The 137,004-nt window shown below is 43.7% G+C and overlaps 2 protein-coding genes across 5 annotated transcripts; both read right to left on the bottom strand.

Annotated features, from left to right (window-relative positions):
* Nucleotides 1–10,651: 10,651 nt before the first annotated feature.
* Nucleotides 10,652–16,667, bottom strand: fbxl22 (F-box and leucine-rich repeat protein 22). The gene is made up of 2 exons (XM_078532253.1): nucleotides 16,240–16,667; nucleotides 10,652–11,624 (listed from the first exon to the last, which is right to left on the bottom strand). Exons 1-2 carry the CDS (start codon nucleotides 16,572–16,574, stop codon nucleotides 11,282–11,284), a joined length of 678 nt encoding a protein of 225 aa, XP_078388379.1. The 5' UTR covers nucleotides 16,575–16,667; the 3' UTR covers nucleotides 10,652–11,281.
* A 20,985-nt stretch (nucleotides 16,668–37,652) lies between these two features.
* usp3 (ubiquitin specific peptidase 3) lies at nucleotides 37,653–134,987 on the bottom strand. Of its 4 annotated transcripts, none has more exons than XM_078532499.1 (15): nucleotides 134,589–134,987; nucleotides 121,228–121,288; nucleotides 108,673–108,810; nucleotides 104,312–104,395; nucleotides 81,310–81,391; nucleotides 79,763–79,845; nucleotides 72,294–72,407; nucleotides 71,203–71,316; nucleotides 69,657–69,803; nucleotides 69,384–69,490; nucleotides 69,230–69,310; nucleotides 59,690–59,808; nucleotides 54,136–54,249; nucleotides 50,076–50,143; nucleotides 37,653–39,666 (listed from the first exon to the last, which is right to left on the bottom strand). In XM_078532499.1, the coding sequence occupies exons 1-15, from the start codon at nucleotides 134,677–134,679 to the stop codon at nucleotides 39,498–39,500; spliced, it is 1,572 nt and encodes a 523-aa protein (XP_078388625.1). In that variant the 5' UTR covers nucleotides 134,680–134,987; the 3' UTR covers nucleotides 37,653–39,497. The 4 variants fall into 4 exon arrangements, with proteins under 4 accessions (XP_078388625.1, XP_078388627.1, XP_078388626.1 ...); XM_078532501.1 differs by lacking the exon at nucleotides 134,589–134,987 and adding an exon at nucleotides 132,660–132,684; XM_078532500.1 differs by lacking the exon at nucleotides 104,312–104,395.
* Between the last annotated feature and the right edge of the window lie 2,017 nt (nucleotides 134,988–137,004).

Here is a 137,004-nt window from a genome sequence, read left to right as displayed (position 1 = left end):
ATAGTTTTACGATCACCATTACTGAGACTAGTTTTTAATTCCAGATTTATTAATTAAATTTAAATTCCACCAGCTGCCATGGTGAGATTTGAACCCATGTCCCCAGAGCATTAGCCTGGGCCTCTGGATTACTAGTCAAGAGGTAAGGTGACAGCCGGGCCAGGGAGAAAAATCATGGGCCCTGGTGCTCCTCCTGTTTCTGGCCCCTTATTCTCCACCTCCCACCTCACCAACCAACATCCTTCGGGTGCCCAGAAGGGAATCATAGTGACAATGGGGTTGAATTGTTTTATATAGGTTTAGCAAAACCTCTTGGCTTTTGTACTATATTTATAAAGCCCATTAAAAACTCAGGTGTCAGTATGATATACTTTACAACCTCATGGTTGGTCAGGCAAATGCACACAACTTGGTTGTTCACATTACCAGCTCCGCTTCTTTGAACCTGACCTTATGCAATATCTGGGCAACAACCTCACAAGCACCGCAAACAACAATCCCACATACTAACGAGAATACCTTGAGCTAACAGCGATATATTCGATTGGCACACGACTCCTGGTTTCACTTAAGTTTAAAAATGGCATAACCTTCCAGTAAATTAGCACCAACCAATTCACCTGCAATAATGTGCTATTTCTATCCACACAAGTGGGCTTTGTTAACAGGAAATTTACACTTCATTGAGTGATAGATATTTTCTCATTTTCAATTGAGACTAGCCACACGTATAAATGCCCATCATGGAGCATAAAAGAGGAAAGCAAAGTACCGCAGATGCAGACGTCTGTCCATCGTTCGTTCCTTCCTTCCTTCCTCTCTTCTCCAAGGCTTAAATGGGAGACCGCTTGTTTTTAATCTGTGCCCCGTAGTTCCAGTCTCACCCACAAGGGGAAACCTCCTCTCAGCATTCGCCCTATCAAGTCCCATCAGGATTTGTATGCATCCAATAAGAGTTGACAAAGATCTGGCAAATGACAGAAATGGTCCAATTTGGCAGGAAGAATAAAAAAAAAGCATATTATCTAAATGGTGAGAGATTGCATAACTCTGAGATTCAGAGGGATCTGGGTGTCCTAGTGCATGAATTGCAAAAGGTTAGTATGCAGGTACAGCAAGTAATTTGGAAAGCTAATAGAATGTTATCGTTTATTGTGAGCGCAATTGAATACAAAAGTAGGGAGGTTATGCTTCAGCTATACAGGGCATTGGTGAGAGCACATCTGGTGCACTGTATTGGTCTCCTTATTTAAGGAAGGATGTAAATGCATTAGAAGCAGTTCAGAGAAGGTTTACTAGATTAATACCAGGAATAGGTGGGTTGTCTTATAAGGAAAGGTTGAACAGGTTAGGTTTGTATCCACTGGAGTTTGGAAGAGTAAGAGGCAACCTGATTGAAACCTTTAAGATCCTGAGGGGTCTTGACAGGATGGATGTGGAGAGGATGTTTCCTCTTGTGCAAGAATCTAGAACTAGGGGTCACTGTTTAAAAATAAGGGGTCACCCATTTAAGACAGAGATGAGGATTTTTTTTCTCTCAGAGGGTTGAGTGTCTTTGGAACTCTTCCTCAAAAGGCAGTGGAATCAGAGTCTTTGAATATTTTTAAGGCAGAGCTAAATAGATTCTTGATAAGCAAGGGGGTGAAAGGTTAAAGGCATAGGCAAGAGGTCACAATCAGATCAGAAATGCTCTTATTGAATGGCGGAGCAGGTTCGAGGGACTGAGTGGCCTACTCTTGCTCCTAATTTGTATGTGGATCACCTCGTTGTTTTAATCTCCAATGGATACAGGCCCAACCTGTTCAGCCCATAACTCATAACCTCTTCATCCCAGGAATCAACCAAGTGAACCACATCCACTTTACCTAGCATCAGCTATACTCTGCATTAATGGTATCTCAACACAGGTTACTGGAGACTGAAGCAAAGTATCCATTTAAAACCTTCCTATTATCCAGGATCTGCCCTGGAGAATCCTACAACATTCCCTACACTCTTTTATCATTCTCATAGCTTAGCTTAAAAACAAAGAGTATGAAGAACGGAGAATCTCCAACGAAGCCTGCAGAGTGACATAATTGATTCGATTTTTCCAAACAATTTCAAAATAAATTCGAGGATGAATATTGTAATCTTCTTGAGATAAGTTGCCACAGAGAAAATTATTTCATTACCTTAGCGAGAGAAGTTTGATTTATTTATATTAAAAATTCAAAACCGATAAATAATTTAATAAAGAGCTAATTCAATGTAACAATCGTTGGTTCGGGGGACCAATCAAGAAAGACCTAACTTTGGCATCTCTTCGTAGAGCGGAGCAAAAAGTGTGAAACTAAGTGACAGATGTTTGAACTTAAAGCAGTCAGAGCGAGAAGCTGTGCTTGCTTTGGTTATGAAAGGATTAATAGTGACGTTTGTCCTCCTGCCGAGCTCAGAAATAAGGGTGGCTTTTCACAAGAATCACTAAAATTCTGCGGCATGGACAGTTCCCTTCACAAAGTTGCATTTGAGAAGGAAGTAGATAAGATTTCTATACTCTAAAGGCGTCAAGGGGTATGGGGAGAGAGCGGGAGTACGGCGTTGAGACAGAGGATCAGCCATGATCATGTTGAATGGTGGAGCAGGCTCGAAGGGCCGAATGACCTACTCCTGCTCCTATTTTCCATGTTTCTATTTGATCCGTTGAAAAGCCATAGAGTTTTTAGACGCAGGATGAGGCCACTGGGTACTAACAGAAAGTTGGATGTTTCTCAACATCCACTCTTGTAACACCCAGATGTTTTCCCAAACGCGGCTTTGAAGCTATGCCTTTGGAGTCGGCCTGTAACATCGAGAACGTTTTATGTTGAGTTTGCTCATCAGAAAGACAATTAAATTCTCACCTACAGCAGCCATACTTTCAGCTTTCTGCACCTGTTTTATAACTGGATGATCATACTCAGAACTAGTTTCCAGTTTTGCAGTAATTTGGCTGTTTGTGTAAAAACACATCAATTAAGGAGGACAACACAGAGAAACACCAGAAGCTGCAATCTTCATTAGATGTTCCGTACTGACTGGTCCTCCTGACAACTGATAGCCAAAATCTGCCTGGGGATCTGTGCTAGAGACTATCACATTGTCCTACGTTGCAGAGATTGTTGTAGTATAAGGGCCTGGCGCATAAAGAGTTAACGTGGGACTGAGTACAGTATGGCCCAAACAGTGATGTAAGAGAACACATGACCCACACCTAGGGGTCAGTGCAGTGTTGGACAGAGACGTGTGTACAAGCAAGCATAGAGACAGCTCCAAGTTTCTAGCAGTTAACAAATACTTGCTGTTGAACTACCTAAGACTACGAATGCCTGAACAAGACTTACCGAACTATGCCCAACACCTTCCAACACATGTCCGTCTCAACTCCTTGTTCTGAAGGCTCCCTCCGTGTCCCCTTAGCCATGATTGTGGGCTGGTTATTGATTAAGTGGGAATCCATTTCACATTCAGGGTTGATGCAGCACCCTTGGGAGTGGGGAACTCTCGGGTATCCGCCTTCAGTGATCCAGAACGTGTAAATATCATACCCATTTTGGGAATTTTTCTCTTTGAAGAGGGAAGTGGACCACAGTAAGGATCACACTGAGACGAGAATAGGAGAATTGACAGTGTTGGACCTGTTGCTCTGCTCCACGTCACAGGAGGCAGGATTTCCTCCATGATGGTGGGGGTGGAAGGCCTGCTTCAAGTTAATTAATGGTCCAATGGATGGTAAATGGCTGTGGAGCGAGCTGGCCAAGTGGGGCGGGTTCACACCCAACATTTCAGCTGCCCAACCCTGTAAAATCCAGCCGTGTGTTGGTGCAAGAGTGTGCATGTATATGAGAGAGTGTGTATGTGTGTGAGCGAGTGTGTGTGAGATAGCATATGCCTGAGATTGCGTGAGTGTGTGTGTATGAGAGTGTGCTTGTGTGTGTGTTTGGGTGAAAGAGCGTGAGAGACAGTGTGTGTGTGTATTTGAAAGAGTATGTGTGTGTATGAGAGAGTGTGCTTGTGTGAGAGTGTGTGTGAGTGAGTGATGCATGATAGTATATGCCTGAGATTGTGTGTGTGCATTGTATGAGAGAGTGTGCTTGTCTGTGAGTGCGTGAGAGAGCCTGTGTGTGACAGTGTGTGCCTGAGATTGTGTGAGTGTGTGTGTGTGTGTGAGAGAGAGAGAGAATGTGTGTGTGCCTGAGATTATGAGCGGACTTTTACACAGGCAGGATTTTAAGGTCTCACCCCCACCATGACAGGACTGTAAAATTCTACACTATGTGTGTATGTGAGAGTACCTGTGTATGAGTGTGTGTGTGTGAGAGAGAGAGAGAGCATCTGAAAGTGTCAATGTGTGTGTCAGTGTATGCCAATGTGTGAGTGTGTGTGTCTATTTGGGAGAATGCCTGTTAGATATGGATGTCTCTGCTTGGACGTTATTCTTTACAACTACAGGATTTGCAACATTGAATGTAGATTTTCAGAGATTAAGTGTAACGACAACTTATATTTATACAGCACCTTTAATATAATGAAACATCTCAAAGTGCTTCCCAGGAGCCACATAAGGTGGTACTAGGTCAGATGACCAGAAGCTTGGTCAAAGAGGTAGGTTTTAAGAAGTGTCTTAAAGGAGGAGTGTGAGGTAGAGAGGTGGAGAGGTGCAGGGAGGGAATTCCACAGCTTCAGGCCAGGCAGTGGAACAGTGGAGAGTGTGTGTATGTGAATGCACAATCTCCACCAATGTGGAACAATTAAAATTGGGAATGCCAGAACTAGAGGAGCATAGTTATCTCTGAGGATCGCGGGGGTGGAGGAGGTTACAGAGAAAGGGAGGATTTGAAGCCATGGATTTGAAAACAAGAATGAGAATTTTAAAATGTATTTATTTATTCCCTGTATAACATCACTGCTGTAAAAACTGAACCTATCACTGTCACAATCCAAGTTAATGAGAAGCCACTAATAATGAAGGTAGATACAGGAGCCTCAACTACATGTGGTGGGAGAGAACACACTTTCAAATACCTTAATGAAGGTAGAAAGCCAATAAACCTGGAGTGGACAACTGCTAAATTAAAGACATACACTGGAAAATCTATTCAGGTAAAGGGCATCACCACAGTACCAGTGTCTTACAGGCAACAGACAGCCCAGCTGCCTGTGATAACAGTGACAGGAGAAGGACCCAGTCTTCTGGGCCAAGACTGGTTACAGGAGATCAAGCTGGTCTGAAATATTTCACCTGAAAACAGGAGGAGTTCCTGAGCTGCTAAGGAAATACGACCGTGTATTTCAGGATGAATTAGGGAAGTTAAAAGGCCTGCATGCCAAGAGACATGTTGATCCTCAGGCAACACCACGTTTCTGTAAGGCCAGACCTGTGCCTCATACATTGAAAGAGAAGGTGGATGCGGAGCTGTGCAGGTTAGAAAAACCGGGCATCATCCAACCTGTCCGTTTCTCAGAATGGGCCGCACCCAGAGTTCCAGTGGTTAAGCCTGACCAAACCATTTGCATTTGTGGGGACTATAAATTGACCGTAAACAAGGCAGCAAAACTAGATAAGTACCATATTCCATGGATAGACAACTCATATGCCAAGCTGGCTGTAGGCAACTCCTATTCAAAATTGGATATGAGCCACGCCTACCAACAATTAGAACTAGATAGCACTTTGAGAGAATGCGTGACTATTAACACACACAAGGGTCTTTATCAGTACACTCGCCTATACTTTGGAGTATCATCTGCCTGCACTATCTTCCAAAGAACAATGGAGAGTCTTTTGTAAGGACTCCCTGAGTGGTAGTTTACCCAGGTGATGTTCTGATCACAGGGTCAACCAAGACCGAACACTTGACCAACCTGGAGGAGGTGCTAAGAAGGTTCATGGAAACGGCGTACAGTTAAAGAAGGAAAAATACACATTTCAAGCGACAGAAGTTATTTACCTGGGTCACAGGGTTTGCATCTGGTAGAAAAGAAAGTTCGGGCAATAAAAGATACACCCTCACCATCCAAAGTAACCGAACTCAAGTCCTTCCTGGGTATGATCAACCACTATAGCCGCTTCATGCCCAACTTATCGACTGTGTTGGCACCGTTACACTTGTTACTAAAAAATAATCTCCATTGGTCGTGGAATTCACAACAGGAAGAAGCCTTTGTGAAAGTAAAGAAACTGTTGCATTCGTTGTGTTTATTGGTGCACTATGACCCAAAGAGTTGGTATTAACACGTGATGCTTCTCCTTATGGTGTAGGAGCTGTGTTATCACATAGAATGGAAAATGGGTCAGAAAGGCCCATTGTCTCCAGAACCCTTTCCACAGCTGAGAAGGGTCATTCCCAGCTGGAAAAGGAAGGTTTATCGGTGATATATTTAGAGTGAAGAAATTCCACCGGTACCTGCATAGACGACATTTCACTATTGTGTCGGACCATAAACCATTACTAGGTTTATTCAGTGAGGATAAGGCCATTCCACCAATAGCATCAGCAAGAATACAACGTTGGGCTTTGATATTATCTGCGGATGACTATACTTTTATGTACCATCCTGGCTTGCATATTGCAAATGTGGATGCACTCAGTCGTCTCCCATTACCAGATACGTGCCCCAGTGCCACAAGAAGTTGTGCTGGTGCTGAATTTCTTGGATTCTTTATTTGTGTGTGCGAAGCAAATTAGAAATTGAACGAACAGAGATCCAATTTTGTTGAAAGTCAGAGACCTTGTTTTGCAAGGATGGTCAAATGCACCTGTATCTGAAGATTTGAGACCATTCCATGCCAGAAACGCAGAGTTAAGCTGTCAGGATGGAATTGTGTTGTGGGGAATCAAGAGTTGTCGCCCCATCACAAGGTAGAGAACCAATCTTGACAGAGCTTCACAGTGCTCATCCAGGCATTTCGAAGATGTAAATGCTGACGTGAAGCTATGTCTGGTGGCCAGACACTGATAGTGACATTGAAAGCAAGGTCAAGCACTGTCCCCACTGTCAGCAACAGCAGAATTTGCCTGTTTGAGCCCCCCCCAATCCGTGGGAGTGGTCTGGTTGACCCTGGGTCAGACTGCATACTGATGATGTAGGTCCATTCTTAACTACCATGTTTTTGTTGACCGTAGATGCACATTCTAAACGGATGGATGTATACAAAGTCAGATCACCAACATAGAGCACAACTACTGAGAAGCTGGGTCACAGTTTTAGCATTACCGGAAATTGTCGTTTCTGATAATGGTACAGCCTTTACCAGCACCGAGTTTCAGAAATTCACAAATCTGAATGGAATCAGACATATCAAAACAGCCTTTTATCCTCATCCCTCATCGAATGGTTTAGCTGAGAGAGCTGTACAAACTGAATGAAAAGGTTATCTAGAAACTCAACTATCCCACTTTCTTTTCAGTTATCATACAACACCACATTGGACTAGGGGCTCAACACTGTCTGAATTATTGATGAAATGCCACCTCTGTACAAGGTTAAGCCTGGTGTTTCCAAATTTAGAGGGGGGGTGGGGTAGAGCGGAATCAGAGTAATCAAAAAGTCAACCACGAGATACACCACAAAGCTCGCACATTCAGTGTAGGTGACACAGTCAGTATTCATGCAAAATTTTGGAGATGGACCTTATTGGGTTCCTGGGACCATTGTCTCAGAGACTGGTCCATTATCTTTCCAAGTACAAGTGGAAGACAGAATAGGTCATAAGCACGTAGACCATATTCATGACACAGAGACATTCCAACAACCAACTATTCTGCCTGTGATTAACATCGAATCATCAATCCCTGAGGTGCCAGATTGACCTAGAACAGACATACCCAATGTCTCTGTAGAGTTGCCTAACCCAGAACTGCTACTTTCTAATGATGTATCTCGTGCTGCAGTTCCAGATCCTATCGATCCTGTTGATGGACCTCAAGTGGTGGAACTATGCCGCTCTAGCCATATAAGGAGAGCACCTCAGAGACTTGATCTTTAATCACTTGAGGTTGTATATATGTGTATGTTGTTGGATATTCAAATGTTCCCTGTAAACAGAAATTGTAAAAAAAACTAAAGGGGGAAAAAATGTAGTAACTGAAGGTAAAGCCTCTCCTGCTGTCTATCAAGAGTCACGTGATGTTCTGGGAGGCTCTGACCAATGAGCCCTAAGCGCAGGTAATCCAGGGGGTGGGGCTTCCTGACGAGAGTCCTGATCGAGCATGGTAGCACTTGTAAAGCTCGGTTATAAAGTTTATCTGTTTCTTGTTGGAACCTGTCTGCTCCGTCGAATCACTACAAGGGCATTCATAAACTTGCAGAATGGGCAAGTAATTGGAAACTAAGTTCAGCAGAGATAAATGTGAGCTAGTACATTTTGGTAGGAAGAATAGGGAGATCACTTATTACTTGGAATGTCCGAGTCTCGGTGGAGTAGAGAAACAAAGAGAACCCGGAGTACAAATACAACAATCACTAAAAGTTGCAGCACTGGTTAGTAAGGTTAAGGAAAAACAAACCAAGTCCTCGGTTTTATATCTAGGATTGAACTGAAAATAGGGAGGTTATGTTAAACCTGTATCGAACATTGTTAGACCACACCTAGAATACTGTGTGCTGTTCTGGTCTCCATATTATAAAAAGGATATAGAGACACTGGAGAGGGTGCGAAGGAGATTTACAAGGATGATTCCTGAAATGCGTGGGTATGAATATCAGGAAAGGATTGACAGGCTGGGTCTCTTTTCTCTTGGAAAATAAAAGGCTGAAGGGTGACCAAATAGAGATCTTTAAAATAATGAAAGGTTTTGATCGAGTGGATACAGAGAGAGAATGTTTCCTCTTATGGGGAAAAGTATAAATAGAGGCCATCGATGTAAGGTAGTTACCAAGAAATCCAATAGGGAATTCAGAAAGAAACTTCTTTACCCAAAGAGAGGTGAGAATGTAGAATTCGCTACCACAGGGAGTGGTTGAAGTGAACAGTATAAATAGATGCACTTAAAGGGAAACTAGACAAGTATATGTCTAATCCTATGAATAAAGGGTTAATATGATCAATTTAGATGTCAAAAGGTGGTAGGAGGCTCAAGTGGAGCATAAACACTGGCAGAGACTGAATGGGCTGAATGGTTGTGCTCAATGGCCTGTTTCTGTGCTGTATATCCTATGCAATCCAATATATGTAACAGGTTAAAGTCAGAAGCAATTATTACTACAATACATAGAAACTTCAAAACAATCTATTTAACCCTTTCCTAGCGCTACAGTTTCCTGGTTTATTTGAAGGAGGGGGGGTCAGAATTCCCACTGTCCAGTCACGTCACAATTTCCCACTCCCAGCGAATTTTGGGAAATGATTCTTATGGTCTCTGCTGTTTCTTTCTTCACATTGCGCAGCGAAGCCACCTTTGGAAAATAAAAAGGACCTGTCAGCTCAGTGATGGCACTCTGACCTCGAACCCAGAAAGCTGTGAAGTCGTGGTGTACTCCAGAGACTAGGCTGCACTCCCAGAGCGCGGCATCCTCCCTCTGTATCCTTAACAGTGCCAGCAAAATCGGGGCCATGAACCTCCAGCACCACCCAGTGGCCACCCTCCTAAATGACAGCTTCAGGCAGTGTATTAATAATTTACAGTCTTGAAAGATGACCCCATTCATTAGCCATGGTTGAAATCTGAAAGGAGGTTTAAATTAAAAGACCACAAGATTGAATATGTAGTGATTCGAGGAGGAACCCGTCTCCCCATCTGCAGTTAAATTTTTGGAATGAAATGTAGTTCTTCTGCCAAGCCTAAAAGGCTGAGGATTATTTTAAATATGAAAATAAGGTATTTGTCTGAGTTACAATCCAACAATGCAGAATCCAGTTGCTCCCATGAGGAAGTTAACTCTTACGTGACAACTGGTCATGTTTACATGAACGATTTTACATGCAGGGCTGCAGAGTGGGACAATGGGACTAATTGGATATAAATAACCAGCCTGGTTCACTCAGTGCCCACTTCTGCTGGTAAAACTCAGTGCGGTTTTCAACCTTACAGGGTCCCCTATGATTACCAGGAGTGTCTTTGTGCACGTGAGGCCAGGCCATATAACTCCTGGTCACCTGGAGCCAGTTACGATGCTGGGCTGAATTCCACCACCAGGTCTCGCAAGATTAAGTTGCACCTGAATTGTTGAATTTAGTCACGATACAATTAATTATTATTTACACCACAAGCATTTTTATTTATCAATATTTGCATTTTTAATTTCTCGCCAGTACATTAATGATTCTAATCATACTTTAACACATCAAACCCCATCTCAAGATTTTTCAGATGAAAGACTTTCATTTGTATAGCACCTTTCACGACCTCAGAACGTCCCAAAGCACCTTTCATCCAATGAACTACTTTTGAAATGTAGTCATTGTTGTAGTGTGGGAGACTCAGCAGCCAATTTGTGCACAGCAAGCTCCCACGAGCAGCAAATCTCTGCGTTCTTCCTTGTCTCTTACGCGTCTCCCACTTCCTACATCCCAGCACTAGCACCGTGCATACAGTGCCTGGTCTAGGCCCTAAGCTACGGAATTCTTTCCCAAACCTCTACCTCTCTCTCCTCCCATAAGCAGCTAACTTTATGACTAATGTTTGCTCACCTGTCATAATGTCTCCTTTAGTCGTTCAGTGTCAAATTGTACCTGATAACACTCCTGTGACGCACCTTAGGATGGCTTACTATGTTGGAGGTGCTATATAAATGCAAGCTGTTGTTGGTGGAACGCCGAGCCCACTACAGACAAATATCCTTTGTCCGTACACCAGAAAACCAAAAATACGCCAAAAAACTGAATGGTTTTTGGAATAGGAACCTCACTGACCCTTTTGCGTGGGAAGTCTGTGGCTTGAACAAAATATAAAGTAAAAGACAAAGTCATGAAACAGAACCCAGCGTTGGTGAGGCAGACAAAGATGGAAGAACTTTTCGAGAAATATCTGAATGCCAAAACGCAATCGACCCCAAGGGTTAAGGGTGCTTGACCTGTCCACTGTGCCAAATGCAAATAGATGTTGCTAAAGGCAGGTTGCCATTAGATCACCATCAAACTCACTCCATAACTAGAAGGAGCATTGGAGTGACTCATAGCGACTCTTCTTCCCTCCCTTTGGGGTGGCCTCCTCTCAGCTGCTGCTGTGATGGTATAGCTGCGAACAGGCGCTCGGCACTTGTGTGGCTATGGGCGTTCTCCTACCTCCCCCACCCGCAACCAGGCAAGGTCCACTCGCTGTTACCACTGAAATCGCTTCTTCGTTCCTCTCCCAAGGTCGGCACGTTCGTCTGGCTGATCGGGAATCATCGCGGCACTCCGCACCGCACTGAAGGACAGGGAGGGACGCTTCCTCCGGACCAGGTTAATCCCCTCCTGCGTGATATTCCGACAGAAGTCTACATGGAAGGTGGTTAAGCTGCTTCCGTAAATGGTCACTGCCTCCAGGGTCTTGTCAGTCAGTCTCGCACAGTTTTCCAGTTTCAAGGTTTTCAGTTCAGTGCATTTCTGCAGGATTTGTATAATATAGCTGTCAGTGAGGTGCCCGCAGCCTGAAAGTATAATCGACAGCAGCTTTGGACACCTAGGAAAAGAATTGCAGAATAATTTGTTAACTGCGGAAGGACCAATGCAATTAATAATCACAGATACAACATCAACACATTCACACTGTAAAGCCGGCTAACACTGGGGCATTATTCCTCACCCCCTTCTCCTCCCCCAACCCAGTGCCTCTCTTTGCGTGAATGCGAAATTTAAAATCCTCCCGGTTCAGTGAGAGATGGTGTCTCTGTCTGCATTTTCAGTGAGTGCTGATTGGTTGGCAAGTGGACTCTGATTGGTAGAGATATTGCCATGGAGAATGCATTAGTGATGGTGACTGACAAGCATTGTTTGAAATTTAAACCGGGAGGTTCTCTTCACATATAGTATAAATTGTTGTTTTCCCCTCACATGGGTTTTCTTGCGAAGAGTCCTGATGAGTGCAAGATGAAAAACTTTGTCATGTCTCTTTTTTCTACAACATTGGTCATTATGAATTTTTTTTTATTCAGTCACAGGATGTTGCTGGCATTTATTGCCCATCCCTAATTGTAAATGTTGACATTTAAGAGTCAACCTCATTGCTCTGGAGTCACATGTAGGCCAGGGAAGAATAGCAGATTTCCTTTTCTAAAGGACATTAGTGAATGAGATGGGTCATCATTAGACTTTTTCATTCCTGATCTTTATTGAATTCAAGTTTTACCATTTGCTATGTTGGGATTTGAACCCAGGTCCCCACCAGGGCATTACCCTGGGTCTCTGAGATTACTAGTCCAGCAACAATACCACTACACCACCACCAGAAAGCTTCTAAATAGTCAGATACGTAGAGGTGAATTAACCCATTGCGGCCTGAGCAGAATGGATCTTTTGTGTTTTTTATTTACAGATGAGTGCAAGGTCAACAAATTTTTCAGCAGTTTCAAGAGTTTAGGAATTTATCTGTAGACTGGCACAGCCTAGTGTGGACTGAAAGGTTTGCCTTCTGAAAGGAACTGGTCCTAATTTATTTAGGCCATTTGTTATCGCCCAAAACAAAGGGCGGAATTTTCTGCCTGTCGGGCGGGCGGGCCCGACCCAATCTCCGGTGGGCGGGGAACCGATCCCCACCGGAGAAGTGGGCCCCACCGCCATTTTACATGGGTGGGCCAATTAAGGCCCGCCCAGCGTGACGTCCGGTGGGAAGCGCCATGCGGTCCCTGTGCGGGCGGGGGGGTGGGATTCCCCAAATGCGAGAATGCGCTCTTTCACACATGCGCACGATAGAGCACACATCTCCCTGAAGCTAAGTGCAGCCTCAGGGAGATCGCTTCCATTTCTAAAAATATTAAAGGTAGAAAAAAAACATCCTTAACATGTCCCCCTCATGTGACATGAGATGGGACATGTTCATAATCTACACTAAAACTTTATTAAACTTTTTAAAACCCTACATGAAACTTCATCCCACCGCTGGATGAGGTTTCATGTTTTCTCTATTTGCCGCCGGGGCTCCTGGCCGACCCACCAACCTTAAGTTTGGACGAGCAGGTCCTTTAATTGTATAAATGATCCCATCAATGGCCTCAATTGGCCATTGACAGGTCGGCGGGCGCACAGCTGATTTTACTGCGCCCCCACCTTCCTGAAGATTTAAATGGGGCGCGGTGACATCGGGGGTTCCGCCCGACACCATCCCGCGTCATTTTACACATCGGCGAGCGGGTCCCACCCCCCCCCCACCCCCGCTCACCGACGGCAAAATTCTGCCCAAAGTGTTTGCGAACTGGAGATCTGATGTAAACACAGTAACCAATCAGATACTTTAAAACCGCCCAAGCTTGGGCACAAGTAAATTGGAATTGATAAAATTAAATTTACAAGAGTTGGTATTCTGAACGTTTAAAGAAACATTTTACTGGAAATTGAAAGGGTTTTTCTAAAAAATAAACTAGTAAGAAACAATCTAGGTGACAGGTGATCTTATGTCTTAGGAATACCTTTCTGTTTAAGTGTTTGCCTGTACAGGTGAACTGACTATTTTTCACTCCTGTGCTCCCACAGAGATTAATCCAGCAAATTCAATAGTGGCCAATTCGACTTAATCTGATTGTGTCTTATGTCCACTCTCAGCAACAGACCTAACTGTATTCGTACTACGCAGCTGAAAGTTAATCAGTTACATCGCCAAATCAGGCTTTTCAGTCCATATTACACAGTGTTTGTGGGGTTGGAAGGTGCTGTCAGAGGAGGCTTGGTGAGTTGCCACAGTGTGTCTTGTAGAGGGTGCACACTGCCGCCCCTGTGCATTTGGTGCTGGAGGGAGTGATACGATCTGTTGGCAGCTACTACAATGCGATAATGTAATGTGCGATTTAGCCACACAAACTGCACAAAGGTTTAAAAAAGCAAAGTTCCTTTATTTCACCGGTAAAACCTGTCAAGGGGAGGCGTAACTCCAGGAAACAACTATTTCCAGAGAATATTCACCACCGATGCTGCAGATCTGTGTCCTACCTCAAGGCCTTGGCTCCTCAGTGCAGCACTCACCAGGCATGTTCAGGCTTAGAAACAAAAAACTGCAGATGCTGGAAATCCAAAACAAAAACAGAAACAGAAATACCTGGAAAAACTCAGCAGGTCTGGCAGCATCGGCGGAGAGGAACACAGTTAACATTTCGAGTCCGTATGACTCTTCATACGGACTAAGGAAGTAGAGAAATGAGGTGAAATATAAGCTGGTTGAGGGGGGGTGGGACAGGTAGAGCTGGATAGAGGGCCAGAGATAGGTGGAGGCAAAGAAGAGATTGCTAAAGATGTCATAGACAAAAGGACAAAGGGGTGTTGACGGTGGTGATATTATCTAAGGAATGTGCTAAAGGGGACATTAAGCAGGACGAGCAAGGTACAGATAGCCCTAGTGGGGGTGGGGTGGGGGGAAGGGATCGAAATGGGCTTAAAGGTGGAGATAAAACAATAGATCGAAGTAAATTTAAAAATAGGCGGGAAAAGAAAAATATATATTTTTTAAATTATAAATTATTGGAAAAAGGGGGATCAGAAAGGGTCTGGGGATGGAGGAGGGAGTTCATGATCTGATGTTGTTGAACTCAATATTCAGTCCGGAAGGCTGTAAAGTGCCTAGTCGGAAGATGAGGTTCTGTTCCTCCAGTTTGCGTTGAGCTTCACTGGAACATTGCAGCAAGCCAAGGACAGACATGTGGGCATGAGAGCAGGGTGGAGTGTTGAAATGGCAAGCGACAGGGAGGTCTGGGTAATGCTTGCGGACAGACCGAAGGTGTTCTGCAAAGCGGTCACCCAGTCTGCGTTTGGTCTCTTCAATGTAGAGGAAACCGCATTGGGAGCAGCGAATGCAGTAGACTAAATTGAGGGAAGTGCAAGTGAAATGCTGCTTCACTTGAAAGGAACCTCACCTCAACCACCTCCCACGGCACCTTCCCACGCAACCACAGAAGGTGCAACACCTGCCCCTTTACTTCCCCTCTCCTCACCGTCCAAGGGCCCAAACACTCCTTTCAAGTGAAGCAGCATTTCACTTGCACTTCCCTCAATTTGGTCTACTACATTCACTGCTCCCAATGAGGTCTCCTCTACATTGGAGAGACCAAACGCAGACTGGGTGACCGCTTTGTGGGTGAATTCCGGATGAGGGCAGGAGAGGCCTTGGGGAAGTTCGGCCCAGTGAGTTAGGGGTTAGGGAGGGAAGCGGCAGAGGCAGCCGAATGTATAGTCTTGAACATGGTGACAAAGAAGTCCATGAGCTTCCCGAACCTGGTGGGAGTGAGGGAGGAGGGGCTAGGGAAGAGGAGTTTAAGAAGAGAAGAGAAGCCCAAGGTTAACTCTGCATTCCAGGGTGATCCTGGAGTAGTGAGCAGTATTTGGTGGAGGCCTGGGCTTTAAGAGTTCCAGTCAGGCATAGTGATGGACAGCTAAACCAGCTGTGTGCCCTAACCATTCAAGTCTTAAATGGAATTGGCCTCACTCCAGTTTGCAGCACAGCCCACATCTACAGATCAAACATTTTAAAAAATACTTAAGACACATTTTGAACTATTTCCCCAATTACTTCACTGGGTAAAGACTGTTATTGTAGCGAGCTTCAAACATCAGGCAGCCTTGGATTATACCCGGCTGGTGCTGAACTAACTGACGAGAGCCCCTTCCCCACACACTACCACCCCCTCCCCCTCTTCCCCCGCCACCCGTAGTCGAACAGCCTGCAATGCCCATTGTCTAGGTCGCGGGTAAAGAAGAGGAATGAATGAGTGAATAGCGACAGTCGGGACGCGGAATTCAATGAAAGGGATATTCAAGGGAGAAGGGAGGGATTATTTATAAAAGTTAAGAATCCCCCACCTTAAACCAGCTTATATTTCACCCCTTTCCTATTTTTACTTAGTTCTGTTGAAGGGTCATGAGGACTCGAAACGTCAACTGTGCTCCTCTCCGCCGATGCTGCCAGACCTGCTGAGTTTTTTTTGCCGCATTCTCCCTCTTTTTATCTCAGAATCCCAGCAGCTGCGGCATTTTGCCTTTATGAAGTCTCCACAACTTTTTGTTTCGCCACAAAGTAAGAATAACAATAAGCAAATGAGCTTTAAAGCAACCTGCACTGAGGTACTCGAAAGGAAACTGTTTGTGCCTCCACCAACCTGCGGCTTATTTCGGCTAAGAAGCTGTTGACGAGGTTTTGGTGTCGGCTGCAGATGTCTCTCTGGAAGCTACTTTTCAGCCAGTCTTCAATGTTGCAGATCTTCACCCTGCTGGAGTGCCAACAGATAGACAGAAAGCGTAATGCGGGGCTTAGCAGGAAGTTATCCTTCTTGAGTTCTGACAGAGAAGAGAAACACAGCAGAGACCACAGAGCTGGATCACGGAAGACCTCACACAGAGCTTGGCAAGTCCTCGACAAACTCTTTCTGTCCTCCTTGTCCAGGAATGAGAAAACGTGGAGCAGGCATTCCCGGTTTAATTCTGTTATCTGCATCTGAAGGAAGGTTTCGAATCCGGGCTGGAACAAGTGAACTGGCTACAAACGATCGTGGCTGGGAAAACTCTGCATCATTCCAGTCTCCAGGCACAAACCTGGACATATATGGGTTAGGAATGTAATCTGTTCTGACTGTGACAACTGGTGCTTAAATATAGAAGCCTGTACCTCTCAGAGAGTTCAACACCACTCCTGAAGATACGGAATGGGTCGGAGCAGGGGGCAATATTTCCCTATGATGTGCATTAAACACTTTCTCAAATTGTTAACAACAACTTCAAGCATATTGAGTGTACTATTTTATGTCTCATTTAGCTACCCTCTCCATGGCTGTTTTGAAACATGCATTCCTTACTCAAATGGCTAAGTAGAATTAGTTCGTGGATTTGTAAATCATTTCTAATCCAAGGCTGCTGGTGAAAGGGGAAAGGCAGACGAGGGAATTCAATCTCAGCTTCACCTGTCCCTTCCACCCCCTCTCGTAAACTCAGCTCTGCAAAGACACAGAGGTGGGCACTACAAGGCTCAGAGTCAATATTAATAACGGGGGCACGGTATGGGCAGAGGGTAAGTGTTAATTATAAGGGCGGGGGTGCGTTGTTGAGAACTGGGAGATACTTGAGTCCTGGCCGGAGGGTTTGGATCACAGAGGAGCATGTCCCAGGGAACCTCAGAGTGGGTCAGGGACAGGAGGGTGTGACTGTGAGTCAGACACTGGAATCCAGCAGGTAGGGGCCCTTTACGTTGACCAACAGGTATGAAGTGCTTGTTACCTGTGTGGATGAGGAGGACTGCGGGGTGGATGAGCGAACTGACCATTGCCCTGTGGTGCAGCATGCCATTTAGGCCATGGGAACAAAAAGGAATGTGGTAATGATAGGGGAACACTGTCCTCTGTAGCTCCAGCCGGAGCTCTGAAGGTTGCATTGCCTGCCCGGTGCCAGGGTTAAGGACATCTCCTCGCAGCTGGAGACGAATTTGGAGTGCGGGTGGGGGCGTGGAGGATCCAATTGTCGTGGCCCACGTTGGAGCCAAGGGCCTAGGCAGAGCCTGGAATGATGTCCTGCTTAAAGCGGTTGAAGAGTTAGGGTCCAAATTAAAATGCAGGACACGGAAGGTCGTCATCTCTGGATTGTCACATGAGCCATGCACCAATTGGCGTGAGGTCAAACAGATTAGAGATTTAAAATAAAAACAGAAAATGCCGGAAAAACTCAGCAGGTCCGGCAGCATCTGCGGAGAGAGAAACAGAGTTAACGTTTCGAGTCTAATATGACTCTTCTTTGGGTTCGAGTCGCACCCCAGGACTTGATGACACGGGAGGTGCGTTCATGGTGTGGCCAAGAAGGTTTTTGTCAAACTGTAGGTCCTTCCGATACAATATGGCAAGTGGCAAGAGCGGGAGAGTTTCCTGGTCACTCAGAACCGTGTGGTAGCTGCAGTTCCAACAGCATCTCCACGTTAAAAAACTCCTCGTGGAAGCTCTTGTCACAGGTTCCGTGGCAAATGTCCTCCTCGCTTCGAGGGACGGTGTGTGTGTGAGAGTGAGAGAGGGAGAGAGAGAGAGAAGGAGAGAGAGAGAGAGAGAGAGAGTACCTCTTGTGACATGGGTTAGGTACTACATCATCATGGCCGTTCATCATTTCTTTTACAGGCCCATTGGGATTTTCAGACCCTCTTTTAGTTTTAAATCCCAAAAGCAGCGGTTACAATGGAGACTCTGGTGCAGAGTCATCGTAAACTGTAGATCACGGGTGTCTGTGGTGGTCAGTTTAGTTTGGCACAGAGGAGACTAAGATTAAAGAGTTTTCTATTTAGGTGGCATTTAATATTGACAACAGAGGGCAGTCAATCTCTGATAAGGTGAATAGCCACTGTTAGTATTGTAAATAGTATGGTGGGGGCTATCACACAGTCTTACTCCACACCGGTTCTGATTTTGAAGGCGTCTGTTTCCGATCTCCCACTCGAGACAGTTGCAGTCATATTCTCCTGAAGCAGTTGCCGATTGTGCTGATGTTTCTTGGACATCCAAGTCTCTGGAGCACAATCCACGGAGCCTCGCGATTTACTGAGCCAAACGCTTTGGTCGGGCCGATGAAAGCGATTAATTTGTCTGGCAACACAGAACCATGTTGGAGGTTCCTCTGGAAGGTCTAAAGCCCACACTGAGTCTCTGGGCGGATTCCCTCAGCCACAGGAAGTAGGCGATACTGCAGAATGCCTGTCAGAACTTTCTCTACTATGGAAATGCCTCAAGAGTTTCCACAGTGCGATTTCTCTCCCTTCTTGAAGATAGTTACAATTGTCACATTCCTGAAGACGGAGGTGGTGAGGGGGTGTGGGAAGGCTGGCGACGGGGGTGGGGGGGAGAGTTTTTTTCCCTCCCAAATCCCTAGATGGAGTCTCAATGTGAGCAAATGTGCAGCAGCTTTGAAGCCCTCGGCTGGGATGCCATCGGGGCCACAGGCTTTGTTGTCTTTAACCTGTCTGATAGTTTGTTTCCGCTCTCCCAGCAATGGTGCTTCACCCACAGGGTCCTGGGGGGAGTAGCCTGGGGAGTATCAGCTACCACTGTGGATTGACGGCTGAGGAGATGTTGGAAATGTTCCTTCCAGCTTAGTGAACAGCAATGTCATCTTTAAAAAATGTACAGAGGAGTGGAATACATCACAGACAATGTTAATGTCTCTGGGACTCAGACACAAGGCACAAGTCAGGAGTGTGATGGAATACTCCCCACTTGCCTGGATGAGTGCAGCTCCCACAACACTTAAGGAGCTTGACACCATCCAGAACAAAGCAGCCCTCTTGATTGACACCACATCCACAAACATCCATTCCCTCCACCACCGACGCACAGTAGCAGCAGTGTGTATCATCTACAAGATGCACTGCAGGAATTTACCAAGGAAGCACCTTCCAAACCCACGACCACTACCATCTAGAAGGACAAGGGCAGCAGACACATGGGAACACCACCACCTGGAAGTTCCCCTCCAAGCCACTCACTATCCTGACTTGGAAATATATCACCGTTCCTTCACTGTCGCTGGGTCAAAATCCTGGAACTCCCTCCCTAACAGCACTGTGGGTGTACCTACCCCACATGGACTGCAGCGGTTCAAGAAGGCAGCTCACCACCACCTTCTCAAGGGAACTCAGGGATGGGCAATAAACGCTGGCCCAGCCAATGAAGCCCACATCCCGTGAATGAATTAAAAAATAAATTGCTTAGGATTTGCGGGAGGTCCAGAGGAGATGGAACTTAAAGGAGAAAACAAAGGACAGAGACAGTGAGCGAGTGACAAGACTGGGTTTGCAGGTGCTAACAACATCTTTCCTGGGCTAGAAGGGTGAATGGCCTCCGGTGACTCAAACTGCTTTGCAGTTAATTCTCATTAACACAGCAAATCCAAGTGATCTCATGCTGTCTGTAACATTTATTTCTTTACTAGTCCAGTAAAGCGCATGGTCTCTCTTCCTCCCTATCATGTTTATCTCGCTGCCTTTTCCTTTTCTTTGGTTTCTCAATTCCTTATATCCTGCTTCTCACTCTCTTCCTTTCCGGGTGAGATATGCCTTTCCCCAGTGGCGGGGGAAGGAATCCCCCGGTTGCACTTGGTGTGTGGAATGTGGGATAACTGAGGCCCTTAGACACTCTTTGGTCCACTTAACCATTCCCCTCACCTTCCCAAAATGTTCCTCGCTTATTCGCATTCCCTCCACCTCACCAATTCCTATCAGCCTGATGACATTTATTCTTTTCCCTTTGGACTATCGGCCAAGTGCACATTTGCTCCATTGTCACTTGCCATGTTCTCGGCCCTCCATCCATTCCCCAATCTGCACGGGCAAAGGGTTAACCCATGTCTGAACGTGCTTCTGGAAAGTTCTTAAAACGTAACGTGGCATTTGCCTTCCCACCAACAGACATTCACAATGTGAACCCGCTTGTGAAGTTACACTTCCTATTGACTGGGTATTTACTGAAACTCAAGGTCAATAGCCCTGCCAGGTACAGTGACTGTGAACTCAAACTTTTGACAAAGTAAGGTGTAGTGAAACCAGTTCATCACAAGTAGGTGTGAACAGCCACCATTAAGGCCTCATTATGCAGCAGCGGCTTCTAACTTTGAACCAGTTATGTGGACAATGAAGGTATTGGTCATGGTGGGGGAGGGGGTGTCACATGGCCGGAATCATCCTCCGATCACAAATCCTTTTATCCCAAGACCCAGGGAGGGACAAGCCAGTCTGCAGACCAACACAACAAGTAGGACCATCTCTAGCCGGAAGTAGGGAGCACTGTCACCCCAGGCAGTGAGAAAGGGGCTAATTTGTCTTCATCTGCAACGTTCATTTGTACAGGAAATTGGCCGCAGAGACTTTGAGCCTCCATTTATCTTCAGCGAGCCAAGAACTCATCATGCCACCTTACGCTTCCCATCGTAAAGATTGTCCATCCATGCAATTCCCTATTTACTTTGTATTCTGTTAATAACCTAAACACATGCTCTGCTTCTAGAACCCGCCTTTATTGGTGTGGATGTCTGTGTGTATGAAGCAGCGAGAGCGTTTTGTTGCATTCACCTTTCAGGGTGTTGTGTGAATGAACGTGATCCTTCCTCTTGACTTAAACTCATCCGAAAGTCTGAAAAATCACAACACAGAGAAGGATTTAAAAGGCCCCGTCTAAAACACATCTTGTTCTCGACACCCAGGGGGCGAGAAGAAAGGGGAAAAGTTATCTCACTGCCTCTCTCGCTTTGTAACAACCCCAATATTCAGTTGCACCGAAGTCTGATGTAATACCTTCCATTCTGTATTCCTGTCTAAAATGAATTTCGACCCTTCTATGTTTCTGCTTCATTCACTTTGTCTTGCCCCCGAAATACGAAATCAATCATACACTGCAGTGAGGTCCTGATGAAAGATCTATCCAGTTAGTTCCGCTCCCTTGCTCTTGCCCCATTGCCCTGAAAGAGTTTCCCTTTCAAGTATTGATCCAATTCCCTTCTAAAAGTTCCCACTGAATCTGCTTCAGTGCATTGCAGATCATAATGAAAAACAACTCAACCCCCCTCTTCCTTCGATCTTGGATCTGTGTCCTCTGGCTACTGACCCAGCCGCGAGCAGAAACCTTCCCCTTATTTACTCTATCAAATCACTTGGTAATTTTGATCCCCTCTAGTAAACCGTCTCCTCCTCCTCCTCTCCGAGGCTATAACCTCCCTCCGGAAGTGTGGAGCCCAGACTTGGACACCATACTCCAGCTGTGACTGAATTCTATTTCTAATGCTTAATGTCTCGATTGATAAAGCCAAAAATCCCAAATGACATTTTTAAAAGCCTTTCCAACTTGCCCAGCCATCTTTGAAGATCATGTGAATCTCGGGTCTCTGTTTCCGCAACATCTTTACAATTGGACGATCTGATTTATAATGTCCATCCTGATTTCTCCTCCTAAAATGAGCCAATATTTTATTAGCAAATGGAATTTTAATATCATTTCCAATTATCAAGGCACAAGCTTCAAAAAATTCGGTGTTGTCTTTTTTTGAAAATTGAATATTAAGCATGAAGTAAAGCACATTCTCTTTCTGCCCAGTCTCTCTCGCAGCTTAATCCATTTTTAAATTTATAGGACACACTATAACTGCGTGGTCTGTAATCAATGCAAACTGCTTTCACTCTCTGACACAGATGCTTCATTTTTTTTTTTAACTCAATAGGAACAATTTATATTTAATGCAATGAAACCTCCCAAGGTGCTTCACAGGAGCATTATAAAACAAAATATGACACCAAGCCACATAAGGAGATATTAGGTCAATCTTGGTCAAAGAGGTAAGTTTTAAGGGGTGTCTGAATAGAGGAAAGTAGGGTAGACAGGGAGAGAGGTGTACATAAGAACATAACCAATAGGAGCAGGAGTAGGCCATTTGCCCCCTCGAACCTGCCCCACCATTCAACAAGACCGTGGCTGATCTGCCCCAGGCCTCAACTCCTCCTGGAGAGAACTCCAGAGCTTGGAGCAACTGAAGATACAGCCGCCAATGGTGGAGTGATTGAAATCGGGGAGGTACAAGAAGCCAGAATTAGAGAAGAGCAGATATCTTGGAGGGTTGCAGGGGTGGGGGAGATTACACAGATAGGGAGGGGCGAGGCCATAGAGGGATTTGAAAACCAGGATGAGAATTTTAAAATCAACTTCATTAGAATAAGGCTTCTGAAATTTCCTTTACAGCATTTCTTCATTTGATTGAAAATATGACTTAGACACCAAAGAAATACTTTCCATTGGTAGAGCTGATTGAATACTCCAATGAAGCCTGGGCTGGGAGTTACATATAACTTAAATTCAGCTCTCAGTGTCACAGTTTTGGGTAAAGTATCCAGTTTTCAGAAGCCTTTAAGTAAAAGCATTTAGAAGACAAATGTCAATTTTATCAGATCATGGGCAAATGTATATTATGAAAATTTTGTGTAAGCCTTTATTTTGGGAATTAATATTTTAATTTACTGAGAAAAATGCAAATCAGATGGAAGTTTTCAGACAGCATTTTGAGTGGAAAGAGATTCCAGTTTGCAAATTTCTAGCAGAAAGTGTATCACACTGAGATAACACACATGTTCCAACTGTGACACTGTAGTGACATTCCAATAAAAAGCTACTCTTAGTAATGGTGACTGCAAATTTACCAGACTGCTGTAAAAAAATATCCATCTGGTTCATTAATTCCCTTTAGGGAAGGAAATCTGCCGTCCTTACCTGGTCTGGCCTACATGTGACTCCAGACCCACAGCCATGTGGTTGACTCTTAACTGCCCTCTGAAATGGCTGTTAGTTTGTAGTTAAGATGGTGGCTGATCACCACCTGCTCGAGGGCAATTGGGGTTGGGCAATAAATGCTGGCCTTTGTCAGTGGCACCCACATCCCATGAGTGAATAAAGAAAAACTTTAGGACATTCCAAGCCACTTCAGAGCCAATGAGACCTTAACAAAGCGTAGTTACTGTGGTAACATAGGAAGCTCACACAAACAGCAATGTAATAATGACCAGATAATGGTTTATGATGTTGGTTGGGTAGTAAATATAGGCCAGGGCACTCCGCAGCCCTTTGAAATAGTGCCATGGGAGGTCCTGGTCTTCCACACAATGGAAATCACCGTCAGATTGCTGCCCTGACCATACTTTTCTGCACTCCCCCCGCTGGGTCTTTTGAGAGTGACTACCCCAGAAATACAGAGCATACAAATCATCGGAAAACTCCATTGCAGTGGGGAAGACTGACCACACCCCTTCTTCACGCCATTGTCCTAAGGCAAGTTTAAAAGTTCAGTGCGAATGTTAGTAAATGGGTGAATGGATGAATGGGCAACGTGGTAGGATGGTCGAGGTAAGTGAGTAGGGTAGCAAGTGGCTGAGTGTGTTGGGTCTAGCCGGGTCAGGAGGGGTAGTCAGGTCAGAGTTTGGAAGGTGCTGTCTAAGGGGCCTTGGTAAATTCCTGCAGTGCATCTTGTAGATGGTACACACTGCTGCTAGTGTGCGTCGGTGGTGGAGGGAGTGAATGTTTGTGGATGTGGTGCCAATCAAGTGGGCTGCTTTGTCCTGGATGTGTCAAGCTTCTTGAATGTTGTGGGAGCTGCATCCATCCAGGCAAGTGGGGAGTATTCCATCACGCTCCTGACTTGTGCCTTGTGGACAGGCTTTGGGGAGTCAGGATGTGGGTTACTCGTTGCACTATTCCTAGCCTCTGACCTGCTCTTGTAGCCACAGTATTTATATGGCTAGTCCAGTTCAGTTTCTGGTCAATGATAACTCCCAGGATGTTGATAGTGGAGGATTCAGTGATGGTAATTCCATTGAACATCAAGGGACAATGGTTGGATTCTCTATTGTTAGAGATGGTCATTGCCTGACAATTGTGTGGTGCCATTTGTCAGCCCAAGCCTGGATATTGTCCAGGTCTTGCTGTACTTGGACATGGACTGCTTCAGTATCTGAGGAGTCGTGAATGGTGCTGAACATTGTGCAATCATCAGCGAACATCCCCACTTCTGACCTCATGATGGAAGGAAGGTCATTGATGAAGTAGCTGAAGATGGTTGGGCTGAGGACATTACCCTGAGGAACTCCTGCGGTGATGTCCTGGAGCTGAGATGACTGACCTCCAACAACCACAACCATCTTCCTTTGTGCTAGGTATGACTCTAACCAGTGGAGAATTTTCCCCCTGATCCTCATTGACTCTAGTTTAGCTAGGGCTCCTTGATGCCACACTCGGTCAAATGCTGCCTTGATGTCAAGGGCAGTCATTCTCACCTCACCTCTGGAGTTCAGCTCTTTTGCCCATGTTTGAACCAAGGCTGTAATGAGGTCAGGAGCTGAGTGGCCCTGGCAGAACCCAAACTGGGCATCAGTAAGCAGGTTATTGCTAAGCAAGTGCCGCTTGATAACACTGTTGATGACTCCTTCCATTACTTTACTGATGATTGAGAGTAGACTGATGGGGCGGTAATTGGCCAGGTTAGATTTTTCCTGCCTTTTGTGTACAGGACATACCTGGGCAATTTTTCACATAGCCAGGTAGATGCCAGTGTTGTAGCTGTACTGGAACAGCTTGGCTAGGGGCACGGCAAGTTCTGGAGCACAAGTCTTCAGTACTATTGCCGGAATATTGTCAGGGCCCATAGCCTTTGAAATATTCAGTGCCTTCAGCCATTTCTTGATATCACGTGAAGTGAATCTAATTGGCTGAAGACTGGCATCTGTGATGCTGGATCATCCACTCGGCACTTCTGGCTGAAGATTGTAGCAAATGCTTCAGCCTTATCTTTTGCACTGATGTGCTGGGCTCCTCCATCATTGAGAATGGGATATTGGTGGAGCCTCCTTCTCCAGTGAGTTGTTTAATTGTCCACCACCATTCATGACTGGATGTGGCAGGATTGCAGAGCTTAGATCTGATCTTTGGTTGTGGGATCGCTTAGCTCTGTCTATCACTTGCTGTTTATGCTGTTTGGCATGTAAGTAGTCCTGTGTTATAGCTTCACCAAGTTGACACTTCACTTTTGGGTATGCCTGGTGCTGCTCCAGGCATACCCTCCTGCACTCTTCATTGAACCAGGGTTGATCCCCTGGCTTGATGGTAATGGTAGAGTGGGGGATATGCTGGGCCATGAGGTTACAGATTGAGTACAATTCTGCTGCTGCTGATGGCCCACAGTGCCTCATGGATGCCCAGTCTTGAGTTGCTAGATCTGTTCGAAATCTATCTCATTTAGCTCGGTGGTAGTGCCGCACAACACGATGGAGAGTATCCTCAATGTGAAGCCAGGACTTTGTCTCCACAAAAACTGTGCGGTGTTCACTCCTACCGATACTGTCATTGGGTAGTGATACTGTCATGGACAGATGCATCTGCGGCAGGACGAGGTCAAGTATGTTTTTCCCTCTTGTTGGTTCCCTCACCACCTGCCGCAGACCCAGTCTCGCATCTATGTCCTTTAGGACTCGGCCAGCTCAGTCAGTAGTGGTGCTACTGAGCCACTCTCAGTGATGGGCATTGAAGTCCCCCAACCAGAGTACATTCAGTGTCCTTTCCACCCTCAGTGCTCCCTTCAAGTGGTGTTCAACATGGAGGAGCACTGATTCGTCAGCTGAAGGAGGGCAGTACATGATAATCAGTAGGAGCATTCCTTGCCCATGTTTGACCTGATAACACTGTTGATGACCCCTTCCATTACTTTGCTGATCATCAAGAGTAGACGGGTGGGGAGTTGATGTTGAGGGCTCCCAGGGCAACTCCCTCCCGACTGTATATCACTGTGCTGCCACCTCTGCTGGACCTGTCTTGCTGGTGGGACAGGACATACCCAGGGACGGTGATAGTGGTGTCTGGGACATTATCTGTAAGCTATGTTTCTGTGAGGATGACTATGTCAGGCTGCTGCTTGACTAGGCTGTGAGACAGCTCTCCCAATTTTGGCCGTAGCCCCCAGATGCTCGTAGGAGGACTTTGCAGGGTTGACAGGTCTGAGTTTGTCGTTGTCAGTTCTGGTGCCTAGGTCGATGTTGGTTCATCCGGTTCCATTCGTTTTAAATTTTTTAGCGGATTGATACGACTGAGTGACTTGCTAGGCCATTTCAGAGGGGGTTTAAAAATCAACCACATTGCTGTGGGTCTGGAGTCACATGTAGGCCAGACCAGATGAGGACAGCAGATTTCCTTCCCTAAAGGACATTAGTGAACCAGATGGGTTTTTACAAGAATCGCCAGTGGTTTCATGGTCATCATCAGTCTTTTAATTCCAGATTTTTATTGAATTTAAATTTCACCATGTGCTATGATTGGATTGAAACCTGGGTCCTGAGAGCATTATGCTGGTCCTCTGGATTATTAGCCCAGCGACAATACAACTACCCCACCGCCTACCCCCTAAATCCAGTATGTATATGTTTAAAGTACATCCATGCGTCCTGGTCAACTTACCCTCTGACCTGTAATCCTGCTTTATAAAGGCCATAATTCTGCCAGACAACTTATGTGTAAACACCAGTAAATTAACTGGTGGTAGATCAGGGGTGAGCCTCACTAGGGCTGTGATATGGTAACTCATGAATGATAACACCATTTTAATTGGAAATAGTTAATACTGTGTTATTATAATTCTTAAATCTGTGATGAAATCCACAGTTTGCGAGCTGTTGTCTACCCTAACATTGGCTTCAAAGCCTGTATTTTTTTTGAGAACTGCTGGGAAGAGAAACAAAGACTTCAGGTTTTTGGGAAAGGAGGGTTGTAATTTAGGATTCCTGGCTGTGACAGCAGCCTTCTGAGAAATCAGCTTATAACCTTAGGTTGCTAGGGAAACAGAAGCTGACTAGGGAAAAAGACACACGGTTCGGAGATGTTGGATTTTAGCCCGTCGTCAGCACAGTACAGGCAGGCTGAGGGCCTGTGATTCAGGCAAGCTAACAAAAATTAAAAACCGAGGACTGGGTTTAGCAGGAGAGAGAGTGAAATAAAGTTACTCCCACTGTTTCAGTTTTTACCAGTGCTGGCCATACCATGTAATGGATTGTTACTGCGTAGGCAGATAGAGGTGACTCTGAGGAATCTACACCATCAGAAATATTGTGAACTGAACCAAGAGGGTTCTGCAGGAAGTGCCCTTTTGGTGATAACCGTACCCTTGGAACTTGAATGGAGTAAAGCTGTTGTCAGAAGTGACTTGAGGGTCAAATTCTGCGTGACAGAGGAGTTGAACCCTACCGGAGGAAGACAAGAGTTGTGGAGGACTTTGGGATCAGATCTATATAAGGGGACAGCCAGTAAATCTGGAGCTCGCTCTTAGTTATATTGGCACAGTTCCTATTGAATGCAATTTGCCTACTAATTCGTGATTAAATTACGTTGATTTTGGTTTGATTGTTAAAGTAAAAGTTATAAAAAGCGAAATCTTGTCTATCAGTTTTTCTTCCCTTGGGATTGTCCCTTTTAAATAACAAACTAGGTTGGTGTTCTCGCTGGGGCTGCGAGTTGACCAATCGCTTTAGCCTCTACCATATAGAAACCACAAGATAAAAATGATTATTTGTACATCAAGTTGTGCTCCATTCAGTATTTGATGTCTGAAGGAGGGGCCTGGAATTAAAGGGCTCCTTGTAACTGAATTGCTTTAACGTGGGATAGCTCAGGAGCCAAGTTCAGCACCGCATAAATTCTGATTAACAATCAAGGTTCCAGCCTGTCAATTCCACATGCAAGCAAGCAAATTTACAGAAATCAAAAAGTAGTTTAGCACCGAACCACCCCGACCGCCAGAACAGCTGAATTTCTTTGTTGGAATAGTCACATTGTGTAAAATAACAGCCTTAAAAGGAGCCTCATCGCCACTTGCTGGAATGGTCTGGTTTGGAGGCAAACCACAGCGTCCATCTCTTCTGCCCAAAAAGCTGGGAAATTATAAATAGTTGATGCGCTTGTGATTGCAGACAGGATTCGAATCTGATCCAAACAAACGCAGAGTGTGTTAAGGTTACAGACAACTGCTCTCCTCAGCATCGTTCCCCAGACTGAATTTAGTCCCAGGCTGGATTCCTGAATTTATTACAATTGATCCTCTGTCAGAGTAGACAATCATCCGTTTGATTTCCTTTTGAGCTGAGTTGATAAGCTGTACTGGATATTCTGGTTAAAATGCAGCAGGGGAAGGGAGAGGCAAGTGTGGCAGGGGTTTGCTGCACCAGGATGAACAAGGTGGTGATAGCAGAGGCTTTTTTTAATGAATGTACATTGACAGGTCACGGAATCACTTGGTTGAAATTACTATCATGCAGCAACTACTGTTGCATCCAACCAAACCAGCCCTGAAAAGAAACAGTCCCTATATCAGGCTCAAATCCAGTCTAGAATTGAACTGAACTGACACACCCAGCACTTAATATATTTTTAAATACATCAGACAATATTGATGTAACAAATAATATTTATATAGTTCCTTTAAAATAATAAAATGTGCCAGGCGTTATCAGGTTAAATTTGAAAATTGAAACAAACACTGCTCATCCTTTGTGTTAACTCCTTCCTTGCCTTCGCTCACACAGAGCTTGTACAAGTGTTACTCTTCCAACCAGGTTAGTTGAAGATGTAGGATTATCTGAGATACATCTTTACGTAGGCCACACGCAATACATGTCACACACTTGGAGCAGACATTTTGAGAAGGGCACTTGTGCTCTAAGCAATTTAAAATGAGTTCATTGGCGTCATTTTTCAAACAATGTTTATGAACGAAATGGTACAATGATACAGTTGGATGTTGGATATTGGGATTGGTTAACACTCATTAACTGTGCACGATACAGAACACAAGCTAGCTCGTGTGTGTTCAGGGCACAGTGAAATTATTAGAAATGGAATTTCTGGGAGTGGACTCATTGGTTGACACCCCTTTCCCAACCTCAATTAAAACCGGAAGTGGGCAGGGTGGATTTGGGTTTGAAATTTTTTTTTAAATGTTCACATCTTACCTGAGCTCAAACCCAGCCACATTTCCCCGCCCCGCCATTGTACCTGATTCTGGGCACCAAGCTTACCAGAGGAGGCAGATTTAAGGTGATTGGAATGCACTGCCTGAAAGGGCGGTGGGAGCAGATTCAACAGTAACTTGAGAATTGGATAAGTACTTGAAAAATATAAAAAACTGCAGTGTTACAGAGAAATGGGAACTGGGCATAATTAGGTAGCTCTTTGAAAGAGAGGGAGCAAGCATGATGGGTCAAATGGCCTCCTGTGTTATAAAGTTCCATGATTCTTTGAATATCACTTCGAGGTTATGAGTAAATTGTATCACTGATTAGAACACAGTTGACTTTGAGGCTTTGCAAAAACTGTTCTTGCAAGACAATTAATCAGCCTTAATCAAAACAAATTTACCTTCAGAGGATCATGCTGTGCAGATTTCAACTATTTGTCTATATTTCGTGAGGAGTAAGAGCTAAAGTGCCTTTCACAATCTTAGGGCATCCAAAATGCTTTAAAGCCAATGAAGTACTTTTGGAAAGTAGTCCATTATACTATAGGAAATGTGACAGATAACTTACACACAGCAAGATCCCACAAACAGCAATATGATAATTACCAGATCATCACTTTCGTGATGGGTGAGGGCTGATTAATAGCTTGGACTTCAGGGAGAACTCCTCCATCCTTCAACATCTTGCCCCCGGCACTTTTAATGTCCACATGGAAGCGCAGACAGGACCTCGGTTAAATATCCAATCTGACAGTGTGGCTCCCCCTCAGCGCTGCGCTGGATTGTCAGCCAAGATTTTGTTCCCAGGTCTCTGGCACGAGGCAAGGGTCAAGAGTGGGACCACTGCACTAAGGCCAACAGCTAAACTGTAAGAACCTGCGTAATAGCCAAATTGTGGGAGATGCAGGACTGTGTTCTGTGGGGCTGTTTCTATTTCAGCATGAGGGCAGCAATTCTTTGGATTCCTATCAAATCCATCACCAAAATGACGAAAAGGTCCTGCTGGTATAATGAACACCTCCTTTACCTGATTAAAATAGTCCACTCTTAATTCGAAGCCACTTGATTAAAACAGGCTTAACTGGGAGACAAAGTGAAAGGTGTAAGTGAGGCTCCAGGGTTACTAAGCACCATATTTACAGAATTTTCATTGGCTTTGACTGAACATTGCAAAAGTTTCAGTTAACCACTAACCTGCCTTTTTTTTCCCCTGACTGTAGATAGTCAGCTGACACTTGTCAAGGTTACTGCACAGCTATTTGGGTTTTTTGCCAGTGACATTAATTGTGGCGTAATGGATTATCCCATGGGAATTACTTTATGCTGGGCGCTTTCGAGTACAAATGGAGCAATACCAGGCAGGTTAGTTGCACCTATGGTATTCAGTGCTGACCCATTAATGCCCTGCATCTAGAGAGGCTACAACAGAAGAAAGCTTGCAAAAATAAAAAAAGATATACGTCACTTTGTGCTTTGCCACTGGATCTAATTTCCAAGGGAGACTCTGACAGCTGACACCAGTTTGCGTCAAATGAGAAAGCCTGATTAATTCCAATGCTCGAAGGCTCTTGAGGAGAATTTTTGGATTTATACAGCGCCAGAGTAAGACGTCTAGCATAGGAAGTGCTGTGAGAAACAGATGCTGAGCCAGACAGATTAGAAAGGAGGCCAACGTGAGCAAAGAGAGAGTTTTAAAACAACTTGCATTTATATAGCACCTTTAATGGAGCAGAATTTTCCGAGTGCTTTATAGGAGTGTCATCAAACAAGAATTGACAACTAGCCACATAACGAGCATCAGGACAGATCTGGTACGGTTCAAGGGGTCTTGAAAGAGAAAGGGGCAGGGGTTTAGGGAGGGAATTTCAATGTTTAGAGCCTAGGCAGCTGAAGACACTGTTACCAATGGTGGAGCATTGAAAACTAGATTGTGCACCAAGGCCAGAACTGGAGAGATCTTGGAGGCATTTGAACAGAACAATTAAAACTTTGAAATCAAAGTGTTAAAGGAAGGTAGAAAGGGAGTTCCAGAGAATGGGGCCAACAATGGAGCAAAGTGGAGTGCAGGAGTCAGAGGAATGGAGAGGCCATGTTTACTTCATGCTTCAAATGTATTCCCGAGTGATCTGCAAACATTGGGTTCACAAAGAGTCAGAAGTACAGTCATTCAGTGCCAGCAAAGGACAGCTATGGGTTCACCTCTGTCTCGATCCCTGTCCAGGTGTGCTGCAGTCTATGAGAATGATGCAACGAAGAGGTAAACAGAGATACAGCTCACAAATACATGACCCCTATAAACACGGGCAACAGATGTTTGCCAGATGGTAGCAGACATTCTAGATGGTAGTGTATGACTGGAAGAGATGATATTTCCAAGCACATGTGGCAACTCCTCCAATGTCACTGGGCTGAAATCCCAGAATTCCCACCTTAACATTGTGGGAGCATCTTCACTACACTGCAGTAGTTCAAGGAGGCAACTCACTATCACCTTCTGAAGGGCATCTATGGCAATAAATGCCAACCTCATACCCCAAGGATGAATTTCTAAAAAGCACGACCTCCACTTCAGCTGGTAAACAGGTGCTCAGTTGTCCCATCACTTGCCTGACCTGGTTTAGCTCCTCTACGTAGGCATAGCTGAAGGGGATGAGGAACAAGAAGGGAAAACAAAGGCTCTCAATAACCTGAAAAGCTTTAAGAATTTTGTTGCAAGTGACCTTTAGACATCCACTTCGGTCTACACTTCACAGGATGCACAATTCTCTGGTCCCATGAAATTCTCCTCCCTGCACAAGGGCAAAGCTACAACTGGGGCTACGCATAATAAAGCTAATGACAATTGCGTATTATCAGCACACTGCACGTCTTCCCGGGTTTGCACTCAGTGTAGACATTTTGGTCTGAATTTCACTGGAATTAGAAAACCAGCCTCATGTTCCTTCCTGATGATGAAAGGAATGTCTTATAGCATCACCTCTGTAATGCCATAAGCCAAACTTAGACAACTAAAGCTTGTGATATCGGAGGGCCAACTGGGGCAACGCTTACACAGAAAACAGCATCAAGTGGTGCAGTCTAAAGAGTTAGTGTAAAAAATGTGGACAGGTCCCCATCTTCACGTACTAGCATGAACTAGAAATGATTTGGCGATATTAATGGATGAACGCTGTGTGCAAATGACACTCCCTTATCATTTTAAATAGGGGTCAAAAGGTGAGGACCAAAATGAAGTGGGTTGAGAAGCTCTTCATCCACAAGCCTCTCCTAAACAAAATCCAATTGCTTGCCTTCATTTTTAAAATTAATTCATGGGCTGTGGGTGTCGCTGGCTAGGCCAGCATTTATTGCCCATCCCTAGCTGCCCTTGAGAAGGTGGTGATGAGCTGCCTTCTTGAACCGCTGTAGTCCATGTGGTGTAGGTACACCCACAGTGCTGTTAGGGAGGGAGTTCCAGGATTTTGACCCAACGATAGTGAAGGAATGGCGATATAATTCCAAGCCTGGATGGTGAGTGGCTTGGAGGGGAACTTCCAGGTGGTGGTGTTCCCATGTATCTGCTGCAGATGGTAGCAGACATTCTGGACGGTAGTGGCCATGGGTTTGGAAGATGCTGGCTCGGGTGGTTTGGTGAGTTTCGGCAGTGCATCTTGTGGAGTTGCTGGCCGAGGTGTGAAGGCAGGTGTTTGACGCCACTAAACCAGACAGCTCTGGGTCGGTAGGGCTCATCAGCCTTTTCTAGCAGTCTACTTAGGAGAAGCTGACTCTGATTTCCAAACCCCCAGATATGGGTTAACTAGCAAGCAAGCATTGGCTGACAGTGCAGAAAATCATAGTGCCAACAGACGGGGCGGTGATGCCAAGGGTAGATGTGGCTCTTCAGCCTGCTCAGCTAGGAGAAGGACAATCCAAAATCAAACCTGCATCCTTTCGGGCGCTATGCTTCTGATGCATACCGCACCAATGTAGTATTAGCTGCCTTGGACAAGGAGAGGCTCTGCACAAACCCCACCCACTTGAATATACTCAACATCCAGGCTATTCATGAAGTTATCATCAACCAAAACATCAGACATACCAAGCCCTGTGGTGATGGGGAAGTGACGATGGGGGCAGGTAGAGGATGCAGCACACAGGCGGCCTCAGGGTGATGGTCACTCTCCACAGCCTCAGGGTGATGGTCACTCTCCACAGATCAGGACAGATGTGGAGTTTGCATCCTCCTGAGGTGACAGAGCAGACCATTTCAGGTACAGCGCTGCTCTCCCCAATCCTGGGAAAGGGAATGAAAGGAAGCCTAAGCACAGCCTGCTCTCCATGCACCAGCCAGGTTACTGCTCCTGGCTGGTCATCCATTCACCACGGTTGAAACATAAAGAACAAGACAGCGTATGAGGCTTGGTTCGAACATTTCTAGACAACAATACGAAACCAGAACGCAGAACAGCCCTCATTGCCAGAATGCTGGGCAAGCGCAATGTTGTCTTCACCGCCTTAAGTGAAACAAGGTTCACTGGGCAGGTTGGTGAAAGCTACACATTCTACTGCATTGGCAAGTCCCAGGACTAGCCTCAATAGTCAGGCGTCAGCTTTGCCATTCAATCTGAACTGGCACGTGAGCTTGACTCATTTACGGGGATCAGCGTTCTTCATTTAAGTCTAGTCAGTGACCAGCATGCGACACTCATTAGTGCCTCTGCTCTCAACAATGACACATACAGATGAGGTCAAAGAGGCATTCTATGGTGACCGCAGCAAGATGATTAGGAGTGCCAGTCCACCAGGGCAAACTCATCATCCCTGGTGATTTCAGAATAAAACACATGGTGAGTAGGAAGACACAACAGTATTGGCAGAGCAAACACCAATGGCCAGCTCCTTCAAGTGCAGCAAGTTTGACCTAAGATGTTACTTACAGCACAGCATCTGAGGTCCTAGGATTTGTTAAATGGAAGCATTAAAACTAGTTCAACAACGAGCAAGGCACAGGCAAGCTTCCAGACAAAGTGCATGATGCTCAGACCTCACATTAACTGAAAAATATCACAAGCAAGAAACGCCAGATACCATTGCGCAAAAACATACTGCATACCAAACTAGGAGAGATGAAGAACCAATGGTGGGAAAATAAAGCTGATCAGCTTGAAGCAGCTGCTGATAAAAACAACCTAAAGGATCTACATGAAGGTCTGTGATCCGTCTATGGCCCCAAAACCAAGTGTGACTCATCCTCTCAGCAGATGGCAATCAGCCCCTAACAAATAGACATGAGGTTCTCTCTCATTGGGCAGAGCACTTCAGTAATCTCCTAAACCAACAATCCAGGGTGTGCAATGATACCAATGAATCACTTTCACAGCACCACACTAAGAGCTTGCTCTCAATCCTTCTCAAGTGGGGGTCTTGAAGGCCATAAGGCTATGGAACTGATGGCATTCCACCTGAAGTACAGTAGGACTTGATTGTTAGGAAACTCACTAGTCTCTTCTGCCTAATCTGGAACCAGGGCCAATTGCCCAAGACTACAAGGATGCCATCATAAATCATCTCTACAAATGGAAAGGGAGCAAGTCCATTTGTGACAATCATTGTGGAATATCACTTCTTTCAACAGCAGGAAAAATTCTTGCAAGGGTTATTCCTAATTGAATTGTCACTCACTTCATTGACTCTGTGTACCCAGAATCAGTGTGGCTTCCATGCAGGACAGCGAATAGTAGACATGATCTTTGTAGCATGTCACATTCAAGAAAAGTCCCCCAAACAGAACAATAACCTCTGTATGGTATTTGATGACCTGACCAAGGCTTTTGACACAGTAAACCAGTAAGGCCTGTGTTAGGTTCTGTACAAATATGGCTGCCCTGAAAAGATGATAAGTGTCATTCACTAGTTTCACAATGACATGATGGCCAGCCTGATCCAAAGTGGTGTGTCATCGGATGCCTTTCCCGTCACCAACAGCACCAAGCAAGGTTGTGTATCAGCTCCAGCTCGGTTTGCCATGTACTTCTCATCCATGCTCCAGTACGCACTCAAAGATCTGGACACAGGAGTACACATTCAATTTAGGGCAGACAGCAATCTCAACTTGCAAAGGCTCAAGGCTTGCACAAAAGTTAGTCAACAGCTACTGAGTGAATTCTTGTTCACGGATGACTGCAATCTCATAGCACATGCTCTGGAGAACATTCAGTTGCTTTGTTGATCGCTTTGCCCTAGCCTCAAGACACTTTGGCATGACAATAAGCCTGAAGACGACAGATCTTGTATCAACTTGCCCCTGGCATGTTCTCCAAGACCCCACAGTCACCATCAACAATATGCTCCTCTGCTCAAAACAGAAGTTTTGCTACCTTGGGATTATCCTCTCCAGTAACACTACACTGCATGACAAAATCAACCACTGCCTGGCAAAAGCAAGCTCAGTGTTTAGCAGGCTCACTCTCAAGACTTTGGAAAGACCATGAAGTTTGTCTTAGAACAAAGATCAAAATCTTTGCCAGGCAGTGGTCTTTGTGGGCGAGAGACTTGGGACAACCTAACAACATCACAGACAGCAAAGATGCTTCTAGTCGCTCTAAGATCAATTTGCAAAATCAGTCGGCAGGACAAAATCTCCAACACAGAGGTTCTTACAAAGTGCTGCATACCCGGCATCGAAAACATGCTCATTTAGCTCAGCTTTGCTGGATTGGTCAGGTCATATGGGTCACATGGAGACTCCCGTGTACCAGAGGCAGTAAACTACAGCCAGCTGCGCACGGGAACCTGCACCTCAGGACATTCAAGCGTATAGACAATCCGAAAGCCAACCTCAGAGCTTGCCCTGAAAAGGTGATCAGTGTCATTCGTTAGTTTCACAATGACATGATGGCCAGCCTGATGCAAAGTGGTATGTCAATACATGGGGGTCATTGCACGAGATGACATCAACCTGGCGTATTTTGTGCTTAACACTCATTTGAAGCGACGGGAGAATCCATCATCATGGTTTTAAAACAACCAGGAACAGACCCAAATGGAGAAGGCTCTGTCATCAAGCAATTCCAGCATTTGAGGAGAACAGAGGTCAAGTGCCTCCATGACAAGCAAGTGTGGCGCAAAGCCAATGCCTCCATCCACCCCTACAATACTGACTTCATACATTGTATTTGCAATTGGTTATGCAAATAGAGACTTGGCCTAACGTTGCATGAGATGACATCAACCTAGACTACAAACCAGTGTATTTTGTGCTGGGTACTTATCTGAAGCAACGTGAAAATCCATTATTATTTTAAAGCAGCAGTTAATTGATTAACTTTGTACAGGCAAATGCTTCTGATAAAAGTAGCGGTCAGAGGGTTTTTATTTAGCATGCTAAACATTTATTTACTCATAATGCAATGGTAATGTCTAACTTAATGACTAAGAATCCCAGTTCCTTTTATTCCATGGACTCCTCAGTTAGGATTTTCACAGCTCTGGCGACGGCAGGAGGCATGAGGGTCCTGCCAGATCCAAGAGGGATTCACTATTGAAGTTGCAACATTACAGAGACGAGAAGCTATGGCAAACTCTTTGTCCTTTACAGCCCTTCAGACACAGGAGCCCCACCTCAAAGAGTCAAGGAGAGGAGATTAATTTGTGAAGCTGGGAAGAATAATTAAATACAGTTAAAGAATAATTTACACTTAAGAGTGGCTTTCACACCCTCCAGGTGTCCTGAAACACTTCATAACTGGTGAATTACTTCTGCTGAAATGTAGTCACTGTCACTTTACAGAGAAATGCACACAGATGGGCTTCCACTTCCCTGAGGAAAGTGCGGAGGACAATCAAATTAAATACAACTGATAAAAAGGACATTGGCAGCAGGTTAGTAAACAATTGATTCATCTTAGTGAAGTTTAGCCCAGCAATAAATGCCTGGACGCATTAAATTTAAATGTCTCCTCCCAGGGACCACAAACTGCTGACATTTTGACAAGTACCACACCTTGGTACAGCTATAAATATAAAAGCTTCAGTAACTGAAGGAAACTGGGTTTATAAAATGCTTTATGCTTAAAAACAAAACGCACTGTTTTGCATCATTAACATTGCACTTTACTATCAGTGAAACAGTACATGAACATTTACTAATATACATACCATCATTATAAGCAGCCATAGTAGTACATATACAATAGGACTTTTTTTTTGTGGGGATTAAATTGAATAAATGCCATTTGACCTTCTTGTTACTGTGTCAGTTCATGTTTTGCGATCAAAACAATTTAACATTTTTAAATAAGCTTGTACAGTTCTAATATTCAGATTCAAGTTTAGGATGTGCATGTTTTCACATTTAAGAGACAGGAGTCTCATGCCAAAAACCTCTGAACTGCAATTTCTTCTGCTGCCTGGTACAGTACATCCACATGCAAATACATCACTTCATCTCATTATGTGATTAAAACATTCAGTTCCAAAACCACCACTATAACGGAATTTATGAGAAAAAGTGTCTTTGATAAGTAAAAAGGACTTTATTCTGGTACGAAAATATAATCATACCATTTTATATATGAGTAAAAGACTCTTCCGATAGCTGTAAACCTCTGTTTCATGTTGTACACCGCATACAATAAATGGTCAGACACAATTTTTTCAAAGATACAGCCCTCCCTGGTTCCCCCATATGTAAAACCCAGCATGTTTAATTTGTCTTTCTTAATCAGATGACATTGCAAATTATAAGCCATATTTACCACCCTACATCCAATCAAATCATAGCCATTCATTGGCACTGTGTGATGCAGACAGCTATACATAAACCCTACTCTGCCCAGCAAAGTATTGGAATAGAGGAGTCCATTGTTTTTTTAAACCCAGCAGTTCATTTTATTTTTTGCACCATCATTCTGTTTTTAAAATTGTTTTTGCTTTCTGAAAGATGCAAAAGTGTCTGGCAATGCCTCAAGAAAATGAGAATTTTTTTTTTAAAAAAGCCACAGTCGAATTCCTAAATTAAAATGTAAAAACACAGATGTAATTGTGTAGTACAGGTGAGTGTGAGGCAGAAACCCTTTGTTCTGAGTTACCAGTGTTTACAAGTGATCACAAGAGAAATGGCAACAAAAAAAAACACAATTACAGACAGAATGGTCTATTTCCATTAAAAAAAATCTTGGGCAGGTACAAGAGTATTACAGGGAGTTATAGCAATGCAGAGTCAAGGTGCATTTACACTCCATGTACCTCATAATACTGAACTGCATATTTCTGGATATACACAGTAATATACTTGTTTGCCGGAGAGAAGGGAACAACAGTAGTTTGTTTAAGCACCCTCAACCAGTTTTATATGCGTACAATCATTTTAAGCACTTACATCAGCACTTTATTGGTCTCATGTGGTCACTCTAAACTGAAATGTTTCATCACTCGGTATGCCACTGGGAGATTGACTGCTGAAACAAAGACGACTCCTGAATCTTGTATCAATTGAGGAATTGCAGACTAAGATGTAGTGTAAAAGATTTGAAGAAACACCGATGTAAATGCACCTTGAAGCCAGCCAATGCTATTTAACAATTTACAGTACAGAGGTCATTTCAAAATATTGAATCTCAATGTCAACCCAGCTACTAAATTCTTGATCAAGAGCAGCCATTACAGATTCAAAAATATTCTGTGATAGGCTAAAATTAGATCAGGTCTCCTCGATTACTTTATCGACACTAGTAATGGTGCAATAAACAGAATTCTCATCAGCGATTTAAAAGTGCAAGATGAAAATAGTCTTGAGCTATCAAGTACTTGTGGAAACGTGGAACTGTTTGTGTGCGATCCAATTCAGCATATATGTTAGGAAACACTTGTATATATAAAAAGATGGGATGCATTAAAGTTTGGTGCCTGATCCCGATTTGGTCTGGCGTTCCACATAGAACAAGATGTAGGCCTTGGCCTTCACTACAGTTTCTTCCTCAGTCAATGTAACAGTACTGTCATTGAAGTGGAACCAACGCCCTTCATGAGTTGCATATGCAGTGTAATGACCCGAGCCAACTCTGAGGGGCAAAAAAAAATAGTTACTGCTCTACTGAGAAAGGACATATTTTGCAACATCTAGATATCTTCAGTCAATTTCAATTTGCTTTACATAACAATCAACTATACAATCAACTGGATAAGGAATTATCCAAAGAAAATACAAAGCCCAACACTTTGCCACACCATCCCCTTATCGTCTGACTGCCAGACACACATTCTTATCCATATCCTCAAGAAATTACACACACATTTCTCATGAATTTAGAGTGAGCCTCCATTATTTATTGTAACAGAAGGGATTCCAGCGCATAATGAATATCGGCTCATAACCTGGAGTCCCCACATTATGTTTTTATACTTGTGGTAACAGCAACACCCTCTGAATTGGAGTAAAGAAATTACATATGCCTTAAATTACATGTAATATCTGTGTTGTGGGGCTAGGCTAATTCATGTCAACCAGAAGTGTCCTGGTGTAACCTCTCTGAGCAATGAAACAAGTCTTGCACAATGGTTTCCCCTGTGAAAATGCTGGTGGATAATTAGGATCTGGTAAGAGTAAGGCTCTGCTAAAATGAATATAATGGTGTTTGATTGCTCTGCGGTGGCCCTGGGTGGAAACATACTCCAGACCGCATAAAAACAAGCTTCCCCAAGTTAAATCATGTCTTCCCTAAAGCCATTTGACTAGAAACAGTCATTTAGGCCCACTACAACAGAGAACGGAGCTTGGTTCCTGGATATGGTAATGCATTTATTCAGTTTCAACTCTGGTTACTATGCCCCATAAAACAATCACTACAGAGGCTGCAGAGAAGAGCAACAAGATCGATCAAGTGCAAAAAGGATGAGCTAGGTGTAAAGGAGAGAGAAGCTAAAAATCTATGATTGAGGAAGTGGCGACCTCAACGAATGGTAGAGATAGGGCAGACCCAGATTATTGCTTCCAATAAAGCAAAAGGCAGGATCAGAGAACAAAGTCATTTTCAACTGATACTGGGAACAGCACTCAAAAGAAATAGGAATTTGGAATAATCTGCCAGGTGGGATACTGGAGGCAGAATTAGGCTGGTTTGCTTAACAGGATAATTAAGTGAAATGCAATCAGTTTCAATCAGTCAACGGCATTTGCTCATCTTCAATTTTACAGTGAGCTGCTAAGTCACAGACCAGGACGGTCACAGATTTGATCCCTGGGCTGATCTAGTTGATCTCAGCTGGAGTGGAGGAGAATGCAGGTATAATAACTGACCTCAGGAGGATTGAGAGTGTGAAAGGAAACTGCAGAGCTTCCCACTCCGCATGGTAAATTTCATCGGTAAATTCTGTTGTAAGATATACAATAACACCCACAGTCTAGACTCATGGCACACTTGGATATAAATACATGAGAGTTTAAAAACTGAGACCTACTCCAGCAACGAGTTATTGCCTTCAGGACAGGAGGAGAGAAAATTAGCAAAAGGGGAAGATTACCTACAGTGCATGAGGTTAGACCTGCATCGTCCAAGTGACTGTGCTCAAACAATTGCAATCACCGCAACAGATGACCAATTTTATCAGTCACTCAGAAAAGGTAGGCCTTACAGCAGCGATGCTTATACATGGTAAATGGTAAAACTGTTTAAAAGCAACATAGCCAAACACACAAATGTTGAAAGTTAACAACATTGGCTTCCAGCCCAGTTGCGAGCTGCATAGTAAATCAATCCTGGTATATAGTGCTTTGTGATTTGTTAAGTGTGGAATACATTTGTCCATTGCCCCAGACACTGGTGAATGCATAGAATAGCAGCCAAAAACAAGATACATACCATAGTGCAATTATACAATGCAATTATAAAAGTTAATTACCTCCCATTCTTGGGTCAGGCTCAGGCACTGATCCCTGCCCTACAGAACAGGCTAGCTGGCTCCTGAAAGGATTGCTGAGTGACTCACCTTATTGCTTTCCCTTCTTGAAGGAAAAGCTCCAGCTCCCCACAACACTGAGTTCACTATATAAAAATTGGCACCTGGGTCCCAATCCCATTGTGTTATGGTATAGCATGTCGCAACACTGCTGCCTGGTTTATGAAGAATAATTACCTCCAGCTAGAGTCTAGAACCACTAACTGCTGCTTGATCATGCTGTCAAAATATGCTTTTCAGCACAAACATCAAGTTATTGGGCATCTTCAGTCTGCATTTTATTTAGACCAGGATGACTGGCTCATTTCCACTGGGTGCAAAGAAATGATCAAACATGCACCAAGAGAGAGAGGATCAAGTGCCATACTTGGCTTAACTCGAGTGTTAAAAAGGTCGAACTGTGCTTCAGCTCCACTGTTTTAAACTGAATCATATTTACATAGAACAGCTATAAGTTTATTACTATACTGGAAATGGATCTTTTAGCTATGCAATTCTTCCTGTATAATTTTCGGCTTCTGTTTTAAAATCCCCATGGGATTAACCTCACTGAAGCTTCAGGTCACATTTCATAGCTCCACACCTGCACCAATTCTGGGGTTCAGATGCTTCCCTAATCTCTTGGTAACCAGAAGTGGATACAGTAATTTTTTAAAAAAATATTTAATCAGTGGCAAGGCCAGCATTTATTGCCCATTCTTAAATGCCTTTGAGAAGGTGTTGGTGAGCCACCTTACTGAATCACTGCAGTTCACCTGGTATAGCTACACCCATAATTCTGTTAGGAAGAGTGTTCTAGGTTTTTGATATAGTGACAGTGAAGGAATGGCGATATAGTTCCAAGTCAGGGTGGTATGTGGACTGGAGAGAACCTTACAGGTGGTGGTGTTCCCGTGCGTCTTGGGGCTCTTATTCCTGTAAGTGGCAGAGGTCATGGATTTGGAAGGTGCTGTCTAAGGAGTCTTGGCGAGTCGCTGCAATGTATCTTGTAGATGGCACACACTGCTGCCACTGTGCGTCAGTGGTGGATGGAGTAAATTTTTAAGATAGTGGATGGGGTGTCGATCAACCAGACTGTTTTGTCCTGGATGGTGTCAAGCTTCTTGAGTGTTGCTGGAATTGCACTCATCAGACAAGTGGAGAGTATTCCATCAGGCTCTTGTGCCTTGTAGATGGTGGGCAGGCTTTAATGAGACAGGAGACGAGTTAGTCACTGCAGAATTCCCAGCCTCTCATTTGCTCTTGTAGCCACAGTATTTGTGACTGGTTCAGTTCAGTTTCTGGTCAATGGTAACCCCCCCCAGGATGTTGATGGTAGGGGTTTCAAAGATGGTAATGCCACTGAATGTCAAGGCAAGGTGGTTAGAATCCCTATTGTTGGAGGTGGTCATTGCCAGGTACTGTGTGGCACAAATGTTACATGCCACTTACCAGCCAAAGTCTCAATGTTATCCAAGTCTTTCTGCATATGGACACGGACTGTTTCGGTATCTGGGGAGTTGTGAATGATATGGAACACTGTAATCATCAGCGAACATCCCCACTTCTGACCTTATGATGGAGGAAAGGTCATTGATGAAGCAGTTGAAGATGGTTGGGTCTAGGACACTACCCTGGGACTGAGATGTTAGCTCTCTATCAGCCACAATCATCTTCCTTTGTGCTAGGTGTGACTGTGGAGAGTTTCCCTCAATTCCCATTGACTTCAATATTGCTAGGGCTCCTCGCTATATCACTCGGTCAAACCCAGCCTGGATTCTTACTTCCCCTCTTGAACACGGCTCTTTTTAACATGTTTGGGCCATGGCTGCAATGAGGACAGGAGCTGATTTGCCCTGGCAGAACACAAGCTGAGCATCAGTGAGGTTATTGCCTCTTGATAGCGCTTGTCAACTTTGCTGATAACCAAAAGTAAACTGATGACAGATTGGATTTGTGGACAGGAAATGCCTGGGCAATTTTCCACATTGCCAGGTTGGTGCCAGTGTTGAAGCTGTACTGTGATGAAATTCATAGTTTGCAAGCTGCTGTCTGCACTCACTGTGGGGTTTCAAAGCCCGTATTTTTTTGACAGTTCCTAACTGAAAAAGAAACCAGGTTTCTGGAAAATGGTATGTAACCCTGGATTCCTGGCTATGATTCAGAATTCTGTGAAATCAGCTTGTGACCTTGGGTTTCTAGGGAAACTGAAGCTGAAGTTGGAAAACCACAAAATTGAGAGATCAAATTTTAGTCAGTGGTCAGAACAATAGAGACAGGCTGCGGAGTGCTGTGTGTGATTGAGACAGCGAAGGGAGAAAGTCGTGGAACAGATCGAAAAGATGATCAAAAAGTCTGGTTCCGCAAGCAGAGCTGAGGGGGATCTGGAAGAGTGTGCGCCTTTTAGTGGAAATTGTACCTGTGAAATTCAGGTGGAGTAAAGTGGCTATTGGATGGGGCTTCATGTCTAATTCCTGTGTGAATAAAGGAACTGAAACTCTACCTGGGAAAGACCAAGATTTTGAGAGACAATGTGGCTGACATTAATGCCATATATGCTGAAGGGACCATCATGAAATCTGAGGTCCAGGTTTGTAGTAACAGCCATTTAAAGTGTAACTGATGGTTTCGATTGAATACAACTTGCCTGCCAATTCATGTTTCATTTTTGGTTTTGGTTTTGTTGTTACAGTAAAAGTTTTAAAAATTGAAATCTTGTAGATCTGGAGCAAAAGTCTTCAGTACTACTGCCGGGATGTTGTCAGGGTTCATAGCCTTAGCTGCACTCAGTGCCTTTAGCCATTCTTAAGTTCACAAGCAGTGAATCATATTGGCTGGAGACTAGCATCAGTGATGTTGGGGACTTGGGAGGAGGCCGAGATAGATAATTCACTCAGCACTTTTCACTGAAGATGGCTGCAAATGCTGACATGCTGGGCTCCCCCACCATTAAGGATGGGGGTATTTGTGGAGCCTTCTCCTTCAGTTAGTTGTTTAATTGACCACCATCATCCACGACTGGATGTGGCAGGTCTGCAGAGCTTAGATCTGACCTATCAAGAAGCATGTGATTAAGGTGTACAGTTTCAGCGCTGTACAGCTTTAGCCTTGTACTCTGCCTATCTAAAAATACAATGCAGCCTTATACTTGCTTTGTGGATTTCTGCTGTACAGTGACTGGACACAAGTGTCAAATAACATCCCAGGATCTCTTTCAACATGCATCTCAGCCAGTCAGATACCATTCAGAGTACATCTCAGTATTTTCCCCCCTTAACTTCCAACTTGTAATTCCAAATTACTTTTCAAACAAAAATATAAAGGGCCCATTTTAAATTTTCCTATTTATTGCACTCCAGGACAACCAAATGCCAATGAATAAAATAAGATGCCTGAATGTATTACTGTTCCTTTGTGGTTTCATGAAGCAGCATTACAAATGAGTTAAACTCTTAGCAGTAATAACAAGTTGCATTTTCAAAGTCATTTAGTTGACTGACATTTATTTTCAACTGAAAACCATTAATTTTGTCTAGTGGAAAACACCTGGCTCTGAAAGTGCAGTTCGTTGGGCTTGCCAATTATCATCGGGTTACATAAATTGAGTTAAATGATGAATGCCTAACCCAGCTTAAAGCAGTGTTCAGGGGCTAAACCAGGCTTGTTCAACCTTTTTGCTTGTGGGGGGGGGGGGGGGACGCATCTTAATTTTTTTCTCGCTCAAGGGGCTGATGAGCAAATTTCAGAAAGATAAGATTTGGCGCTACTTTAAACATGAATTTCAATAAAATGTTGAGGTATGAGGAAAAGAAACAGCTTGCTGAGCAAAACCAAACCAATGTCAGAGCAATATTGATCATTTTAAAAGATGAGTAATGAATAGAGGTGATCATTTCAGTGTGAGAGGGGTCAAATTTTGTTTGTCCAGCTCACTCCCAGTCTCAGGGTGCTTACTCACTCACCCTCACCCACTGTGCGAGTTGGTGCGCGGGACGGGGTGGGTGGTGCTGGTGTGTGGGGCGGGGGGCGGGGCATGAGCTGGTGTGTGGGACGGGGGGACAAGTGTGGTGTGTTGGACATGAGGGGAGGGGGCGAGTGTGCTGGTGTGTGGGACGGGGTTGGGGGGGTGAGTGTGCTGGTGTGTGGGACATGGTGGGGGGCAAGTGTGGTGTGTGGGACAAGGGGGGGCGAGTGTGCTGGTATGTTGGACATGGGGGGGTCAAGTGTGCTGGTATGTTGGACATGGGGGGGTCAAGTGTGGAGTGTGGGACAGGAGGGGGGGGGCGAGTGTGGTGTGTGGGACAGGGGGGGGGAGGGCGAGTGTGGTGTGTGGGACATGGGGGGGGCGAGTGTGCTGGTGTGTGGGAAATGGGGGGGTGAGTGTGGTGGTGTGGGACATGGGGGGGGCGAGTGTGGTGTGTGGGACATGGGGGGGGCGAGTGTGGTGTGTGGGACATGGGGGGGCGAGTGTGGTGTGTGGGACATGGGGGGGGCGAGTGTGGTGTGTGGGACATGGGGGGGCGAGTGTGGTGTGTGGGACATGGGGGGGGCGAGTGTGGTGTGTGGGACATGGGGGGGGCGAGTGTGGTGTGTGGGACATGGGGGGGGCGAGTGTGGTGTGTGGGACATGGGGGGGCGAGTGTGGTGTGGGGGACATGGGGGGGCGAGTGTGGTGTGGGGGACATGGGGGGGCGAGTGTGGTGTGGGGGACATGGGGGGGCGAGTTTTCTGGTGTGTGGGACATGGGGGGGCGAGTTTTCTGGTGTGTGGGACATGGGGGGGGCAAGTTTTCTGGTGTGTGGGACATGGGGGGGGTGAGTGTGCTGGTGTGTGGGACATGGGGGGGGTGAGTGTGCTGGTGTGTGGGACATGGGGGGGGGGTGAGTGTGCTGGTGTGTGGGACATGGGGGGGGGGTGAGTGTGCTGGTGTGTGGGACATGGGGGGGGGGTGAGTGTGCTGGTGTGTGGGACATGGGGGGGGGGGGGGTGAGTGTGCTGGTGTGTGGGACATGGGGGGGGGTGAGTGTGCTGGTGTGTGGGACATGGGGGGGGGCGAGTGTGCTGGTGTGTGGGACATGGTGGGGGGGTGAGTGTGCTGGTGTGTGGGACATGGGGGGGGGCGAGTGTGCTGGTGTGTGGGACATGGGGGGGGGGGTGAGTGTGCTGGTGTGTGGGACATGGGGGGGGGGTGAGTGTGCTGGTGTGTGGGACATGGGGGGGGGCGAGTGTGCTGGTGTGTGGGACATGGGGGGGGGCGAGTGTGCTGGTGTGTGGGACATGGGGGGGCGAGTGTGCTGGTGTGTGGGACATGGGGGGGGGCGAGTGTGCTGGTGTGTGGGACATGGGGGGGGGGGTGAGTGTGTTGGTGTGTGGGACATGGGGGGGCGAGTGTGCTGGTGTGCGGGACATGGGGGGGGGGGTGAGTGTGCTGGTGTGCGGGACATGGGGGGGGGGGTGAGTGTGCTGGTGTGCGGGACATGGGGGGGGGGGCGAGTGTGCTGGTGTGCGGGACATGGGGGGGGGGGTGAGTGTGCTGGTGTGCGGGACATGGGGGGGGGGGGCGAGTGTGCTGGTGTGCGGGACATGGGGGGGGGGGTGAGTGTGCTGGTGTGCGGGACATGGGGGGGGGGGCGAGTGTGCTGGTGTGTGGGACATGGGGGGGTGGGGTGAGTGTGCTGGTGTGTGGGACATGGGGGGGTGGGGTGAGTGTGCTGGTGTGTGGGACATGGGGGGGTGGGGTGAGTGTGCTGGTGTGCGGGACATGGGGGGGGGCGAGTGTGCTGGTGTGTGGGACATGGGGGGGGGGGTGAGTGTGCTGGTGTGTGGGACATGGGGGGGGGCGAGTGTGCTGGTGTGTGGGACATGGGGGGGTGGGGTGAGTGTGCTGGTGTGTGGGACATGGGGGGGGGGTGAGTGTGCTGGTGTGTGGGACATGGGGGGGGGCGAGTGTGGTGTGTGGGACATGGGGGGGGGCGAGTGTGCTGGTGTGTGGGACATGGGGGGGCGAGTGTGCTGGTGTGTGGGACATGGGGGGGGGCGAGTGTGCTGGTGTGTGGGACATGGGGGGGGGCGAGTGTGCTGGTGTGTGGGACATGGGGGGGTGGGGTGAGTGTGCTGGTGTGCGGGACATGGGGGGGGGGGGCGAGTGTGCTGGTGTGTGGGACATGGGGGGGGCGAGTGTGCTGGTGTGTGGGACATGGGGGGGGGGCGAGTGTGCTGGTGTGTGGGACATGGGGGGGGTGAGTGTGCTGGTGTGTGGGACATGGGGGGGGTGGGGCGAGTGTGCTGGTGTGTGGGACATGGGGGGGGGGGGTGAGTGTGCTGGTGTGTGGGACATGGGGGGGCGAGTGTGGTGGTGTGTGGGACATGGGGGGGCGAGTGTGGTGGTGTGTGGGACATGGGGGGAGCGAGTGTGCTGGTGTGTAGGACATGGGGGGGGGGGGGGGGGGCGAGTGTGCTGGTGTGTGGAACGGGGGGGGGGGCGAGTTTGCTGGTGTATGGGACGGGGGGGAGAGTGTAAACCCTGGGACTGGGAGTGAGCCAGACACTTACACCCTCACCCCCTTTTTTAAAGTTTGTTCATGGGATGAGTGTGCCGCTGGCGAGGTGAGCATTTATTGCACATTCCTAAATGCCCTCGAGATGATGATGATGGGAAACTACCTTCGCAAACCACTGGGTCCTTCTCCCCATACCGACCACATCATCCCCTCTCTGGTAGTCCCTCTCCCCCTCGACACCTCTCCAGCCATCCCGCTCCCCCTCAACACCCCTCCAGTTGTCCCTCTCCCGCCTCGGCACCCCCACCCCCAATAAATCTGATCATCCCGCTCTCCCGCCTCACCGCCCCCCCAGGTAGTCCCTCTGCCCCCTCATTCCCACTCCCACCTCTCCCCTTCACCCTCCTCCAGTAGTTCCTCTACCCCTCGCCCTCCTCCGTTAGTCCCCCACTTGGTAGTTGCTCTCTCTCTACCACCCCCCCAACCTCTCGGCAGTCACTCTACTCTTCCCCACCCCCTAAAAACCTCCCTCTCGCCCCAACAGACTTACCACTGCTTTCGCACCATTTTTTTCAGGCCTCAGACTGAAGGAAGCTGCTTCCCCTAAGGATTGTTTTCCCCCACTTTTGTTGCTGATATGCTCACTAAAGATCCTATCAACAGCAAACGCAGGAGAGAAACAGCCTGTGCTGTGATTAGAGGAGCAGAAACTCACAGAACCTTCAAATCTACTTACTGGCATTTTAAAAATGGGGTCCACAGGCCGGATAGAAAATCCAGGCTGGCCGCACAGTGGCCCACGGGTGGCAGGTTGGACAAACCTGGTCTAAGCTTTCCTTTCCTTTTGAGTCTCACTACCTTCCTTTATCAGCCATTATTAGTTACCTCCTGACGTAGTGAGTGGTCAGCATGCTTCTCCACAGCTCTGACACCTGCTGTGCTGTGAACTGCTCAGCATGAGGACATCACATTTGTACAGTGCCAGAGAAAGCCCAGTAGTTACCCAGTTTTGCAGCAACAAGTGGGAATTTGATTTTGCATTTACAAGTACATTTCTGAAAACCCATAACCTTAGAGCTGCAAAATGAACATTGTACCACAATCTGAGGATCAGCTCAGCTGAACCACTAGTTAGTGCAGGACTTTTACTGAAAACAAAACAAGATCTAAACCAAGTCACACTTGAACAAGACAAGTACTAAGGTCATTCATTTCACTCAGAGATACATTTACATTGAATCTGTGTATGTGGACGTTGGCCACTTTTTAAAGCACGGTTTCGGTTCTGAACTTAAAATACGATACAAAGCTGCTTCTTCTCCAGGTAACATCCTTGACAATTCCAGGGTCACCAAACCACAGCTTATGTCATGATTTTATTAATGGGGGAGGACAAGAGGCAAGCGCCAAGTCCAAATCAACCAGAATGAAGATCAAACCCAGCGCTGTTGGCATTATTCTGAGCCACACACTAGCTGTTTAGCCAAATGAGGTACCCGGCATTCAAAAGGTACATTAAACATTTATAATAATTTATTAAAAATACTATATTTTGTTTAATGGTTAAAGCCATCAGCTTTTTAAAACCAATGATTGAGAGCATAGAATCAGAACGACTTAGAAAATTTATTAAAACTATTAATGCTCTTCTGTCCATTTCAATGTTTTTCTCTGTTTAAATAGGAATTCATGATGGTTCAATGGTTAATCAGGTTATGAGGTGATGGTTAGTAGGGACACAGTAACCTAAGGTTGATTCAGCACCAACTGTGCAAATTAATTTTACTCCCCACAAGCATCAGGCCTTAATTATCTAATTTATCAATTAGATAAATGCTCACTGCTTAAAGAGAGCAAAAACGTACACTCTTGGTAATGGATTGGGTTCGTTGGAGCGATTCCAGCACTGAGTGTAATGTACTTGTCACATCATTTAAATCTTAGAATAAAGATTTTACAACAGTTCTCTGTGAAAAGTGCTTGCCCATTATGTGAAACCTCTCAGATCTAAGATAATTAAAAACAAAAGTGCTCACCCTGAACCATGATGCACCACCACAGCTGCAAGGTCATACAGGCAACTTTCTGGACCACTGTTCTCAGGCTAGAATAGGGTAAAAGAAGAGTGCAGAGATCTTTATTACAACAGTTATGTTTTATTATATTTCTTTTCATAGCATTTTAAAATTGGTTTTCAGCTGATTTGCCAGTCTCCCTAGGCCTCTATCCATTCTAGCTTTAAACAACCCATTTTAACAAATGGGTTGGTTGATCCTTCTTATTCAGGAACTTATAGAGGAAGAGCACTAGTGGAAGCATCAGCACAAATCTGTGCACACACTTCTGAATAAAATGTAGATTCAAAGCCCCACTACAGGACTTGAGCACATACTTGAGGCTGGCACTTCAGTGGAATAATGGAGTGCTGCATTGTTGGGGATGCAATCTTTTGAATGATACCCCATGTGCCTGTGTAAAATGATCACATTCACTTTTCAAAAAAGAGCAGGAAGCTCTCCTGGTGCCTTGGCTGACATTCTTTGTTTGCCCAACACCAACAATTACCCCATCACTTGTTTCATTTGCCATTTGAGTAACCTTGCTGTGTGTAATTTGGTTGTCACATTACCATTTGAAACAAACAGGTCATTTATGGCAAGATGGTGTATTTTTAAGGCTGACATTTGCTATTTAGTATCATTGGAGATAAGGAGGGGATAATGGGGTTTAACACTGAGTTGCTGACTGGTAAGACTGTGGGTTCCTCTTTCGTACCAACTTGGGGAACCCGAGGCTTTTCAGAATTGGCTGCACCCTGCAGATTAACACCCCAAATGAAGAAAAGGTGTCCTGGGGTGTCACAGCATCATGATGGGGTATGGCATGGAAAGAGCTGAATCCTGATATCTGGCAGCATTGTACTGAGGGTGCAGGAGGAGAGGGAAAGAAAAGGTGTGAGCCAAGAACCAGTCCCTCAATCCATTATGGCCTGTAACCTTAGTTGAACTATGTCCATTTTCCATACCAGTTACTTGGCCATGTTGCCAGTTTGAACATTAATTGGGCTGAAATTGCCTTTACTGGCTACAGCAGCTTTTATCAGAATCTTTTTACTTTGTAAGACATCGATGTTGGACCACTACTGATAGTGACCATTTGACCTTTCCAATTGCAGTTGGTCATGATCGACAGTTTCCAAGGGCTCTGGACCAATGGTTATAAAGTAGTCTCGTAGGTGCGGGATTATATTTTGTTCCCAGTTAAATACATGACAGGTTTCCACAAATAACCTTATACTCAGTAGTCCCTGTGATTGGCCTGTGGGAAAAACGCCACCGAAAAACTGTTCTCTGGTAACCAGGTGATTGTGATGCTATTCTCCATTACATGACATCACACGGAAGCTCCTCTTGGGTTACAAAAAAACCCTTTCTAAAAAATATCACAAACGCAACATAAATTGGGAAGCGGGTATGGTTCAACATTGTAAGAGAGTTACATGTGCCATAGGCAAGTGAGCAATGCCCACATGTCATCGAGTACAAATAGTATAGAAAAAATATTTATTTTTCTGTCAGCAATAGCATGGGAGATTATCTAGTTATAAGGACCTGAAAGATATAAACACTCCAAAATGACGCAGGGACTTTGAAAAAGTTTTATGCTGCTCCATTGCAGATTCACCCAGTCATTGTGGACACTTGGATTGCCCTCTCACCATTTTACAGTTTGTTTCAATTTCAAAATCTGGGAATCCTTTCTCCAACTATAGTAATGCAGCAAGATATCTGATTAAGGGTCACATTTCCCACCATTTGTGGAGGATGGAGGTCAGTAAAAACAAACAGTTCTGAGGTAGGGAATGCTCAATCAGAACTCTACAAGAACAATAACACCAACTCTTTCCTTAAATCTAACAAATGGAAAGTTGACCTGAGCTTTAAAAATCTTACTTGTGGATTAAGCTGGGAAATCCATTGGAAACCCTCTATGTTATTTTGCTTTAAAGAAAAGTTTTTTTCAAAAAAGAAAAAAGTACTACCCACTTGTATTAGTAAGGCATGAAGTGGTAAAATCTGACACATTTAAAACACAGAACTGAAACCGATTTGTGAGGACATTTAGTGAAATTAAAATTAGCGCAGAGAAGCTAAGTTGAGGTTAAATTGTTCTTCATCATCTCAGAACCAATCAAGTCACAGTAAACAGCCGCCAAACACACAAGAAAATTGAGCTGTTTCAAAACCACAATGGGGGAGGGTACTCTCAATCTGAAGTAGATGCTGATACTGCACATTTTAAATTGCACAGGAGTGCTGTGATCTGTATTGCGGAACAAAAGCAATGTTATCTCAACATAATGGAGGACAGCAATTTGATCAGCTAGCTGCTTTCAAACTTAAAAGCTAGAATTTCATCCCTTAGATTTAGGAAACATGAGAGAAGAACACAGAAATGAAAACAGAAAATACAGGAAAAACTCAGCAGGTCTGGCAGCATCTGTGGAGAGGGAAACAGAGTTAACGCTTTGAGTTAACTCTTCTTCGGAACTCCGATAGTGCAGGGTTAGGGTTAGGAAGAAGAGTCATATTGGACTTGAAACATTAACTCTGAGGAAAGAGAAGAGAAGAGAAGACCATCCAGGATAACTGCTCCAGCAATTACAAGTTCCCCCTCTCACTGCTCCTCCAATCATAGCTTCTGTCTCTGCAGGAGCAGCATGAGTGGGAAGGGAGAAACCCTGTGATTGGAGGAGCTGAAGCAAGCATTGTGGGAGTCACAATCTGTGATTGGAGCAGCAGCTCTGACTCTCCTGTGCTCACTGCTCCACCAATCACTACTCTGCAGTCGGTACCTGCCCTCAACGACAGCAAGAGTTGTGAATGTTTTTTGAGCCATGCATCAGGCCCGAAGATCATAACATATATTTAAAATGGCAGAAAATTCTCATCCCTGGAGCTAGAACAGACAATGGGCTGAATGGCCTTCTGTGCTGTAACCCATTGGTTTTATGATTTCTGATGAAAAAGTATTAAACCTGAAATATTAACAATTTCTCTTTCCACAGGCTGCCAGGCATCCTGAGTATTTCCAGGAATTTGTTTATATTTTAGAAAACATTTACTCTCTCCCCACTATCTCCAAAAATACTTTGCTTTAAATCTCACCTGCTTCTACATATTACTTAGACTCGCAGCATGTGCGTGAATAGTGAGTGAGGACAGCACGAGGCCTGACAGAATATCTGCTGTGATCAGGCAGACTGTTTTCTGTGTGCATGCATTCACTCATAACTCTCTCTTTATATTAAGTCAGTCCTCTCACCTAGCCAAATGAAACCAAGTCAGCCCCCACCGATCACATTTTTGCAAAAATATTCTTCACAATTGAATGGTGTCTTTCTAGGACTACAAGATTCCATTGCTCTGCATTCTTCAAATGACTGGTGAAGTCACTTCTGGGTTACGTGATTCTCTTTTGATAATGTTTAATGGTTATCAAGTAAATAAGAGTTCAGAGGCCACTGTTCATTGTTTTGTCCGTAGAGAGTGGCTTTTGTTGCATGAGAAGCACACAGCATTTTAAGACTATAATCAAGTGCAATGCCCGATGTCTGAAGTACTGTTGACGTATATATATTGATAGATTCCCCATGGAGTTGCTCACAGTATGGCAGAGGACAAACAGTTTTATAATCTAAAGCATTCCAAAAAGTGAATTGAAACTTAAGTGTGTCTATTTGCAAGACTTAACATGATGTAGTGGTGAATTCCCACTGAGGTTTTCACACTGGGCCCACCAAAACTACAGAAAAACCTGGGGAAACGACGTAAATGCCATTTTTGGTGTTTGTCCAGGATTGTCCTGGTTCTTCCTTGAAGTTACAGCATATGAGCTGGAGAGCATGGTGGAAAAGGGGCCCCTCTAAGGAGGGGGCATGGAATTTCTACAGTAAAGTGAAAAGCCACAAAATGATAGGCCAGCAAGCACAGAATTGCAAACCTCAATAAGGATTTCAGTCAGTGAAGATATTCTGCAAATATTTATATCCTCAGATAATAGCAGATAAAGTGCCTTATATCCGAATGCAATTACCTCCAATAAGAAGCACTTCATGTCTAGGCCTCGCAGAGGGAATTCTACATATGTATCTATCTTATTTCGCAGATAAGCTGTCCAATGAAATCTTTTCAGATGCAAGCATAACACCTAAAGTTAAAAAGGAAAAAATAAAAGATTTTGTGGGAAAAGTTAGAGTAATTCAGTTATTCAGTTCATGATGTAGCAACTTCCTTCAACACATTCAATTATAACATGAACAACCAAAACAACCCTGACCAGTTTCAACATTACAATGAACATAACCTAGAGTTAAAGGGACTTTTACAAGAAAAAAGGGCCTTAATATGATTCAAGTGCTACAAAAGAATCATGCTTCTTTAAATTAATGAGTTGTCTGAGTTTTCTATCAATTTTAAATTAATTGATTAATAGTCAACTCACATATAAAACAGCAGCAACTATGACTTTACACTTTCTAGTGCCACAGTTTGCACATAAAATGGTGAATATCACATTCTAAAATACAAGATCACACCCTAAACCAGTTTCAACAGTACAATGAACATACCCAGAGTTAAAGGGATTTATACTCTGTTAAATCCCCAAATTAAAGCATTTATCTCCTTTTAGGTGTCTCTGCCAGCCCTTGCTACTCGATGGAACTGTGCCCAAAGCAGCCTGAAGCTCTGATCCAGTCGGTGGGCTATGAGCATCATTAAAACACGGGAAAGTGAAGGCGGACAAGCACCCAGGACTGTGCATAATAATTGTGATTATGTGAGAATTCAGCAGAATACAATTCCCCTTTTGCTGGTCATTAATTCTGAGGAATGAAAATTGCCTAAATAAACAAGTGTTGCTTCTATAGTCAATTTAACAGTGACATTATAAGAACGGGTCAGCAAAAAACACAAATTAAACTGCAGCACTGGCAGGAATGCAGCACTCCACCTACTGCACCCCATCCTTTAAAAAAAACAGAAACCTCAACAGGACTGATTACCAGTTACAGTAAATGAACTGGCTTCTGTACTGGAATACGCAGATCTGAATGAAACTGTCTGCTTTGATGGTTTTAATTAGCTTCTTGCTTTCACTTACTACTCTTTGCAAATGTGGAACATTTTGATTCAAAACAACTGTCTACCACAGGATATGTTAATGTTTCTGTGCAAGAAGATGAAGGTTGTTTCACTTTTGCCTATTCTACTTGTGAATTAGGAGTTTATTGCCCTGGGGTAAAGCTCCCAATACAAAGTCAGCTCTCGTCAGTCATCTGCAAGGAGTGGCAGTGCAGCAGGCTTGCTTGAGTTTTTAAAAGATTTAAGGATGAAAAGCTGTGTCCCTGTCATTTTTGTATTGAGGTGTAAATATTCTAAACAGAGAGCTCTCATGTTGGGGCAGGTACAAGTTAGCAAGTTATTGCTAACTCATGGAATATGTAGCACGGAGGGGTCAGCTCGATGGAGTACAGCTTCAACAGCGTATTAAACTCGGGAATTTTCTTTTAGGGGATACAATTTGAGAATAAGGGGTCCCCCATTTAAGGCAGTTAGAAGGAACTTTCTGTCCGAGGGTCATTAGTCTACAGAATTCTCTACTTTACTCTAAGGCACAATGGAGGTTGGGTCATTGAATATATTCAATGCTGAGTTAGAGAAGTTTTTGATCAGAGATGGTGGAGGTTGTTACTGGATTAGTATCGCACAGGCCCAGCATGGGGCCTGGGTTTGAATCCCACCATGGCAAATGGTGAAATTTGAATTCAGTGAAAATCTGGAATTAAAAGACTGATGATGACCACAAAATTGTCATAAAAAACCCATCTGGTTCACTAATGTCCTTTAGGGAAGGAAATCTGCCATCCTTACCTGGTTTGGCCTACATGTGACTCCAGGCCCACAACAACGTGGTTGACCAAGGGCAGTTAGGGATGGGCAATAAATGCTGTCCTAGACAGTGACAACACATCCCATGAACAAATTTTTAAAAAATTAATGGCACAGCAGGCTTGAGGGGCCAAAAGATCTACTTCTGCTTCTATTTCTTACATCCTTATGTGCCTCTTCATAGATTTCAAGGGCTTTTTTTGGTAAACCTATTGAAAAAAGTTCAAGACCTTAACATTAAATTCTTATGATAGGGATCCCAGCACATCAGTGCAAAAGACAAGGTTGAAGCATTTGCAAACATCTTCAGCCAGAAGTGTCAAGTGGATGATCTAACTGAGCCTCCTTGAGGTCCCAGTGGCACAGTGGCCAGCCTTCAGCCAATTTGATTCACACCATGTGATATCAAGGAACAGCTGAAGGCACTGGATACTGCAAAAGCTATTGGCCTTGACAATATTCCAGCAGTAGTACTGAAGACTTGTGCTCCAGAATAACTGCACATCGAGCCAAGATGTTCCAGTACAGCTACAATATTGGCACCTGCCCAACAATGTGAAAAATTGCCCAGGTATGTCCTCTCTACAAAAAGCAGGGCAAATCCAATCTGACCAATTGCTGCACCACCAGTCTACTCTCGGTCATCACCAAAGTGATGGAAGATGTCAGCAACAGAGCTATCAAGCAGCACTTAGAAATAACCTGTTCAGTTTGGGTTCTGCCAGGGTCACTCAGTCCCTGACCTAATTATAACCTTGGTCCAAACATGGACAAAAGAGTTGAACTCAAGAGGTGAGGTGAGAGTGACTTCCCTTGACATTAAGGCAGCCCTTGAAAAACTGAAGTCGATGGGAATCAGGGGCAAAACTCTCCAGTGGTTGAAGTCATACTAGCACAAAGGAGGATGTTGTTGGAGGTCAATCATCTCAGTCCCAAAGCTGTCCACCATCTACAAGGCACAAGGGAGGAGTGTGACTGAATACTCTCCACTTGCCTAGATGAGCACAGCTCCCACCATCCAGGACAAAAAATTTGCTTGGTTGGCACCCCATCCACCACCGATGCACAAAGGAGCAGTGATTACCATATACAATATGCACAACAGCAAGGTTCGTTCAACAGCACCTTCCAAACCCGCGACCTCTGCCGCCTAGAAGGACAGGAGCAGCAGAAGCATGGGAATACCAACGCCTTCAAGTTCCTCTCCAAGCCCCACACAATCCTGACTTGCAACTATATCGCCACTCCTTCACTGTTGCTAGGTCAAAATCCTGGAACTCCCTTCTAAACAGCACGATGGGTGTACATATACCACACAGTCTGCAGTGGTTGAAGGCGGCAGCTCTCCACCACCTTCAAGGACAATTCTGCATCTCGGTGCAAAATGCTGAAGCATTCGCAACAATCTTCAGCCAGAAATGCTGAGTGGATGAGCCATCTTGGCCTCCTCCGGAGGTCCCCAGCATCACAGATGCCAGTTTTCAGCCAATTCAGTTCACTCCATGAGATAACAAGAAACGGCTGAAAGCACTGGATACTGCAAAGGGTATGGGCCCTGACAATATTCTGGCAATACACCAATAGTACTGAAGACTTGTGCTCCAGAACTTGCCACTCCCCTAGCCAAGCTGTTCCAGTACAGATACAACACTGGCATCTACCTGGCAATGAGGAAAATTGCCCAGGTGTGTCCTGTACCCAAAAAGCAGGACAAATCCAACCTGGCCAATTACCACCCCATTAGTCTGCTCTTGGTCATCAGTGAAGTGATGGCTGCGGTCATCACCAGTGCTATCAAGTGGCACTTGTTTAGAAATAACCTGCTAATGCTTAGTTTGGGTTAAGCCAGTGTCACTCAGCTTCTGACTTCATTACAGCCCTGGTTCAAACATGGACAAAAGAGCCAAACTTCAGAGGTGAGGTGAGAGTGACTGCCCTGGACATCAAGGCAGCATTTGACTGAGTATGGTGTCAAGGAGCCCTAGCTAAAATAGAGTGAATGGGAATCAGGGGGAAAACTCTGTAGGTTGGAGTCATATCTAGTACAAATGAAGGTGGTTGTGGTTGTTGGAGATCAATCATCTCAGTTCCAGGGCATCACTGTACCAGTTCCTCAGGGTAGTGCCCCAAGCTTACCATCTTCATCAATGTTTCATCAATGACCTTACTTCCATCACAAGGTCAGAAGTGGGGATGTTCGTTCATGATTGCACAATGTTCAGCACCATTCATACCTCCTCAGGTACTGAAGCAGTCTATGTCCAAATGCAGCAAGACCTGGACAATATCCAGGCTTGGGCTGACAAGTGGCAAGAAACATTCGTGCCACACAAGTGTCAGGCAATGACCATATCCAACAAGAGAAAATCAAAGCATCGCCCCTTAACAGTTCAGTGGCATTACCATTGCTGAATCCCCCACTATCAACATCCTGACGGGGTTACCACTGACCAGAAATTGAACTGGACCAGCCATATAAATACGGTGGCTACAAGAGGCTAGGAATCCTGCACCAAGTAACTTGCCTCCTGACTCCTCATATACAAGACACAAGTCAGGAGTGTTATGGAATACTCTCCACTTGCCTGGAGGAGTGCAGCTCCAGCAACACTCAAGAAACTTGACACCATCAAGGACAATGCAGCCGCTTGATTGGCACCCCTTCCACAAACATTCACTCCCTCCACCACCGACGCGCAGTGGCAGCAGTGTGTACCATCTACAAGATGCAGTGCAGAAACTCTCAAAGGCTCCTTTAGGCAGCACCTTTCAAACCCATGACCACAACCATTTCGAAGGACATGGGCAGCAGATACATGGGAGCACCACCACCTCAAAGTCCCCCTCCAAGCCAGTCACCATCCTGACTTGAAAATATATTGCAGTTCCTTCGCTGTCATTGGGTCAAGATCCTGGATATCCCTCCCTAACAGCACTGTGGGAGTACCTACACCACGGGGACTGCAGCGGTTCAAGAAGTCAACTCACCACCACCTCAGGGGCAATTAGGGATGGCCAATAAATGCTGGCCTAGCCAGCAATGCCCACATCCCGTAAATGAATTAAAAAAATGAGGGATGGGTAACAAATGCTGGCCTTACTAGTGACATCCACTTTATTCAATTAAGTGCAATAGATGTGCGGGGTGACATAACCAACTTTTACTGCACATTTGGTATCAGAAACAGATACTTTGCAGCAGAGTGTCCTACCCGTAAATCCTTAAAAACTCAGCGAGGCTTTCTGCACTGTTGTTCAATGGAAGTACTGACTAATGCTGGCGTGCACAGAGATCAATCGTCCCACCAAGCAACTGCGAGATTGCAAGCTATATGTACCAATGACATCACTTGTACTGTACAATGGAGGCCAGAAAGTTAATTATGCGGCCTTGCAGCACATCCTTATTGTTGAAACTAGTCCACTCAGTGATCACTGGATGGGGATTTAAATGTTTAAAAAGGCTGTAGAATCACTGCATTTTTAAAGTGATTAATGATGGCCACAAACTTGTGCTGAAGTCAAGTCTGTTGATAATGTCCTCAATTGTCAAACTGAAAACTGCAATTCAGACACGTGTTTTGTAAGATTACACAAACTACAGAACTCCGAGCCAGGTTTGAAATCAATAACATCCTGATAATTATTTTGTATTTGATCTCTCAGCAACTCAGCCGCCCAAAAGGCAAAATACTAACCTTTGGCAACTTTTGAATCCAAAATTTCTTGGTGCTCTTCTGTCGCTTTTTACATTTGTGGCACATATAGAGCTCAGTTTCATCCAGCTCCTCCAAGTCTGTGAAACTGCGTAGGCAATCTGCAATAAAAATAGCCCAGAGAACTGCAATTACTGGCTCTCCAAACACTTCATCTGTAATTAATTTTTCATCAAATTAAGTAATTCCAGTCTCAGAAAAGAAAATATGAGGTAATGCTTGCACAGTGCCTCAAAATGGAAATTAAAAAGTGAAAGTACAATACAACAATGATCATCATCTTTAATCTGTTCAGGCACTCAAAATTATATGGGGTTTTGATAGAACTGATAGGGAGAAACGGTTTCCATTGACAAGAGGGTCATTGACCAGAGGACACAGATTTAAGGTAATTGGCAATGGGAGGACTGGGAGATTATCTGACATTTTTTTTAAAAGCTCAGCAAGTTATGATGATCTGGAATGCATACCTAAAAGGGGGTGAAAGTAGATTCAATATTAACTTTCAAAAGGGAAGTGGATGCAAATACTTGAAGTGACCATACCGTGATAGAATTCTTCATCAAGATGGAGAGTGACGTAGTTGATTCTGAGACTTGGGTCCTGAATCTTAATAAAGGAAACTATGATGGTATGAGGCACGAGTTGGCTATGATGGATTGGGAAACGTTACTTAAAGGGATGACGGTGGATAGGCAATGGCAAACATTCAAAGAGCGCATGGGTGAACTGCAACAATTGTTTATTCCTGTCTGGCGCAAAAGTAAAGCAGGAGAAGTGGCCAAACCATGGCTTACAAGGGAAATTAGAGATAGTATTAGATGCAAGGAAGAGGCATACAAATTGGCCAGAAAAAGCAACAGACCTGAGAATTGGGAGCAGTTTAGAATTCAGCAAAGGAGGACCAAGGGATTGATTAAGAAGGGGAAAATAGAGTACGAGGGTTAGCTTGCAGGGAACATAAAAACTGACAGTAAAAGTTTCTATAGGTATGTGAAGAGAAAAAGATTGGTGAAGACAAATGTAGGTCCCTTACAGTCAGAAACAGGGGAATTTATAATGGGGAACAAAGAAATGGCTGACCAACTAAATACATACTTTGGTTTTGTCTTCACAAAGGAGGACACAAATAACATACCAGAAAAGTTGGGGAACACAGGGTTTAGTGAGAGGGAGGAACTGAAAGAAATCAGTATTACTAGGGAAATGGTGTTGGGTAAATTGATGGGATTGAAGGCCAATAAATCCCCAGGCCCTGATAATCTACATCCCAGAGTACTTAAGGAAGTGGCCCTAGAAATAGTGGATGCATTGATGGTCATCTTCTGAGATTCTATAGACTCTGGAACAGTTCCTACAGATTGGAGGGTAACTAATGTAACCCCACTATTTAAAAAGGGAGGCAGAGAGAAAACGGAATTATAGACCAGTCAGCCTGATGTTGGTAGTGGGGAAAAATCTAGAGTCCATTATAAAAGATTTAATAGCTGAGCACGTAGAAAACAGTGGCAGAATCGGACAGAGTCAGCAAGGATTTATGAAAGGGAAATCATGCTTGACAAATCTACTGGAATTTTTCAAAGATGTAACTAGTGGAGTTGATGAGGGGGAGCCAGTGGATGCGGTTTATTTGGACTTTCAGAAGGCTTTCGACAAAGTCCCACATAAGAGATTGGCATGTAAAATTAAAGCGCATGGGATTGGAGGTAGTGTATTGAGATGGATAGAAAACTGGTTGGCAGACAGGAAACAAAGAGTAGGAATAAACGGGTCTTTTTCCAAATGGCAGGCAGTGATGAGTGGGGTACCGCAGGGATCGGTGCTGGGGCCCCAGTTATTTCACAATATATACTAATGATTTAGATGAGGGAATTAAAAGTAATATCTCCAAATTTGCAGATGACACAAAGCTGGGTGGGAAGGTGAGCTGCGAGGAGGATGCAGAGATGCTTCAGTGTGATTTGGACAAGCTGAGTGAGTGGGCAAATGCATGGCAGATGCAGTATAATGTGGATAAATGTAAGGTTATCCATTTTGGTAGCAAAAACAGGAAGGCAGATTATTATCTGAATGGCTATAAATTGAGAGAGGGGAATATGCAACGAGACCTGGGTGTCCTTGTACACCAGTCGCTGAAGGTAAGCATGCAGGTGCAGCATGCGGTAAAGAAGACAAATGGTGTGTTGGCCTTCATAGCCAGAGGATTCGAGTACAGGAACAGGGACGTCTTGCTGCAATTGTACAGGGCCTTGGTGAGACCACACCTGGAATATTGTGTGTAGTTTTGGTCTCCTTATCTGAGGAAGGATGTACTTGCTATAGAGGGAGCGCAGCGAAGGTTTACCCGACTGATTTCTGGGATGGCGGGACTGACATATGAGGAGAGATTGAGTCGATTAGGATTATATTCGCTGGAGTTCAGAAGAATGAGGGGGGGGATCTCATAGGAACCTATAAAATTCTAACAGGACTAGACAGGGTAGATGCAGGAAGGATGTTCCCGATGGTGGGGGAGTCAGAATCAGGGGTCACAGTCTGAGGATATGGGGTAGACCATTTAGGACTGAGATGAGGAGAAATTTCTTCACCCAGAGAGTGGTGAGCCTGTGGAATTCGTTACCACAGAAAGTAGTTGAGACCAAAACATTGTATGTTTTCAAGAAGGAGTTAGATATAACTCTTGGGGTGAAAGGGGTCAAAGGGTATGGGGAGAAAGCGGGAGCAGGCTATTGAGTTGGATGATCAGCCATGATCATAATGAATGGCGGAGCAGGCTCGAAGGGCCAAATGGCCTACTCCTGCTCCTAGTTTCTATGAAAAAAAGCTGCAGAGCTATGAGAGAAGAACAGGCAAATGGTACCAATTGGGTAGCTCTTTCAAATAGTCGATACAGGCACAGGCACTATGCAACTGAATGATTCTGTGATTCTCGAGCCTCAGATGTCTTTTGCAAACCAGAGTTGCTGCATTAAGTTTGCACATGGCTAGGACTCTTCCCCAAAACACTTCAAGAGGCCTCTTTTGGATGGTAGTCTAGTGCAGTATTTGGAGAAATTAGCTGCAGTCTGCATTGGCTCTGCTATTCTAATGGACACCGTTGATGCATCTAGAGTTTTTAATTACGTTTACTGAAATAAAAATATCCACGATACATTGTCAACACTGCTTTTATGCGTAGCATCCTATTTTTAATTTGAAGAGAAGTTCATATTTCAATTGAAAAAAAGAGCAAAATATATCAGGCAAGAGCTTGAGGGGAAAAGTAGAGGATCCTGATTGCATTACCAGAGTCATCTGCATTGAAAAAACATTAGGAGAGACAAATTGCAAACTATTTAAACTCAATTCAGAGAAGACAGTCTAAATAAAGGTCAGCACTCTTGCACATTAACATTTCCAACTTAGTATCAATGGGAGCATCATCCGTAGACATGGCAACACCTTAGGGTGTTCTCTATGTTAAAATAGAAGTTGTGTTATTGAATAGTGCTCTCTCTCCTCCCCCATGCTCCTCACATAGAATTCTCTATTCCCAAATTAAATAAAATGAGTCATAAGAATTTGTTAACAGTATCTGACACACCGATATTGGTGAGATTCTCAACATATAAAATGCACTGGTTTTAACCAGATCACCTATCATGCTGTGCAAAGATAGCTCTGGAGTCTTTACCAATGTGCCACTTACAACAGAGATTCACCTAATAGTATAATATGGAACAGGAGACAGCCATTAACCCCTTGTGCCTGTTCTGCCATTCAATCAGCTAACAGTGTAATATGGAACAGGAGACAGCTATTCAGCCCCTTGTGCCTGTTCTGCCATTCAATCAGCTAACAGTGTAATATGGAACAGGAGACAGCTATTCAGCCCCTTGTGCCTGTTCTGCCATTCAATCAACTAACGGTGTAATATGGAACAGGAGACAGCCATTAACCCCTTGTGCCTGTTCTGCCATTCAAATCAGATCTGTACTTTAAATCCATTTACTCACCTCTGATCCACAACTCCCGAGACCCTTACCCAACAAAAACATCTCATTATTCAAGTTTCAAATTTCAACTGCTCAGCTGCTCAGAATTCATAGCTTCAGAGTTATTGAAAAGGTACTGAAGCAATGTATCACGTGGCTGCTTCAGGTTAAAAATTTTCCTCACCTTACTCATGATATAAATATAGTGGCTCTCACAGATTATAGCCATATTGTTCATCCCTCTATAAACCTGCCTGAGCTCAAATATTTATACTGTTTGTCCCATTTCCCATGCTGGGTTTATCATTTTTGCCCAGATGCAGCACTTCTATTGTCTTCTCTCTTGAGATGGAGGGATATCCTATGAGGAAAGATTAAATAGACTGGGCCTTTATTCTCTGGAGTTAGAAGAATGAGAGGTGATCTCATTCAAATATACACAATTCTAACAAGGTAAGACATGGTAGATACAAGAGGGACGCTTCCCCTAGCTGGGCAGGGGGCCTAGAACCAGGGGACACAGTGTCAGAATACAGGAAAGGCCACTTAGGACTTCACTCAGAGGGTGGTGAATCTTTGGAATTCTCTGCCCCAGAGGGCTCTGGAGGCTCGATCATTGAGCCTGTTCAAGGCAGAGTTCAATGGGTTTCTACATTTCTACATATTAAAAACAGCAAAGGATACAGAGATAGTGCAGAAAATGACACTGAAGTAGGAGGTCAGTCATGATCTCACTCAGTGGAGAGGGTTCAAAGGGCTGAAGGTCCCAGTCCTGCTCCTATGTCTTATGTTCCAAAGTTTTCTATTTCTCAGCTATTTACAGGAGTATTAATGTTTGCTCATCTATTTCCTACATTGGATTTGGGGTTCTTGTTCTCTTCAACAGCCAGCACTCTCACCATGCTTTGGGTTTGACTGACAGACCGACCAACCAACCAACTGATGGACAATTTCTTTGATCCAAAATATCCAAGTTCAGCATCAATGCATTTCAAATGTCCCCCTTTTGCCCTGCCATGAAAATCAGTCCTTCTCAGCGACTTATCAAAAACAATATTGTTAACTTATGAATTATTTACAGGCAAACTTTTTTTTTTAAATGTTGCAAGAGAAAATATATATATTTGTGGCGTAATCTTTCTTCATTTTAATTTCTTTTGCTTGTTGTCATGTGCTGCAGAAGGTCAGGATGAAAATTAAAACTCCCACATTGTATCACTTACATGCTCAGAATGTGAAAATCCTAGATACTGGAAATCTGAAATTAAAAGAGAATGCTGGAAACACTCAGCAGGTCAGGAATTATCTGTGGACACAGAATCAGAGAGAAACTAACTTCTGACAAAAGATCATTGACTGGAAACGGGAATTCTCTTCTCTCCCTGCAGATGTTGCCTGACCTGCTGAGTGTTTCCGGCATTCTTTGTTTTTATAAGCAAATCCAACTGGTCTACCAATCTAACATTTATCTTGCCATTAGTAGCCTGATTTGAATATTTTGTTGTATTTCCTTTCCCTCTGGCATCTTCAAGAATTGAAATTAATATATTTAAGAAGCTCAGCTTCTTTTCCAGTGATCTTTTGTGTGGACAATATGAGCAATGATCCATGCCAAACAGTGACAAGTCGATTAGTTTAATCAATGTGTGTGTCAAAGAGCCATTTGAGCATTGTTGTGGAGGGCAGCCCCTGCTTCCACTACAGTATGGTTCAGTGACTCCAGAAGAGCTGAGAAGGTGGTGAGGCAGTTTGGGGGGGGTTCACAGGGCAAAGGCGGTGTGAGAGGTTGGTGGTTGAACACAGAAATTACGTGTTATAGTAACAGGGGAGTTCATGAGCTTTTTGACACTAGGACCAACATTGCTCCTGAATAGAGCCAAAATCCAGCCATGACATGATTAACAATAAGCTCCCTCTACAAGGTGCATCTCAAGTTGATAAGGCCATAAAGAAAGAAAGGGCAAAGGCGGTGTGAGAGGTTGGTGGTTGAACACAGCAATTATGTGTTATAGTAACAGGGGAGTTCATGAGCTTTTTGACACTAGGACCAACATTGCTCCTGAATAGAGCCAAAATCCAGCCATGACATGATTAACAATAAGCTCCCTCTACAAGGTGCATCTCAAGTTGATAAGGCCATAAAGAAAGTTAATGAACACTAATTATGATTAGAAGTACAGAATCTAAACGTTTTTATAATCGCAAATTTATATAAACCTTAGCAGACCACAGCTGGTACAGTGTGTCCAGTTCTGGATTCCAAACTATCGGAAGGATTGTTGAGGCAATAGAGAATGCACACAGATTCACTAGGGTCACTTGGTAGCACAGAATTTGAATCTTGCTGAAAAGAGACACACGCTGCTGAAGCTTTTCCTCTTGCACTCAACAGGACAAACGCCAAAATGCCAAATTTCAAACAATAACAATTTACACCACAGGAGGAAAGGCCGCTGATTGGTTGGCAAGTCGACTGTTCAGCTGAGGCGTTGCCATGGCGAAGGCAACAGGGAACTATAGGCTCCCCTAGCTCCCAGGTCATTCAAAAAAGACCAAGATTGAACATATTCATATTCCTTCTTTTGCAGAGACGGGTCCTTCTGTATGAATATACATCAGTTCTAGCAAGTGTAAAATGAATGATGTTATGAGCTTGACTGGTTATCTTAAATTGGTTGTTAGCGTAGTAATGCAAGGACCCATTCTGTGCAAACAAAAGGAATATGGTTAAGTTGGATTTTCTATGTAATTTTATGTATCTCTGACTTATCTAATGGCTCTATTTTCTTCTTCCAGTCTAATCTGTTATTCCAGAACATTTAAATTCTCTATAGTAATTTGGTAGTACAGAATTTGAGTATTGCTGAAAAGAGAAACATTTTGACACAGCTTTTCACCTTGCACTCATCAGGACAATCACAAGAATACAATGTACTGAAAGAAGACATTTGTATAAATAAATTTGTTGTTCTTCCTTGCATTGTACTCCAAACAACCTAGCCCTACTGCAGAGACTTGAGCACAGAAACCAGGCTGACATAGTGGTAATGTCACTGGACTAGCCCAGGATAATGCTCTGGGGTCATGAGTTCAAATACCACCATGGTAACTGGTGGAATTTAAATTCAATACAGAAAAATCTATTAATTGAAATCTAGTCTCAGTAATGTTGACCATGAAACTATCATTGATTGTCGTAAACACCCAACTGGTTCACTAATGTCCTTTAGGGAAGGAAATCTGCCATCCTTACCTAGTCTGGCCTACATGTGGCTCCAGGCCCACAGCAACGTGGCTGACTCTTATCTGCTCTCTGAAATAGCCTAGCAAACCATTCAGTTCAAGGGCAATTAGGGATGGGCAACCCATGTTGGGCTTGCTAACGACGCCCACATCCCATGAAAGAAGAAAGCAAAAAACACTACGATGCAGCATTGAGGGATTGCTGAGTTGTCAGAGGTGTCATGTTTTGAGTGACATGTGAAACCAAAGCTCTAACTGCCCCCTCAGCTGGGTGTAGAAAGAAAAGCAGGGAGTTCTTCAGGTATCTTGGCCTTCAAGCCACCGCCATCAAAACAGATAATGTGATCATTTATCTCGCTGCTACTTGTGGACCTTTGACGTTTGTAAATTTGTGACGGCATTTTCCACATTACAATAATGTTTACCTTTCAAAATAATTTATATTCGGGTGTCCTGGGGCTATGAAAGCGTATAACGGCAGGTTCTTTTTGCTGTGTTTGAGATACCATTTACACTCCAGTCTCTAACTGCTGCAACAACCATGAGTGCAGTCATTCTGATATATTTGTAAAAGGCATGTCTTAATGGTTAAGCCAATTCTCTGAACTTCTACGTTTCTACGAATTACGTCATTCCTTTTATTTATGACATTTTGTCTCGACTGTTTCCTTAATCTCTCCAAAACTGCTCTATTCAGTTTCTCTAAAATTAACCGCTTAATTTAGGGCGTGCTCATCCCATGTAAAGACTTTCAATCTGCCCCAGAATTTGTGCAATCTCGTGGATCAGAAACCCACTATGCTACACAAATTTCTAGCCATGAATGGGGGAACAGAATAACCCTAATCTCAAGGCGAAGTTTACAATAGCCAGCCAAAGATGAACCCAATGCAAATGCTTTTGGGAAGGACTTTCCTAGGGTCTAACCCACATGCACTTTGAATATAACTTTTTTGGAGAAAGGAAGAGATTTCTTTGAAACTAAAATACTTGCCCTTTAAACCGTCCTTAAAACAAACAAAGTTTCTCACTAAACACATCATCTATCACTGTTCCTTTTAATACGACTTGGGATCATAGCCACAATCGTGCAATATAGGTATGGCAAATGCTATTGATTAGTGATTTTAATCAGGAAAAAGCTATATCAGCACAGAATAAAATTTGCAATACTCCAATAAAATTTCTGAGTGAGTCATTACAAAGTTTTTGCAGGTATGAAATTTACAATACATTTGTTGTAATAAACAGCTTATTGAGCAGAGAGGACAGATGGAAGGGGCTGGTCTGCCCATAAGCAGGAGTCCGAGTGAATCTGAATCTGCAAGACCAGGTAGGTAAATGTAAATTACATCAAATAAATTCGAACCAGAGTAGTACAGTGGCTGGAAACAGAAATAATGTAATCAGGAGCCAAGTTAGTTACAGCAAAATGTAGGATATCCTGGATCTGCAAAGTTTCCAGAAGTTGCGACTCAAGCAGAGGAATGTAGAGCTCAAGGACAAGCTGACTATACCATGCAACATGTGAGCAAAGGGAAAGTATACGGAGGACACATTCCAGAAGAAAATTATCCCACAGTTGGAGGGGGACAATAAAGCAGGGACACAGGTGCTAGCCTGCAGGAAGGAACAGTACATGAGTATATGAAGATAGTTATAGTCTGAAAAAGGAAAGATATTACTAATGGTAATACTCAGGTGGAATCTAAAACAGTAGCAAATCAAAACTGAACAGTGCCAAATAGCAAATGCAATGCAGAAATGAAACCCAAAGACCATAAAGCAAAAATAGGCAGTTAGCAACAGCCAGCAATAAAATTGAAATATTGAACCAAACAACTCACTCAAAATATTTTCTCAACCGTTTCAGATGAGTTTTTATTTCTTCAGACTGTTAACAACAAACTAGCAAACAATGTATGACGATCTAAATAACTTGCAAAACATACTTCAACTTGGAGAAAACTGTCCTGTGGGAACTAGTCCCAGGCACAGGCCTAAGGCTCGAGTTGGCTTCAGAACTACTATCTGTATTTATGGTATGGTTGAGAGCTGTGGCACAGCAGGTCTGTTATTCCTCGCAGTGGGTAAGGAAACACTATTTTCCACTGACTTACCATAGAAAATGCCACAAGAGGTCTCAGTTTAAATAGACATTTCGTAGTTAAACTGCACCTTGCTGTCTAACTTTCTTCCTCCTTTATTTGAGGTGGCTTTTAACGGCCTGTTCATTGTTAGTTAGTTACCAATTTTATACTCCTCTTTTCACTTATGTAAACATTAAAACCAAACAGAACCTTACCACGTAGGGTACATACTGGTCCATTGTCCTGGTTCTTGGATCTTTTGTTTCTGAACTGACTTGGGATATCTAATGAAAGATCTTGAAAGAAAAAACATGGTTGAGAGTATAATAAATCCCTATGTAGGAAATATTCTAAAACAAAAATACTTACCAAGGAATGGATCAAACTTTCTGGATTCGGTCCCACAAATTAGACAGTTTACTTCATTCTGAAGTATTCCTCCAAATATGTTAGTAACAACTGTTGAAACACCATTTCTGAAAGTAAACAAAATATTATCAATAACAGTAAAATGGAGAAGAGACAGCTCAGTTGTCAAATAACCAACAACTACACACCACAACAATGATGGTCAAGACACAAATACAGCATTTGGCAATATATTTTATCTGATACACGATACGGACGAAATCAAGGACTTACATGCAGCATTTACTGGATGAAGAGATGCTCGAGCTGTCTGGTGAGATAAATGAAGTTGTCATACCATTGTAGCTCCGCTGAAGCTCTAAGTGGAGATGGTCTAACAAATATCGCATAAATTCATGAGCATCTTGCTGTTGATATCCTCTGCACATGGAGACAGAGAAAATCATTATTCAATCTTCCTGAGGCACAAAATTTCAATCATTTGATTCTTTCCATTACAAATTGTTTAGAGCATTGTGCTTAATCTGATATTCTTAATGAGGGAGTTGCAGTTTGTTGGATAAATAAGCTAGCTCTTCTGCAAAAAGTGACAAATTTTAACTTCACTGTTATAAAACTGTTCATATTTGGTGCGAAACCTTGATGTTGTCTACAACATTGGAATACACCATCCTTACTTGGAACTATATCACCGTTCCTTGTGGGTGTCGCTGGGTCAAGATCCTAGATCTCCCTTCCTAACAATACTGTGGGTGTACTTATACCACAGGGACTGCAGCAGCCATGCTGCAGTCTCTGCTCTCAACCACCTTCTCAAGAGCAATTAGGGATGGGCAATAAATGCTGGCCTAGCCAGCGACACCCACAACCTATGAAAGAGTAATAAAAAATACATTTTTGTGAAACATTCATGCACTCTGTGATACCTTGCCTCGGGAGGGAAAAAAAAATTTTCTGAAAAGTACTGGCAAATATCTGGATCATTTGGGAAGTGGTCACTGAGCTTCCTGGTGGGCCAAGGCACTATGTGCAATGAGAATTATGTAACAATGAACCACCCCTGGTGAAGGGAATGGGCCTCTTTAACTGTAAAATGGCCTCTCACACATTACAAGTGATTAGCATAGCTTTTACAGACCTCACTATATTATGCTCCAATGGGGAATTCTCTCCCTCACTGCATCCAGCATTGCAAATTAGGATTCCCCATTATTAATTCTAGCTCCATGATAAAGCAAATGGTAGTAATTTCAATTCACTTGCCTGGAAACACTCATTTTGTTGAGGGAATTCAATGTGATGACTCCTTACTTAGTGTTCCATACTATATTTGTACATAGAAAAATTCCTTTAGATTCTATACTCTATGGTGCAGTTTTGAAACACATTATGGATAGCCTCCTAATCACAGTTACTACTTACAGTTCGAGGCAAGGCCACTCAAACAAACTCAAAACATTAAGTAGGTTTACAAATCTCTAACTCCCAAGAATCACTATGCTGTTTTAAGTTGACATTGCTACAAAATAAATTGTGAAATCAAAGCCACATTTTCTTGATTGAACAGGCTTCCACAGGTAATTGTGTGTGTTCTCAGCTAGTTGGTTAACAAGAATTAGGGCTGTTTCGCAGAGGCATCTTAGTTGTGGAAAAGAGGGCAGCACAACTGATTCATTATACTCTCTCTAATAGTAATTCACATCAGCAAAAACTACACGTGCTAGGAGTATACAGCAGGTCAGTCAGCACCTGTAAGGAGAAAGGCAGTTCAACATTTTTGGGTGTGATTCTTCCAGAACAACTCTCCTCTGCTGCCTACCTGAAATTCGGCATGATTTTCCAAATTACATAGAAGAGAGATTCAGGACAGAATGCAGTTTGGCTTCCTTGCCATAAAGCGCAGAGAGTTTTCCGGAACTCTTCAACCAAGGAGCTGTAATATTTAACAGGGAAACAAAAAAAAGGTGCATAATTAATAAGCACTGCTCTAAGGCTCCAGGTCCTAGTTACTAACTCCCATATCTTCTCGAAAGAGAGAACCATACAACACACAGGATCTTTTGACCAAATGAGCCTGACCCAGTTTTTTAAAGTGCTATCCACGCAGTTCCATTCTCCTACCTTACATATTAGCATTTTATTGCATCATCCTCCCATTTAAAATTTGTTATAGATTCCACCCTCCCACTATTTCTGGTATAAAAAAATATTTGCAGTCGCTAAACCATCGTTTTTATAATATCCTGAGGTCTTCAGGGTCTTGTTTAAAACTCAAGATATACTACAGGCATAGCACACTATAGCAGTAGCATTTTTACAGCTGATTTATAATTTCTCTCAGCCATTAGCTAATGAGGCAAGGCAAGTGCTGAACAACATTCAACCCTTTTCTACTCCTCTTTAACATGAATTAGAATCAGAATGGTGACAGTACAGGAGGACATTTGGCCCCAGTTGTCTACACTGGCCCTCTGAAGGAGCAATTCACCTATTGCCAGTTCCCTATTAGCCCTGCAATTTTTTTTTCAGATAAAAATCCAATTTCCTTTGAATGCCTCCACCACAATTAGGCAGTGCATTCCACATCGTAACCGCTCACTGCTCAAAAAAAGACTTTGAACAAGGGCGTAACATTTGTAATTCTCCAATCCTCTGGTAACCACTATCCCCCACTCCAAGAGTCTAAGGAATTAACAGTCCGAAAAGATGAGTTCAACTTGGCTCAATTCAAGTGGATTAACTTTTATCAATACGAAAGTGAGAAAACTTGCCTGCAGCTCGAGTTAAAAAAGTGTTTCAACATGGGCTTTTTTGTGGCCTCGATTTTACATTTTTGATTAGCTCTCACTTGTGTCCATTTTATTAAGTATTACAGATTATTATAATAATCAGAGAGATGTAGCAACATACACACTGTTATCTCCTTGGCTCCTGGTGTGATAGGTCCTTCTACCTGCAGTTTTACCACTGCGCAACTCCACTGCTGGAAGCTCCTTGAAATAACAGCAGAATTGCTGAATGTTGCTGCAAGTGAAGGAAAATAACAAATCGGTTGAAAAGCACATCATCACTACCTTTAAATCCAAAAGTGTGCGTTTTTAAAAGCGCTAATTGCCTGATTTTTCCAAAGTACCACTGTTGAATAATACATGCCTCAGAATAGTCACAAGGCAGCAACCTGATTGATGAAGTGCCCAGAACAAGCCAACACAGTACAAATAGTTTCCAACAGATTTATGAACCCAGAGGTGAGATTACAGCCTGAAGATCACTTCAGGGAATTCGACACTGTAAACGTGATGAGTTCCGGCAGTGTGAAAGCCAGTGTTTAATAGTGCAACTAGGTATCAACAGTGCCCTGAAGCGAGCTCAAGGCAGTAATCTCACTCTGTGCACATATTTCTATTGGAAGCTATTCATACTGTGCTCTCTTGTTCTGAACACTTCATCAATCAGATCATTGCCTTGATATTGCTCTTGGGCATGAATTATTTTAGGAGTGAAACATTAGAAAAATCATGCACTTAACCCTCAGGTCCGAAAGTGTGGCTTTTTAAAGAAATAGTAAATCTCTCAGAAAAAATGATGAGTGTCTACCATACAATTCACAGCAACAGACCCAGTTAAAATCACACTCTATATATCTTATTTACAGCAAATCTTTTTAGGATCCCTAGCCTGTACTGTATTGAAATGGGGTTCAAGTCTTGCTGGAAATTTAAAATACATGGTGTAGGCTAAAATCTTGTGCCTCCACCAAGTTACTAATTCAGAAAAAATAATTGAAAAAAAATCACTAGCAGGCTCTCAAGAACTTTGTTGGTTTAGTTAGTGAGCAGTTAAAGTAAACAGGGCAGAAAGTACCCAGGTTCAATCTCTGGTCAGTGTTGAAATAGCTAATCTCAGTCAGAAGGCAAAAGGAGTTCCAAGCCACTCAAGTTCCCCTCCAAGCCACACACCATCCTGAATTGGAATAATATCGCTGTTACTCCTCTGTTGCTGTACCAAAATCCTGTAACTTCCAACAGCACTGTAGGTGTACCTACACCAGGCGGACTGAAACAGTTCAAGAAGCTAGCTTACCACCACCTTCGCAAGGGCAGTTAGCGATGGGCAACAAATGCTGGTCTTGCCAGCAATGCCCATGAAAGAGTAAAAAAGAAATCGTCAGTTCCACAGCACCTTGGTAAGAAAAGGGAAAGCCAAAGAACCTGCTTGAAATGCATGTTATCGGGCAATAGCAGAAATAGGGCTGGACTTGAACAGTTTACTGATCAGATAACATCTAGGTTTACAACTCAAGAAATATCCCAACTCTTAAGAACTGTCCCTTGTCCTTTCCTGTGAACAGGAGCCTACACAGTTGACAACATGGAGCTGAATTGAGCCTCCAAGTCCTACCCTTCGCACCACTGCTGGTGCGTGCTCCTCCAAATCAAAATGTCATCAAATCCAAAGTATCCAATATCACCAAGGGGGCTCTGAATAACCCCCTCCAATTAAAACATTTCAGGAGTGATGGATTCTGCAGAGGTATTCTCCTGAGGAAGCTGAGTTCAGGACACTGTACGAGGGATTTTTGAACCAATACCCACTAAGCAGCAGCTTAGTTTTGTCAGCTTGCTGAATGAAATACTTATTCTGCCCCCTCCTCAACTGAGGGTATTATTTAGGGGCTTGTTGGGCAGAGACATTTCCCAAGGCCATGCTAGTACTGAGGTATTGAGTGCTGAAGCCCCACTGGCTTCCAGGTGTTACTGGAGAGAACCTAATTCTGCTTGGCCCCAACGAGTTGATTCTCAGGGCCTCTCAGGGAAGGTGAGCCTTCCACCACTTTGAAGCCTAGTGGAGGGAAGATAAGCCACCTCCTTTCTACCACATCCACAGGTGAGAAGAGGATGTAGCAGCCCAACTGGCAAGCCTGTTCTGCTCTCAATGACAAAAATCAGGACCTCTTGAATGGTTGAATGGAGGTGAGAAGCAACCACTCCCTGCAGGAGGGAAAGAAAAGGAAAGCTCACTGAGATAAAATTTGGGAGGGTGATTGAAGAGACGGGAAGCCATAGGAGAGCAAGGAGCTACACTTCACACTCATGGCACAGGCAGGGTTTCTTATTTAGATTCCTTCCCATGAAGTGAATTCCCACTTCACTCCTACTCTGTCTGAGTGATTTTTCCCTTCTTTGTTTCCGTCATTTTTAAAATTTTAACCTCTCCACACACACACACATCCCCCCGCCCCCCGCCCCCCTTTACTTCCTACCAGGCAGGAGGACAATTAAAATAATCACAGTGACTTATCACACCGATCTTCTTGCTGCCTTCCCACAGTTGTATTTTTACTTGCTCTATTGACAGGTGAATGGACCACCGCTGGAAGGTTGCAAGGTCCTTTTTAAATACGTAGATCTGGCTCCAAAGACAACATAAGACCTGACTGCTAATTTAACCCAAGGCATGTCTGTCTTAAAATAGCTGTCATGGTTTCCCCACAATCAAAGCGGCAAGAGGAGCCAAGGTCGCCAGAAGCCCAAAAAGGGGAGTGAATTGTATTTCTTTTTGTTTCTTTGTGGACTAAGAAAACCAAGAATGCTCCTGTATTCCCCACAAAGGAACCCTGGGCCTTACCAGCCGAGACCTCCCCACTCCTTACCAGAATGCCTGGACCGTTCCTTTGCGTCCCCTACAACAGCCCCCCCATTGCTCAAAATCACAATCCTGGTAGTGGCTAGCAAATGCTTCCTGCTGGATTTGGGCAGGGGACTGATTAGGGTTGGGAGGTGGGAATGGGTAGTTGGCCTATCTAGAGGAGTGCTAGGAGGTTAAAATCTCCCAGGCCCCACACTGTGAAGGGCTGGACGTTTTGCTGTCTGCTTTGGTTCCTGCCACACAACTCCTGCTCGGAGTTAAAATTGGCTATTTAATCTTGAATCCCCATGTGAAAAGTCATAGGAGATTGACAAGTGTGAATAAGCGTATTTCCATCAACTCCTACATCATACACAATGAGTACAATACATTAATTGCACCTAATCAGACCATGTACAATCCAAAGCATTTTTGAACAGATCAATTTATTTCCATCCCAAATTCAACACTGAGCAGAACATTTCATTAATCATCAACTATTATACCCAACAGTATTGTATCTTGGCAGTTAAACAAAACATTTAGAGAGGAAAGTGCTTTTTAAAAAACCCTACACGTGGAACATTAGGCAAGCACTGAAAGCTTTGCATTCAATCAATCATCAAATTCTGAAGGTTAAATACATGTCTGCGAGCTTTGTCATTACTTAGACACAAGTTTTCAGTTATCACTAAAGGTGCCATCTTTTGAATCTATACTGCAAGGACAGTTATATTAATTAGTAGCAGCAGTGTGTGCCACATACAAGATGTACTACAGCAATTCGACAAGCCTCCTTCGACAACATCTTCCAAACCCATGACCTCTACTACCTAGAAGGACAAGGACAGCAGATGCATGGGAACACCACCACCTACAAGTTCCCCTCCAAGCCCCACACCAGCCGGACTTGGAAATGTATTGTCGCACCTTCACTGTCGCTGGGTCAAACTCCTGGGACTCCCTCCTTAAAAGCACTGCCACTACACCACATAGACTGCAGCGGTTCAAGGAGGGAGCTCACCATCACCTTCTTAAGGACAATCAGGGATGGGGCAACATATGCTGGCCTAGCCAGTGATGTCCACATCCTGTGAAAGAATAGATTTTGAAAAAAAGACACGCACCACCCTGACTTGAAAGCATATCAGCATTCATTCATCATCGCTGAGTCTAAAATCTTCCTAACAGCACTATGGGTATAACATGGACTGCAGCGATTCAAGGCAGCTTCATGGCCTTATCAAGGGGAATTAGGGTTGGGCTATAAATGCTGGCTTAGTCACCGAATCTTTCATCCTCTGAATGAATGAAAAAACCTCGCAGGGTAACTGTATATTACTATGTCACCACCTCAGGTGGGACTGTCCTGTTAGTTGGAGGACCCTGGGACACTGTCTGAAAGGTATGAATCCATGAATATGACTGTCAGGCTGTTGCTTGGCGAGTTTGTTGGACAACTCTCAATTTTGGCTTAAGTCTCCATCGAAGAGCACTGTGCAGGGCTGATAGGTTGGATGTATCTGTCATGTCCGAATCCAGAACTTAGGTCAATGCCAGTTGGGTCCATCTGGTCTTATCCTTATTATGCCTTGTTGTAGCAGTTTAGTACAACCAAGTGTCTCGATAGGCTTTTTCAGAGAGCAGTTAAGAGTCAACCACATTGCTGTGTGTTCTGTAGTCACAAATAATCCAGACCAGGTTAAGAAGCTTCCTTCCTTCCCGAAAAGATATTATAGAGCTAGTTATAGAACTAGTTATGTTTCTGTGCCAATCTGGTGGATCCGTTGTCACCATTACCAATACTAGCTTTTTAGTCCAGGTTTATCCAATTAACTGAATTAAATTCCTCAACTGCCATGGTAGGGTTTGAACGCTCACTTCCAGATTAATAGTCCAGGCCTCTGCATTATGCAGTACTCTCGTTGCACTACCATAACCACTAATACGAAACATCTCTTTGACTTCCCTCTTAACCTCAATGCTGTTTTTCTCCCATCCTTTATGTATCTTTCACAAACCATCATCTGCCTACGTAAAATCCATCAGCCTAGGCCCGAACAAAGTGCTGTTTACTCAGTGCACAACTGGATTCACCCTGAAGCAACAATACACCAAATCTTTCTGTAGTACTGAAGGAATTAACATATTTTGCTGCTTAATACACAATTATTCTTGATTTTGAGAAACAGAAAGCACTCCAATCTTTATTCTAACTGCTGTATTGCACAGTGCACACTTTATAATGTGTTAAATCATACGGCCAGTATGTGATTACTGATAAAACTGCTGCAATATGGTAGAGTATCCCTGCTGCTAAAAACATTTCAAAGACAGACTGCAACAAGGGCTGCAAAATTGTATCAAGGTCAGACTAGAGAAATTCCAATAGATTTGGTAAGCATACAGAACCTACTTAATCATTTAGCATTTCACTATTCAGATCAGGCTTGTGCAACTGGCGGGCCGGAATGCGGCTTGCAACCCCTCTGCACCCAGCCCGCCAAACATTGTTGGATGTACAACAGACAGATTTGAAAAATGCTGTAAAGCTGCTCATCCAATCAGAGTCTGGGCTCTCTCTGCATTTGCTGCTGAAAAGCTCAATAGTGCCAGAAGCGGGAGCAGGGCACACAGCACGTGCGCCGGGAGGGGTGGGGAGAGCACGGGCGGGGGGGCGCGAGAGAGAGGGTGCAGGAGAGGGAAGAGCGAGCGAGAGGAGGGCGAGAGAGCGAGAGGCTCACTCCCACTCTCAGGGTTCTCATTCACCCTCAACCCCACACACCAACACATACTCTTACATGCAGTCACAGTAGGTGAGGGCGAGTGAGTGTGCTGTGACTGGGAAGTGAGCCAAACACACATGCATACACACCGTCTCATACTCTAATGGTCATCTTGATTTATTACTCATATTTTAAAATAATCAATTTATTGCTTTGACATTGTTTTTTTTTTTGCTTAGGAAGTTGTTTCTTTTCACACCTCAGCTTTTTTTTTTGAAATTCACATTTAATGTTATGCTAAACCTTATCTTTCTGAAAGCTGCTTATCAGCCCTTTGAATGAAAAAAAAAGGTGAAATGTGTCCCCCCCCACCCCCGCCCCCCAAACGCAAAAAGGTTGGGCAAGTCTGATTCAGATGCTTTGAGGTTGGCTGCAACATAGCAGAGATTAACGGAGATTGTTGAGTTGCAGATCAGAGATTGAACAGGGCGATTAAGAACTTAAGAGTTTCATTACGCCCCCTGTCTAGTGTACTACCAATACGTCAATGCTTTAAAAAATAGGGAGATAAACTCCCAACTAAGTATGATCGCAACTTCTACAAACACAAGAATTTGCCTGTTTCTATAAGCCTGTCAGCAGGAAAACATTCAGTTTTATGTTAGTATGACAAAGGTAAATTCCCTGAAGGGGTCACAGCTCTAAGAAAGTTAGAGAGCTGTTTTGTAAAGGTTTAAAAATGTCAGATAAAATTTAACAAAGAACAAGATATAATAGGATTTTGTTGCATGCAATTACTTTCCCCTATTTTTCTATGGTTTACTTCAATTTCGCAGCTCACTGAGTATTACAATGCAGGCCTCAATAAAGGAGGATGTTAGATACACATTCCTCAATGTTGTTCCAAAAGGCCTGGTTGAACATCACGATAGTTCTCTAAAGCCAGCAAATTAATTCTATTTGCCAATCTAGAAAGTATGATAAGACACAAGAAATAGGAGCAGGAGTAGACTATATGACCCATCGAGCCTGCTCTGCCATTCAATAGGATCATGGCTGACCTCAGGCTTCAACTCCATTTCCCTGCCCATTCCGCATATCCTTTGATTTCCTGAGACTCCAAAAATCTGTCTATGCCAGACTTAAATGTATTCAATAATGGGAGTATCCACAACCCTCCGGGGCAGAGATTTCCAAAGATTCACAACCCTTTGAGTGAAGTAATTTCCCCTCACTTCAGTCCTAAATGATCGGCCCCTTACCCTGAGACTGTGCCCCCGCGTTTTAGATTCCCCAGCCGATGGAAACAATCTCTCAGCGTCCACCCTATCAAGCCACTTCCGAGTCTTGTACGTTTCAATGAGGGCGCCTCTCATTATTTTAAATTCCAGAGAAAATAGACCCAATGTTTGCTCAGCCTCTCATCATAGGGAAAACCCCTTCATCCAGGGACCAATTTAGTGAACCTTCGCTGTACCGCCTCCAATGTAAGCATATCTTTTCTTAAATGTGGAGACCAAAACTGCATGCTGTACTCCAGATGTGATCTCACCAAAACACTGTACAACTCCAGCATGACTTCTTTATTCCTGTACTCCAACCCCCTTGCAATAAAGGCCAACAAGGTATTGCCTTCCTAATTGCTTGCTGTACCTGTTTGTTAATGTTTTCATTCCTTGTACGAGCATATCCAAGTCTCTTTGAACATCAACACTTACAAACTTCTCATCTTTGAAAAAATATTCACCTCTTCTATTCTTTCGACCAAAGTGAATAACTTCACACTTCCCTACATTATAATCCATCTGCCATCTTGTTGCCTACTCACTTTTTTGTTTTTACTCACTCAATCTGTCCATCTTTCTTTACAGTCTCACTGTGTCCTCCCCATAGTTTACTTTTCTACCTACCTTTGTTATCATCCACAAACATAGATTCGTTACTCACTGCCTCTTCATCCAAGTCATTAATATAGATTGTAATAGTGATAGTGGGTTAATTACACCTCAGTATTGAGTCAGTTACCTGAGTGACTGGAGGATAGCATTCATAAAACAGGTGTTCCCAAGATTCCGAAGTCCTGTGGCGCAAATGGCAGTGGTTCCTCCCTATCAGACAATTAAAACCTGTTAGTTGGCGATTAGTAATCTGGCCTCCATTCAAGTTCAATAATGAGGCACAACCAGCTAGAACTCGTGTGAACAGCCAAAGTACAGTACCCTGGCTAAACTGAGTTTCTACAGTATAGAATCATCCAAATTTAACTGGAAAGTTTTCCTTTAAAAAGAGCCATGTTATGTCAATCCTTTTAAATTTCTCTACGAATATAGATTAAAGACAAAATAATTTAAAATGCAACCAGAATGGGAAGTCATCCATAATGAACTGTATAAACTCTAAGTGAAATTTACTGTGTTATTTAAATACCTAATCACAAGGCTAGTGTGACTTTAATCTCATCATTCAAAACATACAATTTGACGATAATTACCTCACAGTGTGGAGTTAAAAGATATTGAAACATAAAAGAAAGTCATCTACAACAGTTGCTATTAAGAAATTAAATGAAGAAAGGCTTCACAGAACTGTTTCCTGATCATTGTTATTTTACACACAACAGCAGAAATACAAACATGGAGTGCTATGAAAAGGCCCAAAGGGACTCTCCACTATGCTGGTCCTGCTCATTTGATAATTTGCAAAAACGTGAAATGACCCAACAAAAATCTCTGTTTTGCCGAGAGTGGTACTTTTATACCCAGTTGCAACAGAAAAACTGCAAAATCAAGGTAAAGGATCATAAAAATTAATGGACACAGGAGGCACAAAGCAATATGCATGCACCCCACACCTCACCACCCCCCCAACCACTATCTAGCCCACTGTCCCAGTCAGAGATAGAAAAAGAAACATTGTCAACCACTGCTATGATAATGAAACCAATTCTCTATCAGACTGTAACCGTCATGTGCAAACACATGGATGTTGTTCATGCCAATTGAAAAATGTAGCCAGAATGGTATAATTTACTAGAATGGGAGATTACCCATGGCTGTGGTAAAGACTCACTTTTAAAGGATGCAATGCAATGATGCCTGGGTTCTGAATCAATATTTGGTACACATGTCTCCGACTAACTTCTCACACACAAGAGACCAGGCCCCAAGATGTTGGCGCCTTTGTGTAAGGGCACATTTTTAAAAAGTAGACAAAGGGTAACAGAACATGAGCACCCTAGGTCAGCTGGCATTTAGACAATCTTCTTTAGAATTTAAAGTTAATCTTGATGAAAAATTTAAAGACTATATCCCCAAAAGTGACATTCCAACTGGGACACGTTTCTGAACATTAATTTGAAAAAGCGCACAGCCCAATTTGTAAATCGATTTTGTAAAAGATAAATATAGTCACTTTCCAATAGCATCCCTTACAGTAAGCAGGCACTTTGATCACTCAATCATGCTCATTGTGCAAGGTACAATGCACAGAAAACAATTGCTGCAAGAGTAAATGCTATCAAATTAATATTTCCATGAATAGGGTGCCCATTAATTGTTATGTCCTATACTTACATTGAGCTTCACATACTTGTTGTTCGTAGATGAACTTTCCATCAATTTTCTTTTGCGGTGTCTGTCTGCTGAAAATGCTGAACTGTATGATGAGAAGGACATATTAGAGAGTGCATCACTTCCCCAAGGGTCTGCGCAGTGCAGCACGTCCATGAAACCCTTTTATTAGCTGGTATTTTCTCTTCAATGCCTCATTGCTGGGTTCAAATAGCCAATTATTCAAAATATTATTGAGCCATGCTGCACAATTTGATAAAAACCCACAGAGGCATTGAAAGGAACTGGATGTGAATCACTGATTCTAGCTGACCCTGTGCCTACAAAGCAGGGAAAACAAATCACTTGAGTCACAAACTAAGTTAGCAACGTAGGACTAAACTCACGAAAGGTCATCAGCCTGAAATGTTAACACTGTTTCTCTCTCCAGAGAGGCTGCCTGACCTGAATATTTCCAGCTTTTTCTGTTTTCATTTCAGATTTCCAGCATCCCCAGCATTTTGCTCGTTTCCATATTTACAATAACTGATCATTTAATTACAGATGTGTTTGCTGGAGCACCACCATTGGCAGGAAGCTGTAATTACAGCACAAGTTTACATAGGCAGTGTCCATAAGGGCAGAATGCAGGATATTAAATGGGGGGGGGGGGTTGCGGTGATGAGAGGAGGGTGAAATATGTCTGCGGGCTGTACTCAATTTGTCCCAAGTCCTCTCATGCAAGACTGCAGGAAATCAACATTTAGTCTGCATTTCCTGTGCTTTACATACTTAGTTTGTGTCACAAAATTTCTGGCCCGTTATTGGTATCAATTTCCCCATGAATAGGGAATAAATATTGCCCTTGCCAGCAGCAGTCTCATGTCATGAATAAAAAAAAGAGCTGTGATTCAAGTAGAGATCCTAAGCTAGGTGATATATACTGGCCCTGCAACATCTTGCATTCATATCATACATTTTAATGCTATAAAACATCCTAAGGTGCTACACAGGAGCATGGTTAAATAAAAATTAACACCGTGCCAAAGGAGATAAGAGGAAGAGCAGAAAGCTTTGCCAGAGAGGTAGGTTTTAAGGAGTGCCTTAAGAGGAGGTCAAGTCTAGGAAATGAGCTCCACAGCTTATGGCCTCGATATCTAAAAGCAAGGCCACCAATGGTGTAATGGAGGAAGTACAGGGTTGGATAAAGTTATGGAGATAGGAAGAGGAAAGCCTAGCCTAGGGGGGATTTGAACACGTGAAAGAATGTTAAACTGGAGTCGCTGGTGAAGCAGAAACCAATGCTGGTCAGCAAGTATAAGGACAATAGGTGAATGGGACTTGGTGCAAGTTAGGGTATAGACAGCTGAGTTTTGGATGAGGTCAAATTTATGGAGGGTGGGAAGAGAGTAGGCTGGACAGGAAAGCATTAGAATGGTGCATTCTGGAACTAAAGCATAGACGAAGGTTGCAGACACAGATAAGGCAAGGGCAGAGACAGGCAACATCATCATAGATGAATGCAGGTTGCGTTTCTGATGGAAAGGATACTTGCTATTTCCTTTATATGTATTCATTCACCAGATGTGGGCATCACAAGACTAGCATTTATTCCCTTATTACGCTTGAGATGATGTTGCTGAGCTACCTTCTTGAACTACTGCAGGCCATGCGGTGAAGGTACCTCCAGCGTGCGTTTGGGAGGGAGCTCCAGGATTTTGGCCCGGAGACTATGATGGAACAATATATTTCCGAGTCAGGCTGCTGTACAGCTTGGAGGGAAACTTGGAGATGGTGGTGTTCTCATGTGCCTGCTGCATTTGTCCCTCTAGGTAGGAGGACAAAGGTTTGGAAGGTGCTACCAAAGAAGCCTTGGGGAGTTGTGGCACTGCATCTTGTAAATGGTACACACTACAGCCACGCTGCCCCAATGGTGGAGGGAGTGGTGATCAAGCTGGCAACTTTGCCCTCGAGCTTCTTGACTGTTGTTGGAGCTGCACTCATCCAGGCACAAGGAGATTATTCCATCACTCTCCTGACCTCCACTTGTAGGTGGTACACTTTGGGGAGCCAGGCAATTGACTTGCCACATAATTCTCAGCCTCTGACCTGATCGGGTAGCCACAATACTTAAGCGGCTGGTTAATGGTGACACCCACCCACCTCACCAAATTAGCCAAGTAGTTCAATTCCAGCTAAGGCCCTACCAACTTTAATTCATAGGCCTATTTTTCTCACCATTCTGCAATGGCTTGCCCTCACTAAAGACTGGCCAGTATGTTTTTTTTTTAAATAACAGGAAATGTTAACTATAGATGCAGAATTTTCAAAGTTGTCACTGCTGTTCTCATGTATATAATCAACTAACCAGCTTTCCAACTGTGTGGCAGTGATCTGTTATATAATTAATGGATAAAGGCTGAATTAACTATCAGAGACATTGGGAGAGTTGGTTTTTTTTTGAGTGTTACCCAAGTTGATTACTGATCTATTGATATGTAATGAAGCTCCAAAAGCTCAGTATTGCCATCTTTAATACTGAACTGTACTCCAGATCTCCAGGACTGTTATGATGCTAATTTTGTTAGGTTCCGAATTTAATGAAAATTCTACACTCCATGGAACGGCCCCCCCCACCCCACTGTCATCATGCTTGTCTCTGATACTACAGAAGGCAAGCGGATGCCTTAGCAAGTAATTGACCTTGTTAAAGACCCAATCAACCGCGATTTTACATCATCCACTCCATTTTTCATTAGACGCAGGGAAAAAAACATTGCAAGCGAGTTACGCCAGGTATGAGACAAGGGTGTATAAAAACATGCATGGCTGCTTGTAGCTGCAGAGCTCAACTTTATTGCTTCACTGTTTTTAGGTTGCCATAACAAATAAGAAGAGCAAGGGCAAAGGGGGTCTACAGACATGGATATCCTGGAGGTTGAGGACTTCAGCAGAGGAGCTAAGGATCGTTGTCCCCATGGGGATTATGCACTCTGGAGGAGGCAATTAGCAGGGGGTGATGATGACAGAAGAGGCTAGCTGTCAAGGATCAGGTAAGGGACCTGCTGTTGCGCAAGGGCTAGCACAAGAGAGACAATAGCAGCCAGATCATGGTAGGCGAAATCACCACCCTGTGCACAGAATCCATGGGAATAAAACAGAGGAGAAGCTGTCCCCATTAGAAGCGCCCTGAAAGGCGTTCCCTGAGGGCGACAGCACCTGTTCATCCGCTACTGTGAGGTCCATTTGGCCCTCTCTGCTTTGCTGAGAGGAAAGCAGGACCTGGCTGAACCTCCAGGTGTCTTGACCCACCTCTCACCTTGGCTCTGGGCGCCAGAGCTCAGAGACAAGGTGATGGAACGCAGGTCAGAATGCATACCCAATATCCCAACAGTGAGCTGCTGGGTTTGATCCTCCATGACAGTTGCCACACTCTATGCAGGAAGCCATGCATTTTGAAGAGCAGGTTATTGCAGCATTTGTGGCCTACATGGACTCCTCCACTGTCTGTGCAACCCCTCCGGAAGCTCTGCCACATACCTTGCACTGGACGTCTAGTATCTGCCGCCTGACCGACTACTCCAAAGGCTCATCATCAGCCTGGGGCTCAGCATCCAGCACTCCTTCGAGTGTCAGATGCCTACACTCTTTCAGTCTCCAACAGCTGGTCATGCAATTGTGCTGTGTTGCACTCATCAGTGCGTGTAACGCCTTTCAGCCAGCTGGTCCATTCCCACTGAGGTGCATATACCTGTGCTAGGTGCTCTGCAAGGAAGTGATGGTGTACCCTCTGAGGCCCCCTCCTCAGAGGTTAATTGTCAGTCCCTCAGGGCTGGTTGCCTGCAGTTGCCAAGGTTACACTCATATACACACACACCCTCCTCCCACCACCCCCGCCCCCCAGTGACCACTACCATTTAGAAGGAAAAGAGCAGCAGATATGAGAACACCGCCACCTGGAAGCTCTCTTCCAAGCCACTAACCATCCTAACTTGGAAATATATCGTCGTTCCTTCACTGTCACCGGGTCAAAATCCTGGAACATCCTCCTTAATAACACTGTGGGTGTGCCTACACCACATGGACTGCAGTGGGTCAAGGCAGCAGCTCACCACCACCTTCTCAAGGGCATTTAGGGATGGGCAATAAATGCTAGCCTAACCAGCGATGCCCACATTCCATGAATTAATTAAAAGACACATACTCTGCATGGAAAATGTTAACCAGTGTGTAACCCTCAGCCCCTTCAAAATTCAGACACACATTCCTCCCCAAATACTGCAAGCTGCTAAAGTCAAACCCATCAATGCTCCCTCCTTGCACTCTTACCCAGTTTGCCCCCACTCCCCCACTTCAGCACAATCTCTCTAGGAAGGAGCTATGAGCCCTTGGAATCTCACCACCATTTTGGGGCTGTCCTCCAGCCTCTCCATGGTCAATGGTCCTGCACCATTGGTTGGTTGCCAACTCCAAAACCACCACCTCCGGGTTTGGTGCACCTCCTCTGGTCCATGAACTCTCACATGCTGCCTTCTCCAAAGAAAAAGGGACATGCTCATGAATCTTCTGTGGAAAGATCATGCTGTTACTTATATGCCCAACATGCCCATTGTCAGTGTCCACCCCTTCCCAATGATCCTTGCAAACTAACAGGTATTGGACTTCAAACCCCCCTCAGAATCAACTGGTATCATGACTGCTTCATTCCGCCTTCTGCAAGTGCTACTGACACTAGGCAACCCCACACTTGACATGTGTCACACCCTCTGATATAGCTCAGACTTCGAAAGTTTTGGGCACTCACCCTTGCTGACTTTAAAAGATCATTCAGCCTCTTACAGCACCATAGCTAGATTCTTTGGATGGCCCCACAGCTACTGACCTCCTGTGACCTCTATCCAGGCTTCTTTGGTCTGGCAGGAAGGTCTCCTCTTGCCATCCCTTAGCATGAGGAGCTCCCGCCGATCGCTCGCACAAGTGATCATCGAAACATGGGGCGCATGTGCTCTGGGCCCCTCCATTTGGCCTGGCAACTGCAATTGGTGGTGAGGATTCAAAGCTGACACTACTGGAAACAGACAGGTTCACTTTCAGCCTCTGTGGAGAGACAAACAAAGTTAAAGGGTATAATATGACTCTTTTTCCGAATGTTTCTTATTCAGAAGGGGAATGAGAAAGGTGTGCTCAGATGTTGTTTCCTCCCTTTCAAGGGTCCTGAATGAGACACTGCTGGCACAATAGTCCACAGAATGGAAAAACATGCCCTCACCTGCTGCTGCTTCATTGCTTCAGTGTCTACTCTGGATGCTGCCTTCTTCCGGGACTTCTGTCAACCAACGTGGATCATCACACGTGGATTTCTCTTGCAGTTGCCACCAATACGATGCCAGTGTGCCTTTAAATAGGTGGCTGTGACCGACTTCTGGTTCATGGCATAACCCCTCTCCTGCTGGACATCCCTCCCTAGATGCCCATTGGGTATGGTGCCCCAACACCCCTCACCAACAGTAGATGGCCACCTTCCCGCCAGGCAGCCGCGCAGCCGCTAACTGATCATCCGACTTTTAATTCAGTGTTGCGATGGCAGGAGCAAGTGGACCACCACCTCAACCTACTTTTCCCATTCTGCCTCCCTCACCCAGCTGAAAGCCATAAAATCCAGCCCCATATTCCTGGAGGAACTGTTAACAACTAATTAGGTTAGTAGTTTCACTTAATACATTATGAAAAACTCATTGATGGGAGGCGATGGCGTAGTGGTATTGTCACTGGACTAGCAATCCAGAGACCCAGGGTAAAGCTCTGGGGTCCTGGGTTCAAATCCCGCCACGGTGGAGTTTGAATTCAATAAAAATCTGGAATTAAAAGTTTAATGATGACCATGAAGCCACTGTCAATTGTTGTAAAAACCCATCTGGTTCACTAAAGCCCTTTAGGGAAGGAAATCTGCTGTCCTTTCCTGGTCTGGCCTACATGTGACTCCAGACCCACAGCAATGTGGTTGACTTTTAAATGTCCTCTGAACAAGGGCAATTAGCGGTGGACAATAAATGCTGGCTTAGCCAGCCACCCACATCCGATGAATGAATAAAAAAAAATATGCTGCCATTAAAACAGATTAAGCCATTTACAGCCAAGGGACTGGAATTCATTGCTGGACCTCCCAGACTCAGTGGGTAGCATTTGCATCTTAGTAAAAAAGGTTGCAGCAGGTTCAAGGCCCACTCAAGGTTTTGAACATATAACCTAGGCTGGCACTTACTTACAGAACTATAGGAGTACTGATTTTAGCAGGTGCTTTATTTCAGAAGAGATATTAACCTGATTGGTCAGGCAGATACAAAATTATGCCATAAAGAGTATGGAATTCTCTTGGCATTCTAGCCAACATTTTCCATTTAATTATCACCACTCAATCATTCATCTATTTGGTGTTGACCAGACACAAATTGGCTCCCACATTTAACTATATAACAGTGACTTCACTTAAAATAAATAGTGATTGTAAAGCATTTGGGACATCCTATGGGTGTTATCAAACATAGTTTCTCAATTATTTCCAATACTAATTTGGGTGACAGAGTGGCAAAGAAAGCCATATAGACAAATTAAAACAGAATGCCTGAGAAATGGTGAGTTAGTACTTATTAGTAAGCTGTACACTGTGGTTACTTTTCCACTAAGGAGCAGAGAGCAGCAGTTGAAAGAGGAGTAGTGAAGGGGAGAAGGCAGGTTGGCCCAAGCATAGGACATTGAGGGACCCCAAGAGAAACGGAATAGAAATCACTGCTTCGAAGTAAACTGGCTGCATACACTAGGTCAGAACGGGACTGCACAAGGGCTGTCTCATGGGGGGAGTGTTTGTCATGACAAATATTGCAGGATGATCAAGAAGCGCATCAAGGGATAATTCAGTCACATGCAACATTTTACCTTTGACATTAGCTTAGGAATGTTGCCTTGATATGGCTGGAAGTCAGGATGGAGGGCTTGAAGAGGTAATCACAGAGCTGAGGGGTGGGGCCAATGAGCAAAGACCTTACTGGGATGGGGCAACAGGTCGGTCGACAGCGAGTTCTCGGGTGGGGAAGGATAATAGCAATTTTGAATGGCAGACAGACAGTCCCCGAGGAAAAGGAACCATTAATAATGTCAATTATAATAAAAACCATAAGTAACTAAGTACCATCAGGTGTTAGGTAGAAGGGGATCATGGGAGCAGAAAATTAGAAGGCAAAAAGAGACATGGGGAAGAAAGTGCAAAGTGAAGCAGGATTGGGGCTGGAGTGGTGGGAGACTGTGTGGAGGTCTGCTAAAGGAGGACGCAGTTGTATGGATGTCATCTCAGAGACAAAGAAATCCACAAGCTCCTCACATTCAGTATTTGAGCTGAGGGTAAAGAAGGGAATGGAGCTAAAGGTCTTTCTTGAGCTCTAGAATTACTTTGGAATAAAAAGTGTCTTGGCAGGAGAATGAGGTAAAGTCAAATCTTGAAAATTGACATAGCCAGTTGCACTCAAGATTACATTCTTCTAATCTAGGCAGTGAAGAGTGGGTGACGTGTACCATGGGTGGGAGACAAAGGCTGGTTTGCTGGGAAGAGGAGTTTTGAAGAGGGGACAGTTTAGCGCCAGATGTGTTCTGGCAACTGGAGAACCAAAAGGAGTGGGAGGTGGGAGTTAGAGAACACAAGCAAGCAAGCAAGGAGCAGCAGGAATCACTTTCTACAGCCGAATGGTAAGGGAAACCAGAAAGTGATCAGACAGCCTTATGGGTGATTGTGGCCTTTGCATCTGAGGTTTGAATCAACAGCAGGTTTGAGGATGGGTAGCTGTAGACATGGGTCAGTTACTAATTTGTACGATGAATGAATGCATTAGAAATTGAATAGTCTGTTACTATGAGATGCTTCTTTTTGATGGGCAACTGGTGTAGTAAGGTGTGAAAATATTTTGTACTAATATTAGCAAACATCAGGGACAGTAAGTGACTGGCAGCATATCTGGTATGTGTTGTTTTGTCTGGGTAGAGTTTCTCTAAGTATGTCACACAATACCAAACGTAAGCACTGCATTTTATGATTAGAAAAAACTGTTTACTCACTATCATGTGAAATGAAGCTTTAGTCCTCTGCTGTCAAAGACTGATGTGTTTGTCTTATTGTGCATGCGAAGTATTAAAGCAGGCAGCTTTTGACTTCCTGTGCGTAACAGCACAGGAGATTTCAGTGCATGCATCTTACAAGGCAGTGTGTTATGCTGTGCAAGTTTTGTAAAATGTTTGAACGATATACTATGCATGAACCCTTTAAGGGTTGACCAAATAAACTGTGGTCAATTAAAGAATGGATTTATTGTGATTAGTTCAGTGTTTCTGCAGTTAAGGAAACACTGGGTGAGTTTATCCAGATGTCAGTTAAGACACTGCATACATCCTGTTGCCAGAGCGTTTTCGAAGAGTTTATCTTAAGACAGGCAAGAGTGGTGAAATGAAAGAGACTTTTGAAGACAGGAAATGTTATCATGAGAACAGTAGTAAACAAATATAGATATCAGTGCACATGACACAGAAACCGATTTGATAGATCAAAAGGGTGCAGCAGAATATTTTTCACTCACACGTTGTACTTTGGGTTTTTCAAACAAAAAAAGGTGATGTCAATTTTTAATTTTTGTTTATTTGAAATTCAATTCATTTGGTTTTTTTTTTGGAAGAACTCAAATTAAGATGTTGAAAGACACCTACTGAGAACTAAAAATGAAAATTTGTTGTATGTGCAATTTTAAAGAATAGGTGAACTTGCATTTAAATAGCATCTGTGGAAAGAAACAGAGTAATCATTTCAGGTCCTGAAGAAGGATCATTGACTGGAAACATTACCCCGGTTGATCTCCGCAGATGCTGCCAGACCTGCGGAGTATTTCTAGCATCCGCCGTTTTTATTTCAGATTTCCAGCATCTGCATTATTTTGCTTCTGTAATAGCAAGTAAATGCAGCTGACATACAAATTAGCCATTATCTAATTGAATGATGGAACAAGCTTGAGGGGTTAAATGATCAACTTCTGTCCCTATGAGCTTATTTATCTGACCACTCCAGCTGGTTCTATATTCCCACTATTTGAGTTTCACTGTTCTATACCAAGTATTTTGAATGGTCTATTCAGATACTGTGAGCAATGAAGCCTTACTAAGGATGGTAAACTATGAATGTTTGCCATGCTTAGATATAAATATTAGTTAATGTATAATCCCTACAGCTTGAAGCAGTCATTCATAACTGAACTTGGGTGAGTACTGTGGCCAACAATAAAGAGTCCATCGTGGACAACAGGCTCCAATTTTGTTCCACCTTGCCGGATTGGTCGTGGCATTGTGTGCAAGAGGGGGACCTGGGTTGGAGGCTGTGCGGATAAAAGTGGCATAGCCACATGCAGATTCATAAGTCAGTGAACCAACTAAAGATCAAGGCATTTAGCAACACAAAAAAGTGCAGTAAAAAAAACAACAATCAGGCCTTGGAACTTAATTGTTCTTGTCAGACATGGGCCGGCATTGAAGAGGCATAAATATTTGAGCAGATGTACGCGACGATTGAGAATGAAGGCCCTCTCCCACAGAAGGTTTAAAAAAGAACTTCTCCACCATTGAGCTGGGAAGCATCTTATTTGAGATTCATATTAAACATGTACAGTAATTGTGAATATATTTTACTTATATATTCAAGCAAAAATACAGCATAAAGAGTTTTCTCAGCTCAATGTTTGGAATCCTTGTCCTATACAATGCGAGAAAAAAAAACACATTCCTAGCTGTGCGATGTGAAGTTATTGATCATGCTATCATCAGAATAACAAAAACAGCCAACTCAAGGAGACAGTGACAAGAAAAGTCAACACAGGGAATAGGGAAAGGTCGACGAGGCAGCTGGGCCATTTTTACTGGCCCGAAATAAATGGCACTGTGGGGAACAGTTCCTCTCACCTCAAAAAGGTTATAACAAACAGGTACAGGTGATGTATCATTATTGCAGGCAGGAGTGACAAAATATACATAAGACAAACACACAACTTTACATGAGCTTACAAAACCCTTTTGCACTGTGTCAGGGGGCTAAGACCTCACACATGATATTTTTATAACTAATATGGCAGTTTCATAGAAACTGACATCTCGTTATCTGTGAAGAGACCCTAACGAGGTGCTGCAGAGACCAAATTCAAAGGCAACTATACAAAAGCTGTCTAAATTTCATCAGCCAGGCCTGGCCAACAAAAGCCAATTCATCTGCTAGGACAAAGGGTCCTGCAACCTCCCATTCAAGGCTTAATGGTTGGACATTAACCATCTCAAGGACTCAGCAAATGGACGCACACCCTTTGTCAAAGCCAGAGAGGAGAGGTGGGAGTCATGTGACATGAACCCCTAAGCTGGTGGAACCAGTAATATTACTTTGTAATATGAAGAAACCTCAGTCTGCCATCTTTCCATCTACCTAGCAGCACAGAAAAGGGGCTCTGCCAGGCTGAATACCTGGCTCCATCTACATTTCTACTGGAACTTCTGTACCATTGCCTCTACAAGACTGATTCATCTGTGTGCCTTTCTCATTGTGGAAGTCAACTCTAATGGAAAAGTGAATTACCCTGCATCGGTTTTCAACCTACCGACCTCTGTGAACGAATACCTCATTGGACTTTGATTCCGGAATCTGGATACACGTTAAACAATAATTCTTTTCTCTGTGGTCTTTGCCCTGTAAATCTTTCTTTCTCTATCCATCTTTTACAGTACAAGGCACGCAGTGACCCTCCCCTCCCATGTTTTGAGTGTGTGCAAATAAACCAACCCTCCGAGTTCATCCTATCTTGAGCTTGCTGTGGGGTTACCAATAGAAAATTGGATCACACCAGGAATGAGAGGTTGTGAAACATGCCACCGCTTATTAAGGGGGAAGCAAATCAAAGCACCTTTTTGTTTACGAAGGACTGGTGAGATGAGAAGTCAGGACTGTTCAAATTAACCCACCTCCTGTCTATAACAAATGCTGTTTGCTTAGATCAAAATGGATCACGGTACTAAATTTAGCTCCCTTATCTGCTGTTGGAATAGGGAGCCAGATGTAACCTGAGCTCCAAGACTCAGATCCTGGATGCTAATCGTCTACAACAGAGGTTGGCAGCATCAACAAAAGGAGTCAAAAAACACAATATCTTAAAAGTCACAATGCTGTTATTTAAATGCTAATAATAATGAAAAACAAAACACATTTCTGGATTTCTCTGCAGCACCTTTTTACTGATGCTCAAAATGTACATGTATTAATTCAAAAGCTGATCAGTTTAGAAAAGTCTGTCAACATTAATATTCCGTACAGTAGTAATAAATGTTGCAAACTTCTATTTTCTGCAATAAACTAAAATTTTTTGTAGCAAAACTGCTTCAAAACAAGGGCCACAGTTAATTCCTTTCTCGATGTATAAGTAGATATCTGGGAGCGACTCGTAATTGGCTAGCAGGTGATACACAAACCATTAACAGGGTAGCTGGTGGTATCATTTTGCTCAACAAGACAATGCAAACTACAACTTATGAAGTTTGATCCAAGGGAGTTGGATGGAATTTTATGTTTTGCGATTGAACATCACGAGTTCTAGCTGTTATCTGTTAAAACATCCATCGCCATGGAAACGTTTAGACATTTGATATTCCTTTTAAATTAGAAAAACAACCACAATAAGTTGATAATGAGAAAAAAAATGGGTGTGGCAGATGAAGCAAAAATCCTTAATGAGCCGCATGCGGCTCCAAGACACAGATTATCGATCCTTTGTCCTAGAATCTGACCTAAATAAGGCATAAAGAGCAACAGTTTGGACTCAGCTCTAACAGTATTATCGCAGAATTTTAACGAGACAGGAGGCCATTCGGCCCATTGTGTCTGCACCAGCTCTCCAAATGAGCATCATAGCCTAGTCCATTACCCTGTCTTTTCCCTGTACCCTTGCACATTGTTTCTATTCAAATAATCATCTAATGCCCTCCTGAATGCCTCAATTGAACCTGCCCCGACCACACTTCCAGGCAGTGCATTTCAGACCAGAGCCACTCACTGTGTGAAAAAGTTTTTTTCTCATGTCACATTTGGTTCTTTTGTAAATCACTTTAAATCTGTGCCCTCTCATCCTTGATCCTTTTATGAGCGGGAACAGCTTCTCCTTGTCAACTCTGTCCAGTCCCCTCATGATTTTGAACATCTCTATCAAAACTCTTCTTAGCCTTCTCTCCAAAGAGAACAGTCCCAGCCTCTCCAATCTATCCTCGTGGCTGAAGTTTCGCATTTTTGGAACCATTCTTGTAAATCTCTTCTGCACTCTCTCCAATGTGTTCATATTCTTCCTATAGCACCCTGAACTGCAGACAATATTGCAGTCTGAGTGTCTTATATAAATTCAGCATAACCTCCTTGCTCTTGTACTCTATGCCCCTATTAATAAAGCCCAGGGTACTATATGCTTTATTAACTGCACTTTCCAACTGTTCTGCCAGCTTCAACGATCTATGTGCATATACACCCAGGTCTTTCCGCTCCTGCACCCCTTACAAAATTCCACCCTTTATTTTATATTGTCTGTCCATGCTCTTCCTACAAAAATGCATCACCTCACTTCTCTGCATTAAACTCATCTGCCACCTATCTGCCCACTCCACCAACTTGTCTATGTCATCTTGAAGTTCCACACCGTCCTCTTCGCAGTTCACAACACTCCCAAGCTTTGTATCATCCTCAAACTTTGAAATTGTCCCTTGCACATCAACATATATCAAGGAAAACAAAGGTCCCAGTACCGACCCTTGGGGAACTCCACTATAAACCTTCCTCCAGCTGGAAAAATATCCATTGACCATTACTCTCAGCTTCCTATTTTTCAGCCAATTTTATATCCACATTGCTACTGTCCCTTTTATTCCATGAGCAATAACTTTTTTCACAGGTCTGTTGTGTGGCACTGTGTCAAATGCCTTATTATTACAACACACAACGCACACTTCACACACAACACATTTACTTCCAGTCACACTAGGTCAAGAATATTCCTATCTTTTTTCCCCATATACAGAAACAAATCTTTCAACCTAGTGTGAACCACATGAGATCTGCTACCAACAGTTGTGTACACAGTTTATATGATCTCTCTCTATTTGGTGCTTTGCATCCCGTTTCTTCTTCAAGCTCTCTTCTGTTGAAACTTCCGTTCTGCTTTGGGGGGCTAAACATTAGGGTGCTTTACACAATTTACTTAGATCATAGTGTGCCTTGACCCAAATATGATTCCGCATTGCTAAAGTTGGGACGAAGAAAAATCAGCAGAAGTTGCAGTGGTAGCGTAGTGGTATTGTCACTGGACTAGTAATCCAGAGACCCAGGGTAATGCTCTAGGGATCCAGGTTCAAATCCCACCAAGGCAAATGGCAAAATTTGCATTTAATAAAAATCAGAAGACTAACGATGAGCATGCAACCATTGTCGTAAAAACCCATCTGGTTCGTGAATATCCTTTAGGGAAGGAAATCTGCTGTCCTTACCCGGTCTGGCCTACATGCAACTCCAGACCTACAGAAACGTGGTTGACTCTTAACTGCCCTCTGAAATGGCCTAGCAAGCCACTCAGTTGTATCAAACCGCTACAAAGTCTAAAAGGAATAAAACCTGACGGACTACCCAACATCAACCTAAGCACCGGAAACTACAACAACAAACTCAGTCCTGTCAACCCTTCAAAGTCCTCCATACGACTAACAACTGGGACTTGTGCCAAAATTGGGACAGCTGTCGTACAGTGTAGTTAAACCAAAGCCTGACATAGTAATACTCATGGAATCATACCTTACAGATAATGCCCCAGACACCACCATCATCATTCCTGGGTATGCCCTGTCCCACTAGTATACAGTCAGAAGGGAGTTGCCCTGGGAGTTCTCAACATCTGGACCCAATGAGGTCTCATGGCATCAGTTCAAACATGGGCAAGGAAATCTCCTACCGAGTATTGATGAATCAGTGCTCCTCTATGTTGAGCACCACTTGGAGGAAGCACCAAGGGTGGCAAGGGCGCAGATTGTGTTCTGGATGAGGGCCTTAATGCCCATCACCAAGAGCGGCTTGGTAGCACCACGACTGACAAAGCCAGCCGAGTCCTAAAGGACATAGCTGCCAGACTGGGTCTTCGGCAGGTGGTGAGGGAACCAAGAGGGAAAAACATACTTGACCTCATTCTCACCAACCTTTCTGCTGCAGATGCATCTGTCCATGACAGTATCGATAGGAGTAACCACCGCACAGTCCTTGATGACACAAGTCCCGTCTTCGCATTGAGGATACCCTCCATTGTGTTGTGTGGCACTACCACCGTGCTAAATGGGATAAATTTTGAACAGATATAGCAATTCAAGACTTAGCAACCATGAGGCACTGTGGGCCATCAGCAGCAGCAGAAGTGTACTCAACCAAAACCTGTAACCTCGTGGCCTGGCACTTCCCCCACTCTACCATTACCAACAAGCCAGGGGATCAACCTGGTTTAATGAAGAATGCAGGAGGATATGCCAGGAACAGCACCAGGCATACCTAAAAATGAGGTGTCAACCTGGTAAAGCTACAACACAGGACTATTTGCATGCCAAAGAGGATAAGCAGCAAGTGATAGGCAGAGCTAAGCAATTCCACAACCAACAGTGCAGATCCAAGCCTTGCAGTCCTGCCACATCTTATGAATGGTGGAGGACAATTAAACAGCTCAAGCCCAGGACATCAGTGCAAACAAGGAGGCTGAAGCATTAGCAACAGTTTTGAGCCAGAAGCTCCAAGTTGATGATCCATCTCTGCCTCCCCCGGAGGTCCTCAGCATCACAGATGCCAATCTTCAGCCAACTGAATGCACTCCACGCGATATCAAAAAACGGCTGAAGGCACTGGACACTGCAAAGGTTATGAAAGTCTATGGGCCCTGAAAATATTCTGGCAATAGTACTGAAGACTTGTGCTCCAGAACTTGCCATGCCCCTAACCAAGTTGTTCCAGCACAGCTACAATATTGGCAATTACCCAGCAATGTGGAAAATTGCCCATGTACATCGCTTCCACAATTACAATCTGGCCAATTACCGCACCATCAGTCTACTCTCGATCATCAGTAAAGTCATGGAAGGGGTCATCAACAGTGTTATCAAGCAGCACTTGCTTAGCAACAACTTGCTCACTGATGCTCAGTTTGAGTTTCACCAGGGCCACTCAGCTCCTGATCTTATTACAGCATTGGTTCATACATGGACAAAAGAGCTGATTTCCAGAGGTGAAGTGAGTGACTGCCCTTTTGGCATCAAGGACGCATTTGACCGAGTGTGGCCACTCAAGGAGCCTTAGCAAAGCTGAAGTCAATGGGAACCAGAGGGTTAACACTCTGCTGGTTGGAGTCATACCTAGCACAAAGGAAGATGGTTGTGGTTGTTGAAGGTCAATCATCTCAGTTTCATGGCATCACTGCAGGAGTTCCTCAGGGTAGTGTCCTAGGCACAACCATCTTCAGCTGCTTCATCAATGACCTTCCTTCCATCATAAGGTCAGAGGTGGGGGCGTTCGCTGATGATTGCGCAATGTTCAGCACCATTCACGGCTCCTCAGATACTGAAGCAGTCCATGTCCAAATGCAGCAAGACCTGGACAATATCCAGGCTTGGGCTGACAAGTGGCAAGTAACATTCGTGCCGCATAAGTGCCAGCCAATGACCATCTCCAACAAGAGAGAACCTAACCACTGACCCTTGACATTCAATGGCATTACCATAGCTGAATCCCCCACCATCAACATCCTGGTGGGTTACCATTGACTAGGAACTGAACTGGACAAGCCATATAAACACTGTGGCGACAAAAGCAGGTCAGAGACTAGGATTAACTCACATTCTGACTCCCCAAAGCCTGCCCACTATCTACAAGACACAAGTCAGGAGTGTGATGGAACATTCTCCACTTGTCCAGATGAGTGCAGCTCCAGCAATACCCAAGAAGCTCAACACCCTCCAGGATAAAGCAGCCAGCTTGATTGGCGAGGGGGGAGGGAAGGACGCGCGCGTGCTGGGGTCAAGGACGGGCGCGCTGGGGGCGAGGGGACATGTGCGCGCTGGGGGCAGGGGGATGCACGCGCGCCAGGGGTGAGGGGGAGGGCGCGCACAGGGGAGTGAACATGAGACATTTAAATTCATGAATAGTGCACACTATAATGTATGCAATGAAACATCTATTTTTTTAAAACCATGTAAATTAAATACTAGCATAGGATATTTGTAAAAACCAATGACCAAATGGCTGCAAAGAGATGATGATATAAAGCACTCTTAATAGGACCACCAAAATACCTAAATGTTTAATAGATCCCATAGCTAAATATGGCTACATTTTTCTTCACTCGGTACATAAATGGAATCAAATGAATAACTACAGAACAGTATTTTTTCAAATTAGTTCCTTCTTGACTTGCAACATTGCAACCTAAGGGATAAATGACCCATTCAGTACACTTCGTTCTCACATGGACACGAACTATAGCTATGTTGCTGAAGTAATGAAGAACATAAATCAAAACATGCTTGATAATCTACTGCCGTCTTTTGTGATAACATTCAAGATTAAAGAGAAAAAGATGATGTCCAGTGCACTTTATAGGAACAAGGGTTTAATTTTCTTCTGGTAGAATGTATGCAATTGAAAAATGATTCTCAGATGCAATTCTGTCTCCCAATCCTGTGCAATAACTCTATTAAAGTGTATACATCAAACAATGCCACAAAATGTTTTAATATAAACTCAATACCTGCTGCCCCTCAATCTAATGCATCATATTGTGAAAGGTTTTATCAAATCATCTCCTTCAGTGGATGAGGCTATCAGTCTCTCTACAGAAAGCAAGGGAGGCTCACCTTTCAATACAGTACACATTCTTTTAGAGTAACGCCCTTCCTTTCTACATTATGGGTAACATAATTATTCAGAAGCATGACTAGGGGTGCAAGAATAAAGCGAAATCACTATGATTTACATTTCTTGCCTTTACAACACAATGTCTCTTCGATGGCAAAACAGCCAGTTAACTGGCTCTGATGAAAATGCATCAGGCTATCTCCCAAACATTCACACACCAGATTTGAGGGTTGGAAGAAATGGACACAGCTGATTGCCCAAATCAGACAGAATTCAGGCATGACCCTGGAGGAATTTACTGTGATGTCTGATCACTGCCTTCCTGTCAAATAAGGGAACAGCTCAGAGCGTACAGTTCACTTGCTTTTCTGGCAATCACCAAAGCCGATAAAAATAATAATACTCTGGGTCAAGGACTACGCGTGCTTCAGGTCAGGGGACTTCATTTAATACCAAAAAAAGTCTAGTTCAAAAAATATGTACATTTACTTTTTTGTCAACAAGCCGTTTGCAAATATTCTGCAACTGAGCGTCTTCCAAAGTTGGGAAAGTGGGGAGAAAGGAAATGAATGGAGTTGTTGCATATGGCCTACAGGAATAGCTATCGACTTCCCCAGGTCGGCTCTGTAGTTAGGGTGATACTATTTTCACACATTGTGGTAGATTCCTCTAAAACAGACATAAGTGCAGATCTTTTCTATTTGCAGCTATAGGCCTTTTTAAATAGGGTGTTTTCTGGATGGCAAATGCATGCTTTAAAGGGATTGGTTTTAACGGATCAAAAGGCCTTTTCTCATCCCTGGCTTTTCACATCTTCCTATGCAGTGGCAGACCATGGAGGCCTAACTAAAGACTGGAGAGTACAAGGTGAGAAAACTCTTAACTGTCAGGAAAAGTCAATGAAGATTTCAACATAAGTTTGGAGCCGGGCTTACACAACCAGTAAAGAAATATTAGTATCAGCTTGGTTCTCCACTCCTTTGTGAGGGAAATACATTAGAGAGATATTTCCTTCTCCAGACTCCTGATGGGGCAAGACCCAAATGGAGAACTAAAAGCCAGTCTGTACACAATTCCAGGTTTGCTCTCAATTGATGGAGGTACCACTCCAGCCATTCATAACTGGACCAACTGAATCTTTTTGACACAAACAAATGTATCAGTCGGTTATTTTCAGCAGACACTAAGGTGAAGGTGGTTAATTATTGGGGCTGGTATTCTAAAAGATCAATACAGAAACACACCACTCATCCTTTAAAGTGTATTTCTTGTGTGTAGCCAGTTTTTCCCCACTATGTGCGGTCCCTTTAAATTTTTTATGCAACCAGGCGCACACAGTATTTATCACAGAACAAATCCTATGTGGCACCTTCCTGGCTTTTTCACAGCCACATACCCATGCAGCTTAGCAGGAACATTGCAACACAGGGGTTTAAATGAAGATCAATAACAGAACAGTAACACCACAATCCAGGCACATAATTATGGACAATTTTCTAATCAGATAATATGTTGGGTGTCGTATTAGGTTTATGATCTCTAACTGGTATTAGAGATACTAGTTAGAGAGCCATGTGTATCATGGCCATATTTTACTGCGCCCAGGGAATACAATCAGAAATCACAATAATGGATGCAAAGTCAAGAATGGCATCATTATGGTTCAAACTTCAGATACACGTGGCTGATGCTATTTAAAAATCGCCGATGGCAAATTAAATATCAATGTAACAACACAAATGTAGGACTCCAAGTGTGCTATTCCAGAATTTAATGCTTCTCTTCTCCCACTTGTGTTGAAGTGGTTAGCATCCACAAGTTGAGAGCTTTGTGAATAGCACATTTATAGATGTGGTCAATCCACAGCTTAAGGGTATGCAGGGAATGAAGGAATGGGTGACCACGAGTCAAGAATGACTAGGCTTGTACAAGAGTCTCCAGAGCATATCCCACTCTCCAACCAGTATTCAGTTCCGAATACTGCGAAAGTGATGGTTCATCTGGGGAGTGCAGCCAGAGCCAAGTCCATGGTCGTACAACTGCCTCGGCTATACTGGGGGTCACCAAGACTGGAAGAGCAATAGCAAAAGGAGATTTGACAGGGGTACATACAAACGTTTCTGCAGCTGTAGACGTGAATCCAGGAAGGTGTGTTGCCTCCCTCATCCCAGGGCCAAGGATGTCGCTGAATGGCCACAGAACATTGAGGGGGGAGGGTCAATAGCCAGTGGTCATGGTCCACATTGCTACCAACAACCTAAGTAGAAAGAGAGATATGGTCCTGCAGTCAGGATTTCGGGAGTTGGGTAGGAAATTAGGAAGCAGGATCTCAAAAGTAGCAATCATCGGATTACTGGGACATTACTGGGTGGGAGGAGATGATGGTGCAGTGGTAACGTCACTGGACTAGTAATCCAGAAGTCCAGGCCAGGGACATGGGTTCAAACCCCACTATAGCAGCTGGTGGAATTTGAATTCAATTAAAAAGTTTGGAATATAAAGCTGGTCTCAGTGATGGTGACCATGAGACTATCAATTGATGTAAAAACCCATCTGGCTCACTAAAGCCCTTTAGGGAAGGAACTCTGGGCTACACATGACTCCAGACCCGCTGCAATGTACTTAACTGCCCTCTGAAATGGCCTAGCAAGCCACTCAGTTCAAGAGCAATTAGACATGGGCAACAAATGCAGACTTACCAGTGGCGCCCACATCCCCGAAAGAATAATAACTCACGGTACCGTGTGCAAGTATAGAAATAGGCTGATAAAGCAGATGAATGTATGGCTGGAGAGTTGGTGCAAATGGGAGGAAGGCTTTAGATTCCTGAGATTTAGGGCCAGTTCTAAGGGAGGAGAGAGCCTGTACAGGCCAGACAGATCGCACCTAAACAGAGCCAGGACCAATTTCATTGCAGGGCAATTTATACTCCCCTTGCAGGGAAGGGTTTACATTAACTTAGAAGTGGTGTGGAAACCATGAAGTAATACTAGAGAGGCGCCAAGGTACATAGAGAATTAACTGGGGCACACAGATAGCGCTAGAGTAGGAAATGTGAAAGTCAGAGTCAGGGGTCAGAGTAAGAGCAAAGGTAATGAAGTCTAAATTAGAGTTACTGTGCATTTATGCGAATGTGCAGAGTGTGGTAAATAAGGTTGGCAAGCTGCAGATAGCCGCATGGGAAAACCTGGTTCAAAGGGCAGGACTGGATATCAAATATGCCTGGACACAAGGTCTTCAGAGTAGATAGGAAAGGAAAAAAAGGGGGAGGGGCAGTAGTATTGATCAAGGGGAATACTGTAGTGCTGGAGAAAGAGTTATCCAAAAGGCATTTAATAAAGTGCTGCACAACAGATGTGAGCAAAGTTAGAGCTTATGGAATAAAAGGACAGTAGCAACATATGAAATTGGCTGAATGAGAGGGAACAGAGTAACGGTGAACGGTTTGTCAGGCTGGAAGAAGCCTTATAACGTGGTCCCTCAAGGATCGGCATTAGGACCCCTGCTCTTCCTGATAAATCTTAAAGACCTAAACTTTGGTGTACATGGCACAATTTCAAAATTTTCTGATGACACAAAACCTGGAAGTATTGTGGACCACAAGGGGGACAGTGTTAAACTTGAAAAGGACAGGCAGATTGGTGGAACTGACGGACAAGTGGCAGATTAAATTTACACAGTGAAACACAAAGTGATTCATTTTGGTAGGAAGAACGCAGAGACACAATATAAAATCAAGGGTATAATTCTAAAGGGGCACCGTGATTTAGGAAGAATGCGAAGGCATTAGAGAGGGTGTGGCAAAGATTCACAAAAATGGTTCTAGGGATGAGGAACTTCAGCTATGAAGAAAGACTGGAGATGCTAGGACTGCTTTCCTAGAAGAGAAGGTTTAGAGGAAATTTGATAAAGGTGTTCAAAATCATGTGGGGAATTAGACAGAGTAGATGGGGAGAAATGATTCCCATTGGTGGAAGAATCCAGAACCAGAGGGCTCAGAATGAAGGTAATTGGCAAAAGATGTAATGATGACATGAGGAAAATCTTTTTTTTATGCAGCGAGTGGTTAGGGCCTGGAATGCACTGAGAGTGTGGAGACGACAGATTTAATCATAGCTTTCAAAAGGGAATTGGATTTATATCTATAAAAGAAGAATTAGTAGGTCAATGGGGAAGAGGTGTAGTAGTGGCACTAGGTGAATTGCTCTTGCAGAGAGCCAGCACAAACACAACAGGCCGACTGGCCTCCTGTACTGCATCCACTGTGATTCTATAAAAAGCTATCAGGCTTGCATACCCATCACAATCGCCTCAAAAAAAAAGGCACAATTGATTGGGCTTAACAAAAGGATGTGGTAATAGTTAAAAGGAACCAAAAATGCAACCAGATGAGGCGTGAATGGCTGGATAGCAGTGGTCTGAATGCAAAGGAAAAGAATAAACAAAGAAATGAGAAAAAATACAACTAGCAGACCTGAAATGTTAACTCTGTTTCTCTCTTCACAGATATTGCCTGATGTGTTGATTATTTCCTGTATTTTCTGTTTTTATTTCAGATTTCCAACATTCATGATATTTTGCTTCTGAAAAAGCATGTTGGCCTTTAATTGCAAGAGGTTAAAGAGTAAAGAAGTCTTGCAGCAATTATCCAGGGCTTTGGTGAGGCCACACCTGGAATACTGTGTATGGATTTGGTCTCTGTACCAGATGATGGATATACTCGCCTTAGAGGGTATGCAAAGGTTCATTAAACTGATTCCTTGAATGAGGGGTCTGTTCTTTGAAGAGAGATTGAATAGAATAGGTTTTTACTCCCTGGCATTTAGTAGGAGAAGAGGCAATCTCATTGAAATATAACGAATTCTTAGAGGGCTTTACAGGATGGATGCTGAGAGGCTGGAAAATCTAAAACAAGGGTTCTCAATATAAGGGGGCAATCATTTAAGTATGAGATGTGGAGAAATTTCTTCACTCAGAGGATGGTGATTCTTTGGAATTCTCTACTCCAGAGGGTTGTAAATGCTTCCTTCACTGCCTACATTCTGAGGCTGAGGTCAATGTTTTTGGAAACTAAGGGAATTAAGAGATATGGGATTACATTGGGAAAGTGGAGTGGGTTGAAAGTTCAACCATGATCTTTACTGGCTAGTGGAAGAGGATCTAAGGGTCATAAGGTCTACTCCTGCTATTTCTTGTTCTTATGCAAGACTTTCAGAAGCTTGCAACACAAGATAAGGTACTTTATAAGTGCAAGTTCGTATTTACATTCCACACCCACCTATCCTTGCCACAAAACAAAACCTTTAATACAACATTTCCACTAAAATAAAAATTAAACTACCTAAAAAGTACTAAATTACAAAATATGACATTACTGCTGAGGCTGGAGTATTATCTAGAATTAAAATGTTTACTTTTAAATAGAAAATATAAATTCAACAGAAACCAAATTAAATACTTGTTCTTTTCCTTTTGTTTAAGACTTCAAATGAAAGCAATTATCCAGGCCAACAGTACATTTGGCCATAAATGTGTTCTCTGCCTACCAGTAAACATATCCCCCCAAGATTAGCAAAAACTGCTTTCAATGAGAAACTTAACTCGGCAAGATATCCCACTTTGATACAAAATGAATAAAACTACAACTCTGTAGGTGGTGAAATTTTCACCCCAGTGGGAACTTTTCACAGTGGCATTTCTCACAGAATCTGAAATCAATTGTTCAGGAGGTGCTGCTGTCAGAGCACCAATATGGGAGAGTCATTACCTGTGACTTTAGCCTTTTTAACCAGGACAAGCTGATGGGAACTGAACTGAGTAAAGCAAAGGAATTACACAAGTTGGCATTACTTCTGTTACAAGCTATACTTCTCTTGCAAGCTATATTGTCTCAAGACCTTACTTTGGCGAGCCATACCGAAACCTTTTCTGAACTCTGCATTTTTTGATTTCCAAAACCTGCATCTAAAGACAGATAAACTAGTCTAGAAAATAAACCTCAGAACAGTCAAGTGATTATAGTAGTGCCATTATCTTATTCACACATACTTCTCCAAGTTCTGTAGATGCTCTCTGACCCTCTGAACCAGGCCCATCTTGGTATCATTCACCACAAAATCATCACATCTGTAACTAGAAGCAAAAAACAGATTACACATTTTTAAAAAGTAGGTGTCTCTTTTCTTCTCAACATTATTGACCCTTACACATTTGATTGTACATCACTTGATAAAATAGTTCACCTCCTGCAGCAATGGGTACAGGAAGTCAAGACCATGAGTCACCCGGAGCAAAGAGCAGGGGTAACTGAGCCAGAATATGCAGATGGAATTTGGTCCACATTTTTAAAGTCATGAATTCCAGCTTTACTTTATTGTAACTTGTCATCATTTCCATGTCCACTGGCAGCAGAATACAATTACAGCACAATAAGTTGACAAAGGTCATCTCCATTAAAAATGCAGACAGAGGAAAATATTTATAATGGAAAGGGACGACAGGAAGGCCTGCACTTTCTTGGAAACTTTTGACATAACTACAAGTGGAGTTTGCCCCTTTTCTTTCCTGAGGAAATTCTTGCATAACTGATTTATATTAGTTTTATGCCAAGGCATGTGCATTGCCTTGATCTTTTGTGCTGCTTCCAAGGTACATCTTCGCAAACCTTTTGCCACTTTTAAAAATGTTTTTAAGAGACCTGCATTATTTCGAACAAAATGCTAGCAGTCTCAATGCACTCAAATGTTTTTTTGGCCCTGCGCACCCACCCACCCACTTCCCCCAAATCATACACATCTAGAAGGACTAAGCAGCTGGAATGGTCTCCAAAATTAGCACACCCTTGCATAATAAAGGACGAGAAAATCTAGAAGAGACAAGACGCTCAAGAGTGAAGTGCCATGGCAGAAGACAGCATTCAAATACATTTGCCCAACAGTGGCAGAAACACTCGACACGGGTTTCTGATGTAAAGAAAATCAGCACAAAGTGTGACGTAAATGCAAGCCAAGAAATCCAGGGCTGAAGTGTTCAAAGATGCAAGATTGTAGAAAGAAAGATACAACTTTTAAACATAAATCAAGTGACAAATAATCTCCTTTCACTTTACGTTGTTATTTTATTGATGAAAATTCTATATATTTAGCAGTAACTATATATAGCAGAAAAGGCAAGTTGTATGTAATATTAAATGCAATAAAGACTGGCCTCATGGCATATTCAAACAGGCAACAGATGAAGATGCACCAAGATTACTGGCAGCCTGAAGCAAATGATGTAATTGTGTGGGGTTGAGATTTTCTAAAATATATACTTCAACAATAAACTGCATATTTCTAGTGCACATGGTAAGCCCTTTTGTGAAGTTTTCAAAGAGAAATTTGAAATCCCAAATGCATGCGGGGAAGATGGAAATTGGAGAAAATGCTGATTTTATAATTTTAACTGACTGTCTTTCAAGTTAATTAAATTCATAAGAAGCAGTTCAAGTTTACTTTGTATTAACTCTGAAGTCATATTCCACCATTGTTTATTCAGTGACTTGCCAATATCTGCAAAACATCCATCTCCTCAAATGAAAAATGGCAGCACTGACCAATTAGAATATTCATAAGGTATCAACCTGAAATCCTGCCTAATGACAGTGTTAACAGGGCAGGGGAGACTGGAGTGTAGTGGCAATGTCCATGGACAAGTAATCCAGAGGCCCAGGCTAATGGTCTGGAGACATGGGTTCAAATCTCACCATGGAAGCTGGTGGAATTTAAATGCCATTAATAAACTTGGAATCTAAAGCTAGTCTCAGTAATGGTGACAATGACAACTATCATCGGTAAAAACCCATCTGGTTAACTAATGCCCTTTAGGGAAGGAAATCTGCCATCTTTACCTGGTCTGATCTGCATGTGACTCCAGACTATTAACTGACCTCTGAAATGGCCTAGCAAGCCATTCAGTTCAGTTGGGGTTGATGGCCCCGGCAGTGACAATGAAAGAATAAAGAAAAAAACTCCTCAGACCCCCAATGATAGTTATATAATGCAGGGATGCCAATACTCCAAATAGGTTTACACTTCATTTTTCCACATCAGATGCCTCATCCTATACAGCAAAATACCCAAGACAGATTTCCAGTTCCTATTTTTAATTTAAGTGATTCGGAAGTACAGTCAAAAGAATGACATCAGGACTTCACTTCCTCCTCTCATCTTGTGCAATGTTGAATTGTTGCAAGTAAAGATCACTGATAATAGAGATTTGAAAGCAATTATGGTGTGCTCCCTGGACCTTTCTTATCCTGACTCTTCTCTTTGCTGCACTCAATGACTGGGGCACCAAAATTCCCAAAAACAATCAGGAGAGGAGAAAAGGACACGTAAGAGTGTCAGTGCTCCTGTTGAACAAATGCAGCAGCACAAATTTGGCTTGTCTTTTTTTTTTTAAAAACCATTACAAATGAGGATACATAGCTGGAGTCAATTCCCAGTTCTGGAAAAGGGAGCAATGCTACACATTTCTCTCAGCAGAGCCACTGAAACTCTGGGATTTCATTTGCAATCCAAGCTAGATGTAATGTAGGAAGAATATGCAGCACCTGTAAAGCAAAAATTTCACAAAGGTGCCTTCACTACATAAATTGAATCAAGTCATTGAGCTAGCAGCAACAGAAGCCTACAATGCAGTAATTGTACGATCATCTAGTCTGCCCCTAGCCAGTCAAGAATACTGCAAAACACCTTTGTTACTGGGACAGGTGAAAACACAAGCTCAGTCAGACACATGAGAATATTAAAACGGACAAACCTCCCTCCCCTAGGACCGTACTGTACTCAGTTGAAGGAAGGAAAACCTCACTGCAGAAGCATACTCGAAAGCCCTGAGAAAAATCACCTGAGGACAGAGCAGAGGTGCAGTCTACAAAGGAGTTCAATAGCTTAAAGAAAGCAAAATTGACATCAAGTCTTAGCAAGAGCTTTGGAATAACAGATCTCAGACAAAGAGTATTTGGATGCAAATTACTGCTGAGATGTGTGGGGCAGTACCTGTAGGTATCAGCTGATGCTGGGCGAACCAAGAACACCATCACAGATCTAAAGCTGACATTTAACTGTCTTGTCACCACCACGATAAAGCTACCACTGCTTTTGGTTTTGTTTCCAGAAGTAAGTATTTAAACAGAAGCAACCACTTCTTCAAATATGGTTAATGCAACATTGCGTTATCATTGCACAACACTGCTATTCCAAAAATTCATTTTCAGTTTTTCTGAAAAGAAAAAAACTTTCATCTTATATAGCAGACTAAGGGAAGACTATCCCAAAACATATCATAGCCAAACAATTGCAGGGAAACAGGGCAGCCAATTTCAAGAATCTTAATATATTAAAAAGACTTCATTCAAATTTATTTGGTTTGAATTCTGATCATTCAAATTTTTAGTGATAAATTTTTACTTTGCTGTGTGATTTACAACTTGTATTTACTTACCACATTTAACATAGAAAAAAAGTGCTTCAGAGAGACACAATCAAAAATAAATGCAAAGCCAAAGAAGTTAATAGGCAGGCTGATGAAAAGCTTGGTGAAAGAGGTGGGCTTTTAAGGACAGGGATTTGAAGATGATGAGTTTAAAGGGGGAAAATTCCAGACCGTAGGACCCAGTCAACAGTAGGTACAGCTACCTATGATTAGTGAAGAGGCGAGGGGGGGGGGATGCACAAGAGGTCAGGGTCAGAAAGAAACTGAATATGTTAGGAAATTTCAGAGATAGAGATAAGTACCAGAGGAGCGCTACATTATGTGACGTGTTTTGTTTAGGTGAGATGTTAACCCAAGTAAAAAAGCAAGAAATTATCTTCTTGTCCTAGCCAAACTTCATCTGACAGTCAAAAACATTATCTAGTCATATATCCATTTTACGGCTTGAGAGACCTTGGTGCATGTGCAAACTGGCTGTGCTGAAATCCATTTTAATGGCAATAATCAGACCTCCGCTGAGGGCTAAGTTTGAGATTTCTCATCGTCTCCTGGCCATCATTTCCCCTTCAACCAACACTACCAGAAAAACTAACTCATCACCTATTTGCTTTGAAACGCTTTTGAACATGATGCAGTGCTATAGAATCCAAGTTTATTCATTCTTTTCTTCAGTGCAGATTTCAAAAGGGACAAAAGTCAAGCTGTGCTTTGATTTTTAGGCTGCTGAAAAGCCTAAACATTTCAGCTAAAACCCACATTTACACCTTGTACTTGCTTGGGTTTATCAAGGCAAATTTTATTCAGCATTGAAGGCCAGAATGAAGCAGGTCCTTAAATTTTAAGGAACGTACATTAAAGGGCACACCAAGTGCTGCAGTTCGAAGAACTTATTACAAACCTGCATTAACATTTAATATTTGACCTTCACATACCAATAGGTGCTGTAACTGCTGCAATCCATACACACTGCATGCTGCAACTTCTCTTTTTCATGCTTTTCTGACTTTTTAATGTTGTTGGAATTAATTTGAGCATCTTCATAGTGTTTCTTGGCATGTCCATTCACATACCTGCAAATAAAAAAATTAAAAGGATTCAACACTCAGTTTCCAAACTGTCACCATTTATTGAGGTCTGGACTTTGAATTTTCACCTGTTTGAAATATTTAGACTGGCAGTACTGGTACTGCATTGTCAAAGTTGCCATCTTTCTGAAGAGATGTTAAACCAAGATCCCATTTGGTCTCTCGGGTGAATACAAAAAGATCCTATGGCAACAGAGCAAGGGTGTTCCTCTTGTGTCCTGGTCAAGACTTATTCCCCAACTTCTACCACCAAAAACAGACTAATTGATCATGTAGCTCATCGCTGTTTGTGGTAGCCACTTGAAAATTAGCTACTGCATTTTTGACATTACAACAGTGGCCACACATCCCAAAGCATGTTACATACAAACGAATTACTTTTTGATGTACTGAGGATGTGAAAGGTACAATGTAGATCTAAGTTCTTTTTAATTATATACAACAGCTCTATCAACATTTGATACTTAGCCAAATTAGCAATTAGCACTTCCTTTTAAGCAGCACATGGATTTATATTTTTCCAGATATATTTCTCCTCAGAAGACATTGTGACACACCCTCTTCCCACATTTGATGATTCAGTTGATAATTGCTCCAAACTGCACAACCAAGCAGCAACCTGGCAGTTATCGTGTAGGCCACGTACAAGTTGTCCCCTTGAAGATACTGTGCACGCACACATACAGCTGAGCAAAACAATTTAAAGGCACCAAATGAATAGACAGTGCACAACATCATCAAAAAAGGAAAGTACAGGGGACGTTGGTAATGAGTACATAGACAACAAGATTGCAACTTCAATCCTTGATTTGAGCTACCTTAGCCTCTCACAGTCTGAACAGTGCTAATATTTAAACTGGCCTCAGCATGTCAGAACAAAAATGAGGGAGCAGAGAACAAGAAAATGGCATCTGACCCACCAAACTCACTTCAGCCTCACCGTGTAAAGATAAAACTTTAATAGATTCTTGCAAAGCCATTTCATACCATGACAAAATTCTGTATAAATACTCCCTGATTCTCCAAGGTAATAATCGAGTAGAGCTTCAGAATATTCACGCATGCTCACATCTCGAATATTCAATCCTTGCCCAGCACCTTCCAGAGCCAGCGCCTGCATCAGCAGAGGCAACTAACACTGATCGGCAGGGTGCACACTTGCCCAAGTCAACACCCTTACAAGCTCCAATCCCATCTCCAGTAATGCATCCTGATACTTAGTTGTGCAACACAACTTCACTGCTGAGTTTCAGACTTGGAGGGATTGAAAAAGAGAAATATACACCTCTCCCCAAATAGCCTACCATTGACTGTCCATGCGAAAACTGCATGAATTGCCACCTCAGGGGTGGAAACAAACAAAGGAGCACACATTGAATCCTGCCCCCTAGACCTCCACAGGAAGATCAATCAACAAACACACAGATGTGCAATGGATTGTTTCCAGATCAGAGTGGTCAACATTTAATTCCTATCCAGAGCTATCCAATCTCCACTGGGGAGGCAGTGAAGGCCTCCCAGCCATCATCAGTGACATTTTCTGGATATTATGCTTCTATGAATACCACAAATGATTAATTGGCAAACACCCAATGGTTAGGATCACATGAACAAAAGCACATAGGTTACTCACTCATGAAACTTTACTTCACAAATCACTGGCATCAGAAAAGGAATGAAGGGAGAGAAAAACAAAGATATGGGAAAAAAATATTGCCTTCTTCCAAAGTTAACTATAGCTGTGCCCAATTTGTGCATAGTTCTGAATAATTAGGCTAAACATTTAACAAAGGCACTATTGTTAAATTCCACATGTATACTTGCACACAAAAGATTACATGGTTGTTGCTAGGTTAAATAGTCTGTTTAGCTGTGCCATGTTGAATAAAAACAAGCAAAATAATTCATTCCTAGTGATTCAGATCTCAAATCATGGCTAAAGAAAATGGCTGAACCATAATTTTCTGAAAAGAAGATAAGCTGATATATAAAATGTGCAGAATTTCAAAAGAAACAGAACAGCTACAACTCCGACCCCAACAGTGTTCAAGTCACTTGGTAATCTGAACTGAGACAGGAATATTTCATTCCCAACTAGAGGCTTGAAAGTCAAGATTTCTCTGGCATGGTTTTTATAAACTGGCTGTTCATTTAGATGAATTTTGCCTGCTGGATGGAAAACCACAGAAAGATGCAGGGCAATGTGGGCGGAAGAAAAAAAGCTGCCTACAAGATGATCGGTCAGAAAATGGAAATGAAAATGTAACATTCTTCCCATTTCTCCATAGATACACTCTGATTTGCAGAGTGTTTCCAGCATTTTTTGTTTTATTTCAGATTACCAACATCTGCAGAATTGTATTTTTTTTGTGCATTAAAAAAAGTGCCTGCTTTATTTGAATCACAGCCCCTGGTGGCTGAACAAACAGGAGCACATGTTGGTGAAATCATCACACCAGAGTGCCCTCCCTTCCCTGCTGGACAGCAATTGAAGGACAGGTGGCTTGTAAACAGGGGGCAGAGAGAAGGGATGTTATTTTTAAAATTATCCACGTCAATCTATGATTTGTTCACCAGCCCAAGTTTGGTTTTCAAACAGTTGAAATTTTGCCTTTACATTTTTGAATCGAATGATTTCCTTTGAAAAAAAAACTAACAGCATATAAACACTAAAATTATACCAGTGCCATAACAGCACAAACAGGACCACAAAACCCAAAAGGTTTCCAGAATAAGGAAACATTGCCCAACTCAAAAGGTACAATATGTGCCATTGATAGCAGATGTAAGTCCTCCTAAAATAATTCCACAGGTGAAGGTTTTAAACATTATATCAGCCAAACTACATTTAATAAAACCTTAATTTCATTTCTTGCACAATAAATTGATTTCCACTGCATTTTCCTCGATTAATTTACATGTATCATGCATTGGTACACTTCCCCAAACAGAAAGTCTGAATACGGCTGGAAGTAAAATCCACATGTATATTATTTTTACAAATGGAGTCTCGATTTTTAAAAATTGAGCAAGCTGATCATCCTGAGTCAAAGGCCAAAGGAGGAACTGAAACATTACCAGTTTCACTCATTCACCAAAAGGAGGTTTGCAAATCATAGACAGTAAATGAGGCACTGAGGAAAATTTTATAGGTAAGAAACAGAAACAGGATTAGCCCTTTTAACCTCTCGAGCCTGCTCCATCATTCAATGAGATCATGGTGAATCTGTAACGTAACTCCATATGCTTGCCTTTACTCCATAAGCCCTTAATACCTTTGGCTAACTGTTATGAACAGGGTCAGGAGAGATCCGAAACCCTTGTACTCTTTCCTTTACTGTCCTTAATCTGTGGGTTTGGAAAGGAAGGTGTGTGCATGTGCATTTCGGAATTTAAATAAAGAAGATTCACACTTCACACATTCACCCCGAAATCTATAAACAAAAAGAATAGCTCGTAGTTCAGATGTTTGGTTCGTCATAGGAAAAACAGTCATTTCATGCCTTGTGGAGGCAGCATTTTCACTCCGAAAAGGTAGTTTAGGTGGTTTCAATAACTGTAGTTGTAAATGAGGATTCTGTCGAAGAGATGGATGTTCAACAGTTTGCGAAGTTAGTCACTTGCAGTTTCTACTTGCCAAGAGAAACTTCTTTACAAATGGGCTTGGAATAGGAACCAAGCAAGGAGACTTTTTAGATGTAACAGTCTCCAGGTTAAGTATAATTCGTTATCGGAAGACAGGTTTATCCACATAATCAACTTCTATTGTCCACCCAGAATGATCTAGAAGTCCAAAACAATGGCTACACAATGGGGTAATGGATGAGTGCCTCACATTTACTAGAGATGAATTGGTTTTTGCCGAGCTCCATTGTTAAGATACAAGCTCGGAGACATGAGAGCCTGGATTTGTGCTTTTGGTAAATCCGCAAACAATAGCAAGTGTAAATTCCACAGATAGTTTTCATCTTGGTATGTCCATTCAAGGGGCTAGGCATTCATGTAGAAACTTTATGGAAACTTGTGGTAGTCAGTGTGGAAATTGCAGAAGTTGTCTGACCCTCAGCAGCCATCTTAACAGTTTTGTTCATGTCCATATTCAAATAAAAGACAGTTCCTGAGTGCAGTCCATGTTTAACGTTATAAGACATGCCTTGACTGGAAATGAAATTAACAAAAATCCTCAGATTTAAAATTAATTGACCTTGCATCAATTCCTGTTAACGGAAGAGAATTCCAAACCTGTGTGTGAAAAAAGTGCTTCCTAATTTCACTCCTGAAAGGTCTGGCTCTAGTCATTAGTCTATTACCACAGTCCTAGATTCCCCAACCAGTGGAAACAGTTTCCCTCTATCCACCTTACCCATTTAGCTTAATATCTTGAAAGCTTCAATCAAATCACCCCTTCTAAATACCAGGGGATACAACTCCAGGTTGCTTAATCTTTCCATGTAATTTAACCTTTGGAGTCCACAACTCATTCTAGAAAATCCATACAGCACTCCCTCCAAAGCCAAAAATCCTTCCTGATATGTAGCGCCTAGAACTGCTCAAGAGTACTTCAGCTGTAGTCTGACTGAGGCTTTATGTGGCTGAAGCATGACTTCTGCTCCCTTGCAATCTAGTCATCCAGATATAAAAGTCAACCTTCCATTCACATTTTTGATTATTTTCTTGACCTATTCATGATGTGTCAGGTTTCCCACATCGATGATTACAAAACCCCAAACAGATCTGGGAAACTGTTGCAGGACAAATTACATCAAGGGGTGGTTAAGTACAAATGACACAAGGACACCCTACATAAAAGAGCCCTAAAAACTTCAGGATTGCAGACCACCTCTTAAAAAAAAAACACTGCAGCCGACCAGCCTACGTGTAGGCAAGCACTGAAATTTGGTTCAGCATGTTTAGAGGACCATTTATGACAAACTCGCAACATCCCATGTGCTCAGAGAAATGCCAGAGTGGCTCAACTGCAGAAGTTCCCCCAAGCATCAGCACTGACAATATGAACTGCTAGTTCTCTAGACGTCCACGCTGATCTCACATCAGACTCTTTAATCATGGGAGGACCCACAGAATACGTTGAAATCATTTACAGCTTGGACATACTCAAACAGTGAGTACCTTATCATGAGTCTTAACTTTTAATGATCTATTTACCTGGTTCTCCCAAGTGTCTTTGGACCTACACTGTTTCTAGTTTTTCACCATTTAGAAAGTACTCTGAAGTGGATGACCTCACATTTGTCCTGCAGGTTTGCCCATTCACTTAATCTGTAATTTTACGCTTCCGTATACACTGCAATCCTATATGGCTATCTCATCTTCCAAATTGTTAATGTAGTGTATAGTTGAGGCCTCAACACAGATGCTTGCAGGACACCACCTGTCACATCCTGCCAATTAGAGTGTCTGTCCATTATCCCTACTGTCTCCTGCTGCTCAGCCAATTTCCTAACCATATCAATAATTTGCCTTCAATTTCATGAGCTTCAACTTTAGTCGACATCAACATCGTCACAAATGTCTTCCGGAGATCCATATAAATAACTATAGACATATCCCTGTCCACTACAACAGTCACCTCTTCAAAAAAATCATTCAGATTCCTGAGATATAACCTACCCTTTACCAAACCACGTTGGCTCTTCAGAACAGCTGAAAATTTAAGATGTCCAGTCACTATTCTTGATTATGGGCTCTGGTAATCTCCTACAACAGACTATAATTACCTTGTTTCCTCATCTCACCTTTCTTAAGTAGCCAAGTGACATTTGCAATTTTCCAATCTAAAGGAACAGTTTCCAAATGAAGAAAACTTTGTTGGAAGCACTGTACTCACCTACTTCTTTTAAAACTCTGGGATGGAAACCATCTGGTCCTGTAGATCTGTCGCTCTTTCATGCCATAATTTCTCCATCACTTATCTTGCCTAATTTTGATGACTCCCTGTCCCTGAGTCAATAATACTTTCCTTGAGATATTTAGCATGTTGACATCCTCCTCTGTTGTAGATACTGACAAAGTAATAATCCAGCATGGCTACCATTTCCTTATCTTCAGCGGCAAATGTAACCATCAGTTTTCAAAGGGCTCACTTTGCTTCTGGCCACTGTTTTTGCCTATGTAACTGTAAAGGCTTCTGCTGATTTTTGATATTCCATGCATACTTTTTTTTTGCAGCTCTTAGTATCTGTTGCGTCACCCTTTGCTGTTGTTACCTTTCCCACTCATCAGGATCAGTGCATTTTTTTGCACTTTTGTATGTTTTTCTTTTAGATTTGTCATCTCTTAGCTCTTCAGTTGTCTGTGCCTAATTTTTTTTTGGCAAGAGCTCTTGCCCCTTAGAGGCATTAACTGGTTCTGCATCACATTAAAAATTCTTTGAACACTTCCCACTGAGCTCCTGTCATTTTGCCCATTAACAGATTTTCCCAGTTTACCCTGGAATCTCTTTTGAAGATCGGGGAAGAGATGCAGCAAGGCAGAGGACCAGAGTGCCACACTAAGGCAGAATGCAGAGGGTACGAGTTGGGATTAATCACAGATATCATTAGAGGAGTCAGCTTGTGAAACAAGAAGAATTCTATATTGTGTGTTGGGAAGGCTGTAGACGATGGAAGCTGTTGAATAGTGTGTTAAACTTAGTGCTGGAGTTCTAGATGAATTGTATTTTCTATAGCGTGTGAGGCCAATAGAACAGATTTTGGAGAAGTCAGACCAGTGACAAAGGCATAAATAAAGGTTTCAGCAAAGGTAGAGAAATGATAGAGGCAGTCAAGATGTTAAATCAAGAGATGGAAAAAGCCTTCTTAATGATGAATTAATCAGCACTTTGAAGCACAGAAGGTAATGGTTTCTGACAGGAACTGAGCCACATTTTCTCAGTTTAAACAGATGCCAAAAAGCACAGCCTGTGGTTCTTAGAGAAGGAATGGGTGGGATGGGCCCAGCATTTCCTACAGAGCTTGAAGCAGCAGCAACTTTGTTCCCTCAGCTCCTCTTTAAGAACAACAAACACCCACAAAGTACCCCAGAGCTGACGCACTGTTAGTGCTTCATCAGGATCTTGCAGAGTCTGTAGCCAGAGGCCAAGCTTTAACCAGTAGCAAGTGAACAGCTGGAGGAGAGACCGACTGTACTGGCAGTAAGGATTATTTTTCTAAATTATTTTTGAGTAACATCATTTTTTTAAATTGCACTTCACTCCTCCATGTATACTGTTGTCTAAATGTTTGAACAATTGAATACCTTTTCCAAAATGTAATATGATGAATGAATTTGATTTTAATCTATGCCAATCCTCCATCAAGGTATAAATTGTATTTGGAAGTGATAAAAATCTGAACCCCACAATACAATATGTAGAAGGTATTATACAGCATTATATACTCCATGGCATAGAAAGCTTTGCATTTATAAAGCACCTTTTACCACCTCAGGGCTTCTCAAAGAGCTTTACAGCCAAATTAGTCCCTTTGAAGTGTAGTCATTGTTATAATGTAGGAAACAAGGAAGCCACTTTGCTGAAAATAAAGTGCTTCAAACAGCAATATAATGGCCAGATAATGTTTAAGATGTTATGATGTTAGTTGACTGATAAATACATCCTGGATTACATGTGCAAGTAGGTAGAGATAGTGACTTGTGTCAGCCCCTGCCTTAAATGGTGCAATTTGTAACTCAGAACTTATTCCACTGGCATTTAAATACATTACCAGATATTTGCATGAAATATGAAATTAATTTCCTATTTCATTGTGGGCTTGAATAGAAAACCAACACGTTCAATTTATAAGCAACAGGTAGCTGTGCTGAAAGATTACAACGTTCGAAGAACACGTGTCAATGGTATTGCTGTTAAGATGCATTGCAGGATTACCCACGAAATAACTGCATCAGTGAAACTTTTCTGAGAGAGAATTTTGAAGAACTGCATGCTGCAATCTGCAGAAATAAGAGTCGACGCTCAGTGTGCGGGGTCAAAGATTCATGCTAAAGTGGGCTGCAGGCCTCAATTTAATAATAGGAATGAGCTGCCTCCATCAGATGTTGGGGAACAAACTTGGGCCTGCTGCATTGCCAACAAGTCCTCATGGTGGGGCAGAGGAAAAATCAGGAGGGGCCAAGTACAAGCCTGGCTGCAACACACATTACTGCAGAGCTGGAAGGAACATTCCTGCTCCTCCCAGAAATAATTCCCTTCAAGAAAATGGACAAAACGGTTATACATTTCTACCCCAACATTTCCAAAGGCCCTCGCCAAGCACCAGGATGTCAGATCAGGCTCACTCGATAAATTGAGTTCAACAGCCCTGGTCTGGAAAGATGCCAGGTTTCAATCAGGTCTTTAAAAGCTCAATTATTCAAAATAGTTTGCTGGACTTAGCCCCTTGCTCTCCAAACATTTATCAATGGGCAATATCATAGATTAAGAGACAGTGCCTGAAACTCAGTTAACAAAAAATTGCATCAACATAAGAAACCAAAACAGAAATGCACCATACAGCCCCTGCTCCGCCATTCAATGGGATCACGGCTGATCTTCTGCCTCAGCTCCATTTCCTCAATCACTCCCCATATCCCTCCATTTCCTGAGAGATCAAAAACCTGTCTATCTGACCTTTGGCTATAGTCACCGACTGAGCAACCACAACCCTCTAGGGCAGAGCGCTCTAAATTCGGAACTCTCTGAGCGAAGATATTTCTCCTCATCTCATCTAAAGGATCGACCCCTTATCTTGACGCTATGCCTCCATGTTCTAGATTCTCCAACCAGGGAAAACAACCTCTCAGTGTCTACCCTGTCAAATCCCTTCAGAATCTTATGTTTCAACGAGATCACCTCTCATTCTTTCAAATTCAAAAGGGTATAAGCCCAATTTACTCAACCTCATAGGGCAAACCTAGAGAAAGTTCGCTGCGCCACTGCCAATCTAAGTAATATCCTTCCTTAGATATCCTCAAATCAGAAGAAATAAGAGTATGTGGCTACTCAACCAATCAAGCCTGCTCTGCCATTCAATAAGATCATGGTTGATCTGATTGTGGCCTCAACTCCATTTTCCTGCCCGTCCATAACCCTCGACTCCCTCATAGATCAAAAGTCTAACTCAGCCTTCAATATATTCAGTGACCCAGCCTCCATTGCTCTCTGTGGAAAAGGATTCCAAAGACTAACAACACTTAAAGAAGAAATTCCTCCTTATCTCCATCTTAAATGGGAGGCCACTTATTTTTAAACTGTATCCCCTAGTTCTAGATTCCCCCAAGAGGAGAAACAACCCCTCAGCATTTACCCTGTCAAGCAAGCTCCCTCAGAATCTTGTATGTTTCAATAAGATCACTTCTCATTCTTCTAAACGTCAATGAGCATAGGCCCAAACTGCTCAATCTTTCCTCATAAGACAATCCCTTCATTCCAGGAATCAACCTAGAGAATCTTCTCTGAACTGCTTCCAATACAAGTATAGCCCTGCTTAAAAAAATTTTTTAAATATGCTGCAAAAACTTAGGTCTGGCAGCATCTGTGCAGAAGAACAGAGTTAACAGTTGAACGTCAACTCTGTTTCTCTCTCCAGAAATGCTGTCTGACCTGCTGAGTTTTTCTGGCATTTTTTTGGTTTTATCAAATTTCTATCACCCGCAGTATTTTGCTTTTGTGTACCCCTCAAGTAAGGAGGCCAAAACTGTATACTAGGTATGGTCTCACCAATGCCCTGTACAATTATAGCAAGACTTCCCTGCTTTTATGCTCCATCCTCCTTGCAATAAAGGCCAACGTTCTATTTGCCTTTCTAATTATTTGCTGCACCCGCATGCTGATTTGTGATTCCCAGTTTCCTCTATATCACAGCATTCTGCAGTCTCTCTCTAATTTAAATAATATTCTGCTTTTCCATTCTTTCTGCCAAAGTGAACAACCACACTCTTTCCCACGTTATACTCCATCTGCCAAATTTTTGCCCATTCATCGAACCTATATCCCTTTGCAGACTCTTTGTATACTTCCAAAATTGTTTTCCTATCTTTGCATCGTCTGCAAATTTGGGTACAAGTCCCTTCATCTAAGTCATGAAGATAGATCTTAAATAGTGGAGGCCCCAGCACTGACCCCTGCAGCACTCCACTCAGTAAAGTTTGCCAACTTTAAAATTGTCCGTTTATCTTGACCCTGTTTCTTGTTAGTTAGCCAATCCTTTATCCATGCTAATATCTCATCCTCAACAGCATGAGCTCTTAGCTTGTGCACTAATCTTTTGTGGCATCTTATCGAATACTTTTTGGAAATCTTATCAAATACCTTTTGGAAATCTAAATACACTACATCTACTGGTATCCCTTTATTCACCCCATTTGTTACATCCTCAAAGAACTCTAATAAACTTGTCAAGCATGATTTCCACTTCACAAAACCATGTTGACTCTGCCTGAATGTATTATGATTTTCTAAGTGTCCTGCTACTGCCTCCTGAATAATAGATTCTTGCATTTTCCAGATGATAAGATGTGAGGCTAACTGGCCTATAGTTTCCCACTTTCTGTCTCACTCCTTTCTTGAATAGTGGTGCTACGTTTGCAACTTTCCAATCCACTGGGGCCTTTCTAGAATCTAGGGAATTTTGGAAGATTGCAACCAATATACCCACTACCTTTGCAGCCACTTCTTTAAAAACCCTCAGATGCAAACCATCAGGTCCAGGAGACTTGTCAACCTTTAGTCTCATTAGTTTTCCTAGTACTTTTTCTAGTGATTGCGGTTCTTTTAATTTCCTCTTTCCCTTTTGCCCCTGCTTTCTTACTATTCCTGGGATGCTTTCCAAGTCTTCTACTGTGAACACAAGAGATTTTGAACAAATATTTTGTGTCATTTCCCAGTCTCAACCTCTAAGGGAGCAATGCTCACTTTAACTACTTACTCTTTTCCTTTTTGTAGAAGCTTTTACTGTTTGTTTTTATATTTCTTACAAGCTCTCTCTCATACTCCAATTTCTTCATCTATGCTTTTTAACTCATCCTTTGCTGGCTTCTGAAATTTTCCCCAATCTTCCAGCCTATTACTAATTTTTGCAGCATTGTCCCATCTTTTCTTTCAATTTGAAATTGCCCTTTACTTCCTAAGCCACAGATGATGCATCCTTCTCAGATTTTTCCTAATGGAACACATCTCCTCAAATGCCTGCCACTGCTTCTTAACTGTCTTACCTCTTAACCTGTTTACCTAGCCCTCATGCTAACTGTGCTCCTGTACAAGCAAACCCAAGTCTCTCTGAACTTCAACGTTTCAAGTGTTCATGCATTTTCAAAAGAAATGTTTTTCTATCCTTGCTACCAAAGTGAATAATCTCATACCTCCCAACATTGTACTCCATCTGCCCATTCACTTAACCTGTCTATATCTCTCTGTAGCCTCTGCATCCTCCTCACAGCTTACATTCCCACCTAGCTTTGTATCATCAGCAAACTTTGATAAATTACTCTTGGTCTCTTTCAGTCGTCATGGATTGTATATAGCTGAGGCCCCAGCAATGATCCTTGTGGCACTCAAACAGTAACAGCCCGCCAACTTACAAATACCTATTTACCTCAATTCTACATCCTGTTTGTTAACCAACCCTCTATTCCTTGCTAAATATTACCTCCAGCTCTTAAGCTTTGAGTGACACCTTATTGAATGCCTTTTGAAAAATCCAAGGCTACTACATCCGTTGATTCCCCTTTATGTACCCTACTAGCCTCAAAAAACTCTAAATTTGTTCTCTAAATTTCCCTTTCATAAAACCATGTTGACTTTGTCTCATCATACTATGATTTTCTAAATGCATTGTTAAGGTTTCCTTAATAATAGACTCCACAATTTTCCCAACAACTGATGTCAGGTTAACTGGTCTGTAGTTCTGTTTTCTCTCGCCTTCATTTTTTGAATAGTGGTGTTACATTTGCTAACTTCCAATCCGCTGGGACGATTCTAGAATCTAGGGAACTTTGGAAAATCATGACCCTTGTGTCTGCTATCTCTTGTAGAACCTTAGGGCGTGGGTCATCTGGTCCAGGGTTTTTTTTCAAAAATCATTCTACTCCATTAAATATTAGTCTACCATATTTACACTATATCATTCAATGGGGAGTTATGCTGCAATGGTTCCAGACCATACTGTATTAAACTAGCAAACAGCTTTGTTGGAAGGTAGGAAATATTTTTAAAAATAACTAGAAAAACATTTAACAATAACTAAGTTAAAAAATCATGCTGGGCTTGCAATCTGTTATCAAGTGCTTCACATTTCAACTGAAGTAATAACCTGCCAATCACTAAAGAACTCATGAATAACTGCTACAATCAAAGTCTGAATACATCTTTGTGACAGACTGAGACTCAGCATAATTTTACCTTACCTTCCACAGTGAACACTTGAACACATTAGACAGACCCATGGACTTTTGTTGGAGCGACAAACTGCAAAAGAAAATGGAAGTCATGGTTTTACTTTCAGAACTCACAAAAACATCTTCGGGGTGTTTATTTCTCTAAGATATATATTAAGAAAACCTTGCCTATTGCACAGCAATACTAAATACTTCTGGAAATACAAAGTTCCCCTTCCCCTGTAACTCTGGTAAATGTGCAGTGTTCAGGCTGTGCTAAAAACTTACATACAACAGCTTGGAATTCAGACAGCAGGAGAAGCCCTTCATTTCCTATAGAATCCAACTGTTGTTTTTAAGGAGGTATTGAAACATTTTATCGCGACATCAAACAACTGAACTTCACAACAACCCACATACTCTATGCTGGTAACAATAGCTGGCCCAAAAGGACGGCTGTGTAAATGTAATACAGTACTTAATCCCTGTTTAGTAGATTTTCAGGGTGAGCAGCCAGTCATTTCTGGTAATGGTCAAGTCTGCTCACGATGGCATGGTGAAACATACTTGAATATTCTAGCTATCTGTTAAGGTTGAATCCTGTGTAACTTTTTATATAGCGCCTTTAATGTGAAGAAACATTCCATGGCATCCAGAAATGTGATCAAAACAAAATAACACTGTTTTGTATTTATTAAACTGCAGCAATAATTAAGTGGAAATTGGTTATCATAAAGATACAACATATAAATGTAATGAAAAAGAGGATAACTACACTTGTACACTCATGCAGAGTTTATTACACTTTAAGGTAATAAATGCAGGCTGTTTTGTTGCTGCACTTTTGAACTTAAACAGGTTTGAGATAGTCCCTTGGTGGTCTGACATGTCAGAGCTTTAGTGAGCTTGTTAATCTCCTTAGTCACACTGCCACTGATGCCCAACTAGAACTGTTTTGCAGTTATAGTGGATTATATATAAATCAACATACATGAAATCTTCTACATTCTTGTGAAATGCACTCTCTGCTGTAACCTAATGAAACAAAAATTAAATCACAAATGGATTCCCACTCTCAGAACTTCTCTGGCTTCAATTAAAAAGGGGCTACAAGATCAAGGTTAAAAACAATCACATTTTTCATTAAACTAATCTAGTCACTAAGCTTTGAGGGGAGAGGATGAAAGAGTAGAAGATTTAAGAATGTAAGTTGGCTAGGAAATGTACTGTTGCAAAAATCATTTTTTAAAATGCACTTCAAACAGTGGGAGAGTCAGGCATGGGGAGGATTTCTCCTGTAGCGTTCACCCATTCTTAAGGTAGTGACTCATGCACTGGCCACTGTGTGGCAAGTCATCCTAGTCTGTAGACGATGAATGCTGACTGAGTATTTGGCTTTGGAGGCTGAGGGAGTATTTGGCTTTGAAGGATACCACAGCCAGTGCAAATCCAATCCTCACCCAATATCTATATCTCCTGCTGGAAAGCAATTAGGTGCATTGAAACAAAAACAAAAATACCTGGAAAAACTCAGCAGGTCTGACAGCATCTGCGGAGAGGGATACAGTTGACGTTTCGAGTCCGTATGACCCATCAGAATTTCACTATCATTCCTACTTTCCACCCTATCGCTCGTTCCTTTCCCTTGCTTAAAACTTGTCACACCTCAATTTCTTAAAGTTCTGATGAAAGGTTATCAACCTAAAACATCTCTCTTCGCAGATGCTGCCAAACATGATGAGCATTTCCAGCATTTTCTGTTTGTATTTAAGGTTTAGAGCTGAGTGAGATCCTAGCCAATAAAAAGTTATCCAGGTGGCTAATGCTTGGTAAAGGTTATGTCTGGATAATAGCTAAACTTTCAACAGCAAGCCCTTGGGTGCTGATTAGGTATTGCAGAATTGTAATAGCCTTTAAATATTTACTGGCAATATTTAACTCCCAAGGGATTAGAGCATTTAACTGCTCTTTTTCAGTACATATATTTTCAGCTACCCTGTGACTGGCATTTGATTTGCAGAAATCAATTCCTGTGGGACTAAAGATGAGTGGAATTCAATCTGAGCACAAATACATTTAAGGTTATTAAAAATCATCAGCAGAATTAACTTCAGCTCCAATTTCAAATTTCAAAATCTATACCTACAAAAACAATGAAAGCACAATCAATGCTCTTTTTCTGAAATCTTATCTCAATCAAGTTCACAGATGCTCGGATTACAGGTTTTAAAATGTCAAGGCCCCAGAAACTACTTATGCTTCAGATTTATATTTTTATGGAATCAAGTGCACAACACATGGATGTAATTTCAGTTAAGGTTAGGTTACTGAACTGATTTTCTACCAATAATTCCTCAAAGATTTCAGCTGCACAATTTTTAGCAAGAATTAATTTGCACACAATGTAACTCTGGCTCTGGCCTCCAGCAGCTCAGCCTTTGTGGCAATGTGCATATATGTTTAATTGTGGTCCAAATTATGTTTCATTAATGCTTTGCAAAAGAAGGTCTATCGATTTCCTCAGGTTTTCGGTTTAGGAATAGTGCCCACATGGCCCTCATTCAGACACTGTCAGGCAGAATTAATGCAGACTCCCTGAACTCTATTCCCATTTGTCCTGTTTAAAATAAACTAATATTTCTCACACTCCTAAATTAAAATTTGTGGTGCTATATTTAAATCCACATGTTAATGCTCACTCCCACCACCGCCTCCGCGAGGGCAACTCATGCTGGCCTTGCCAGCATCGCCCACATCTCATGAACGAATAATAAAAAATTATTCAAATATTATCTCAAAGTCACTGATAATCATTATTTACCAAGAACATCTACATAGGCTAAACCTACAGGTAAACCTGAATCTTAAACAGACGTAATGGAACTAAAATATTTCACTTAAATTGGATGTGATGTAATTTAACAATATAACTAGCATGTGAACCCACCAAGAACTTGTAGGAACTAGAAATGAAGTGCATAACTGAGTTCTGGATCTTCTTACCACCAACTACTTGGTCAGTGGAGCCTTTACATCGGAAAGCTATCTGTTTCCCACCCATTGATTGAGACTGCGCTACTGATGTTAGTGTAGAGCAGTTGGATCCAATTTCGAATTCCCTCCCCAAAGCCCATTTTGGAGAGCACATCCCCCATGTAGGTGTGCGATATTCTGTCAAAGGCCTTCTCCTGATCCAAGCTGATGAGGCAGGTATCCACACCCCTGTCCTGTACATAGGCAATCGTATCCCTGAGCAGCGCCAGGCTGTCAGAGATCTTCCTGCCTGGCACAGAGCAGGTCTGGTCAGGGTGAATCACCAATTCCAGAGCGGATTTGACCCGGTTGGCGATGACCTTGGACAGAATCTTATAGTCCACATTCAACAGTGAAATGGGTCGCCAATTTCTAATTTCCTCCCTTTCCCCCTTGTGCTTGTAGATGAGGGTGATGATGCCTTTCCTCATGGATTCTGACATGCTGCCGGCCAGGAGCATACTCTCGTACACTTCTAGCAGGTCTGGGCCGATCAAGTCCCACAGAGCCGAATACAACTCCGCCGGCAGGCCGTCGCTTCCGGGGGTTTTACTCTTCTCGAAGGACTCGAGGGCCTTAGTCAGTTCGTCAGGAGTTAGCGGTTTGTCTAGGCTCTCCCGCGTACTGTGGTCTAAGACCTCCGTGATAGAGGACAGGAAGGACTGGGAGGCCGTGCTGTCCGTGGGCTTCACGTCATACAGTCCGGCATAAAAGGATTTGCTGATCCTCAGAATGTCGGACCGTGATGACTTTACTGAGCCGTCTTCTCCCTTCAGGCTGCTGATCACAGAGCGTTCTCTGTGTACCTTTTGGAAGAAGAAACGTGAGCACGTCTCATCCTGCTCCACGGAGCGGACTCTGGAACGGAAGATGATCTTGGAGGCCTCCGAGGCAAAGTGCGAGGCTTGCTGGCCCTTCACCTCTTGGAGCTCCTCCTTGACATCGACCCCCATCGACTGCAGCCGGAGCAGATTCTGCATCTTTTCCTGGAGTCGGGACATTTCCCTCTGTTCCTTTCTAGCTTTCTGGGTGCCTTTGCGGATGAAAAACCTCTTGATGCTTCCCTTGATCACTTCCCACCAGTGTGTCAGGGACTCAAAGAGGGGTTTCCCGGTTCTCCAACCTTTGTAATCCCTCTTGAGCTCCTCAATGTTCTCTGGGGTCAGCAGTTGCACATTTAGCTTCCATGCCCCCCTGCCCACCCTCAGGTCTTCCTCCAAGTGGCAGTCCGCCAGTAGGAGGCAGTGGTCAGAGAAGAACACCGGCTTGACGTCGGTGGATCTGACTGTGAATGCACGGGACACAAACAGGAAGTCTATCCTGGAACGAATGGACCCGTCTGGCCGCGACCAGGTGTATCTACGCTGCGCTCCGTCTGCAGGGTTGCTGAAGACGTCGTGCAGCTTGGCATCCTTAACTGTTTCCATCAGGGATCTGGACGTAGCGTCCAATCTGCTTCCGGCCCTGCCGGATCGTCCAGCCGCATCGATGATGCAGTTGAAGTCCCCGCCCAGAATGACCGGCCTGGAGGTCGCCAGCAGCAGTGGGAGCTGCTGAAAAACCTCCAGCCGCTCAGCCCCTTGTGCCGGGCCGTACACGTTAATTAACCGGAGTGGAGCGTTCTTGTACATTACGTCTGCTACCAGGAGTCGCCCGCCCACCACCTCCTTGACCTCGGAGACGGTGAAGTTGCCTCCCCGCAGCAGAATACCCAGGCCGGAGGAACGAGAGTCGTTTCCGCCCGACCAGATCGATGGCCCGTGGGACCACCATCGTGACCATTGCCTGTAGGAGCTGAGGTGCGGTATCGCACACTCCTGCAGAAACAACAGGTCAGCTTTGACCTTGGCTAGGTAGTCCAAGGTCGCAACACATCGCGTAGTAGATTTAATGCTACGCACATTTATGGATACAATCTTTAAACCCATATTAAAACATTTATTCTCCTACCAAACCCACTGTCTCTGAGAGTCCCAGACCTTTAGTCTGCTCCTTCATACCCGTAGTGAGCTCAAATTCCTTCACTTTGGATGGGCTGAGGTAGATCTCCTTGGCCGTGTTCTGCTCCAGTGGCATCTGGAGGTTCACGTAGTGAGCGGGTTTTGAGATGACCTTTGCTGGAGAAGCTTCTCCAAAACTCACCCCCTCTGGGGGGTTGCTGTTCCCGGCTTCCTGGAGCTGGGGTGCGATGATTGCCTCACTGCTCCCAGATTCCAGGGGCTGTGGTGCACTGGCCTCCTCAGGTTGCAGGCAAAGTTGGGGTGCGCTGGGCTCCTTGTTGTCTCCAATTTTCTGGAGCTCGGGTGTCTCGTCCTCCAACGCCCTGGAGCTTTGCCGCCTCTTCTGTCGGTGCCGCTCTGGCACTTCCTCATCCGAAGAGCTGCTGCCCTTGTCATCCGTGTCGGATGGGAGACGCCTCTTGCCGCTTCTCTGGGAAACGCCTTTGCTTCTTCTTCGCTCCCTCTTACTTTTCTTGTTCTTCACCGTCCGCCACTCCCCCTGCTGCTTTTCCACTGCTGCCTCCTCCTCCATTGATTCGCTGTCCTGAGGACTGGAAGGTTCAGGGGGTAGTGCTGTTGATTGGCTCTCTGTTGCCTCAATCTCTTTCTCCACCTTGTCTCTCTCTGTGTCCTCCTTTGTCCCGTTGAGCTCCCTGGGGGCCTTGGTGGTTGGAGTGACACGGAACCTTTCTTCTGCTTCCCCCTGGTCGGCTTTGGCTGCCTGTGCGTAAGTACGGCAGCGTTTGGGGCAGGTCCTGTAGAGGTGACTTGCCTCGCCACACAGGTTGCAGCACTTGGCCTGTTTGCAGTCTTTTGTCTGGTGCCCTTCCTGTTTGCAGATCTTGCAGAGGGAGGCGCTGCAGTTGGCCGCCACATGGCCAGCCTTGCCGCATGAGCGACAATGCTTGGGTTGCCCAGCGTAGACCAGGTAGCCACGGTTTCCCCCGATTGCGAAACTGGAAGGAGGGTGGAAAATGGCTCCCTTACCATCGGTCTTTAGCGTGACCTTAAACAGGCGTTTGCCTGTCCAGATCCCCAAGTCGTCTCGAATCTCGGTGCCGCTCCCCACCTTATCGAAGTACCTGGTGAGGAAGGTGACCACGTCGGCGACAGGGACGAAGGGGTTGTACACATGCACCATCACCTCACGTTCCCGTTGCAACGGCAGAGAAAAGTGCGGCTCCGCCGTCAGGATCTTCATCTCCGGCAGGTCTCTCTTCTCCTCGAACACCCTCAGGAGCCGGACGCAGTCTGCCACTCGCTTGAACGTCACGTCGAAATAACCACCTTTGCGGGAGTCGTGCAGGGTGAAGATCTCCGTAGCTTGGAAGCCGCACGCCTTCAACAGGATCCTCCTGGTGAAGAAGCCCCGATCCATAGGTGATCCTCCTTCGTCGCTGTGGTTCACCGTGACTCGGACGGTGATAGGTAACCCACGGTATGGATTCGGATTGCGATTGGTTATCGCCCTTCCATCCCGACCTTGCCTTGGCAGGACCATGGTGTCGCCCCTGCAACACTTGATCTTAGCCAAAAGGCCGAGAAGCGAATGGATAGCTTTCCGATCAAATCTGGAGTCAGGCAGGGCTGTCCTCTCTCGCCTGTCCTTTTCGTGTGCTGCATAGAACCCTTTGCCGAGTCCATCAGGAAGGATCCGGGCATAGGAGGAGTGACGATCCCAGGCAGTGGAGGCACTCAGGTAAAAGCCTCCCTGTACATGGACGACGTCGCCGTTTTCTGCTCGGATCCGCTGTCGGTGCGCAGACTGATGCACGTCTGCGACCAGTTCGAACTGGCCTCGGGAGCCAAGGTAAATCGTGGGAAGAGCGAGGCCATGTTCTTTGGGAACTGGGCTGACCGATCCTTTGTCCCCTTCACTGTCAGGGCTGACGGCCTGAAGGTGCTGGGGATATGGTTCGGAGGGACCGGGGCATGCGTTAGAAACTGGAAGGAGCGAGTGGCTATGGTGAAAAGGAAACTGGGCATGTGGGAGCGACGCTCCCTCTCCATTGCGGGTAAGAACCTGGTCATCAGGTGTGAGGTACTCTCGCTGTTGCTGTACGTGGCGCAGGTCTGGCCCATTCCACACTCCTGCGCGATGGCGATCACTCGAGCCATCTTCCGCTTTATCTGGAGGTCGAAAATGGATCGTGTCTGCAGGGACGCGATGTACAAGCCTCTAGATAAAGGGGGAAAAAACGTGCCCAACATCGCCCTCATACTGATGGCCACCTTTGTGTGTGGCTGCATCAAGCGGTGCGTAGACCCTCAGTACGCAAACACCAAGTGTCACTACGTGCTGAGGTTCTACCTGTCCCCGGTGTTGCGAAGGATGGGTCTGGCCACGCTGCCGCGGAACGCTCCAAGTAGTTGGACCGTGCCGTACCACCTGCCCCTGGTGGAAAAATTTATGCAGAAAAACACCTTTGACCAAAAGTCCATCAGGCAGTGGTCAGCACGTAACGTCCTAGAGGCCCTGAGGGAAAAGGAGAGGGTGGACCCTGTGGGATGGTTCCCCGAGCAGACTGTCAAAGTCATTTGGCAGAATGCCTCATCGCCAGAACTTTCCAACAAGCACCAAGACGTAGCTTGGCTGGTGGTGAGAAAGGCCCTCCCCGTCAGATCCTTCCTACACGCCAGGAGTCTCACCCCCTCTGCACGTTGCCCTCGAGGTGGCTGTGGTGGGGAAGAGACCGTTGTTCACCTCCTTGTGGATTGTGCCTTTGCAAAGAAAGTCTGGAGAGAGATGCAGTGGTTGCTGTCGAGGTTCATCCCGAGCAGTTCTGTGACACAGGACTCTGTGCTCTACGGGCTGTTCCCAGGGACACACACCGAGACAAACATCGACTGCAGCTGGAGGATCATCAACTCGGTGAAAGACGCGCTTTGGTCTGCCCGAAACTTGTTGGTCTTCCAGCACAAAGAGTTGTCCCCGACCGATTGTTGCGGACTGGCACAATCCAAAGTCCAGGACTACGTGCTGAGGGACGCACTAAAGCTTGGGGCAGCTGCCGCAAAGGCGCAATGGGGAAGGGTCGCTGTCTAAGACCTTTCTACCACAGCGCACCGAGAGACTGGGAACTGTTTAGAGCCCCTCGGGCTGTACAGATCAAAATGAAAGGCTGTAAATGATTGTAATATTGTTTGTACTGATGCACCTGGTGATACATTTTGTAAAAGTTTAACCTGGATTGTACCCTTGTAATGTTGTTTTTGAAATGGTTTTGAATGTGATTGAAGATTTTTTATGAATAAAGTATATTTTTACAAAAAAAAAAAGTGGAGCCTTTACATCACAAACATTACCACCACTGGTTCTCTCCTGCTTTCACTTCGCAAATACAACTGCCGGTTGCAAGCAGAGCTCCAGAAATAAAGAACTAAAGGGATGAGACAGGATTACTATATGGAGATTCAGCTTTATCAACACTGAAAACATCAGCAGTAACCCTCAAAATGGAGGGAACAGTTAATGAGTGGAATGGGATTGGTGGGGGGGTGGTGGGAAGAAGAGGAAATCATTTCTCCCTTCCTCGTTTGTCTTTTTACTTTACCTCTCAGTTTTCCCCTTTCATTAAGGGTTTTCTGACACATTAAAAAAATTAATTCTCTCTCTTCTTTGCCTTTCCAAATTTATTTTTGGTGCTTGTTTAATTCTTCAGGTAGATGACTTGCTTGTCAAGCCGCTGTTCTAAGTTCTCTGTGAATGGAAAAGCCCGTTTTCTTTTCTGATGGTATCTCCTTCCCAAATGGAAGTGTTAACCAGTTTAAGGTGCCAGATTAAAGAGATCACAGCTCCCCATTTTTGGATCAATACCTTACTACCCAGTAATGCATTAATGAGAAACACCATTAAGCAGATATCACACTGTCCTTTCCACTTCCTCTCGCAAACACCAGCAGCAGCAGGAAACAGGCCTCTTAAAAACAGAGTAAATAGTTCAATGATTGCTTCATTCCTCACAAAGCTATTGTTTAAAAATCACATTTCCACTCTCAGTATCCCATGCTAATGCCTTTGTGAAATGCACAAGATTATGGTATTGGTAATTTCCTAACATTTGGCAGAAAACACAATGAAATCTGTGAAGTCTTTTGCTAATACTTAAACTTTCCTGCAAATTCATACAATAAAGTAATTGTTCACAGCAATCAGATCACCAAAGTAAATTAACTCCCTTAACCACACAAATCACTTTAAAATACATTTAGATATCAATTTTATATACTCATGATTTAGCTCCACATTTTATAATAAATCTTGATATTCATTTCAAAACAAGAGTTTAGCTCACTCACTCTATTGCTCAACGTGTGGTACAGACAAATATTTCTGGTTCAAACCGGTGCTCAATTTTTTTTTGATTTTCATTTGTACAATATGGGCATCATTGGCAAGAACAATTATTGCCCATTCCTAATTGCGCTTAAGAAGGTGGTGGTAAGCCACTTTCTTGAACCATTGCAGTCCATCTGATGTAGGTACACCCACAGTGCTGCTAGGAAGGAAGTTAAGAGGGTTTTGACCCAGCAACAGAGAAGGAATGGTGATATAGTTGCAAGTCAGCATGGTGTGAGACTTGCAGGTGGTGGCATTCCCATGTGCCTACTGCCCTTGCCCTTCTAGGTAGAGGCCATGGGCTTGGGAGGTGCTGTTGAAACTGCCTTGGCAAATTGCTGCAGTGCATCTTTTATATGGTACACACTGCAGCCACTGTGCGTTGGTGGTGAAGGGTGTTTAAAGTGATGGGAGGGATCCTGATCAAGCAGACAGCTGATTTGAATTGGCATTAAGGCTGGTGAGGGAGAGGGGAAGGCCCTGGACAATAACATTTGTGGAAACCAAATCAAGGGCAATATCTGACTAGTCACAATAGCCCTTTTAGGGAACAGTCTGCCAAGACAGCAGGCAAGGAATGCACACTTGGAGCAGGTATTGGGGAAATGACTCCCAAAAAAGTTACACCTCAGGCAAACTGATAGCTCCAAGAGAAATGGTGGATATCCGGGGGGGGGGGGGGGGTTATTAGAATATGAGCGTGTACTGTATACCATACAGCCCTAAAAAGAATAACAAAGGTTCCTATGGTTTCCTGGTGCTGTTGCCATCCCTTGGGGGCACATTGCACTAAACCTTTTTTGAAACATCTTGGAGGATACTATAACTTTGTGAAACAAGTTGGGGCTCTCAGCCTGGAAAGGTGGTGTCCGAGATGTGATCTTATAAAGAGGGTAAATGGTATGGAAAAGGTAAATCTGAAAAAGCACTAAATTAAATTGCAAGAGTAGGACATGGAATCAAACCAGTTAAAAAATAAACGTAGGACTGATAACAGGCAGCTCTTCTTGACAAAGAATAGCCAACAACATAGGGGTATTTGAAGTTATGAAGGGCTTTGCTGGAATGCTCATCACAGACTGTTTCCACTGGCAGGAAAGTCAGTAACCAGAGGGCACAGATTTAAGATAATTGGCAAATGAACCAGAGCCAAGATGAGATTTTAAAAAACCATCTGCAATTCTGTTTCTAAAAGTGGTGGAAGCAAATTCATTAGTAATATTCAATGGGAAACTAGATAAATACCTGAAAAATGAAAAAAAAAGTTGCAGGGATACAGGGAGTGGAGTGGATAGCTCATTTAAAAAGATGTTACAGGTATGTTGGGCCGAATAGCCTCCTGCTGTGATATATGTGTCTATGATTCTAATACATGGAATGGACTCCAAGGTAGAAGGCTGGAGGTGGGCATCCTGACATAATGATGCTGCATATGAAAGGCCTTTAGCTTCATTTATCTCAAAATATTCTATGTGGATCTCATCCATAATTATCTTGTGGTCTCGAGGTTGTGTTCCAGTGATATGAATGAAGACAGCACCACCCAGTTTACTATTCCCATTCACAATGTCACACTGCAGGCAGTTCTGCATGCCTGTTCTTAAGCTGCTTTAAAAATCAGTGACATTGCATCACTGGGAAACACCCATTTATAACATTAAGGATTGCAATGACAACTCTACTCTCACCTTTAACCATCTCGTGTGCACCAGTCAGGAAGTAAGTTCTGGGCTGCTGAGATCACAGTACTATAAATGGTCAGTGCTGTTACTCTACTTCGATTAACACTTTGGCCAAACATTCCCTAAATCTTTGTGTGTGGTTTACCAGATGAGTCAGGTGACAAATGTATCAGGGGACCACCCACACATGAAACCAAAACAAGCCTAATGGGATTAAACTTCAGCTCAGCACTGCAATTCCAAAACATCAGTAAAACAAAGCTACATTTAAATGCCAGGCTGGAACAATCATGCATATTGAAAAATTATTTCAAAACGCCCGACACATCCTGAACATATATTCAGGTTTTCCTTTAAGTATGCTTTTATACTGGTATTTTAATACGCAGAGATCATTTTTTTCACTCAATTACTATTTCGACGAAGTAGTCCTTCTGCAAGTCTGAAATTATTTTCAGAAGTTTTAAACATTTGTCACGACAAGCAAAAGGAAAACCGCTCGGAAATTATGAAATCCCAGAGGTTGCCTGAATGTCCTCAAATCAGATTTTGAACAAAAGCACTTCAACTATAGTTGTGCAAGGTTTTTTTGCGTTTTAAAACTAACCCACAAAATCACCCACAATACAACACCACTCCCATATACAATATAAAGTGTAGACATTTGAACCTTCTAGACAGGGAAGTGTTAAGAAAAAAAGTGGGCTTCGGTAATCTGCCATTAAAGCTGCTAACAATTATCACAGAAAAACTTCACATCGCTTAAATCTGAAGTCCTATTGTATTTCTCGTTGTAGTGAGACAAAGCTGATTAGATCGCAAAGCCATCCCGTCTCCTCAGTACGAGTTTTATCATTGTACAGAATTCCATGTGCAAGGTCGACCGAACTGTGCGGAGCCTGCAGCAAATGCTAGCTTTTGAGATCTGGAGACCATTCCCATTAAAGCCAAAGTAGGCCTGGAGAACAAGTTTTCTTCAGACGTTGCACTGGGCAGCCCAGACAATGGAAACAATACAAGGCCTAACATTTGAGCAAAGGAAAGCCAGTCTGCTCCGACTCCGATAACGCCTTCTACAAAGAAAAGTCGCTCGCAAAGTCTACACTAACCCGACTGTCTTCCGTTTTGCAAAATAAATCTTACATCCTTGGGATAAACTGCGGGTTACTGGAAACTAAAAGCCTGCCCATTACATCCAGACCGGATGGATAGGACGTGGCAAAAATGTCAATAGACAAGGAGGTTACAAAATACACACTGATCATTAACACTTTTTAAAAAAAAACTTTCCCTAGGTTAATTAAATGCAGCTTCGAGTTAGATTCAATCCAGTTGGGCTCCCCGAAAAATCAGAATAAATCCAAGATTAGAAGCATGAATTTGCCCAAGAATACATCAGGTTAAAAGCAGGGGGTAGAATCGGTTTAAAAAACAGGGGGTGGAATCGAGTTAAAAAGGGGTAGAATCGGGTTAAAAAGCAAGGGGGTGGAATCGAGTTAAAAAGCAGGGGGTGGAATGGGGTTAAAAAGCAAGGGGGTGGAATGGGGTTAAAAAGCAAGGGGGTGGAATGGGGTTAAAAAGCAAGGGGGGTGGAATGGGGTTAAAAAGCAAGGGGGGTGGAATGGGGTTAAAAAGCAAGGGGGGTGGAATGGGGTTAAAAAGCAAGGGGGGTGGAATGGGGTTAAAAAGCAAGGGGGTGGAATCGAGTTAAAAAGCAAGGGGGTGGAATCGAGTTAAAAAGCAAGGGGGTGGAATCGAGTTAAAAAGCAGGGGGTGGAATCGGGTTAAAAAGCAGGGGGGTGGAATCGGGTTAAAAAGCAGGGGGTGGAATCCCTCGAGCTGTCTACAAGTTTACAGAGGCAAAATGTTCCAGTGAGACCCCCAACACCCGGGCCTCTTCACACACACACACACACACACAAAGTCCAGGGGGGGGGGGGGGCTCAACTTCTGCGAAATAAGCTTCACGATTTGCCTTATTTCTTCCACCCCAACCCCCCCTCCTCTCCTCTCTCTCTCCCTCTCACCAACTCAACATGTTTTTAAAATAATTCCACATCAGGCCTCGACCCAAGCCCGTGGTGGGGGTGGCCTTTCCTGGTGTGTTTTAGCCCCCCCGGGGGTGGCGGGGGGGGTGAGGAGCACAGAGGGAGAAAAAGAGCTGGTTTCACAAATACATACACAGACACAGACAGACACACACAGACAGAGACAGCCAGACACAGACACACAGACAGAGACACACAGACAGGAAGAAGAAGAGGTTTGGAAAGAATTGGAAGTGTGTGTGTGAGTGAGTGCGGGGCCAGGTTGTGCAGAGAGTGCGGAGCAACTCACCGGCACAGCACCAGGAGGAGGGCGAGCCGTTCGGGAACCTGGTGGAGTCGGGCACGATGCAGACGCTGCTGGCCAAGTGGGGGCACTCCATGTCCGGGGAGAGGAGAGGGTGGGGGATGGCCGAGGCCTGGAGCCTGAGGCCGGGAGATTGGGGAGGAGGTGGTGATGGTGGTGGGGAAGGAGGAGGAGGGAGGGGGGGGTTTGGTCAGCAGCAGCAGCGCTAACTCTCTCTCAGTCTCTCCGCCCGCCCGCCTGTCGGGGAGGCTCACTCGGTGTGCAGAGGGACGGACGGGGCGGGAGGAGGTGCCGAGGGGGAGGAAGGGGAGGAGGACAATGCGGAACTGGGGTGGGTGCGTGAGGGGGCCGCGCTCGCTCTCAATCACTCCGCCGCCATCTTCTGGGGCCTAGTCGGAGTGCGGCCTCCTCTCCTCCCCCCCGCGCCCGCCTCAGCGCGTCTCCCAGGGGGGGGGGGGGGGGGACCGGGGATGAGGGGGGAAGCGTGTGAGGGGAAACCGCTTCTTCTCAATGTCCCTCAGAAGCCCCGAGGCCGCTGCCTGGCCTTGGGGGAGGGAGGGGTTTTTATTTTGTTTTGAGGTGGGGGCTGAAGGATGTCGAGCGGCCGCCCGCCGGCTCGGTGCCTCAGTAACCGCCGCCGCCCCGCCGGTCTCCATGGCAACCATTGCCCCCTCCCCCCCCCTTCCCGGGAGCAGGGGCAGGTCACAATGACCCCCCCCCCCCGTTACCATGGGGGATTGTCCCTGTGACGTCACAATGCCTGGGAAGATTGAACATCAACACAGGGTAACCAGGGGATAACCTGGGGGGGGGAATGGGGTGAGGTTGGGATAACCTGGGGGGGGGATGGGGTGAGGTTGGGATAACCTGGGGGGTGGGGGGGGAATGGGGTGAGGTTGGGATAACCTGGGGGGGGGATGGGGTGAGGTTGGGATAACCTGGGGGGTGGGGGGGGAATGGGGTGAGGTTGGGATAACCTGGGGGGTGGGGGGGGATGGGGTGAGGTTGGGATAACCTGGGGGGTGGGGGGGGATGGGGTGAGGTTGGGATAATGTCGGGGGGGGGGGGGGGATGGGGTGAAGGGGGATAACCTGGGGGGGGGATGGGGTGAAGGGGGATAACCTGGGGTGGGGGGGATGGGGATAACCTGGGGGGTGGGGATGGGGTGAAGGGGGATAACCTGGGGCTGGGGGGGAATGGGGTGAGGTTGGGATAACCTGGGGGTCGGGGGGATAACCTGGGCCTGGGGGGTTGAGGTGGGGGTGGGGAGATGGGATGAGGTTGGGATAACCTGTGGCTGGCGGGGGAGGTTGGGGTGGTGGATAACCTGGGGGTGGGGTTAGGGTTGGAGGGGATAATGATGGGGTTGGGGGGATAACCTGGGATAAGAAGAGGGAAACCAGGGAATGACCTGGGGGTTAACCAGGGGTTAACTTTGAGTAACCAGGAGATAACCGGGAGGTAAGCTGGGGGTAACCTGAGGGGGGTGGGCTGACCTGGGGCTAACCAGGAGTTCAGGGTCAGAGAGTCATGGGGTAACCTGAGGTTCAATCAATTCAATTTTTTTTATTATCCATATAGAAATTTATTTCAGGTACAATGCTAGTTCATTTAAAAATTTCAATGAAACGACCCTATCAATCAGGTTTAACTTTAATTAAAATGCATTAAAAACTGTTCCAATGTATTTTTCTCCCAGTCAGTGAAACCTATCATGAGTACATATCCTCATCTATTCATCAAACTGCTGTTAAAAGTTCTTATAGAAAAGGGCCAAGTGAGTTCAAGAACCAAGTTTTCCTACTTCTAAGGGATTGTAGCCTTTTCCCTGAATGTGCAGTAATATTGACACAAGGGGTGGTTCTCATTGTTCACGACACTGTACTTATGTCAAAATTATTAAAGAGCAGATTTCATCAAGAAAGATCTGATCATCAAATACCCTTCCTGCCTGGTTTAACAATCTCTGTACCCTTAAAGCGATTGCTTTCCTAAACACAAAGGATAGCAGTCAGAACTACAGCTGTGTAAGAGGGGCTGATGGGCTGAATGGCCTCCTTCTGTGCTGTTAAAATTCTGTGATTCTGCATGAAAGAGTTTTATGATTGTAGAAACTCTCAAAAGGGTTTTAATTTCCTAAGGTATGTTACGATCAAGCTAGGGACCCAGTAATCTCTTGTTTAAAGTAGACAACGTTGGAAATCCCAGTTACCCACCAGGAGAATAAAGCCACGAGATTCCATGGATTTTAAACAAACAAAATAAACTTTACAATTTCAGAAAAGCAAGACAACCTACAATATCTATCTTAAGTTCTAATATTCAGAATTAACATGAGGTAAATATGAATTAACAGGCAAACTGGTCAAACACACCACACTGCACATTAAATGGCAGATGT

Source organism: Cetorhinus maximus, chromosome 30 (genome assembly GCF_964194155.1).
Source record: "Cetorhinus maximus chromosome 30, sCetMax3.hap1.1, whole genome shotgun sequence".
NCBI classification, from domain to species: Eukaryota; Metazoa; Chordata; class Chondrichthyes; order Lamniformes; family Cetorhinidae; genus Cetorhinus; species Cetorhinus maximus.
Note: the sequence above shows the minus strand (reverse complement) of the source record. Positions and strands in the feature narration are given on the sequence as shown.

Bases quoted from the DNA above. Each gene is read 5' to 3' on its own strand.
- usp3 (XM_078532499.1), bottom strand. From the start codon at position 134,679: ATGGAGTGCCCCCACTTGGCCAGCAGCGTCTGCATCGTGCCCGACTCC. The intron at 69,311-69,383 runs GTAAGTATTTTT...TTTTCTTTCAAG, and splicing joins AAAGTTTGATCCATTCCTTG to ATCTTTCATTAGATATCCCA. The intron at 59,809-69,229 runs GTAAGGTTCTGT...TTTTTATTGCAG, and splicing joins ACCAGTATGTACCCTACGTG to ATTGCCTACGCAGTTTCACA.
- fbxl22 (XM_078532253.1), bottom strand. From the start codon at position 16,574: ATGCAGATAACAGAATTAAACCGGGAATGCCTGCTCCACGTTTTCTCA. The intron at 11,625-16,239 runs GTTGGTGGAGGC...TTCTTTTCCTAG, and splicing joins TTAGCCGAAATAAGCCGCAG to GTGTCCAAAGCTGCTGTCGA.